Below are 144,179 nucleotides of genomic sequence, written 5' to 3' on the forward strand. Positions count from 1 at the left end.
ACCTGACGGTGTTTCTGAGACGCCTGGACCGTTACTAATTGTTTGTCGGCCGTCTCATGTCGTCAACCGACCTTGCAGCGTGTTGACATTCTCACGTAATTCCCTAAATAAGCCATCCATTCCGGTGTCGACTCCCTAGAGAGTGACATCACCATTACAGGCAATTTCTCCGCCTCCTCCAGCATCGTCCTCATACATGTCGACACACACGTACCGACACACAGCACACACACCTGGAATGCTCTGACAGAGGACAGGACCCCACTAGCCCTTTGGAGAGACAGAGGGAGAGTTTGCCAGCACACACCAAAAAACGCTATAATTACATAGGGACAACCTTATATAAGTGTTTCTCCCTAATAGCATCTTTATATATATATTTATATCGCCAATTTGTGCCCCCCCTCTCTGTTTAAACCCTGTTTCTGTAGTGCAGTGCAGGGGAGAGCCTGGGAGCCTTCTCTCCAGCCTTTCTGTGAGAGAAAAAATGGCGCTGTGTGCTGAGGAGATAGGCCCCGCCCCTTTTACGGCGGGCTCGTCTCCCGCTCTTTAGTGAAGTTTGGCAGGGGTTAAATATCTCCATATAGCCTCTGGGGGCTATATGTGAGGTATTTTTAGCCAGTATATAGGTTTACATTTGCCTCCCAGGGCGCCCCCCCCCAGCGCCCTGCACCCTCAGTGACAGCGTGTGAAGTGTGCTGAGAGGAAAATGGCGCACAGCTGCAGTGCTGTGCGCTACCTTTAGAAGACTGTCAGAGTCTTCAGCCGCCGATTCTGGACCTCTTCTAACTTCAGCATCTGCAAGGGGGCCGGCGGCGCGGCTCCGGTGACCATCCAGGCTGTACCTGTGATCGTCCCTCTGGAGCTGATGTCCAGTAGCCAAGAAGCCAATCCATCCTGCACGCAGGTGAGTTCACTTCTTCTCCCCTCAGTCCCTCGTTGCAGTGATCCTGTTGCCAGCAGGACTCACTGTAAAATAAAAAACCTAAGCTAAACTTTCTCTAAGCAGCTCTTTAGGAGAGCCACCTAGATTGCACCCTTCTCGGCCGGGCACAAAAATCTAACTGGAGTCTGGAGGAGGGTCATAGGGGGAGGAGCCAGTGCACACCACCTGATCTGGAAAAGCTTTACTTTTTGTGCCCTGTCTCCCTGTCTCCTGCGGAGCCGCTATTCCCCATGGTCCTTTCAGGAACCCCAGCATCCACTAGGACGATAGAGAAATTGTGCTAACCTGCCATCCTGATGAATGATGTGGCACTGTGCACTGTGTTGATTTTGTTGCTCTGCACAACCAGCCATGGGGTGGTGTTGGTGGTACACATGGGGAAGAAGCAGAGTGTCCCTCTGCAGATGGTGGCAAGGGTACTGAAAGGATATGCCCTTATATTCTTTAACCCTCGATGTGATGGCCTCTCAGACGTCTGGGAGTGTAAACCTTTATGCTATGAGTTACATGCACAACACAAGCAGTAAAAATTCACACTGTTTATTATGAGGTTAACAAAAGTATATAAGACAATGCATATGGGTGTAACTGACATGTCGTTACACTCCCATTGGCTCGCCAGCAGCCACCAGGCAGAATAGAAAAAGGCGGATGTTCATATATGGGTTTTCTACAAGTTTCTCAAAACATTTAACAAAGTCTGTAACAGGTTTCATCTGGTATAGAACTGTCCTTGAGAAACAGACACATACAAGCCTGGTATTGTATGAGGAGATAAAGGTATCCTGGCACAGGGTAATACGTATCTATGCAAACACATAACAGTTCATATAGCATGTTTTAACCCTTCATTAGGGAGGTAGAAATATTCACTTTTACACTATACTTATTATAAGGAAATTGATCATATAAAAAGTAATATTTACAAAGACAGAAGAGCTAACCCTTCAATCCCCTCTTAGAATCATGATTATTATATGACATGATTCTTGAGTGAGGCTCCTTTCTTGTTCCTCCAGTTCTTGAGATATTGGACATAATCGTCGGGTCCCTTACTATCAGAGGAGGTGACAGGACTGGTGGTTATATCATAGTACATCAGGGCCTTATCAATGCCTTTGGAGGTAAGTTTCTTTCCACAGGGAATTACACAATAAACTATAATGCCTACAAGAATTAAAGTTACAAGTATGAATATGCTTATTTGCACAAGAGCCTGTTTCCAATTTTCAAACCATCCAAAATATTGGCTCCATGGGTTATCAATACCTGAATTTTTCTTAAGTTCTATGGATAAGGTTTCTAACTTGTTTATGGCTAAAGTAACCTTACCATTGGGACCAGTGTTGTCAGGAATATATGTACAACAGCCTTCCACCTTACTAATGTAAACACATGTACCGCCTTTTTCTGCTAGGATCATGTCAAGGGCCATTCTATTTTGGAATGTCATTTGGGAAGTGGCTTCTAGCTGTTCAGCTATACCTTTAAGAGCATCTTTGGTATAATTAACAAATCTTTGTTGATTATAATATATATAATTAATCCAGGCTACGTTTTTATTTACAGTTACTATAGGAAACAATGACTCAAAACCCGCAGCCACCTCATCTCTAGCTTTGAACTCATTTGGAACACCTCTTGGGACCCCTATAGCATCAATGTATACGTGGGGGTCAAAGCTACCTCCTGGGAGTGCTCTTTTCTTTCGATTAGCAGGAGTATTAGAGGGAGGAGTGGGGTCATCGGTGATCATTAGGAGTGGCATTATGACTTTGGCCAGGGCACACTCACCATACCATGGTGTGTCTAGTTTAATTCTAAGCTTCATATCCCCACATATGTAATAAATGTCGCCTAATGATCTAGTTTAGTTGACTAAAACAGTTGTTCTTTTATTTGCACAATACCCTGGTGGGAAGGTTTTTAAATTTCTCCCTGGGGTGATGTTAGATGTATAACAGGTATAGTTTCCAGGATATATGGTTATGGTGCTTCCTGGGTTGGGATTTTTTGACAATATGGGATATTCCCTTTTCCACATTTCGCACTGACTGTCATTTGTTTTGGTGTCATTAAAAAGGCTGAAAAAACAATTTTCTTGTTCTAGGGGTATATTAAGGGGCACTGTACCTAGGTGGGGCCTAGATTTGCCACAGACATAACAGTTGCTTTTATTGTGTTTGTTAGCACTATACTTCATCCATTCCAACCAAAAATTAATAGACAATCTTTGAAGTAAGTTCAGATGTTGACCATATCTGTTTCTGGCAGCTGATGGGCGATATCCCCAATCTGTTCCTGTATTCCACCCCACAGCTTCCCAGGAATTACAATTAGATCCATAATATCTAATGTCATAGTACCATTCGTCAGTAACACAAATATATACTGTCTCAGACATTCCTGATTTCCTTCTTTGTTGTATATAACATAAAATAGTCAAGGATATATGTGGCTACGTGTGTGTTAGAGGAATTATACCACAAGGTGGGGATCCCATTAGTGTGTGTAATATCAACCTCACATATTGTGTGGTGAGTGAGGGCCAGTAGGGCTATCAAGGTAGTCCCCAGGGTAAAGATAGGGGGCATTTTCTTCATCCTCCTTCTGTTCTTCTTTCTTCGCTAGGTGGGAGGTCAGGGCTGTCTGCCCCGGTTCGTACCTCACTGGAATCACTTGCTTCCCTCTCTAGGTCTGGTCTAGGAACCTTTTTTACTCGGGATGCATGGATCCAGGTAGGACTTTCCTCTGTCAGGACTGCTGTTCGGGTAACTGCTACGACCTCTGTCTCTGGACCATAGGTGAAGTCTCCTGGGCTCTTGTTCCTGGGGAGCACCTTCACCACGACTCTGTCTCCGACTTTAAAGGGGTGTGTAGGTTCCTGTGGATTCAAAAGGGTTTTTACAAACAACCTCATGTTCAATTTCATTCAGTTTTGTTATCAGGGACCTGACATACTCTTCTCTGATGAGTTCTAGATCTCCTTCCTGTATTACTAGTGGTTTCTTAGCCCAGGGTGTAGGAAAAGGGTCTACCCATTAGTATTTCAAAGGGTGAGTATCCTAGAGTTTTCTGTGGGGTATTCAAGATGCTGGTGTTTAGCTTTATTAGGGTTGTTCCTGAGGCAAGTGATGCATCTGCTAACATACTGGTCCACAAGTGATTTGGCATTAGTAACATAAAAATCATTGGTTAGTAGGAGGAGTGTTGTGGCTTCACCACGGTGACCAACACCACGGCACTGGGCAACGAGCAAAGGGGCACTGGACTGGGGTATACAGGGTTTCCCCTCTTTGCAGATTAATCCTGATTTAGGATTTTTTCTGCAGAATTGGGTAAGTCCAGTCGGAGAGATCAGTATTAGTCGCAGCAGCTTGAAGTTGAGTGAGCAGATGGACGTTGTCAAGGGAGGGACATGCTCTAGTGAGTGCAATGAGTTCTGCAGCTTGCGCGGACTGATAAGGTGTTGGTAGGGTTTCCAACACAGTGTCAGGGAGGGTGACAATGGCATAGCCAGCCTGGTATGTATTGTCATTGGGCCTACTACAGGAGCCGTCAACAAAAACTATGTCTGCGCCTGATATGGGAACGGGAGACATGTCAAGTCTGGGAGAAGTTTCAGCTTCAATGGAAGCAGCACAGTCATGTAGGTCGGGTGGTTCATCCTCGGGACCTTTCAAGCCTAAAAGGGCATTGAGAATGGGTGCAGGGCCAGAAGAACCAGCAGTGTACTTGATGGTAAGGGTAGGGTTACTCAAAAGGAGTACTTCATATCCACTAAGGCGTTGTGCTGACATGTGCTGTGTGTAAGCCTTTAAGTACTGCCAGGACATCATGTGTGGTGTGGAGTACTGTGATGTGGCCTAAAGTGAGGGTAGTGGCCATTTCTGCAACCATTGCACAGGCTGCCAAAGCCCTGAGGCAGGCAGGCATACCTTGCACAGACACTGGCATGACTTTGGGAAAAAAAATGCCACGGGGCGCAACTTCCCTCCATGAAACTGTGTGAGCACCCCCGCCATGGTTTTACAATTGTCCCTTGCATATAGATGGAAAGGTAGTACATAATTGGGGAGGCCAAGTGCCGGACTTTTTATCAACATACATTTTAAACTTTCATATGCAGTTAACATTTCTTGTGACCATTGTACAGTTTTAGGTTTGTCCTTCAGTGTGGCTTGTCTCAAAATGTTATCATAATAAGAGCAATCAGATATCCACTGTCTGCAGTAATTTACCATACCCAGGAAGGACAGTAGTTCCTTCTGGGTAGTTGGGGTGACCAGGCCCAATACAGACTGTATGCGTTGTGGACTGACTTTCCTCTCTCCCTGAGTGAGCACAAAACCCAAGTAATCAACATGCTTTTTACACCATTGCATTTTTATTTTGGACACCTTGTGTCCACATTCACAAAGCCAGTTTAGTAATGAAACACCATCCTCTCGGCAGGCCTCCTCAGTTTTACTACAGAGCAGCAGATCATCTGCATACTGTAGCAGGACTGAACCATGGTGAGGTTGCCAGGGCCTCAATGTGGCCTGGAGACAACAGGTGCGTCAATAATCTGCACCAGGTAAGTTGTTTACCCTCAAAAGAAAAGGCAAAAAGTAATTGTGTCTGTGAATCTACAGGTATGCTGAAAAAAGGCATTCTTCAAATCAATTACAGAGAAGAACGCAGCATCTGCAGGGATTGCAGAAATGAGTGAGTTTACATCTGGAACAATTGGTGCAATTGGGACAATTAGCTGATTGATCGCTCTGAGATTCTGTACAAATCTTATACTGCCATCAGCTTTGGCAACAGGGTTCACAGGAGTACAGTATGGTGATACAATATGTCTGAGAATACCCTGTTGTAAGAATTGCTGTATCATGGGGCGGAGACCTTCTATCTTTTCTGGTGAGAGGGGATACTGCATAGGTCAGAACACAAAACACTGGTTGTTGCACCGCTGTCCACTAAAAAGGGAATTTTACTTCCATTTATAATAAGTGGCAGCAGAGGTGAATCTTTACTATGACGGGTGAGTTGAATAAAGGCTGGGATACCCTCCTCCGGGCCCCGTCAGTGCGCGGGGTCTTTGGAATCTTCCCTGACTGCGGGGTTGGTTCTGTCTGTCAAAGCGTCTGGAGTTCTGATAGTTATGAGTGGGCGCAGGTTTCTTTACATCAAAACACCCTGCAGCCTCGGAAATGAGTAAGCTTTCTGAGTTAAGCAAAGGTAAGCCAGCGTCATCTGTCCAGCAGTCCTTAAACCTTTTCCAAAACGCAGTAACAGACTATGAAGGTTTCTGTTTACAAGCCACAGCGACAGGCAAAAAAAAAAGCACAGGCAAAAAAGCACAGGCTTTAAAGACTTCCTTCATATGTGTATAGCTGCGTCCTTTGCAAGCTTTGCGCAAATAAGATATACAGCCATCGAGGGTAATGGTGGGCTTGGGCAGTGTTTTACTATTATCTAAACTCTGGGTTATTGGTGCGTTAGGGACAGAGCTAGTGGACGCACCCTCCAGCAGTGGAGTTGGAGGCGATCCCATCTAGTGTGAAAGGGTTACTGCTGCCAAGAGATTTGTGTCTCTGAGCGCAGGATACATTGGAATGCAAGGGGGAGGGAGAGGGTTTTCAAAGATTTACAGTTTCTCTGCAGCTTCGCTTCTGTGCTGTTGGGAACTGACATTTTTTCTTAAATCTCCATATAGAAAGGGTAATTACTGCCTTCCCGTAGGAATGGGTCCTGTCCTGCTTTCTCTATCCATCCCGCTAAATTATCCACCCATGGGTTAACTAAGTAATACTCTGAGGTAGAGTTGCGGGCGACATACATCTTGCATGTTTCCCCTGGTAAAGGTGGGGGGTAAATGACTGTCTTACTCTGACCCCCTCCCATAGTAAAAAATGCAATTTACACCAACGTTCTATGCAATTTTACAATAACAATGCAATTTACAATAACTTTCTATGCATGCATCAGCTTAACCAGTTAATTAGTCATTGACAATATCACAATATTATCTTGTATAGTGAGAACATGAAATCTTTTGACGTGTACGATACTTACCATTCGTACAAGATGTCAGAAAAATACAGCGTTTTAGACAGGAAGCAAGAAAAGTGTTTGAGTAAAGATATCTGGCAGACGAAAACTTACCAGCCGTCTGGACCAAATATAAGAACTTATCTCACTACAAACATACAAAAATATATAGACGATCAAATCGAGGTATTCTCTACGTTACGTATAGACCCCAGGTCTATTTTTAAGTATCCCAGATACTAACGTCTTTGGAGAATTGCGCTTGGACCCCTGGTCCCTTCTCAGACGTATCTTTAAGTCCCAGACATTAAAGATGTTTGGTCATGTGTTCCCAGAACACTGACACGGATTCAGCTTCAGTGTATCTTTAAGTCCCAGACATTAAAGATGTTTGGTCACGTGTTCCCAGAACACTGACACGGATTCAGCTTCAGTGTATGACCGCAATCCCGCATGACAAAGACAGACAATAAATTCTCTATCTTTACCATTCGGGGACGATCACTGAATCCCGGACGAGCCCCCAGCTGAAAGGATATGCCCTTATATTCTTTAACCCTCGATGTGATGGCCTCTCAGACGTCTGGGAGTGTAAACCTTTATGCTATGAGTTACATGCACAACACAAGCAGTAAAAATTCACACTGTTTATTATGAGGTTAACAAAAGTATATAAGACAATGCATATGGGTGTAACTGACATGTCGTTACACTCCCATTGGCTCGCCAGCAGCCACCAGGCAGAATAGAAAAAGGCGGATGTTCATATATGGGTTTTCTACAAGTTTCTCAAAACATTTAACAAAGTCTGTAACAGGTTTCATCTGGTATAGAACTGTCCTTGAGAAACAGACACATACAAGCCTGGTATTGTATGAGGAGATAAAGGTATCCTGGCACAGGGTAATACGTATCTATGCAAACACATAACAGTTCATATAGCATGTTTTAACCCTTCATTAGGGAGGTAGAAATATTCACTTTTACACTATACTTATTATAAGGAAATTGATCATATAAAAAGTAATATTTACAAAGACAGAAGAGCTAACCCTTCAGGTACCATGACAAAGAGGGCAGGGGTACAGACTACAGAGTGGGGAAATATCAGAGGTATATACTAGATAATGTGGCAAAACTATAGATGGGAAAGTGGACAGAGGCACATGAGAAAGGGGGCTGAGGTACAGATGGGAGATGGGCAGAGGCACACATGGAGGGATGCAAGAGACACAGGCAGCTGACATAGGTGGTAGAGGCACACATGGTGGGAGGCACACAGGGTGGTAGTGGGGGGGGGGGAGGTTAGAGGCACAGCTGGGGAACCTCTGAGTGTCTCCCTCTGAGCTGCCCAGTGCACAGCCCGTGGAAGCAGATGGAGATGGGAGGAGCTGTAGGAGACCTGGGGGCGGGGCAACATGTTGTACACTGGTTTGTGCAGGTCTTGAAGTCTGAGGAGAGGGGAAACAAAGTAGTCCCGTGCTAGATTGGTGGGGGAGGGGCACACAACCCCCATCTAAATCCTTAATCTAATGATCAGTGCCTGAGGCTGACAGAGGGGCTCATGATCCCAGCCCTGAGCTGCTTCTTTACTCACAATCTCAGGCAGACATCTGCCTGTGTGTGAGAAGCAGGCTGCAGCCATGATCAATTAGCTCCAGCTGTACCCCTCTGATCAGCCCTGTTCCCCCGGTCTTCAGATGAATCCAGCTTCCCTTCTCCTCTCTGCTCCACCTGTGTCCTGCTCCTCGGTCTCCCGGCTTCCTAACCCAGGCCCAGCTGGCTGTACTGGCCGCTTAGCTCCACCCACGTCCACCCTGTGTACTGTTATAGTCATCCCAGCCACTGAGAGTCAGCCCTAGGTGTACTGTCTCCACTGGCTGCCTGTCATTTAACACAGCCCGGCCGCGCTGCTCACCCTCGGCTGCCTGTCATGGCATGTGGAAAAAAAACCCACACGGCAGACAGGTGGCCTCACTTGTGCATCGGCCTCCCAGCAATCTTCCCGGTCCATCCCTGCTTTCAACTAACCTAAAGGCTCCATGCTGCCCCACGAGACTGCGGGAAGCTGACAGGCACCCCCCGTGCGCACGCCTATGAGCGCAATGAGGTAGCTGTGTGAGTAAGATAAGCGACACAAGTGGCCGACACAAACACCAGGGCCATTGAATATATAACACTCTATGAATAACATCCTCCGTCCTTTCCGCTGCACATGCACCAACTGTCTCTCCCCGCTCCTTCAACCGTTTTTTCTGTTTCCCCTCGAGGAATCCCCTGCCACTCAGCGTGAGAGGCTCCAGAAGTTTCTATCCCCATTCACCATCAATGTTATTGAACATATGTGTAAATATACAAACATTTATGTACATTTTACAACATTTGTTAGAATGGTGATCATTACTATATATATATATATATATATATATATATATATATATATATATACCACTAATTGGTTTGAGTTTCTTATTGGATATATAACACTCTATTAATAACATATATGTATATATATATATATATATATATATATATATATAGCAAGCGTGGAGACTGCGGCACTCATATAAATGAACAAGTATTGTTTACTGAAGCATATCAAGTAGTTACAAATGCCTCAACAAGGCCGACGTTTCGGTGCTGCAGGCACCGTTTTCAAGGCAGGCATGAATACAAAATAAAAGTGCTAACAAGACAGACAAACACAAATGTCTCACCTAAGTAGGGAGCAGCCATCCCGCCGCAGGAGAGCCGGGACCGGCGTCCGCTTCCGCCAGCCGCAGCTGCGTGTGCTCCACACAGGCGGCCAGGCTTTCAGACGCGTTGCCATGACTTTGGGACGCGTAGCCATGGTAACCAGAGCGGATGCCGGCTGACGTCACCGGATGCGACGCACACGCAGCTGCGGCTGGCGGAAGCGGACGCCGGTCCCGGCTCTCCTGCGGCGGGATGGCTGCTCCCTACTTAGGTGAGACATTTGTGTTTCTCTGTCTTGTTAGCACTTTTATTTTGTATTCATGCCTGCCTTGAAAACGGTGCCTGCAGCACCGAAACGTCAGCCTTGTTGAGGCATTTGTAACTACTTGATATGCTTCAGTAAACAATACTTGTTCATTTATATGAGTGCCGCAGTCTTCACGCTTGCTATTATCCATTTACTGAGGGCACCAGTCATCAACTTTTCCAGCACGGAGTGACGCTTCGTATCTGCATTATATATATATATATATATATATATATATATATATGTGTGTGTGTGTGTGTGTGTTTTTACAATTATCTTCTCTCATTCGCTCTCAACCCCATATCCTGTATAGGGCTACACCAGTATTAATCATTTTATTAGTCAGATACATATGAATGATTACAATCTAATATGTACACATAAATACAGCCCAGTCTCCATTGACTATTTGGATCTTAATCTTTATGGAGACATTGGTAATAATATACAGACTAAGACTTTTTTTTAAAGAAGTAGATGCAATCAGTTACATCCCGATCTCCAGTTGTCATCACCCCACCTGGAAAGAGAGTGTTCCTTTCTCCAAGTTTATACACATAAGAAAAAATTGCAGCAGCATTGAAGACTTCTAAGCACAGTCTCTAATTCTACAGGATAGGTTGTAGAGAGGGGCTACAGTCCATCTATTATTGAAGAAGCCATAAAAAAGCACATACTGTAAACAGAGCAGAATTATTAGAAAACAGAAAAAGAACCGCTGAAGTAGAGGAAAAATGGAAATGTAGACCTTTCATCACGCAATTTAATAGAGGGAATAACTCTATAAAAAAAAAAAAGAAAAACATTGGGGAATTCTTCAAAGGGACCCTATCTTGGCCCCCATTTACCTGACAACACTCCCCCCCCCTTGTATTCAGGAAAGCAACTAATCTGAAGAGCACATTGGCCCCAAGTAGGTTGAACGACACAAGGTCCAATACAGAATCAAAAGATTCTTTCCTTAAAAAGTCAGGTTGTTTTCCGTGTCATCGATGCATTTGTTGCAAATTTATGGGAAAAAAAAGTTCAGGACAAAATTAGAAAATGTCACCTCTTACATAGTAAAACAAACAGTCACGTGAAACACTGCATATGTCATCTATAGAGTTATCTGTAGCTGTGATTTCTCCGATATAGATAAAACACAACGGCAAACTAAATTGTGCATACCAGAGCACCTGTGTAATACTAAGAACAAAGCTTGCACACACAGCCCACCGAGGCATTTCTCTGAGGTACATGGATCTGAAGTTTAAGGTTATTTTTCCTTTACTATTTTAGAACATGTTGTAATGAATTCGAGGGGAAGCAATAGAGACCTCCAACTCTCAAAACGTGAAACCTACAGGGCATCACCAAACAGGTAATATCAACTTTAACTTGTCATTTGTTTTGTACTGTCTGGACATGGCTACTAATAACAGATGCACACACAAAATTCTGAAAGCTATGTGTGCAAATGCTAGGCGCTTAGGACACAAAATTTCAGAGCTAATTGCAATAATGACAAAGGATAACCTGGATATTGTGGCAATTACAGAGTCATGGTGCAATGAGAATCACGACTGGGACATAACTATACCAGGATACAATTTATTTAGGAAGGATAGAATGGGAAGAATAGGAGGAGGGGTAGCAATGTACAGTATGTGAAAAAAAGCATAAATGCTACTTTAACACAGTCCATCTCTTATTGAAGAAGCCATAAGGAAAGCACAAACTATAAACAAGGCAGAATTATTAGAAAACAGATAAAGAACCGCTGAAGGGGTTGAAAAATGGAAATGTAGACCTTTCATCACGCAATTTAATAGAGGGAATAACTCTATAAAAAAAGAATAATTGAGGAACGTTGGGGAATTCTTCAAAGGGACCCTATCTTGGCTCCCATTTACCTGACAAACCTCCCTTGTATTCAGGAAAGAAACTAATCGGAGGAGCACATTGGCCCCAAGTAGATTGAACGACACAAGGTCCAATACTGAATCAAAAGATTGTTTCCTTAAAAAGTCAGGTTGTTTTCCGTGTCATCGATGGATTTGTTGCAAATTTATGGGGAAAAAAACGTTTAGGACAAAATGAGAAAATGGCTCCTCTTATATTGTAAAACAAACAGTCACGTGAAACACTGAATATGTAATCTATAGAGTTACCAGTAGCTGTGATTTCTCTGATATAGATAAGACACAACGGCAAAATAAATTGTGCATACCAGAGCACCTGCGTAATACTAAGAACAAAGCTTGCACACACAGCCCACCGAGGCATTTCTCTGAGGTACATGGATCTGAGGTTAAAGGTTATTTTTCCTTTACTCTTTTAGAACATGTTGTAATGAATTTGAGGGGAGGCGATAGAGACCTCCAACTCTCAAAACGGGAAACCTACATGATATACTGTATATCCTCAACACTCTTCACCCTAAAGGGTTAAATTAAGTAATAGATATTGTCTCCTTCCTATTAGAGTAGATTCCCTTTCATCCTTCATTCCCTAAGATTGTTCTGCATCCCAAATACATCATCAATCACCGAGCAACTGAAATTATTATTTATTATTTATGATGAATAAGTTTATACACTTTCATATACTAATTGATGTTGCCAATGTCGTTATACCACACACTGTGAAGACATTTGTTACATGTTTGTTACACAAAGGCGCTTGTACACATTGTGAAAGGAGATGTATCACAATGGTAGTATGGTGTAACGTCACAGTGTACTTGTTGTATAATATGTATATGTATGTATATAATATGTATATTAAATCACACAGAGTGAAATAGATGCACCACAAAGGTTGTATACAATATTACATTACACTATAGTGTATCTGTTGTAAAATATGTACTAGAAAGAATAAAATCCTGCCATATATTGTAACAGGCAAAAGTGTATTATCTTTGTATTTTTGTGCTGTATTAATAATTCTTTGTAAAATCATTGAGAAGTTCTCATTTATTTTATGATTTAGAGGGAGCCCTTTTTATACTTCACATAATGAAGTTTGTCTTTTTGAATATATATATATATATATATATATATATATATATATATGTGTGTATATATATTTATTTTAATTTCACACTTACCAAGGCATTTTCTTGCCAGTACATTTTTCCTTATATGATATCTGTGTTGTAGCGTAGTTCAAAATATCCATAACCACAAAAATAATAACATGTATCACTGCAGCTTTATACATTGGGGTTATATTTCACGCTTGCCCCTAGTTTAATTACAAGCACAAGGACGCTCTTTATACGGTATACAGTATGCCATGATAGTTCTAATCTGCGTGTCACCACAGTCCAAAACACAGGAAATACACTTTTACCTCTACCGCTGTTGAACGCAGGCTGGAAATGCGCTCCACCACCATCTCTGTAAGCACCAGGAGTGCATATCACCGCGGCAGTGAGACTGAATTGGATTAGCGGTGGAACGCAAATACCGGAAGTGCGTTCCACTGCGGCCATATTGGCCCCTACATTTCATATATTGGCGCCAAAAGCTGCGTTTTTTATTTAAGACGTTTGTCTGAGCACTCACACTGTCATTATAACGCATTCCCTTACTGTAAGATTCCCTATTTCATTCTCTCATTCCCCATTACAAACTGGATAAAATAGATATAAGGGGGATTTGTTGTACACTTAATTGATTCTGGAGGAAGTGATGCATTGCCATAGAGGTATAAGTAGAGCACAGGACACATAGGCCGCACTGCCGGAGCTGGGGGATACTTAAGGCCAGTACACACGGGAAGAGATGTGTGCTGGGCGATCTATCAGTGACCGCGCAGCAACACATCTCTCCCCCCTCGCTCAGCACAGCGCAATGTGTGCTGAGCGAGGGTGGCAGACGGGGGACGGGGTGGGGAGGCTCTAATTTCACCCAGCGGTGAAATGAGCGATGTGCTAGATTGTGCATGCAGACTAATCTAGCACCGGCGATAGCGACGCGTGGGGCCGCACATCAATACCGCTATGGGGCATACACACGTAGAGATTCCTGCTTAACTTCTAGGCAGTGTAGTCAGATCTCTCCGTGTGTACCCCCTTTAGTCCAGGAGAGCAATTTTTCCATTGTAAGTAACACAGAACACCACTCAGTGATAGAGATAATTGATGCATGTCTAGTTCTTATAAGTATGATTGGTAGGTGACACATGTTATGTGGTTTAATTTCATTTGTTTTTATTAATTTTTATTTACTGACTTTTTATACCCATGATATTTAATGGGTGCAATTGTATTTTCCATTATCCTCAGGTGTCTAAGCTACCCCCTCGCAGAATTATTGGTGGAGTATAGCTTACACCAAACATCGAATAAGAAACTTAATTTTTACCTTGTGGTACAGTATATAAATCATGAGTCTTGTCCCCTTATGTTTTATTTTGTTCTAGTGGAGATAATCCACATTCCTTATATGTATAGTCAGGTCCACAATTGTGGCCTTTTAGATCTGAGTGGATTTGTCCGTATTAATATGGAAGTATTTCTAGTCTTGTGGTATGTACCAAAGTGTAAAGAATACCTCTTAAAAAATCTGTTATCACACTAGCTGTTTCAACAAGTCCCCGTTCTACTTATCCAGAAGAAGTCCACCTGGATGAAACTCGTAGGGTATTGGACTGCAGTTCCCGGTTAAACCGACAGAATGACATCCACCTAGTGAGCTCATACCCCTGAGGGTAATACGTGTGATCAATACATCCATTTCTGTGTCACATTGTGGTAAACCGGCAGCCTAATGTATTGTGATATTTATCTTCTATTTTATTGTATTTTTATGGAAAATAAATGTTTATTTCCAAAAAAAATTATTGTATTAATGTTGAGTGAAAAAAGGATATATATTCCTACTTTTATATGTATTGTACATATATGTTATCCAAATAAGAATTAATAAATCAATGGGATTACAGTTTCCCATACTATATTGGCGTCCTCTGTCACTACACTTCATATCAACTATTTTTGGTCTTTGCTAACAAAGGACCATACAAGAGTTTCTGCTCAAGCTTACTGGTGCAAGATAAAGGTCTCCGCAGGTAGCACACACGTAATCGGTAAAAAGCAGCGGTACTCAGGGATTTGGTGAAGTGCAAAGAACTTGTATTCAGAAAAGTCACATTAAATCTAACATTTTGGGACACGTAGCCCCTTTGTCACTGTTAACTCCTTGACAAAGGGGTTATGTTCCCCGAAACATTGGATTTGACGTGATTATTCTGAATACAAGTTCTTTGCACTTCACCAAATCCCTGAGTTCTGCTGCCCTTTTCGACTATATACAAAAGCTGGGACTCTCCCCTTTTGGTGGACACTGGCAGCTTGTCCCAACTATACCCAGAGATATCAGCTTTCCAGCAGCTGGTTCCTGCCCCAGCTCCACATGCCTGGCATGCAGTTTTATATTTTTGTTAGTGTATTGTTCTGGCTCCTGAACTCTGACCCCCAAGTCCTCATTACCTACTGAAAGGTGTCCCCAGTACCTCCTGAAAGGTGTCCCCAGTACCTCCTGAAAGGTGTCCCCAGTTAGTGCCTCCTGAAAGGTGTCCCCAGTACATCCTGAAAGGTGTCCCCAGTATCTCCTGAAAGGTGTCCCTAGTACCCCCTGAAAGGTGTCCACAGTACCCCCTGAAAGGTGTCCCCAGTACCTCCTGAAAGGTGTCCCCAGTACCTCCTGAAAGGTGTCCCCAGTACCTCCTGAAAGGTGTCCCCAGCACCTCCTGACAGGTGATCCCAGCACGTCCAGAAAGGAGTCCCCAGCACCTCCTGACAGGTGTCCCCAGTACATCCTGAAAGGTGTCCCCAGTACCTCCTGACAGGTGTCTCCAGTACCTCCTGACAGGTGTCCCCAGAACCTCCTGAAAGGTGTCCCCAGTACCTCCTGACAGGTGTCCCCAGCACCTCCTGAAAGGTGTCCCCAGCACCTCCTGAAAGGTGTCTCCAGTACCTCATGAAAGGTGTGACTCTCTAGTTCTTTATCCCATTGAAAGCTAAGGAAACTAGTTCCAGGAACTGGAGATATCTGCCGTCAAGCAAGCTGTCCTCCCACCGGAAAATGATGAATATTAAGCCCACTCCACTATCCACCCCTCCCCTGCGTATTAAACACCCCTGGTAGTCACGTACCGGGGACCCTTCATTTATTTATATCTATACCCCCAGGCTATGGTGGGAAAAAGTCCCCCACCCAACCCCCCGCAGGAACATTATCTGGTGAGCGTTGCTCCATCCCTTCTCTGTCCCTCTGTCCCTTGCCCTGCCACTGCGGTCACCAAGGAGGAGCAGGAGGCAGGCAATAGCAAAGCATGTGGTGTGGCCAAGTCTACATTAGGAAGTACCCACTGGAAATCAAATGTTGTTATGATTGCTGTAGATCTTCTTGGTACTGGCCCGTGTGTGAGGATAAGGATTCCCTGATCACTCAGGTAAACAGGTTAGTAAAGTGGCAAATGCCCTTTATGTAAATATACACACACAGTACACAAGAACATTAACAACTGCAAGCCAGGATGGTATCTTACTTACTAAGTCCCCACAGTAGTTTAGGATTACAGATGCCTGCGGTCTCCTGCTGTTACACACTGGCTGTAGTTCTATGTCTCCTGGCCTGGGATACCAGCTCACACAGCGTCCTGCGCCACGGATTCTCGCCACTGACGGCACCGCAATGCCTAGTCAGCGTCTGCACTTCAGAGGTACATCCACTCTCTGACCTTCTGTTCAGATCTCTCCCTCACCAGCAGAGGTCACTCCTCTTGTTATACCCCCCTGTCTATTCATCACACAAGCTGGTCAGTGAGGAGGTCACAGAGGAGTGGAGACGAGGTGTCTGGGCTCCTGTACACAATGGGGTGTATAGGATCAGATTACCTGCAGCTCCATACATAACCCGGTGACTACTTACCTACTCATCCTAATCACATCTGATTGTACTGTCAGGGGTCTTAGAAGAATGAGCATATTTATCTATATTACATATCACTCTGGCCTAGACTTATTCCATTAATTACATTGAACACATAATACCCAAATAAACTACATATACCTAATATAACAGATAAAACATAACTGTACAATATAATAACACAATACAATACAATATTGCCTAGCATATAACTAAATACATATCAGCAATTAGTGGAGTCCATGGGTAGGACCAGGGCTAGGAAAGTAACCACGTGACTTTTACCACTGTGCGACACAATGTGCCGGCTGTGTCGTCACACCGTGTACATCAAAAGATCAGACCTGTAGAACTTAGTAGCAGGTCTAGTGTACTTTGCTGCAGAGGTCACGTATGTTTCCATGCTGTCCATGCACAGCGATCCCAGCATGACATGCTATTCCAGTTCCAGCTCCCCACAGTGCTCTGCTCCCCCTCCACTCCATCCACATCAGAGCTCCCTCCAAAACACTTGCAATCAGCTGACCATGGATTCCCCAACCACAGGCCCTGCAGCTGTCACATGACTCTGCACACCAATCCACTGCTGTCCTCTGCTTTACCAATCCCTGGCCTAGCAGTGATCATCTAATCTGTTCCTCCTATCACCACTCTTCAGGGGTAACATAAGGATTGCACAGGCAGAGTATAGGTGCCTTGAACAATGGGCCTAAATCAGATCTGACCGCAGCAGCAAATTTGTTAGCTAATGGGGGGGGGGGGCAGATGTAACATGTGCAGAGAGAGTTAGAGTGCACATGGTTTTGCCCATTAGCTAACAAGATTGCTGCTGTGATCAGATCTGAATTAGGCCAAATATCGCTTCCTAGAGCTATGTTCCTGGGCTCCTGCAGCTAGCAGACGTTCCAGTCTGTTTCATCAGCATTCCAATCACTCCAGTCCGGTTCCAACCCAGTTCCAGTACTGACATTTCCATTTCAGTCCAGTCCTAGTCCTGTTCAAGTGTCATCATCCCGGTTCCAGCCCGGTCAGCACTCCAGCCTGATTTGAACCCAGTTCCAATATTAATATTTGCGTTCCAGTTCGGTCTGCCTTCCCAGCTCCCAGATTCCACCACTGGCCCACCAGAGTCACAGTCAGGAACACAGATATCTCAGACCTGACAGTCTTCTTGCCTTATTACAGCTGCCTTTCCTTTAAAACTACAGTAGTCACACTTACCAGTACTTGGATGCCCTCAGGCATTACTCTACTAGCAGTAGTACAAGCTTAAACTCTAAGGAAAAGGAACCAACTACTGATGGAAAGAACTCAGGAGAACACGATGCACGGAAACTGCAGAGTTGCTGGGCTAAACCCAGAGTGCAGGATTCACGGGTACTGCAGAGTTGTTGGGCTAAACCCAGAGAGCAGGATGCACAGGAACTGCAGAGTTGCTAGTCTCCCGTGTTTGGCCTGGTTCACAGACGGATAGTGATTTCAGGTATATTGGAACACTGGCTGACAGGCCAGGAGTACAGAGGTCCAGGAGCAGATTACAGACTTTACTGTTTGGCTGGGTTTGTAGATTGGGAATATTTGCAGATTCACAGGTGTGTCGGAAACACTGACAGGTCAGACAAACAGGTTTCCTGTAGATAGTATAACTGCGGTGCAGATTACAGACCTCACTGCTTGACTAAGTTTGCAGACTGGGAATGGCTTGCAGATTCACAGGTATGATAGGAGCCCTTACTAACAGGTCAGGTGAGCAGATATTCTGTGAGTAGAAGGTAGCCAGAGAGTACACGGAATACAGAACAGAGAGAGACAAGGGCTCCCGCTGCAACTGAGAGCTATTATCAGCAGTGAATAATACTGGAGCTTACTGCAATTTAACAGGGAGTAAAACCAATGCAAACCAGCTTCCTCGATTGCAGACTCGGTTGCAGCTGAGCTGCACACACACTGAGAGCTTGATTACAGGATGACTGCAGCTGAAAGCCTCTACAATACACTCAATGTCGGTAACGATGTGTGCTCACGCGCATCATTGACGATCCCCTCCCTCGTCTGAACATGTACCAACGAGGGAGGTCCTCGTTAATGACAGCCATGGTGCACCTGCAACATGGGCGTCGTAACCCCCGCTTCCCTCCCCGCCGTCGATCCCTTCTCCCTGGCATCGGCAAGTGTGTATGCATTTGCCGATGTCGGCAGGGGTCCCCCCCACCACCCGGGTCCCCGCCGCTACCAATATCTGTGTCAGCAGTGGCTCGTCTAGTGACAGTGTGAGGTTTGTGTATATATAGTATATTTAATTTCCATTCTATTTGGTGTATACAGGGGAGGCATGTCGGGGTACGGTGGTGTCGGCATCATAGCGTCAGGGGAGATGGGGTTGAGAGTAGGGTGGCCAAGACATCAGAGTACTGGGCCCCAAAATTTCTATTGCCGGCCCTCAGTGGGGGGGGGGGGGGGGTTGTTTGTACACAAAAAAATGATTATTGGCAGACTGCCAATAATTGATAGGAAGGGGCTGTTTGGAGGTGGTATCGAGGAATTTGCGGGTGGTGATTGAGAAAAGCGTGTCATGAGCATTTTCGAGGTGTGTATCTTTGTACGGCTGTGAGCTCGTATGTGCGAATACATGGCGCCTGCGTCACAACTGCTGTGTCAGTCTGCGTAACAATAGACCAACTCTTAGGTCCGATGTTCCTCGTTATTGCGTATAGGCTGCGAATGAGAGTGTGATGGTTCCGGTGGGTGTCGCTCTTCATTCCTCAGCGGCAGCGCCACTTGCTGACACTAGCAGCTCCGTAGCCGAGAGAATGGCACTTGCCTTTGCATACAGACATGAAATATGAGCAGGGAGTGTGACCTGCCCTTGGCTTTTACTGCCGATACCTGGAGATCTGCGTCAGGCTGCGCAATAACAGTGGGCGGGGAAAACAAGCCTTCCCTGTGCATCGGTCCTCATGAATCGTTCCTGCAGCCCCACATCACTCCTAGGCGTGGCTATGCCTTGTTTGCCGCGATGCGTCTTAATCGCACCTGTGACCATTTACTTTACATCAGAATGGCAAAAGTCGTAGCCTGGCGCGGGTGCGCGTAGCCGCGCCAAAAGTGCACGGGTGGGCGCTTCCCAGCGTCAATTAGCGTGGCTACATCTGTATATGTGGCATCACATATGGGTGTAGCGCCAGGCAAGGGTCCGGGAACCATAGACTGTGCTATGAGACCGTACTACACAGCGGAGGCACTACAAATCCCAGTGTGCCTTGGGCCACTGCCACCATATACAGGCGTGTGCTGCTCCATCTACACACATCGCCCGCATTAACCCATAAGTCCCTGGCTGTACACAGATACTACTGTACACCAGGAGGGAGCACTCTAACATAGGGGGTAATTCTAAGTTGATCCCAGCAGGATATTTTTTAGCAGTTGGGCAAAACCATGTGCACTGCAGGTAGGGCAGATGTAACATGTGCAGAAAGAGTTAGATTTGGGTGGGTTATTTTGTTTCTGTGCAGGGTAAATACTGGCTGCATTATTTTTACACTGCAATTTAGATTGCAGATTGAACTCACCCCACCCAAATCTAACTCTCTCTGCACATGTTACATATGCCTCCCCTGCAGTGCACATGGTTTTGCCCAAATGCTAACAAAGTTCCTGCTGCTGTCAACTTGGAATTACTCCCATAGCACAGGCGGCAGGAGAGATGGGTGTATGTGTGGATGGTGATCACATGACGTAACCAGGAGAATCACGCCCTGTATACAGGAGGAGATATATTCTGCATCTTTGCTCTGTCATTTATGCTGCAGACATCTCTATATCAGCCCGTTATTATCCTGCTGCAGGGAGTACGTGTGTTACACTCGCCCCAGGATGTCCTTATAATGTGTGAGGAAACTGTACTGAGATGTTACACAACGTGCAATACTCACATTCTGTATCCTGTCATTTCCCAGCTTTATTATTATATTACACTCCCCGAACCTTACTCTAATTTCCTGTTCTGTGTAACCCTCTCACTGCAGGACACAGGGAAACACAGCGACAGGCCGGAGAGACAGCGACAGGCAGGAGAAACAGCAACAGGCAGGAGAGACAGGAAGAAGAGGCATCAAATAGAATTTACGTAAGTGACTGTAAAGAGGTAACACAGTTGATGGGGCAGTTTCTTATGGGAGTAACTACAGCTCTAGTCTATAAAAGTAGTAGTAGTTAGTGTCTGTACTGAGCTGTATGTGTGTGTGTGTGTATATATATATGGTGTAGTAGTGTCTGTACTGGGCTGTGTGTGCATATATAACATGGTGTAGTAGTGTCTGTACTGGGCTGTGAGTGTGTATATATGGCATGGTGTAGTAGTGTCTATACTGGGCTGTGTGTGCATATATAGCATGGTGTAGTAGTGTCTGTACTGGGCTGTGAGTGTGTATATATGGCATGGTGTAGTAGTGTCTGTACTGGGTATATATGGCATGGTGTAGTGGTGTATGTACTGGGCTGTGTGTGTATATACGGCATGGTGTAGGTAGTGTCTGTACTGGGCTGTGTGTGTATATATGGTATGGTGTAGTAGTGCCTGTACTGGGTTGTGAGTGTGTATAGATGGCATGGTGTACTAGTGTCTGTACTGGGCTGTAAGTGTATTTATGGCATGGTGTAGTAGTGTATGTACTGGGCTGTGTGTGTGTATATATGGCAGGGTGTAGTAGTGTCTATACTAACATATCTATGTTTTGCAGGTAATTATGGAAAGACTTCCAATTACACCCCCAGGTTTGGAGTATCTGGTTCAGGTGAGTCTCTCTCTATCAATGCATTGTACAGCATGTGAGACTGATACTCTGCAGGGCACTGGATTGATATCTGTAGATGTCATATAGGGGAGGGTTTGTGAGTGATGTTCTTAGAAGTGCCAGAGTTGGTTATGAGAGCAATGCTCTGCAGAGAACAAACAGGAGAGTCTTATGGGATTTGTGCTTTGTAAGGATCAGATGGGGAGGGTTATGGAACTGATGTTCTGCAGAGGACAGGTAGAAGTGGTTATACTGTATGTATCAACTATAGCAGTACAGTGTGTGGCCAGAGTTTGTCTATAACCTGCACAGTGTCTGCCTGGTGGATAGGGGTTAGTTACTGCGCTTATACAGTGGTGATAATGGTGGTGATAATGGTGATAACAGTGTTGATAATGGCGATAACACTGTTAATAATGATGATGGCAGTGGTGATAATGGTAATATCAGTGGTGATAATGGTGATACCAGTGGTGATAATGGTGATACCAGTGGTGATAATGGTGATGGCAGTGGGTATAATGGTGATACCAGTGATGATAATAGGAAGACAGTGGTGATAATGGTGGTGGCAGTGGTGACAGTGGTGATAATGGTTGTAGCAGTGGTGATAATGTGGCAGTAGTGATAACTGTGATAACAGTGGTGATAATGGTGATGGCAGTGGTGATAATGGTGATAATAGTGGTGATAATGGTGGTAGCAGTGTTGATAATGGTGGTGGCAGTAGTGATAATGGTGATAACAGTGGTGATAATGGTGGTAGCAGTGGTGATAATGGTAATGGCAGTGGTGATAACAGTGGTTATAATGGTGGTAGTAGTGGTGATAATGGTGATAACAGTGGTGATAATGGTGGTAGCCGTGGTGATCATGATGATACCAGTGTTGACAATAGTGGTGATAATGGGGATAACAGTGGTGATTATGGTGGTAGCAGTGGTGATAATGGTGATAACAGTGGTGATAATGGTGGTAGCAGTGGTGATAATGATGATGGCAGAATTGTTAATGGTGATGGCAGTGGTGATTTTGGTGATAACAGTGGGGATAATGGTGGTAGCAGTGGTGATAATGGTGATGGCAGAATTGATAATGGTGATGGCAGTGGTGATTTTGGTGATAACAGTGGTGATAATGGTGGTAGCAGTGGGGATAAGGGTGATGCAGTGGTTATAATGGTGATACATGTGGTGATAATGTGAATAACAGTAATGATAATGGTGATAACAGTAGTGATAATGGTGGCAGTAGTGATAATGGTGATAACAGTGGTGATAATGGTGGTAGCGGTGGTGATAATGGTAATGGCAGTGGTGATAACAGTGGTTATAATGGTGGTAGTAGTGGTGATAACATTGGTGGTAATGGTGGTAGCAGTGGTGATAATGATGATACCAGTGGTGATAATAGTGGTGATAATGGTGATAACATTGGTGATTATGGTGGCAGCAGTGGTGATAATGGTGGTAGCAGTGGTGATAATGGTGATGGCAGAATTGATAATGGTGATGGCAGTGGTGATTTTGGTGATAACAGTGGTGATAATGGTAGTAGCACTGGTGATAATGGTGATGGCAGAGGTGATAATGGTGATGGCAGAGGTGATAATGGTGATAACAGTGGTGATAATGGTGGTAGCAGTGGGGATAATGATGATGGCAGAATTGATAATGGTGATGGCAGTGGTGATTTTGGTGATAACAGTGGGGATAATGGTGGTAGCAGTGGTGATAATGGTGATGGCAGAATTGATAATGGTGATGGCAGTGGTGATTTTGGTGATAACAGTGGTGATAATGGTAGTAGCACTGGTGATAATGGTGATGGCAGAGGTGATAATGGTGATAACAGTGGTGGTAGCAGTGGGGATAATGGTGATGCAGTGGTGATAATAGTGATACATGTGGTGATAATGTGAATAACAGTAGTGATATTGGTGATAACAGTAGTGATAATGGTGGCAGTAGTGATAATTGTGATAACAGTGGTGATAATGGTGGTAGCAGTGGTGATGATGGTAATGGCAGTGGTGATAACAGTGGTTATAATGGTGGTAGTAGTGGTGATAATGGTGATAACAGTGGTGATATGGTGGTAGCAGTGGTGATAATGATGATACCGTGGTGATAATGGTGATGGCAGTGGTGATAATAGTGATGACAGTAGTAATAATGGTGGTAGCAGTGGTGATAATGGTGATGCAGTGGTGGTAATGGTGATAACAGTGGTGATATTGCTTTTAAATGAAAAAAAGTGGGGATATTAGTGGGGGTAACTGAGGTTATTAGTGATGATAACTAGAGAGGGGCGTGGACCCCCGTGTTTTAATTTTGGTTCTTATTCATCACCGTGTTTTTGTTTTGGCAAAACCACCCTGGACTGTTTTGGTTCAGATTTGGATTCTGATTCGGTTAGACATTGATAATCCCAGCTAACATCATGTAGGTTGGATTTCTGGAGAAGGGACCTGCACATTTCTAATGACAGTGTAACGGAAGACGTGCTGTGGGGGTGCAGATAGCAGTGTCCTGGGAATTGTAGCAGTGATAATAGTGTTGGTATTGGTGGTAGTGTTAGTGGTAATAGGTGTTTGGGGTAATAGTGGTGCTGGGGGTGGTGACAATTGTGGATAATGACGTAGGTGACAGTGGGTGTGATTATGTGGTGACTGTGTCAGTGAGAATAATGTTGGATTTCTTAGTAGCTTTGGTGGTAAGACTCATTGATACATAGTGGTGATAATAATGATCAAACAAGTGATAACAGGTGTGATGATGATGAAGATGATGATAGTAAAAAAGATGGCACGAGAGATAATAGTTGTGGTTTTAGTGGTAGGAGTGAATGACTGACTGATAGTAATGATAATGTAGCTACTGTATGATGTAACAATTATAAAGGCAGTGATAATGGTAATATAACACTCGGACCTCCGGACGTTGCTGACCCCCTAATACCGCCGCCATGACAAACATGTCCCATTGGTGATCAGACGTGTCTTGGGCCAGATACTCATCAGTCTTTATGTAAGAGATGGGGGTCTTTTGCATGGAAAGACCCTCTGATGACCAAATAACAGAGACAGATACCACTCTCACATGTACATAGTGCTCCACGGACTATGAGGGCCACTAACATGTAGAAATATCTGTCACATTGGCAAGCATTGGTGAGAAGTTGACATATGGCTGACATTCAGCTCACCAATCTTCTTCTCTGTACGAGTAATCGACAAAAACAACTACCACTAACAATGTATAAGAACCAACAGCACTGAATTTCTACATGGGACAGAAATGTCCTGTCAGCGGTCCAAGTGCTAGGAATAGTGATAATGGTGTTAGGATAGGTCTTAGTGTTGTTAGAGGTACAGTACAAGAAATGGTTATGGTGGCAATGTAATCACATGTGATGGTTATAATAGTGGAGGTAATGGTGATTATAGGGGTAGTAAGGATGGAGGTGCTGATAATAGTGGTGGTAAAAGTGGTGGTGTGTGTGATAATAGAGGTGGCAATGATGTTGTAATGGTGGTAATGATAGTGGTGATGGTGATAATAGTGGAGGTAATGGTGATTATAGGGGTAGTAAGGATGGAGGTGCTGATAATAGTGGTGGTAAAAGTGGTGGTATGTGTGATAATAGAGGTGGTAATGATGTTGTAATGGTGGTAATGATAGTGGTGATGGTGATAATAGTGGAGGTAATGGTGATTATAGGGGTAGTAAGGATGGAGGTGCTGATAATAGTGGTGGTAAAAGTGGTGGTGTGTGTGATAATAGAGGTGGCATTTATGTTGTAATGGTGGTAATGGTAATGGGATCAGTGGTGTATGTGCTATAGTAATAGTGGTTGTAATGATAATGGATGATGGTAGTGTTAGTGATAATAGCGATGATAATAGTGTTGGTGATAATAGTGGTGGTAATGATAGTGGTGATGGTGATAATAATGGTGGTGGTTATGATGGTGTTGTTGGTGAGAATAGTGGTGGTAATGATGGTGGTGATGGTGATAATACTGGTGGTAATGATAGTGATGATGTTGATGATAGTGGTGGTAATGATGGTGGTGTTGGTGAGAATAGTGGTGGTGGTAATGATGGTGGTGATGGTGATAATACTGGTGGTGATGATAGTGGTGATGTTGATGATAGTGGTGGTAATGATGGTGGTGTTGGTGAGAATAATGGTGGCGGTAATGATGGTGGTGATGGTGATAATACTGGTGGTAATGATAGTGGTGGTGATGATGATGATGATAATAATAATAATAATAGTGGTGGTAATGATGGTGGTGTTGGTGATAATAATAGTAGTGGTGATAATGATGGTGGTGATTGTGATAATACTGGTGGTAATGATAGTGGTGATGGTGATAATAGTGGTGGTAATGATGGTGGTGTTGGTGATAATAGTGGTGGTGGTAATGATGGTGGTGATGGTGATAATACTGGTGGTAATGATAGTGGTGATGGTGATAATAGTAGTGGTAATGATGGTGGTGTTGGTGATAATAGTGGTGGTGGTAATGATGGTGGTGATGGTGATAATACTGGTGGTAATGATAGCGTTGATGATGATGACGATGGTAATAGTGGGGGAATGATGGTGGTGTTGGTGAGAATAGTGGTGGTAATGATGGTGGTAATGAAAGGATGTTGGTGATAGTGGTGATATTAGTGGTGGTGATAATAATAATGGTGCTGTTGGTGATAATAGTGGTGGTAAATGGTGGTGATGGTGATAATATTGGTTGTAATGATGGTGCTGTTGGTGAGAATAGTTTTGGTAATGACAGTGGTGATGGTGATAATAGTGGTGGTAATTATAGTAGGGTTGGTGTTAACAGTGGTGGTAATAATAGTAGTGGTAATAATAGTGGTGTTGGTGATAACAGTGGAGGCATTAATAGTGATGGTGGTTACAGCGGTGGTAATAATAGTGGTGTTGGTGGTAACAGTATTGGCAATAATAGTGATGGTGGTAACACTGGTGGTAATAATAGTAGTGTTGGTAAAAGTGGTGGCAATAATAGTGATGGTGGTAACACTGGTGATGATAATAATAGTGGTGTTGGTGGTAACAGTGGTAGTAATAATAGTGGTGTTGGTGGTAAAAGTGGTGGCAATAATAGTGATGGTGGTAACAGTGGTGATAATAATTGTGGTGTTGGTGATAACAGTGGTGGCAATAATACTGGTGTCGGTGATAATAGTGGTGGCAATAATAGTGGTGTTGGTGATAACAGTAGTGCCAATAATAGTGTTGGTGATAACAGTGGTGGCAATAATAGTCATATTGCCACTATTATCACCTGCACCTTCAACATTATCATCAATATTATCACCAACACCACTATCATTACCACCACTATTATCACCAACACCACTATCATTACCAAAACTATTCTCACTAATACCACCATCATTACCACCACTATTTATCACCAACAGCACCATCATTACAACCAATTTTATCACCATCATCACCACCACCGACGTTACTACCACTATTATCAGCAACAGCACCATCATTATCACCACTATAGGGATACTATAAAGAAGAGCCAAAGGAAGGAGGACATTGTCTTATTGTGATGCATATACTGTAGTTAAAATGTAATGTTTATGTAGAACATTGCTGCGTCCGGCTCATATACCGACAGGTAAGTATATGAATCTTCTTGTACTAGGTGTAACCAGTATCATGATCAAATTGTGTATTGCCGTGTATACTTTACTAATCATCCATTTATACAAGTCAATGTCGGAGTGTCAAGCCTGCTGTGTAATCCACACACAATTGTGTAATATAGCCATGCTACAATGGTTTCATCATGGTGGTTACTTGTATCTATAGATGTATATCAGTAATAGACACATAAATAAAACAGTATTTATAGTAGAGATGTGAGTGAACCCCGGTGTTTTGGCTTTTGATCTGCATTTTTTATTTTTTGTAAATTGATAAAAACTTCTAAAATCATGTAAATTCTGCCTGCTTTTATTTTTTGCTGCAGTGTTATTAACCTCAATAACACATATGTTCAATTATTTCCAGTCAATTTTGACCACCTCACAGCTCACAATATTCTTCACCAATAACAGGTAAATGAAACGAAAGAGCAGAGGCACAAACGCACGGCAGATAAAATATAACATATCTATAGTATGAAACATTGTCACACAGCAGAGGCAGACATGGTGGCAGTTTAATAGATTATATGACCCCATAGAAACCAACAATATTTTCATTAATCAAGAATAAGATCAGAGGCCCAAGGGCCAGGGATCACCATACAGGGAAATAGGTGTGGAGTCTGTATGTAGTGGAAGGCAGGTAAATGATTGATTGATTTAAATGATTAAGAAAATTTAAGATGGTTGATTAATTTAAATGGTTTATTATTCTGAAAATAGACTGATTTGTAGTTTGCAGCTCTGGCTTCTGTTTCGCTTCAACCCTTTTCTGGAATCCTTAGCTATTGTGCTTATATTGTATTCTTTTCTGGTTAAAAATGTGTTGCAAATTAGTAATGTATTAGTGCAATAACCAATAAAAATGTCTATGAATTATAATTTTTTTATTTCCCTATAAATTGTAAGCGTACAAGCAGGGCCTTCCTACCTCTATGCCTGTCTATTATTACCTAGTTTGTCTTATCACTGTTTCCAATTGTAAAGCACAACAGAATATGCTGCACGATATAATAAACAGTAAATAGATCAAATAAATAAAATAATCCCCAATGCCCCCAAAAATACAGCCCAAAATGAAATGTCGTGCCAGCTGGAATTGTCTTTTGGCCCTCCCTCCCTGCCCTTATTTTGGATATTAAAAAGGACATGCACAGTTTAACAAACCAAGCACCTCAGCAACAGAGGCAGCCACTTTTGTAACTGAAGTGCTTGAATTGTTTGGGCCCCCACAAACATTTTTTTTTGCAATAACTGCAGTACCTGTGATCACTAATGAGGAAGTTGATGATGAGGGTGTTGGTGGGGGAGATTGCATGTGCTGGTAGCTGATTCTAGACTACTTGTTATTATTTTACAAATGATTATAACTTTGTTAAATAAGTTGCATGAACCGGCTGCAAATAACATAACAGGAAAAGGTGCCTAGATGGATCACATCCCTACCTCTACTAACTTTGCCTTCAAAAACATTGTCAGGATTTGTGTAAAAATAATCCCACACCCAAGAGGTGTCTTATTTAGTCTTATGCCCAGGTACAATGGCTTTCTTTATATTACAGGCAAGAATTGCTGCCACTGGTGACTGACTTAGACACACAACATTAAAGACAACCAATGAAAAAAACAAAACATAACATGCCACTACTGTGGTTGTATGCCGTCTCTCCACATGCTTCCATACAGTGAAAGTCAGCTCTCTTCTTGGTGGATAGCTCCAGTCATCCACCATTCAACATGCTACATCCATTCACTGTCTGACTGCAGGCTGGGAGGTAGGTAGACGATGCTACCTCACCCCACCGATTGTGCTATCATCACTCACCCTGGCCCAGAGGCCCCTGGAATTGTGGAGCCCTGGGGATCTGATGACATTGTCAGTCTACCACTGACATAGTGCTGCAGCCCACAGCCAGAGCTCACTGATGACCTTGAGTGTGACACAGACTAGAATGGGATCAGTATGATTTACTGATGGCCGGGATATACTGACAGTGGCATCACAGCCACCAGAATGCCGGCAACGGGGCAAGTGCAAAGAGTCCCCTTGCAGGCTCTGTGGCTCACTGCACTCACTATTCTCACTCTATGGGGTCATGTACACTTATGAGTGGGAATAGCCCTGTACCTAGTAGCCATTAATCCCAGTGCAGCCCACCCCACACCCTCTCCCTCCAGCGTTCTGGAATAAAATGACGCCCAAACTACGAGGGAGGGACTTTTATCAAAACCAAGACAAGAGGCATCTGACACTGGGAGGATGATGTTCTGCCTCATTCCCGGATCTGTTCCTGGTGGGAAATACAGAGCTTGGACTCGGAAATACTCTAAACCGGAAGTTTGGGTTGTTTTTAGTTTACTTGGAAACCAAGCCACCCATCACAGGAAATCTTCATCCTACAACAAAGATCCTTGGCCTCTTCCCACCCCATAAACGACAGCTACGCGTCTCTGATTTCACAAATGGAGGCCGTGACCGCCCCCTCCTTACCTCCCAGATGGCAACCGAATGCATTCTATGTCGCAGGACCCATTTGCATACACACAGAACAGGTCCTGAGCATGAGCAACATACTGAAAATCGGTACTTTGCTATGATGGGTGCAGGTGCAACTGCATCTGAATGAGGCCTGAATAGTGAGTGTGATGGTCAGAAATTAGTACAGGGAGGAATAGCATGCATGTATGACCTGAATGCTAAACCCTTACTGGCTAAGCCCACACTCTGTCTGTCACTAGTCTAGTAGAGTATGCGTCAATGAACATTGTCAGGAGGAGTACAGGGCAGGGGCATCACCGGGTGTGGTGACACCTGGTGTGCACTCTGCATTACTACCCCTGCTCCAGAGAAGCGGATACCTGGAAAGAGGTGAGGCCAAATAGAAGGGGCCGTGGCCTTGTGGGGATTTCTGTTCTATCACTTCCGAAGGCATGTCCAGCATCCCAAGAGATGCTGGCTGCCCCCAGAGACTGGGCTGTGTGTAGTGTTGGCTCTTCATCTGTAACAGGAGCCGGGTGCTACGGGAGAACAGCGCACAGCAGCACCTGGCTCCTGTCACTAAAGAAGAGCCAGGACTTTGTTGTCAACCCACCTGAGGGTGACTCCCGTGTGCGGGCTGCACCCCCCGCACACCGCTTGTGACACCACTGGTACATTGCACATAAGAGAAGCCAACGCACGTTTCACTGCTAAGCCACTTTGTCAGTAGATGTTGTCAACATCTACTGCTTATTCTAGGACAGTGCAGCGGCTAATTATTTCACATGACTGCTGTAATCATTTGCAGTGATTCTTCTTTCTACTAAATGAACAAAAGTATCGGAGGCCGTCGCCGACCCCTCCTTGCCTCCCAGATGGCAGACGACTGTCAATCACAGCCTGCTGCTGCCTCTGCGTCCTTTGTCACAGGACCCATTCGCATACAGGCAGAACAGGTCTTGAGCATGAGCAAAATATTAAAAATCGGTACTTTGCTATGATGGGTGCAGGTGCAACTGCATCTGAATGTGACCTGAATAGTGAGTATGATGGTCAGAAATGAGTACAGGGAGGAATAGCATGCATGTGTGACCTGAATGCTAAATCCTTACTAGCTAAGCCCACATTCTGTCTGTCACTAGTCTAGTAGAGTATGCGTCAATGAACAGTGTCAGGAGGAGTACAGGGCAGAGGCATCCCAGGTGTGGTGACACCTGGTGTGCACTCTGCATTACTACCCCTGCTCCAGAGAAGCGGATACCAGAAAGAGGTGAGGGCAAATAGAAGGGGCCGTGACCTTGTGGGGATTTCTGTTCTATCACTTCCGAAGGCATGTCCATCATCCCAAGAGATGCTGGCTGCCCCCAGAGACTGGGCTGTGTGTAGTGTTGGCTCTTCATCTGTAACAGGAGCCGGGTGCTACGGGAGAACAGCGCACTGCAGCACCTGGCTCCTGTCACTAAAGAAGAGCCAGGACTTTGTTGTCAACCCACCTGAGGGTGACTCCCGCTTGTGACACCACTGGTACAGTGCACATAAGAGAGAAGCCAATGCACGTTTCACTGCTAAGCCACTTTGTCAGTAGATGTTATCAACATCTACTACTTATTCTAGGACAGTGCAGCGGCCAATTATTTCACATAACTGCCATAATCATTTGCAGTGATTCTACTTTCTACTAAATGAACACAAGTGTCCTTCACTTTGTATTTAAACAACAATATTGGGACACTAGATCAGCCATTGAATGATCAATCTGAACTTCTGTGATCTACAGTGTCTCGGTAGACAAAAGTCAAAAGGTCGACAACATATACGGCCAAATGTAATAGAATGAGAGTTTCATAAAGTGAGAGATTTGGTAAGGTTTTGCAATTATTTTTTAAAGTGGCAATTATTTACATTGCAGAACCAGATTGCTGGGTACATGATTGCCACTTTAAAAAAACAAACCTGCAAAACTTTACCAAATCTCTCACTTTTTGAAACTCTCACTCTATTACATTTGGCCTCTGGTTGACATGTGTTGTTTTGGCGGGTACAAAAGGTTAATATGTATAAAAGGTCGACAGATGAAAGGTTGACAGTGCTTATGGTCGACAGCTTCAAAAGGTCAACATGACAATGGTTGAGACACGTATGTTTAAAAAATGTTTATTGGGTTTTTCACAATTTTCCCAACATTTTCTTGATTTATTATTCACGTAGACTACGATCGGGAATAGTAACCTGTGGCGTGCGCAGAGGGAGCAGAGCGAGGCACCATGCTAGAAGTGTGGTGAGCAGAGCGAGGCACCATGCTAGAAGTGTGGTGAGCAGAGCGAGGCACCATGCTAGAAGTGTGGTGAGCAGAGCGAGGCACCATGCTAGAAGTGTGGCGAGCAGAGCGAGGCGCCTTGCTAGAAGTGTGGCAAGCAGAGCGAGGCACCTTGCTAGAAGTGTGGCGAGCAGAGCGAGGCACCATGCTAGAAGTGTGGCGAGCAAAGCGAGGCACCATGCTAGAAGTGTGGCGAGCAGAGCGAGGCTCCATGCTAGAAGTGTGGCGAGCAGAGCGAGGCACCATGCTAGAAGTGTGGCGAGCAGAGCGAGGCACCATGCTAGAAGTGTGGCGAGCAGAGCGAGGCACCATGCTAGAAGTGTGGCGAGCAGAGCGAGGCGCATTGCTAGAAGTGTGGCGAGCAGAGCGAGGCACCATGCTAGAAGTGTGGCGAGCAGAGCGAGGCGCATTGCTAGAAGTGTGGCGAGCAGAGCGAGGCGCATTGCTAGAAGTGTGGCGAGCAGAGCGAGGCACCATGCTAGAAGTGTGGCGAGCAGAGCGAGGCACCATGCTAGAAGTGTGGCGAGCAGAGCGAGGCACCATGCTAGAAGTGTGGCGAGCAGAGCGAGGCGCATTGCTAGAAGTATGGTGAGCAGAGTGAGGCACCATGCTAGAAGTGTGGCGAGCAGAGCGAGGCACCATGCTAGAAGTGTGGCGAGCAGAGCGAGGCACCATGCTAGAAGTGTGGTGAGCAGAGCGAGGCACCATGCTAGAAGTGTGGCGAGCAGAGCGAGGCACCTTGCTAGAAGTATGGCGAGCAGAGCGAGGCACCTTGCTAGAAGTATGGCGAGCAGAGCGAGGCACCTTGCTAGAAGTGTGGTGAGCGTCTACGTTTCTACTGTTGGTGGTCTCAGAACATGAAATATACAAGATTTGGCCCAAAAACAAGTCAGCCATGTTTGTGTTGACCATTGTCATGTTGACATTTTGAACCTGTTGACCTTATGCAATTTCATCTGTTGACCTTTTTCCCCTTTTGACCAAATGAATGTTCGCCATATGTTGTTGACATACTGACAGTCTACCCATACATTGTAGATCTATTCTACCTCACCCTTCAGTGATACAGCGACCTATTAATGTGACTGCAGAAAGCTGAATGACACAATGTAGCATTGTCTGAGATACCGCAGGGGCCGGTTATTGCCATAATGTTCTGTGGCTTCTCCAGATTATTGATTCAAGAACAACGTATATAGGGGGTCATTCCGAGTTGATCGCTACCGACCGTTGTTCTCAGCGCAACGATGAGGCTAAAAATCGGCATTTCTGCACATGTGTATGCACCGCAATGCGCACGTACGATGTACGGGTACAAAATTTGTTGTGGTTTTGCCCAGGTTCTAGCAACGTTTTCATTCGCACTGTCGGACGCAAGAAGTTTGACAGGAAACTGAACGTTTACAGGGAGTGCTTAGAAAAACGCAGGCGTGCCATGGAAAACGCAGGCGTGCCTGGACAAACACTGGGCGGGTGTGTGACATCAAAAGCCGTCCCTCCAACGTTAGAATCAACGCACACGAAGAGTAAGTACAGGGCTGGTCTTGTTTTGCACAAAATGTTTTTGCAGGCGCTCTGCTGCACAGGCGTTCGCACTTCTGCAAAGCGAAAATACACTCCCCCGTGGGCGGCGGCAAAGCGTTTGCAGTGCTGCTAAAAGTAGCTAGCGAGCAAACAACTCGGAATGACCTCCATAGTATCTAAAGGCCCGTACACACTGGTCAATATATCGGCCGTTCTCTTGAACAGCCGATATATCGCGGGACTGTCGGCCAGTGTGTACGGCCTATACGTCTATGAACTCCGTCGTTCACAGACATATCGCGTCGGCTGCGCAGCACAGCCGACAGCCAATATATCTACCGATATATTGGCGTGTCGCTGTGTGTGTACATGACGTCAGTCCCTGACGGGTCGAGCAGTGTGTATACTGAACACACTGCTCGATCCGTCCATAGAAATATATGCCGATCAATTGATCTGCAGATATATCTTTTAGTGTGTACCCACCTTTAGTTGTATGAAAAGTTTGGGACTGCATTTCTGACCACCATGTACATTTTTGCTGATTAATCTAATAATCTCAGAGGATTAATAGCCTGCCTGTCAGTGCTGTATAACTGGAGATCAGAATCTAAGCACTGAAGTAGTATATAATCAATCCAACAACTCCTGACTGGTGTGGCATACCATTTGTCCTGTTTATCTACACCATTATTATACTGTAGATGGGACAATTGGTGTGGATATATGCTATATTATTAAATCCACAGGGTATTATTAGGTACCGCAGAAAACATAAAGTAATCACTCACGCTGCTACAAATTTGCAACATTCAGTATGCTATATAAATAGATACTGTTACATTTACGTGTCTATTACAAATACTCATCTATCTAATGATACAAGTAACCACCATGATGAAACCAGTATAGCATGGCTATATTACACAATTGTGTGTGGATTACACCACAGGCATGAAACTCCCACATTGACTTGTATAAATGGATGATTAGTAAAGTACATGACAATAATACACAATTAATCGGAACATACCCCATTCACACCGCACCTAGACCTGCGTCAACACGGCAATATATCGGGTTATTCGTGCCGTGTAAAAGTGCTATTACATACTCCCCTGCCGGTATATGAGCCGAGCATAGCCATGTTCTTTTTCCAAACACTTTCTTATATCTATTATCTGTAATAATTTACTGATCTAATTGTTTGTTCACAATAATGATTTAAATGAATATCTTGAAAAAGTAAAATTTTAACAATGTGCATCACAATAAGATAAGTTATTTCCTACTTTGGATCTTCTATATGATAGTAATGGTGGTGTAGCTGATAGTAGCGGTGATAATGGTGTAATAGTGGTTGCATGGTTAATAGTAAGGAGGGTGATCTTGGTGGTAATGTAATAGTGGTTATAAAGTTGGTGATATAAGTGCTAATAGTGTTGGTAATGATGGTAATGTTGGTGGTAATAGTGGTTGTAAGGATAATGGTGAGGAAGAAGATGTTGATTGTAATGGTGGTGATATTAGTGATTGTAGTTCAGAATCAGAAACAATTTTATTGGCCAAGTATACCTTCGTATACCCAGAATATATAATCGGAATTTAGTTTTAAAAGGACAAGAATGTTAATGGTAATAGTGGAGGTAATGATGGTGATATTAGTGATAGTAGTGGTGGTAATGATGGGAATGTTGGTGGTAACTGTGGTGGTAATGATGGGAATGTTGGTGGTAATAGTGATGGCAATGATGGGAATGTTGGTGATAATAGTGGTGGTAATGATGGGAATGTTGGTGGTAATAGTGATAGTAATGATGGGAATGTTGGAGCTAATAGTTGTAGTGATGATGGGAATGTTGGTGGTAATATTGGTGGTAATGATGGGAATGTTGGTGGTAATAGTGGTGCTGATGATGGAAATGTTGGTGGTAATAGTGGTGGTAATGAAGGTGATATTAGTAATCATAGTAGTGGTAATTATGGGAATGTTGGTGGTAATAGTGGTAATAATGATGGGAATGTTGGTGGTAATAGTGGTGGGAATGGTGGGAATGTTGGTGGTAATAGTGGTGGTGATGATGGGAATGTTGGTGGTAATAGTGGTGGTGATGATTTGAATGTTGGTGGTAATAGTGGTGTGGATGATGGGAATGTTGGTGGTAATAGTGGTGGTGATGATGGGAATGTTGGTGGTAATAGTGGTGATGATGAGGATGGGAGTGTTGGTAGTAATAGTGGTGGTGATGATGGGAATGCTGGTGGTAATAGTGTTGGTGATGATGGAAATGTTGGTGGTAATAGTGGTGGTGATGATGGGAATGTTGGTGGTAATAGTGGAAGTGATGATGGGATTGTTGGTGGTAACAGTGGTGGTGATGATAGAAATTTTGATGGTAATAGTGGTGGTGGTGATGATGGGAATGTTGGTGGTAATAGTGGAGGTAATGATAGGAATGTTGGTGGTAACAGTGGTGGTGGTGATGATGGAAATTTTGATGGTAATAGTGGTGGTAATGATGGGAATGTTAGTGGTAATAGTGGTGTGTATGATGGGAATGTTGGTGGTAATAGTGGTGGTAATGATTTGAAAGTTGGTGTTAATAGTGGTTTTAATGATGGGAATGTTGGTGGTAATAGTGTTGGTGATGATGGGAATGTTGGTGGTAATAGTGGAGGTGATGATGGGAATGTTGGTGGTAATAGTGGAGGTGATGATGGGAATGTTGGTGGTAATAGTGGAGGTGATAATGGTGTAATAGTGGTTGCATGGTTAATAGTAAGGAGGGTGATCTTGGTGGTAATGTAATAGTGGTTATAAAGTTGGTGATATAAGTGCTAATAGTGTTGGTAATGATGGTAATGTTGGTGGTAATAGTGGTTGTAAGGATAATGGTGAAGAAGAAGATGTTGATTGTAATGTGGTGGTAATGAAGGTGATATTAGTAATCATAGTAGTGGTAATGATGGGAATGTTGGTGGTAATAGTGGTGGTAATGATTTGAATGTTGGTGGTAATAGTGGTGGGAATGGTGGGAATGTTGGTGGTAATAGTGGTGGTGATGATGGGAATGTTGGTGGTAATAGTGGTGGTGATGATTTGAATGTTGGTGGTAATAGTGGTGTGGATGATGGGAATGTTGGTGGTAATAGTGGTGGTGATGATGATGGGAGTGGTGGTGGTGATGATGGAAATGGTGGTAACAGTGGTGGTTATGATGGGAATGTTGGTGGTAATAGTGGTGGTAATGATGGGAATGTTGGTGGTAATAGTGGTGATAATGATGGGAATGCTGGTGGTAATAGTGGTGCTGATGATGGGAATGTTGGTGGTAATAGTGGTGGTAATGAAGGTGATATTAGTATACTTAGTGGTGGTAATGATGGAAATGTTGGTGGTAATAGTTGTGGTGATGATGGGAATGCTGGTGGTAATAGTGGTGGTGATGATGGAAATGTTGGTGGTAATAGTGGTGGTGATGATGGGAATGTTGGTGGTAATAGTGGAATTGATGATGGGAATGTTGGTGGTAACAGTGGTGGTGATGATAGAAATTTTGATGGTAATAGTGGTGGTGGTGATGATGGGAATGTTGGTGGTAATAGTGGAGGTAATGATAGGAATGTTGGTGGTAACAGTGGTGGTGGTGATGATGGAAATTTTGATGGTAATAGTGGTGGTAATGATGGGAATGTTAGTGGTAATAGTGGTGTGTATGATGGGAATGTTGGTGGTAATAGTGGTGGTAATGATATGAAAGTTGGTGTTAATAGTGGTTTTAATGATGGGAATGTTGGTGGTAATAGTGTTGGTGATGATGGGAATGTTGGTGGTAATAGTGGAGGTGATGATGGGAATGTTGGTGGTAATAGTGGAGGTGATGATGGGAATGTTGGTGGTAATAGTGGAGGTGATGATGGGAATGTTGGTGGTAATAGTGGAGGTGATGATGGGAATGTTGGTGGTAATAGTGGAGGTGATGATGGGAATGTTGGGGGTAATAGTGTTGGTGATTATGGGAATATTGGTGGTAATAATGGTGGTGATGATGGGAATGTTGGTGGTAATAGTGTTGGTGATGATGGGAATGTTGGTGGTAATAGTGGTGGTGATTATGGGATTGTTGGCGGCAATAGTGGTAGTGGTGATGTTGGGAATGTTGGTGGTAATAGTGATTTTGATGGCAATGTTGGTGGTAATAATGGTGGTGATGATGATGATATTAGTAACAGTATTAGTAGTAAAAATGGTGATGTTAGTTTTTGTTGGGATGGTAATGATGCTGATATTATTATTAGCTGCCGTTATAATAACGGGAATGTTGGTGATAGTAGTATTTGTATGGATAATGTTATGGAAGAGTATGTCGGTGGTTATAGTGGTGATACTGATGGTGAAATTAGTGATAGAATTGGTGGTAATGATAGCAAGGTTGGTGGTTATAGTGGTGATAATGATGGTGATACAGTATTAGTGATATGGTTGGTGATATTAGTGATCACAGTGGTGTCAATGATGGGAATGGTGGTAACAGTGGTGGTGGTGATGATGGTAATGTTGGTGGTAATAATGGTGATGATGATGGGAATGTTGGTGGTAATAGTGGTGGTAATACTGGGAATGTTGGTGGTAATAGTAGTGGTAATGATAATAATATAAGTAATTGTGGTGGTAATGATGGGAATATTGGTTGTAATAGTGGTGGCAATGTGGTGATATTAGTAATCATAGTGGTGGTAATGATGGGAATGTTGGTTTTAATAGTGGTGGTAATGATGGGAATGTTGGTGGTAATAATGGTGATGATGTTTGGAATGTTGGTGGTAATAGTGGTGGTGATGATGGGATTGTAGGTGGTAATAGTGCTGGGGATGATGGGAATATTGGTGATAATAATGGTGGTGATGTTGGGAATGTTGGTGGTAATAGTGTTGGTAATGATGGGAATGTTGGTAGTAATGGTGGTAATGATGGGAATGTTGGTGGTAATGGTGGTAATGATGGGATTGTTGGTGGTAATAGTGTGGATGATGATTGTAATATTGGTGGTAATAATAGTGTTGATGATTGGAATGTTGGTGATGATGATGGGAATGTTGGTGATGATGATGATGATGATGATGATGATAGGAATGTTGGTGGTAATAGTAGTGGTGATGATGAGAATATTGGTGGTAATAGTGGTGGTAACGAAGGTGATATTAGTAATTGTAGTGGTTGTAATGATGGGAATGTTGGTAATGATAGTAGTAGTGATGATGGGAATGTTGGTGGTAATAGTGGTGATGATGATATTAGTAACAGTATTAGTAGTAATGGTGGTGATGTGAGTATTTTTAGGGATGGTAATGATGGTGATATTAATATTAGCTGGGGTGGTAATGATGGGAATGTTGGTGAATGTTGTGTTGGTATGGATAATGTAATGGAAGAGGTTGTTATTGGCTATAGTGGTAATACTGATGATGAAATTAGTGATCAAAGTGGTGGCAATGATTGGAATGTCGGTATTTATAGTGGTAATAATGATTGTGATACAGTTTTAGTGATATAATTGGTGGTAATGATGGGAATGTTGGTGGTTATAGTGGTGGTAATGATGGTGATACCGTATTAGTGATAGAATTGGTGGTAATAATGGTGGTGGTGATGATGGGAATGTTGGTGGTAATAGTGGTGATGATGATGATGGGAATGTTGGTGGTAATAGTGATGATGATAGGAATGTTGGTGGTAATAGTGGTGATGATGATGATGGGAATGTTGGTGGTAATAGTGATGATGATAGGAATGTTGGTGGTAATAGTGGGTATGATGATATTAGTAGTAACAGTATTAGTAGTAATAGCGGTGATGTGAGAATTTTTAGGGATGGTAATGATGGTGATATTAGTATTAGCTGGGGTGGTAATAATGGGAATCTTGGTGAATGTAGTGTTGGTATGGATAATGTAATGGAAGAGGTTGTTGTTGGCTATAGTGGTGATACTGATGATGAAATTAGTGATCAAAGTGGTGGCAATGATTGGAATGTTGGTATTTATAGTGGTGCTAATGATTGTGATACAGTATTAGTGATAGAATTGGTGGTAATGATGGGAATGTTGGTATTTCTAGTGGTAATAATGATTGTGATACAGTATTAGTGATAGAATTGGTGGTAATGATGGGAATTTTGGTGGTGAATAGTGGTGATAATGATGGTGATACAGTATTGGTGATATAATTGGTGGTAATGATGGGAATGTTGGTGGTTATAGTGGTGATAATGATGGTGATACAGTATTAGTGATAGAATTGGTGGTAATGATAGGAATGTTGGTGGTAATAGTGGTGATGATGGGAATGTTGGTGGTAATAGTGGTGATACTGATGATGAAATTAGTGATCAAAGTGGTGGTAATTATGGGAATGTTGGTGGTTATAGTGGTGATATTGATTGTGATACATTATTAGTGATAGAATTGGTGGTAATGATGGGAATGTTGGTGGTTATAGTGGTGATAATGATGGTGATACAGTATTAGTGATAGAATTGGTGGTAATGATAGGAATGTTGGTGGTAATAGTGGTGATGATGGGAATGTTGGTGGTAAAAGTGGTGATACTGATGATGAAATTAGTGATCAAAGTGGTGGCAATGATGGGAATGTTGGTATTTATAGTGGTGATAATGATGGTGATACAGTATTAGTGATACTGTTGGTGATATTAGTGAACAAAGTGGTGGCAATGAAGGGAATGTTGGTGGTAATGGCGGTAATAATGATGGTGGTCTCTCTCTTAATTTTCAGGTCAGCCAGTTTCATGTTAATCAGACACGTAAGTTCTTTCTATCATCTTATTAATGAACCCATAACATTTAGCTCTGCGGCAGATCTCAGCATTAGGAGAGGTTACCTGTATACTGTACACAGTGTATATATGCAGTGAGCGGGAGAGCAGTACAGCCATCAGTGTAACATAATATCAGCATTAGGAGAGGTTACCTGTATACTGTACACAGTGTATATATGCAGTGAGCAGGAGAGTGGGACAGTCATCTGTGTAACATAATATCAGCATTACATTTATATATGATTACATGATATAGATGGATGACAGGTATGCCAGTGGAATTTGCAGAAGTGTCTCATATTCTGCTGTTGACATTGCAGAAACCAGCTTGTGGGAGTCTCACTGTATCTATGATGTTATCAGCCCTGATGGGCTCCTCGTTTATGGAGGAATACAGCATCGGGAATTCTGCGGACCCACGATGGATGTCAGGATCCATAATACCCAGGGACACAATGTACTAAACCTTCTTCTGCCATCTGATTTCTGCAGCTGGGACACCACAGTAAGTTATTAATATGAAGATATGAAACCTAGACCTCTGGGAATGCTGAGATGTATTCATAGAGGAAGGATGTACCATTGCCCCTTGTAAGACACCGTGGGCCTGATTTGTATTTGGAATCAAAGGAAATAAATAAAAACAAGCAACTGAGCACCTGGATAACACCATGCTGCACTGCAGGTGGGGCAGATGTATCATGTGCAGAGAGACCTGGATAACACCATGCTGCACTGCAGGTGGGGCATATGTAACATGTGCAGAGAGCATTAGATTTGGGTGAGGGATGTCCAAACTGAAATCTAAATTGCAGTGTAATAATAAAGCTGTGTAACATGGGTGCACTACATGCGGAAGCAGCCAGTATATACCCTGCACACTAACAGTATAAATGTATTTGCTCCCCTGACATGGCGACGTGGTGTGTTCCAGACACAAAGTTTCAGTACATGCTTTATTGTCTTACTTTTGTTATGCTGCAGACCGTTGTGTTACATTTGCCCAGCAGTCTTCTAGCGTCCTGCAATACTAGGCTTCACCTATAGCAGCCGCCTTTCCCGGTGAATTAGGTCCACCCAGTACTCAGATGCCACCAGGTCTTATATAGGGACAAGGCGACTATAAGAGGCTGGGCAAGGGCAAAAATAGAAACCAAAGAGAAGATCACTGGACGAGAAGTAATACAGATAATACTGGATCAAGCTGCACTCACTAGTGTGTTTTCACAGTCCAGCATTCGTATAGTCTCCGCCCACCGGGGAGAGTATATTAGCTGTGCAAGTGTGCGATCGCATGTGCAGCCGAGCGGTATAAAAACACTTTGTGCAGTTTCTGAGTTGCCCAGGACTTACTCAGCCGCTGCGATCACATCAGCCTATCTGGTCCCGGAATTGACGTCAGGAAGCCTCCCTGCACCACTTGGACACGCCTGCGATTTTCCAACCACTTCCTGAAAATGGTCAGTTGCCACCCACAAATGCCCTCTACCTGTCAATCTCCTTATGATTGCCCATGCAAATGGATTCTTCATAAAACCCATCGCACAGCAACGATCCGCTTTGTTTCTGTGCGAAGCACCTGGGCATTGTAGTGCATATGGAAGCTCAGTTCTGACCTGATCGCAGCGCTGCAAAAAATGTTAGCGAGCGATCAGGTCTGAATTACCCCCAATACACATACTGAAATAAGCATTTGAATGTATGCAAATGCAACAATGCACAAGGTGGCATTAGCAACTGAATAGAAACTGTATGTGAATGCAACAATGCACAGGGTGATATAAGCAACTGATTATCAAATGACTATAAATGCAACAATGCACAGGATGATATAAATAATCAAATATAAGAGGTAACTCAGACTCTGAAAATAACTAATGCAAAATCCCAGGGCTTAGTTTAAACTGTCTGATGTGGATTCTGAAGAAGCCCGGAAATTGGAACTGGAACAGAACCCCCTGAAGGGGAGCAGCGATCCAGAGACACTGAGGCTGAAACCGGCTTCTGACCAGGATTTCACTGTGTACAGCAATAGTAAGCTTGGCAACTGGAGCAGACAGCACTAACTGCACAGACTCAATAAACAACCACAGGACGAGGACCGGGACCAGGTACGAACAGGAACTTGAACCTATAACCGGTGCCAGGTAAAGGGCAAACTGGGTAATAAAGGGAGACACTCGGAACAGCCAGAAAAACTAAGCCTCCTGATGAGGAGTTACAATGCACTTGGACAGCTAGACACACAGAGGCAAACTGCTAATTATACAGCAGCTGAGGCTGAACACAGGGATATGTGCAGGAATCTAGCTGCTGGAGTGTAGTAACATACATGTAGACGTGCTGTGAGTAGAGTTTAACACAGTGGTTCCCAAACTATGTCCTCAAGGAGCACTAATGGTCAGTGTTGGGCTGGGGCATGATGGGCCCACCGGGGGGGGGGGGGGTGCAATGGTAGGGGTCTATGTTGAGGGGTGTTGCCAGTCTCAATTGGGGGTGTGGTCCACTGCAACAGATGCTTGGCTAACCATTAGATGGAGCATGGTTTTGGCCCCTCTTATAAATACACATATAGTACCAATGGTGCAAGTAGAAAAACTGTCTTAGTGGTACTGTGTGCAGCGCATGCCCAAAATAATGGGCATGGCCACTTGCTGTAAGGGGTGTGGCCAATTAAAATTGGGGCATGTCAACATGATGTGCCACCCATTTGTCTCCACTTAGGACACATTAATTTCAAATCCAAATGCACCTTACCTATATGGTGGTATTTCACAATGGGGAACCTCTGAAGAAATGTGTCCTACTTGATCAAGCAGCGTCTTCAGTAGATATTCACTATTCATGTAGGAAGTCACATGGTCCGGTAGATGTCTATTTGTGTAGGATGTCATCATCCTGCAACTGAGGGTCAACCAGGCTCGTGTCACCTTCTCCCCCTGCATCTCTCAGCCACACCATTATCTTCCACCTGCATCTCTCAGCCACACCATCATATTGCCCCCTGCATCTCTCAGCCACACCATTATATTCCCCCTGCATCTCTCAGCCACACCATCCTTTTCTCCTCTGCATCCCTTACCCACACTGTCTTCTTCCTCCCTACATTTCTCAGCCAAACTAACAGCTTCTCCCCTGTGTCTCCCAGCCACACAATCATCTCCCCCTGCATCTCTCAGGCACACCATCTTCTTCCCCTCTGCATCTCTTAGCCACACTGTCTTCTTACTCCCTTCGTTTCTCAGCCAAACCAACAGTTTTTCCCTTGTGTCTCTCGCCACACAGTCATCTTCCCCTTCCTCTCTCAGCCACACCATCATCTCCCCCTGCATCTCTCAGCCACACCATCATCTTCCCCCTGCATCTCTCAGCCAAACCATCTTCTTTCCCTCTGTATCCCTTAGCCACACTATCTTCTTTCCCCCTGTGTTTCTCAGCCAAACCAACAGTTTCTCCACTGTATCTCAGCCACATCATCATCTCTCCCCTGCATCTCTCAGGCACACCATCATCTCTCACCTGCGTCTCTCAGTCACACCATCATCTCTCCCCTGCGTCTCTCAGGCACACCATCATCTCTCACCTGCATCTCTCAGCCACACCATTTTCTTCCCCTCTGCATCTCTCAGCCACACCATTTTCTTCCCCTCTGCATCTCTCAGCCACACCATTTTCTTCCCCTCTGCATTTCTCAGCCACACCATCTTCTTTTTATCTGCATCTTTCAGTCACACCATCTCCCCCTGTGTCTTTCAGACACACCATCATGTCCTCCTGCATCTCTCATCTGCACCATCATCCCCCCCCCTGCATCTCCCAGGCACACCATCTTCTTCCCCTCTGTATCCCTTTGCCACACTATCTTCTTTCCCCCTGCATTTCTCAGCCACACCATCATCTTCTTCCCTGTCTCTCAGCCACACAGTCATCTCACCCTGCTACTCTCAGCCAAACTGTCATCTCCTGCCTGCGTCTCCCAGTCACACTGTCATCTCCCCCTGTATCTGTCAGCCACACAGTCATCTCCCTCTGCTACTCTCAGCCACAACATCATCTCCCCCTGCATCTCTCAGCCACACCACCATCTCCCCCTGCATCTCTCAGCCACATCATCATCTCCCACTGCATCTCTCAGCCGCACCATCATCTTTCCCCTGTGTCTCTCAGCCACACCGTCATCTCCCCCTGCTACTCTCAGCCAAACATGTCATCTCCTGCCTGTGTCTCCCAGCTACACCATCATCTCCCTCTGCTACTCTCAGCCATACCATCATCTTCCCCCTGAGTCTCTCAGCCACACCATCATCTTCCGCCTGAGTCTCTCAGCTACACCATCATGTCCCCTGATTATCTCAGCCTGCCCCCTCTTCACTCCATGTCTTTCAGCCTGATGCCCATCATTCCGTGTCTCTCAGCCTCCCACCCTTCGCTCTATCTCTCAGCCTGCCCCACTTCACTCCGTGTCTCTCAGTCTGCCCCCTTCACTCTGAGTTCTTCAGCCAACCCCTCCCTTCATAGTCACACACCACATATTGCTCAGCAGCTGCAAAAGTGAATGGTAACATCTCTCTGTGCTCGGTGGCACACCTGGGCGCCCCTGCATGCGATGTAAAGCGTGGCTCCCTCTGTATGTATAATGTATCATTAGTGCACAGTCCAGGTCCTTATCCGTAGAGAAGAAGGTGGGGCCCCAGGTACTGCTGCCTACTGGGGGTTTTCCTCTGTACCCCTTTAGGCCAGTACAACCTTACTAACGGTCCATGTCTTACGTATATCCATGCTTGACCACAGGTGGCTTAAATACTACCTCAGTGTATATTAATTATTTTTTTTTGTTAATATATGTTTATTGAGATGGAACAAACAATAAAATACAAGTCTTATGTCATAACGCTTGAGGAAAAAAAAAACATTAACCACTGCAATGTACAGAAATCGGCCTTAAAAGAGTTGACCAAAAAAAATGTGAAATAGTATAAACAAGGTTATGAGGACAGTCAGCCATATAGTTCAAGCAATAAAATTTAATATCAGTCTAACAATTTTTAAAGGGTGGTGAGCCTTTAGTGAGAGATTCCATATTATACCATGTTGTTAATCAAACTACTTTGCGCGCACATTCCCTGGTGGCAGTTGGTAGCGTGAGTAAGTACGGCAACCAAATGGCAAAGAATTTCGGAGAGCGGGACTCTGCGCCTAGGAAACAGTCAACTCAATCTATTTGATAGAGGTAAGTTAAATGCGGCAACATGAGGGAAAGGGGTATCGGCTCCGAATGTATCCACTGGGATAAAATAGTTTTCTTTGCGGCAGCCGCCACACGAGCCAACAATAATTTTGTCCCGTTGGAATACGTAGGATCCTGAGTATTTATAACGTTCCAGAAAGCCCAGACCATAGTAATATTAAAAGAAACATGAAGATCCACATTAATATACTGTATGTTTGGGCTGCCGTCCAAAATGCTTGTACTACTGGGCATGCTGGGGGTGTAGTAAGCTCTGTGTAGTAATGCATCTCTGCATAGGAAGATGAAACTAGTTGTTTATTTAGTACACCACACCACCGAATCACTGTCAGAAGACCAGTGTCAGGGAGGGTGTCTGTCCATTTGGCCATTCCTGTTGTGAGCTTAGATAGATCCAGCCTCCGCCTAGTATGAGAATAAATGAAAGAAGTATTGTATGGGGCTCCAGCACACTGCCGTACCAGGCCATCTAGGGGAAAGGTGAGATCAGGCGAGCGCAGTCGTGACAATTTGCTAGTAACAAAGCTACGGATTTGGAAATAGGCAAAAAGAGGAAAATTAAGAGTGGGGTATTTTTCTTTTAGTTGGGACAAAGTCAATATCGCAGAGCATTCTACATTCAGAAATTGATATAAGAAGGATAGGCCCTGGAGATGCCAGCCACGAACAATCCCATTATCCTCTCCACCCTGGAATTGTGGATTACACAACAAAGGCTGAAATAAAGAATCCATTAGGGAGAGGTCTAAGCGTTTTCTCAGTTTACGCCAAGCTGTACATGGGGCATGTAATAATGGATTATGGAGTCTGTCATGTTGAGGAGGAATATCAGCAAAATGCAATGAATGTACCAGAGTGTGCTGAGGTGAGAAAGCCTGCACCAAAGCCGGATTAGCAAAATTGTCACTATCCCCTATCCAGTCCAGAGCGTATCTATAGTTGGCGGCAAGGGAGTAGTCTTCAGGACAGGGGAGATTAACACCACCAAGTGACGGGGGTTGTTTGAATTTAAAAAGTGCAATGCGGGGACGTTTGTTTGCCCAGATAAATTTAGTGAGGGCTTTATTAATAGAATGGACATCTCGTTTGGACAATATGAATGGGAGCATTTGGATTGGATAAAGTAGTCGAGGGAAGGAAACCATCTTATATAAGTGGCACCTACCCAGATAAGAGATCAGGAGATTTTGCCATTTCAAAAAGTCATTCGTCATTTGAGTGATGTGGTAAGAAAAGTTTACTGTATATAAGTCAGTGAGGAGTGGCGGGATACGGAGGCCTAGATATTTTAAATATCGGTGGGCCCATCTGAAGGGAAATGAGTCACCCCAATCCCGTGCCACCGCCCCTCCCAATGCCAGCGCCTCTGTCTTATCAAAATTCATAAGAAATCCGGAAATTTGATTAAAATCATGTAGTGTGTTTAGTAACGATGGAAACGCCTGTTTGGGGTTCAACAAAATATAGTAACAGGTCGTCAGCAAAAGCAGACACCTTGACTTCGTTTATGCCTACCATAATATCTTGCCAAGTGGGATCTAGTATGAAATGGCGTATCAACGGGTCTAAGGCCAGATTGAATAGATGGGTGGAGAGTGGGCATCCCTGACGGGTCCCTCTACCTAATGTGAAAGCAGACGAGTTTAAACCATTTATAGTTAAATGTGCCTGAGGTAGTGTATATAACATTCTGAATAGATGAATGAATTCCTCACCAAATTGCTGAATATGAAATATACGGAGTAAATGAGACCAGGAGACGCGGTCAAACGCCTTATCGGCGTCGCAGCTTACAATAAGAGCGTTTGGGCAGGGAGATTGTTGCGCACTATACATTGCTGCAATCAGCGTACGGATATTATGAACTGAGGTTCTACCTTTGACAAACCCCGTTTGAGCAGGATGTAGGACCCTATTCAATATAGGCTGAAGTCTTGTTGAAATTAGTTTTGTAAAAAGCTTCAAATCCTGATTCATTAATGAAATAGGTCGATAAGACTGAGTATATCGGGGATCTTTTCCCGCTTTCGGAAACAGCACAATTCTGGCTTCACTGAAACCGATGGGAGGAGGTTTACCCTCCAACAATGCATTAAAAAGTGATAATAAATGGGGTGATATAAGGGGGGCCAGGATTCGATAATACTCCGCCCCAAATCCGTCTGGGCCAGGAGACTTGCCAGTTTGCAGTGATTTGATCAGAGAAAGTAATTCCGGTTCCGTGACCGGTTCCGTTAAGGATATTCTTTCCTCTCCCGTTAAAACAGGCAGTTTTGCCCTCTCCAGAAATTGCATTCCAAGATTCGGGTGACACATGGGGGCTTCATAGAGAGTGTTATACTATTGTAAGAAGGCCTCAGAAATTGAGGGAGTATCAAAGATGGTTGCAGACGAATCAGTGATTATTTGAGGGATACGAGAAGGAGCGGAGTTCGGCCGAACCAGATTTGCCAATAGTCTCCCGGATTTATTTCCCCCTCGAAAAAATCGATTCCATTGTAAATCGTATGAAAATCTCGCCCGCTCAGTATACAATGAGTCGTACAGCTGTTTAGCAGCAAGATATGCCTACCGGTTGTCGGGTGAATCCTGCAACAAGAGTGCGTCATAAATCCTGGTCAGATTACTAGCAAGGTCCTGTAATTGGATAGTGAGCAGCTTGCGTCTCCTGGAAACATATTCCATGATATGGCCTCGAATCACCGGTTTCGAAGCTGACCAAAACAGATTGATATCCTCCATATGTGTACTATTGTCTGCTACATAATTACGAAACGTTTGTTCTAGATGTGTGCAAAAATCAGAGGATTTTATAAGATAGACTGGAAATCTCCAATTATATGACTGAGAGACAGGGGAGTGTAAGTTAAGGGTAAACCAAACCGGGGCATGGTCAGACAATGATATGGGTTCTATTTTAGTTTCAACCCAGCGTTGTAATAGGGTGTCGGTGATCAGCCAATAGTCAAGGCGAGAAGAGGAATGATGTGGATGGGAGTATAATGTGTACGCTCGGGAGTCAGGGTGTTGGCATTTCCAGGGGCCGCAAAGCCGCATTGAATCAGTCAATAAGGATAGGGATTGGGGTGGTGTAGAAATATGCGATCTAGCAGAGGTGGATCTATCCAAACCCGGAGACTGGACAGTGTTGAAGTCTCCGCCTAAAATAATCTCCCCCTCCGCCCATTCTTGTAATTTATTGTAAAGATTAGAAAAAAAGAGTGAGCTGGGGCCATTAGGTGCGTAGATAGTAGCTATGGTGTATAGAACTCCAAAAATAGTGATTTTTATAAATAAATACCGGCCTTCTGGGTCACTAAAACTATCATTTATTTGATACGTGAGACGTTTACTAAAAATAATTAGTACACCCCTTCGTTTGGCTGAGTAGGAGGCCGACTTAAATTCCCCTATCCAGGAATCTCTGACAACATTAGGGTCTGTATTTTTCCAGTGGGTTTCCTGTCTGAGAGCTATGTCAGGCTTTAGACGTTTAAGATAGGAGAGAATTTTTTTCCTTTTGATTTGGGTGTTTAATCCCTCAACATTCCAAGTTACAAATTTAATATGGGACTGTACTCTAGTGGAGGTGGCAGCATTCAATTACATTTAACCTATACCTACTCTAGGCCAAGAATCCCACATAACCGTTAATAGTAAACCAATCCAGCCCATCCCAGCAAGCGGGCTAGCGAGCAAAATACCTGTACCAAAGCAGTATAAAGATAAACAGAACAATGGTGACAATGACATACAATATGTTTGAGCAACATCCAGATCGGTATCCCAACTCAAAATTGTTTTAAGTATTATACGAACCAAAGAGGAAAGGTCCATGGAGCGGCACACCAATAAGCTTAATAGAGTCCAACCCAAAACTTATATGATCCTCTCTTAAGGTAATTCGATCCTTTCCCTTTTTGGGTGATTAACCTATAAACAACTGGGATAGAGTACACGGGGCAATTTGGTTATGATACGGGTGCCTTGCATTCTCCCATTATTTATATAGGTGAATCAACAAAACTTTAACTCCTTGTCTCCTTATACAGGTGGTACCATTCTTTCTGTCCTATTGATGGAATACCCTGATTTGATATGTCTTGAAAGAAACCACTACATAGACACTTTCTCCACGTTAACTGGGCCACACGCTGATACATAAGTGACCCGACTCAAAAGTGACCTATGATTCAAAATTATTGCCCTGAGAATCCATATATGGGCACATATATGATACAGATGATGGTCACACTATCAAAATTTTGATATACTTTTTCTTATTCATGAGAAGGGAATTATTGCACAGACGGACTCAAATAGAATTATCTGTCTTTGACTGAGGTCATTTAGATCAGACCATACACATTCTTTTCATATTTTTGCAAGAAGATCACTCACATATTTATTAGTTCGTTCATATGGATGTTATATAAATCATTTTTAAGGCATACCAAATAAAATTTGTAATCTTAATATTTATAATAATTCTTATCAGTATCTTTTTTTCAAAACAATTTTTGTTCCGTTACCTCAGACAAGAGTGCTTCCAACCAGGGTTTTTTTTTATCTTCTTTGTGGTCATTTTTTTATGATTTGTGTCTCTATACCCTTGGGAGCACCACTGACCGTCATAATTTATTGTAACCATTATACCAATAGGTTATAGGTATACAATCGATGAATAAAAGGGAAAGCAATATCCCAAGAGCGTCAGTTCTTCTGAGGTAATTATAATCTGTAAAACTACCTTCCTGTGCGGCCTACATCCCTAATCCCTTTTCCCCTCTTGTTTTGTAGAGTCCAACCTAAAACATGAGTAAAGTGGTGGATTGAGCCAGGAAACCATTCAATAAGCAAACATAACAATAACAGATAAGAGAAGGAAAAATGGGACGTGAGGTTTGGTTGGATAAGAGAAGTAAGAAAAGAAGTCAGAGAAAGTAAAGAGCAGTTCAAGAAAAATTGAGAATAGGGTAAACGGTCACAGACGGACAAGGTGTTTCGAGGAATGCAATAGGATATAAGTGACAATGTACCAACATACAAAGAGATAATAAAAAAACATATCATCCAGTGGTATATCCCACTTATAGTAGTAACTAAGAACCTGAATGGGAACTGTTCATTACGATGGAAATACACAAGGCCATTGTATGTCAGTCCTCTTCGTCCATCCCGGCAGAAGAGTGTGAGGATAGTGAATCGACAAAGTTCTTGGCCGTTTTTTGGATTCTCAAAGAAGTAGGCCTTCCCCGCATGAGTGACTCTCAATTAAGCCAGATAGAGAAGCGCAAAACGGTGGCCCAGCTCAAAAAGACTCTTGCAGACAGGCGAGAATTCTCTCCTTTTGGAAGCAACCATATAAGAAAAGTCCTGGAAAAGGAGCAATTTAGCATCCTGGTATCTCAAGCCAGCACTTTTTCTGTAGGCGTCTAGTATCATGACCTTGTCAGCGTAGTTGAGGACTCTCAGGATGACGGGCCGGGGCCTGTCTCTTGTGGATTGCCGTTCAGGGCCAATACGGTGTACACGTTTCACTACTATGGATGCAAAATCTGAAACGCAGCCCAGCTCCCTAGGCAGCCATTGAGAGACAAGCGTCATGAGGTCACGAGGATTCACCGATTCCGGTAGACCGATGAGGCGCACATTATTTCTCTTATTTCGGTTTTCAAGGTCCTCAAGTTTATCCTCAATAGATGCAACAAATCTTTCTTGGTCAGAAAGAGCCGTCTTAGCCGTAGTGAGATCATCTTCTAGGTCGGATATTCTCTGTTCTGCCTTGGTAAGACGCTGAGCATGTTGGTTGTTGAGTGAGAGCAGAGTCAAGCGAGTCTTTTAGAGGAGCCAATTTTTGGTCTAATAACGCAGACAGGATATCCGTTATCTCATTCGTCATGCAGGATTTTGCAGATTCCATTGTAGACATGGACACAGGTTGGCCTCGGGGGCTAGAATGCGAACCCAATGGGGGTGAAGGAGGGCTATCAACCGAAGAGTTGTCATGGCCTCGGCCTCTACCCGACTGGTTGCTACGAGTGCCCCGCAACGATTTGGCCGTATTTTTGTCCATCATCAGAACAGAGAGATATTCACAGCAATGAGTGCGGCAATAGGCAGCTCAAGATATATAATAATATGGGTCGCAATGTGATGTTCCTCCAGCAGAGGGAGTTTAGTAAATGAGATGAGATATTAGATACAATGTAAATGAATATGTTTTTTCCAAGAAACAGTATGCAAAAGTTGGAGATATGATTAGGAGAGGTTATGAGGGCTCAGGTCCCATTCAGCAGGTTCCAATCTAGCCAGGTAGGACAGCCAGCATGGATCATGGACCTGCCATTGACCACATCTGTCTGCCCACAGCAGGGATCCTGTGTCACGATCCAGGTAATTCCTTATCAGTATTTACCTTCCAAATGCCTCCTGAGACTGTCCCAGTGTTCCAAGCCTGGATTCCATCTGCACTGTCTGCATGCAGCACGCTGCATCTCATTGTCTCAAATCTCTTCACTGTGATTCTGGCAGCTTCATGGTTAAAACTCCCATGCAGGTTACAAACAGTCTTTCCCTCCAAGTTCAAACATGGGCGCAGCCATGTTTGTTTCATCACATGTTACTTTTCAGCCAATCAGCTGCACTCTGGTTTCTACCTAATTACCCAGCAGCTGCACTCTAGACTCTGCTTAATCAGCCAGCCAATCCCTGCTTCCCAGCTGGTATAAATATCATGTTCCTGGGCTGGAAAGATGTCAGTGCTTCAATTGTCTTCAGTGATTCCAGTGTGCAGTTCTCCCATGGACTTTCTTTGCAGTACAGCCTGACTCTGCAGTGTCTACATTGCTCCCTGTGACTGGCAGTTACCCGACACCGGCTTCCAGCTTCTAGCTTCCAGCGGTGCTCTGCCCTGCCAGTAACCATCGGTGTTCCGCCATCGATCCCCAGTAACCATCAGTGTTCCGCCATCGATCCCCAGTAACCATCGGTGTTCCGCTATCGATCCCTAGTCACCATCGGTGCTCTGTCATCGATCTCTAGCATCACCAGTGTTTCTGCATCTGATCTTCCATTACACCGGTATCTGACACCATTTCACAGCTCACCACCTGTGTCGGTTCTATCCGGCATTTCCCGGCAGTTCAGTCACCAGCTTCTGTTTCCCATCAGCTACCCAGTGCATCGGTGTTGGTAAGGAAATATCATCTCCAAGTCCTTCAAGACTGTGCTTAATTAAACCACACCTAGAGACTGCCTATATGCACTCCTGGGAACTGTGACTTATATGCTGTTCTTAATATTGCTAACTGCCGACATATGCTTGTGAGCTAAGTTTCAATAAAACCTTTGAACTTTCCTTTGTTGTCGTGGTCACGCCTTCGGGCATCTGTGGTAAAGGTTCCCTGCATGTCTAAGAACTCTGTACTGCTTCCCAGGTTCACATATACCTCTGCCCCTACAATTGAGGCTTCCCCTGGTCAGTACCAGCCCTCAGTTGTGACAGAAAGCACTGACCAAATGGATCCAGCCGGAGACCAGGTCCAAGCGACCAGGCCGATGCAAGAACTTGCAGCCTGCCTTGAACGTCAGGAGACTGCACAGGGCCATGTGATCCGCTGTCTCCAGGACCTCTCCTCTCGGCTGGATGGAATACAAGTAACCCTCCGTGGTTCAGGGGCGTCCAGTGTGCCGACTGCAGTACCTTTGGTGGCATCCCCACCCACCATTTTCGTTTCTGCTCCTTGTCTCCATTTACCGACACCTGCCAAGTTTGATGGTTCCCCAAAAGCCTGTTGGGGTTTCCTAAATCAGTGTGAGATATATTTTGAGTTACAGCCTGGCAGTTTCCCAACTGACCGCACAAAGGTTGCTTACATCATCTCCCTCCTCAGTGGCTCCGCCCTCGATTGGGTATCACCTCTATGGGAGAAGTCTGATGCCCTGCTCTCTTCATATGCAGACTTCGTGGCAACCTTCAGGCGCATCTTTGATGAACCAGGTTGTGTGACCTCTGCCTCCTCTGATATCCTCAGGCTACATCAGGGGACACGAACAGTCGATAAATATCTGGTACAGTACCAGATCCTAGCGTCCGAACTTTTCTGGAATGATGATGCTCTTTACTCAGCCCAAGGAGGGGCGTCTGTGTCTACAGCCCAACGAGGGACGTCTGTGTCTACAGCCCAAGGAGGGGCGTCTGTATCTACAGCCCAAGAAGGGGTGTCTGTGTCTACAGCCCAAGAAGGGGCGTCTGTGTCTACAGCCCAAGAAGGGGCGTCTGTGTCTACAGCCCAAAAAGGGGCATCTGTGTCTACAGCCCAAGAAGGGGTGTCTGTGTCTACAGCCCAAGAAGGGGCATCTGTGTCTACAGACCAAGAAGGGGTATCCAATGTTCAAGCTCTAGTAGGGGCATATGAGTCTTCTCAAAAAGGAGTTTCTGATCTGTCAACCCCAGGAGGGGTGCTGGAGAAAACAACCCTGAGAGAGGTGTCTGATTCATCAACCCAGGAGGGGTCACCAAAGTTTCAGTCCCAAGGGAAGTATCCAGAGCCAAGTTCCCAGATGGAAATTTTTGTGCTACAGATGCAGTTATGAACTCCTGTTTGCCGTCTTCAGAGAGCACCACCCTGTTGGCATCCAGCATGGACCAGGTCCAGGATGGTCTAACTGAACACTCAGATACTACTCATTCCGGTTCCAACCGGATTCTGACTCTTTCAGTTCCAGCTGATTCAACGGTCTCCAAACTCAATCCTGTCCTATCCGTTGGCCCAAAGTCTTCGCCTGTCTCAGCCGGTTCAAGTTTGTCTGGACTCAATCTGGTCTAGTCCATAGGTCCAGTACAGTATCCTCTGGTTCCAGCCAGTTCAAGTTCATCAGGATTCAATCTACATTCTTCCATTTGTTCAGGTAAAGACTTTATAAGAAGTGTCCTGGGGCCACTCCTAAAGGAGGGGGTGCTGTCACGATCCAGGTAATTCCTTATCAGTATTTACCTTCCAAATGCCTCCTGAGACTGTCCCAGTGTTCCAAACCTGGATTCCATCTGCACTGTCTCTGTGCAGCACGCTGCATCTCATTATCTCAAATCTCTTTACTGTGATTCTGGCAGCTTCATGGTTAAAACTCCCATGCAGGTTACAAACAGTCTTTCCCTCCAAGTTCAAACATGGGTGCAGCCATGTTTATTTATATCACATGTTACTTTTCAGCCAATCAGCTGCACTCTGGTTTCTACCTAATTACCCAGCAGCTGCACTCTAGACTCTGCTTAATCAGCGAGCCAATCCCTGTTTCCCAGCTGGTATAAATATCTTGTTCCTGGGCTGGAAAGATGTCAGTGCTTCAATTGTCTACAGTGATTCCAGTGTGCAGTTCTCCCATGGACTTTCTCTGCAGTACAGCCTGACTCTGCAGTGTCTACATTGCTCCCTGTGACTGGCAGTTACCCGACACCGGCTTCCAGCTTCTAGCTTCCAGCGGTGCTCTGCCCTGCCAGTAACCATCCGTGTTCCGTCATCGATCCCAAGTCACCATCGGTGTTCCGCCATCGATCCCCAGTAACCATCGATGTTCCGCCATCGATCCCCAGTAACCATCGGTGTTCCGCCATCGATCCCTAGTCACCATCGGTGCTCTGTCATCGATCTCTAGCATCACCAGTGTTTCTGCATCTGATCTTCCATTACACTGGTATCTGACACCATTTCACAGCTCACCACCTGTGTCGGTTCTATCCGGCATTTCCCGGCAGTTCAGTCATCAGCTTCTGTTTCCCATCAGCTACCCAGTGCATCGGTGTTGGTAAGGAAATATCATCTCCAAGTCCTTCAAGACTGTGCTTAATTAAACCACACCTAGAGACTGCCTATATGCACTCCTGGGAACTGTGACTTATATGCTGTTCTTATATTGCTAACTGCCGACATAAGCTTGTGAGCTGAGTTTCAATAAAACCTTTGAACTTTCCTTTGTTGTCGGGCATCTGTGGTAAAGGTTCCCTGCATGTCTAAGAACTCTGTACTGCTTCCCAGGTTCACATATACCTCTGCCCCTACAATTGAGGCTTCCCCTGGTCAGCACCAGCCCTCAGTTGTGACACCCTGCCTCAGCTTACCAGAGCACTGTCTCCAAGATAGCTGCCAGGTGTAAGGGGAGATGTGATGCAGCCTGATTATCAGTGTCCTCCCTGCTGCCCAGCTGCTCAGTGTAGCCAGGGAGGCAGTAGTCAGGTCAGTGGCCGCTTTCCGGGGGGCAGTGCAGGCGGGTGTAGCAGCCGCGGGCACGGGCAAAGCAGGCTCTTCCGCTCCGCCGCCCTGGAAGTCCGCGGCGGGTCGCGGCTGTACTCCAGGTCCCGGCTCACGGAGGTGATGTTGGCCGCAAGGCTCCGGAGCTCCGTGAGCGGCCCCCAGCTCCCGGAAAGGTGTCCCTCAATAGCGGACCCGGCGGGTAGGAGGGTAGGAAGCCACAGAGGGCAATATGTGTGGGCCAGCAGCGATGGAAGGTTAAAAAATAGCCGGCGCCGTGTAGATATCTTTAGGGCACGTCCTCTTCCCCTGCTGGCCACCTGCTCGGTCAGTCAATATGATTTTACTATGTTTGCTGAGCCATGGATATACTTAAATCCTGGCCTGTCAGAGCTCCTTGAGGACTGATCGCCTAATTCAGTAAGGATTGCAATTACAAAAAATGACTGAATTAGGCCGGGAGTTTGGCTACCTCTGGTGTAGAGAAAGGAGAGTGGAAGATATGTCAGAGGTGTAATCCAGACGGTCATAAGTCTACTACTGTAGGTTGCATGCGTGTGTATGAGTGTGGCGTGTGTGTTTATGAGTGTGACATGAGAGCATCCTGGTAGCCCTGGCGCAATTCTTGGGTAAAAAAAGAGAGAGGGGAGTTGGAGGGGGAAAGGATGAGATAAATTGCTGCGTAACGCGCACTGCTCAGCATGGTGTTCCTTAATATGTGTTAAGTAGAAGTTATAATGAAATAGTATGTCCATTTAGAGTACAGCAACCGCTTGTCTCCTCTCGCTCGGGTTTGTCCGGCTTCCAGGTCCCGGGTCACGTGGTCCGTGGTTTCTCTTCCCGATGCCTGCAGGGTTTGGGTCCTCATTGGCCGGAGAGGGGTGAGCTCCTTGTAGCTGCCGGTCAGTGTTGGGAGGCAATGTTCCAACGTGTTTCGGCTTGTAGTGTCTTTGTGAAGGACGACGTGCCTTGTGTGGTCATCTTGTTAAAAACGTCTTGGATGTGTCAATCAAATTCTCGTGTCTCTGTTTTGTAAGCACCTGTCTTATGTGTACGGGATGCGGGTATATTGCCGGCAGTCGAGATCCCGACCACTGACAATGCCGCCAGCCGGAAAACTGACCACTGACAATGCCGCCAGCCGGAAAACCAACTACTGACAATGCCGCCAGCCAGAAAACTGACTACTGACAATGCCGACAGCTGTAATCCCGTAACTAGACTTTTTTGTGCCCTGTGCCAGAGAGAGAATAGGCGCCCCCTCCCCCCCCATTTTTCTAATAGGGACATAGAGTCAGAGCTGTCTTAACAGCAGTGTAGGCCCCTGGGCACAGCAATGTACTGCGGCGCCTACCCAACCATCAGCAGTAGGGGCGGGGGGTACTATCAGCGGCAGCTTTAATGTCCCACGGGGGGTAGAGGGGTTCTATCTTTCGCTCAGCATGTAGGACCTGGAGAAATAATTTCTAATTACTCCTATACTGCACAAATGGGGTGGGAAGGAGAGCACTAAACTGTAGAAGGGGGCATTGGGCTGAATGAAGGGGCCCGGTACATGACTTCCAGGGTGGTAGGGGGTATTTAATACGCAGGGGAGGGGTGGATAGTGGAGTGGGCTTAATATTCATCATTTTCCAGGGGTCAGGGCAGCTTGCTTTACTACAGATATCTCCAGTTCCTGGAAATAGATTTTTTAGCTTTAATGGGATAAAACACTAGAGAGTCTCACCTTTCAGGAGGTACTGGGGACACCTTTCAGGAGATACTGGGGACACCTGTCAGGAGGTACTGGGGACACCTTTCAGGAGGTACTGGGGACACCTTTCAGGAGATACTGGGAACACCTTTTCAGGAGGTACTGGGAACACCTTTTCAGGAGGTACTGGGAAGTACTGGGGACACCTTTTCAGGAGGTACTGGGGACACCTTTCAGGAGGTACTGTGGACACCTTTCAGGTGGTACTGGGGACACCTTTCAGGAGGTTCTGGGGACACCTTTCAGGAGATACTGGGAACACCTTTTCAGGAGGTACTGGGAACACCTTTTCAGGAGGTACTGTGGACACCTTTCAGGAGATACTGGGGACACCTGTCAGGAGGTACTGGGGACACCTTTCAGGAGGTACTGGGGACACCTTTCAGGAGATACTGGGGACACCTGTCAGGAGGTACTGGGGACACCTTTCAGGAGGTACTGGGGACACCTTTCAGGAGATACTGGGAACACCTTTTCAGGAGGTACTGGGAACACCTTTTCAGGAGGTACTGGGAAGTACTGGGGACACCTTTTCAGGAGGTACTGGGGACACCTTTCAGGAGGTACTGGGGACACCTTTCAGGAGGTACTGTGGACACCTTTCAGGTGGTACTGGGGACACCTTTCAGGAGGTTCTGGGGACACCTTTCAGGAGATACTGGGAACACCTTTTCAGGAGGTACTGGGAACACCTTTTCAGGAGGTACTGTGGACACCTTTCAGGAGATACTGGGAACACCTTTTCAGGAGGTACTGGGAACACCTTTTCAGGAGGTACTGGGAAGTACTGGGGACACCTTTCAGGAGGTACTGGGGACACCTTTCAGGAGGTACTGGGAACACCTTTCAGGAGGTACTGGGGACACCTTTCAGGAGATACTGGGACACCTTTCAGGGACTTGGGGATCAGAGTTAATGAGCCAGAGCAATCCACCAACAAAAATATTAAACTGCATATTAAGCGTGTTGAGCTGGAGCAGGGACCAGGTGCTTGAAGGCTGATATCTCTGGTTCTGGGAGTAGTAGAGACAAGCTGCCAGTGTTCACTGAAAGGAGAGAGTCCCAGCTTTTGGAGTATACCCTCAGAAATACTCTAAATCACACAAAACCTGAGAAATCTGGCTGGGAAGAACAATTAACACGCTTGGATAGGGACCACTGCTTTGAAGTCGGATATCTCCGGTTCCCCAAAGCCGATTTTAAAAAATCTGGTACCCCTGGAAAGAGGGGACCCTCAGTTATCAGCCTAGAGCCCTTTTTTTCTCCTGGGGCCCTTGGGCAAGAGCCCATTGAGCCCATAGGAAAAGACAGCCCTGCATAGAGTAAGGCTTGTGGGGAAGGGGCATGACAAGATTGTTTCCAGAGAAAGACCATGCTATGATTCCCCTGCCCACATTTTATATATACAGTATATATGTATATTTATAGACCACTGCAAGAAAACAAATTTGGTCACAAATCCTCTTTATACCAAATTCATGCACTTGACGTGAGAGCTTGTTGCTATTCAGTTACAATGCCCTTTATTAAATAACACGGTTCACTGTCCTGCCATAACCAGGATTCAAACCTATAACCTAATTCTAATCAAACACCCTACTCATTGAGCTATTTGATCCTACATAAAAACTGTGAACACTATGGGGGTCATTCCGAGTTGTTCGCTCGTTGCCAATTAAGGCAAAAATGCACATGCGCATGGTACGCAGTGCGCTAAGTATTTTAGCACAAAACTTAGTAGATTTACTCACGTCCGAACAAAGAGTTTCATCGCTGAAGTGATCGGAGTGTGATTGACAGGAAGTGGGTGTTTCTGGGCGGAAGCTGGGCGTTTTCTGGGAGTGTGCGGAAAAACGCAGGCGTGCCAGGATAAAACGCGGGAGTGTCTGGAGAAACGGGGGAGTGGCTGGCCGAACGCAGGGCGTGTTTGTGACGTCAAACCAGGAACGAAACGGGCTGAACTGATCGCAGTGTAGGAGTAAGTCTCAAGCTACTCAGAAACTGCTAAGAATTTTCTATTCGCAATTCTGCTAATCTAAGATTCACTCCCAGAGGGCGGCGGCTTAGCGTGTCCAATGCTGCTAAAATCTGCTAGCGAGCGAACAACTCGGAATGAGGGCCTATATGAAGCTACTGGTACTTTGTAAACAAATAATCAGCATTGTAATTGAGCAGATCTATGCAGTGTGCAGCCACACATCCAATCTCTCGCAGCCACACACTACATAGATCTGCTCAGCCGCAATGCTGATCATTTTATCACAAAGTACAAAGTAATCTTCAAATAGTTAGAATTCTCTATCTTAGACTTATCTACCCATCTATGCAATGGGAGATAGCTCAATGAATAGACTGACTACAATACCACAGGCAATGGGTTCGAAACCCGGGTATGTCAATATCTTGAAAAGTAATTAATGACAGTGTGACAGGTCAGGTGATGCCGGGCTTCAAAAAGAGGGGAAGCTGCAAGTGAAATTAATTCAAAGAGATAACTGACAAGTGCCGCCAACAGCGCTCCCTACCCTGCAGCGTTATGTGCGGTGCCCCCTCTGCACACACCTAGTTACGGCCCTGATGTGATATTCTGTATAACGCATCCTCATTTTTTTATTTTTGTTTTGTTGTCCTCACTTATGTGTATGGTCATCAGTTTATTGTAAAAGCGTATCTGGTTGGTTTACTAGTGGTGTTGAAATCTATGTTGAGACCTTTTGGTGTAAGTATTATTAGTGTGTTATTAGTGTAAAGGTAATTATTGTATGGTTAATTAGTGTGTTATTAGTGTAAGGGTTATTAGTGTGTTATTAGTGTAAGGGTTATTAGTGTGTTATTAATGTAAGGTTTATTAGTGTTTTGTTAATGTAAGGGTTATTAGTGTAAGGGTAATTAGTGTGTTATTAATGTAAGGGTTATTAGAATAAGGGTTATTATTGTGTTATTAATGTAAGGTTTATTAGTGCAAGGGTTATTAGTGTAAAGGTAATTAATGTATGGTTTATTAGTGTGTTATTAGTGTAAGGATTATTAGTGTAAGGTTTATTATTGTAAGGATTATTAGGGTGTTATTAATGTAAGTTTTTTTTGGTGTATTATAATTGCAAGGGTTATTAGTGTGTTATTAGCGTAAGGGTTAATAGTGTAAGGGTTATTAGCATGTTATTAGTTTAAGGGTTATTATTTGTAAGGGTTAGTGGGGGTAATTCCAAGTTGATCGCAGCAGGAATTTTGTTAGCAGTTGGGCAAAACCATGTGCACTGCAGGGGGGCAGATGTAACATATGCAGAGAGAGTTAGATTTGGGTGGTGTGAGTTCAATCTGCAATCTAAATTGCAGTGTAAAAATAAAGCAGCCAGTATTTACCCTGCACAGAAACAAAATAACCCACCCAAATCTAACTCCCTCTGTACATGTTATATCTGCCTCCCCTGCAGTGCACATGGTATTGCCCAATTGCTATCAAAAACCCGGCTGCAATCAACTTGGAATTACCCCCATTAGTGTGTTATTAGTGTAAGAGTTATTAGTGTAAGGGTTATTAGTGTGTTATTAATGTAAGGGTTATTAGAATAAGGGTTATTATTGTGGTATTAATGTAAGGTTTATTAGTGTAAGGGTTATTAGTGTGTTATTAGTGCAAGGTTTAATAGTGTAAGATTTATTAGTGTAAATGTTATTAGTGTAAGGGTTATTAGTGTAAGAGTTATTAGTGTGTTATTAGTGTAAGGGTTATTAGTGCATTATAAGTGTAAGGTTTATTAGTGTAAGTGTTATTTGTGTAAGGTTTATTAGTGAGTTAGTAGTGTAAGGGTTAGTAGTGTGCTATTGGTGTAATGATTAGTAGTGTAAGGGTTATTAGTGTAAGGGTTATTATTGTGTTATTAGTGTAAGGGTTATTAGTGTAATTGTTATTTGTGTAAGGGTTATTAGTGAGTTAGAAGTGTAAGGGTTAGTAGTGTGCTATTAGTGCAATGGTTAGTAGTGTAAGGGTTATTAGTGTAAGGGTTATTAGTGTGTTATTAGTGTAAGGGTTATTAGTGTGTTATTAGTGTAAAGTTTATTAGTAAGTTGCTAGTGTACGGGTTAGTAGCGTAAGAGTTATTAGTGTAGTGGTTAGTAGTGCAAGGGTTATTAGTGTGTTATTAGTGTAAGGGTTATTAGTGCAAAGGTTATTAGTGTAAGGTTTATTAGTGTAAAGGTTATTTGTGTAAAGGTTATTAGTGTGATATTAGTGTAAGGGTTATTAGTGTAATATTAGTGTAAGGGTTATTAGTGTGTTTTTAGTGTAAGGTTTATTATTGTGTTATTAATGTGAGGGTTATTAGTGTAAAGGTTATTAATGTGTTATTAGTGCAATGTGTATTAGTGTAAAGGTTATTAGTGTAAGGATTATTAGTGTGTTATTAGTGTAAGGGTTATTAGTGTGTTATTAATGTAAAGGTTATTAGTGTATGGGTAATTAGTGTGTTATTAGTGTAAGTTTCATCGGTGCAAGGGTTATTCATGTTTATTAGTGTGTTATTAGTGTAAAGATTATTAGTGTGATATTAATGTAAGGTTTATTAGTGTGTTATTAGTGTAAGAGTTATTAGTGTAAGGGAAATTAGTGTAAGGTTTATTAGTGTGTTATTAGTGTAAGGGTTATTAGTGTAAGGGTAATTAGTGTAAGGTTTATTAGTGTGTTATTAGTGTAAGGGTAATTAGTGTAAGGTTTATTAGTGTGTTATTAGTGTAAGAGTTATTAGTGTAAGGGTTAATACTGTGTTATTAGTGTAAGGGTTATTACTGTGTTATTAGTGTAAGGGTTAGTTGTGTAAGTAATACTAAACCAAAACATTTCAATGATATTGTCTTTATGCGCACAACTGGGCAACTCTAATAAACTATGAGATGTGGCATCACACCCTAGACCCCAAGCAATAATAGAGAAAAAGACAAATCACTAGTAGTAAGGTGATAACTTAATATTTGAATGTGCGATTGTACCCAACAATGTTACACGAGGATCTTTGTGTTTTTGTGTTTTCTTTTATGATACACATCATCTTAAGAGACAAGTGGAACATCAAAAGAATCATATTAAACCAGGGGAGTACATCTATCCTTCCTTATAATTTGCTATATATCTTATATTTGTATTTTGGGCGCACATATAAGCCAGAGATAATCTGTCTTTTTCTGTTTTAGTTGTGTAAGTGTTATTAGTGGAAGAGTTATTAGTGTAAGGGAAATTAGTGTAAGGTTTATTAGTGTGTTATTAGTGTAAGGGTTATTAGTGTAAGGGTAATTAGTGTAAGGTTTATTAGTTTGTTATTAGTGTAAGGGTTGTTAGTGTAAGGGTAATTAGTGTAAGGTTTATTAGTGTGTTATTAGTGTAAGAGTTATTAGTGTAAGGGTTAATACTGTGTTATTAGTGTAAGGGTTATTACTGTGTTATTAGTGTAAGGGTTAGTTGTGTAAGTAATACTAAACCAAAACATTTCAATGATATTGTCTTTATGCGCACAACTGGGCAACTCTAATAAACTATGAGATGTGGCATCACACCCTAGACCCCAAGCAATAATAGAGAAAAAGACAAATCACTAGTAGTAAGGTGATAACTTAATATTTGAATGTGCGATTGTACCCAACAATGTTACACGAGGATCTTTGTGTTTTTGTGTTTTCTTTTATGATACACATCATCTTAAGAGACAAGTGGAACATCAAAAGAATCATATTAAACCAGGGGAGTACATCTATCCTTCCTTATAATTTGCTATATATCTTATATTTGTATTTTGGGCGCACATATAAGCCAGAGATAATCTGTCTTTTTCTGTTTTAGTTGTGTAAGTGTTATTAGTGGAAGGGTTATTAGTGGAAGTGTTATTAGTGGAAGGGTTATTAGTTAGTTACTAGTGTAAGGGATAGTAGTAAAAATTGTATTAGTGTAAGGGTTAATAGTGTAATGGTTATTAGTGTTATTTGTGTAAGGTTTATTAGTGAGTTAGTAGTGTAAGGGTTAGTAGTGTGCTATTGGTGTAATGATTAGTAGTGTAAGGGTTAGTAGTGTAATGGTTATTAGTGGGTTATTAGTGTAAGGGTTATTAGTGAGTTACTAGTGTAAGGGTTAGTAGCGTAAGGGTAATTAGTGTAACGGTTAGTAGTGCAAGGGTTATTAGTGTGTTATTAGTGCAAGAGTTATTAGTGTACTGGCCATACAACTAAAGATCTAAATGTCCAATCTGTCTGGTGGGAACAAAAATCTGGCAATGTATTGGAGCAAGGGACAATCAACCATTGGTTCCCAAGCACTTGAAAAGAAAACAGACTTTTTTGATTGTATGACTAAAGTGATGGATAAAGGTGGAGCCATGGATATAGCTTATCTAGACTTTAGTAAGGCTTTTGACACAGTTCCACATCGCAGACTGCTAAATAAACTTGAAAGTTTGGGATTGGATATTAGGATTATTGAATGGATAAGATCTTGGTTGAAGGATAGAAAACAGAGAGTTGTGGTAAATGGAGTGCATTCACAGGAGGGAAATGTTACCAGTGGAGTACCCTAGGGATCTGTACTTGGACCAGTGCTTTTTGCAAATGGTATTAAAGGGAAAGTATGCCTTTTTGCAGATGACACAAAGGTATGCAACAGGGTAGACACACCAGGTGGGGTAAAACAAATGATTGAGGATCTAGGTAGACTAGAGGAATGGTCAAGAGTCTGGCAATTACAGTTTAATGCCAAAAAATGCAAAATCATGCACTTGGCTCTCAAAAACCCAAAGGCTAAATACAGTATTAATGGCACTATACTGGAAACTACTGAGGAGGAAAGGGATCTAGGAGTCACTATTTCAGGTGACATAAAGGCAGGAAAGCAATGTAACAAGGCAATGAGGAAGGCTAGTCAGATGCTTGGTGCATTGGGAGAGGAATCATCAGCAGAAAGAAAGAAGTAATAATGCCACTGTATAGGTCATCTAGAATACTGTATTCAGTTCTGGAGGCCATATCTTCAAAAGGATATTAATACATTAGAAACTGTACAGAGGAGGGCAACTAAAATGGTGCATGGCCTACATCACAAAACATACCCAGAAAGACTAAGAAATCTCAATATGTATAGTTTGGAGCAGAGAAGGGAAAGGGGGGACATGATAGAAACTTTCAAATATATATCAGGGTTTTAACAAAGTCCAGGAGGAAAACATTCTCCAAATGAAGAGAAACAATAGGACACGAGGACATGCACTGAGACTGGAGGGGGGGAGGTTCAGGGGAAATTTGCGGAAAAATTATTTCACAGAAAGGAATAGCCTCCCATCAGAGGTGGTAGAGGCTAAGACAGTAGAGCAATTTAAACATGCATTGGATAGACATAAGGATATCCTTACAAAGAAATAAGGATCAAATAAGGTTAGTGATAAAAATAATATAAAAAAAAAAAAAAGGGGCAGACTAGATGGGCCAAGTGGTTCTTATCTGCCGACAAATTCTATGTTTCTAATAGTTATTCAGACAAATTGGTTAAAGCTGTTAGAATTAACAATTTTATCAGAACAATGATTTTTGACCATTTTCCAACATTTGGGAGCCAACGGTTGATTGTTATTTCCTCCCATACATTTCCAGATTTTTGTTCCGACCAGACAGATTGGACAGATAAATCTTTAGGTGTTTGGCCAGTTTAAAGGTTTTTAGTTAATATTGTTGTAACATCTCTATGGCTCAAACAAATGGTTAACAATGAAGCCTTTATAACTAGAAAGATGATGATGACGACACATTGTTTCTGTTTAACGATTCATATAATATTATGGTAATTAAGTATCTGGGTTAATTTAGTAATAGTGCAACTTCACACTGTCACAAGAAAAAAAAAAAATTATATACTGTGGGGTATATTTACTAAGGTACCGATTTTGACCGAGATGACGTTTTTTCTTCAAAGTGTCATCTCGGGAATTTACTAAGCAGAAATTTCGGCAGTGATGAGGGCATTCGTAATATTTTGGAATTCCTAGTAAAAAATTACGAATCAATACACCATCGGTCAAATACGCCTGCAATTTGGTAGAAATCGGTCATTTACTAAAAAGTGCAAATCACAAACACTGCCGACAATAGCCAAACACTGCCGTGCTAAAATACAATTCGTGAAAAAGTGCTAAAAAAAAACCAGACCTGCTTTTTTCTCCCGTGATTGGAAAGGCATGCACGGATCCATGAGATCCGTGCATGTTTTTCAGTGGGAAGGGGTGGGAAAGTGTTATTTAAAAAAAAAAAATGCGTGGGGTCCCCCCTCCTAAGCCAAACCAGCCTAGGGCTCTTTGAGCCGGTCCTGGTTGAAAAAATATCGGGAAAAAATTTACAGGGGTTCCCCCATATTTAATCAACCAGCACCGGGCTCTGCGCCTGGTCCTGGTTCCAAAAATACGGGGGACAAAAAGCGTAGGGGTCCCCCGTATTTTTTAAACCAGCACGGGCTCCACTAGCTGGACAGATAATGCCACAGCCGGTGGTCACTTTTATACAGCTCCCTGCGGCCATGGCATTAAATACCCAACTAGTCACCCCTGGCCGGGGTACCCTGGAGGAGTGGGAACCCCTTAAATCAAGGGATCCCCCCCGCTCCAGCCACCCAAGGGCCAGGGGTGAAGCCCGAGGCTGTCTCCCCCATCCAAGGGCTGCGGATGGGGGGCTGATAGCCTTTGTTTAAAGTGTTGAATATTGTTTTTAGTAGCAGTACTACAAGTCCCAGTACATCTCCCCCGCAAGCTGGTACTTGGAGAAACACAAGTACCAGCATGCGGCGGAATATCGGGCCCGCTGGTACCTGTAGTACTACTACAAAAAAATACCCCAATAAAGACATAAGACACACACCTTGAAAGTAAAACTTTAATACATACATCCACACCTCCATACATACATACTTACCTATGTACCCACGCAGGTCGGTCCTCTTGTCCAGGTAGAATCCATGGGGTACCTGTTGAGAAAATTATACTCACATAATCCAGTGTAGATGGCTCCTCTTTTAATCCATTTGTAATCCAGGTACTTTGCAAAATAACAAAACGGACACCCGACCTCGCACTGAAAGGGGCCCCATGTTTTCACATGGGACCCCTTTCCCTGAATGCCAGAAACCCTCTCTGACTTATGTCTAAGAGGGTTCCATCAGCCAATCAGGGAGCGCCACATTGTGGCACCCTCCTGATTGGCTGTGTGCTCCTGTACTGTATGACAGGCAGCACCCGGCAGTGTTACAATGTAGCGCCTATGCGCTCCATTATAACCAATGGTGGGAACTTTGTGGTCAGCGGTGAGGTTACTTTCGGTCAACCGCTGACCACAAAGTTGATATATAATTTTTTTTGGGGGGGGTTTGATTTACTTTCCTTTGCTACTAGCTTTTCAGTTTCTACTTTAGCCGCTTTTAATTCTATTTTGCATATTTTGTAGCAAAACCTTATAGTGCTGTAATGACTCCGCCTTCCCATCTGATCTGTATTTTTTGAATGCTCACCTTCTTTTGCCCATTAGTTCCTTGATATTTTTGTTAAGCCACATTGGTTTGGAGTTTTTTTAGTCCTTTGTTTGCTGCCCATGGTGTAATGTGTGATGGGCATTTGTTATGCACACAAGTGCCTGCAGGAATGTACTGGTGTCTGAACTGTTATGCACACCAGTGCCTGCAGGAATGTACTGGCGTCTGAATGGATAGGGATGCAAAACAAATGAACTCACAGACAGACTGGGGAATATGACATTACGTACACAGAAGGTGATAGGGTAACAAAATAAACACAAAGTGAACAGAGAAGCCCAGAGGCTAAGAAACTGGGTGTCTCCCTAGTATTAGGAATGCTAAGATGGAAAAAGCAAGATGTTGTGTTTTAATACTTAGAGAATCCGAAATGCTGTTGCTAAGGGCAACAGCAAAACCCTAAAGGGTTACCAACGGGTGTGGCAGTAAACTCCTTGGTCAGAGATGGAATGATAGACACAAGGAGAGTCTCCACAATCCTAATCCTCACTTGCAGTGCACAGGTTCAGCTTACTGCCACTAAACTGACACCAGAACACCTTGCAGGGTGAGACAGGATTTAGGCAGGCAAGTCTGAGAATACAGCCGCAAACTTGCTAAGTTCACAGAGTAGCAAAAGAACCCCAGCAAGTTAAGCGACTGACTCCAGTCTTACTGCTAGGTCTGGATTGGCAGAGTGTAGTACCAAATCCCCAGGCCTATTTGCAGTAAGCAACAACAAATACAAGGCTACACAGTACTGGCTAACTTTCAGGAACTGACTAACCAACAAAGATTCAGCAGCATCTGCTTAACCTGAGAAGAGGCCTTATATAGCAGGTGCTGTCCATGCCCCACTCAGACCTCACAGACTGTGAGCACAAAAACCAGCACCGGATCCCCTGCCGTGTACAGAGCCTGTAACCACTGCACAGCAAAAGACCCGAACCGGAGTATCAGCTGCGCTCAGGTTACTCCGCTCGCACTTGTCTCCCGGTTGCCATGACGACGTGGCAGCACAGGGCAGGAGACCCTAACAGTACCCCCCCTCTGACGAGGGGTCAAAGAACCCCTACCACCGGGTTTATCGGGGAACTGCGAGAAGAAAGAGCGTATCAGTCTGGGGGCATGAAGATCACAACTGCGCACCCACGACCGCTCCTCTGGGCCATACCCCTTCCAGTGCACCAAAAATGACAGCCGACCCCAAACCATCTTGGAGTCAAGAATCCTTTCAACAACAAACTCCCTCTGGCCACGTATCAGAAGAGGGGAAGGTCTTCCACTGGAAGAAGGATTACTAATCGCCCGTTTTAAAAGGGAACAATGAAATGTTTTATTGATACCCAAAGAACGGGGCAGATCTAACTGAAATGCCACCGGATTGATAACCCTGGTGATCTTATAAGGGCCGATGAACCGGGGGCCTAACTTATGAGATGGCTGTCTCAACTTCAAATTCTTGGTAGACAACCAGACGAAGTCTCCTAATTTGAAGCTGCAGGGTCTTTTCCGCTTATCAAAAACCCTTTTGGTCACTAATGACACAGACACAAGGGCTTTCTTCACTTTCCTCCAAATACCTCTAAGGACCGAAACCACAGAGGAACCACCAGGTGTGGAGTCCAGGGGGTCAAAAGAATTGGCCTTAGGATGATGCCCATACACACAAAGGAAGGGAGAGATCCCTGTAGCAGAGTGAGCTGCGTTGTTATAGGCAAACTCCGCCATGGACAGATGAGCAACCCAGTCAGTCTGACACTTGGAGACATAACACCTGAGGAATTGCTCCAAGGACTGGTTCACCCTTTCAGTCTGCCCATTAGACTGCGGATGGTAGCCTGACGACAAGCTGACAGAAATCTGGAGATCGGAACAAAATGCCCTCCAGAATTTGGCCACAAACTGGGATCCACGGTCAGAGACCACATCAAGTGGCAACCCGCGGAGACGCACAACATGCAGCATAAATAATTCAGACAGGCGTCTGGCCGATGGCAGCCCAACCAGTGGAACGAAGTGCGCCATCTTCGAAAACCTGTCAACGACAACCCAGATGGCTGTCATCCCCGAGGATTTGGGCAAGTCCACCACAAAATCCATTGAAATGTGGGTCCATGGCTTAGCTGGGATAGAGAGTGGATGTAATGGGCCAACAGGAACCCCTCTAGGAGTCTTATTTCGGGCACAGATGTCACAGGCCAGAACCCACTGATCCACATCCTTAGCCACCGAGGGCCACCACACCGCCCTAGATAGCAACTCCCGAGTTCTGGCAATACCCGGGTGACCTGCCGACTTCTTGGCATGGAATTCCAGGAACACTCGCTGTCTTAACCTAGGAGGCACAAACAAAAGACCTACCGGAAGGTCTGGAGGAGCCTGCTCCTGTGCTCTATGGACTAATGATAAGAGGTCCTGGGTAATGCCCACTTTAATACATGATGGGGACACAATGGGCAACGGCTCCTCTGTGGCCTCCTGGATTGGAGCAAAACTCTGCGAGAGCGCATCAGCCTTGATGTTTTTTGACCCAGGGCGATATGTTATCAAAAAATTAAAGCGAGCAAAAAACAAAGCCCATCGTGCCTGCCTGGCATTGAGACGCTTCGCTGACTCTAAATTAGTGATGAGCGGATTCGGTTTTACTCGGTTTTACTCGGTTCTCAAAACCGAATCTTATTGGCTATCCAAAACACGTGACATCAGTGAGCCAATAAGATTCGGTTTTGAGAACCGAGTAAAACCGAGTAAAACCGAATCCGCTCATCACTACTCTAAATATGCCAGATTCTTATGGTCGGTGAGAATTGAGACCACAAACTTAGCCCCCTCAAGCCAGTGTCTCCACTCCTCGAGTGCATCCTTAATAGCCAACAATTCCCGGTTACCCACGTCATAATTCATCTCGGCAGGCGAAAATTTACGGGAAAAGTAAGCACAGGGATGAAGGCGATTATCAGACACTCCCATCTGAGAAAGCACTGCCCCAATACCCATCTCAGAGGCATCCACCTCCACCACAAAAGGACTCTCTGGATCTGGGTGTCGCAGCACCTTGGCCGATACAAATGCCCTTTTGAGACGGGCAAAAGCCGCTTTAGCCTCACAAGACCAGTGAGCAACATCGGCCCCTTTCTTAGTGAGTGCCACCAAGGGCGCCACTATAGACGAAAATCCAGCGATAAATCGTCTTTAAAAATTTGCAAAGCCCAGGAAACGCTGAAGCGCCTTCAAACTAGTGGGCTGCACCCAATCCAGGACTGCCTGTACCTTGGAACCCTCCATTTGGAAACCTTCTGGGGAGATAATATATCCTAGAAATGCGATTTGTTGAACTTCAAATTCGCACTTCTCCAGCTTCGCCCCAAGCCGGTGGTCTCTGAGTTTCTGGAGGACTAAGCGTACATGCTTCCGATGTTCCTCCAGGGAATGGGAGAAGATTAGGATGTCATCTAAGTATACAACTAAGAATCTATCCAAATATTCCCTGAGCACATCGTTCATGAAATCCTGGAAGACTGCCAGGGCATTACAGAGCCCAAAAGGCATCACCAAATATTCATAATGCCCTGAGTGGGTATTAAAGGCAGTCTTCCATTCATCCCCCTCTCTTATTCGGATTAGATTGTACGCCCCGCGTAGGTCAATCTTAGAAAAAATGGTAGCAGTACGAAGCTGGTCAAACAAGACCGAAATGAGAGGCAGTGGGTATGAGTTTTTAATCGTGATACGGTTCAATTCCCTGAAGTCGATGCAGGGTCGCAACGAACCGTCCTTTTTACCCACAAAGAAGAACCCCGACCCAACTGGAGACTGTGAATGTCTGATAAATCCCTTAGCCAAGTTCTCCTGAATGTACTCTGCCATAGCCTGAGTCTCAGGACGTGACAGGGAGTACAACATGCTCTTGGGAAGCTTAGCATTTGGCAACAAATCAATGGCACAGTCATAGGGGCGATGGGGAGGTAGTACCTCTGCAACTTTTTTGGAGAACACGTCCGCAAAATCTGCATAACACCCTGGCAATCCTGGCAAACTTAGCTGCGAGAGCCTGACTGGAAGGCTCAAGCAACTCCTGAAACAATCAGTACCCCAACTAAGAATCTCCCCAGAGACCCAGTCAAATTGAGGATTGTGGGCCCTTAACCAGGGTAACCCCAACACCAATTGGGCAAAAGTACAGACAGTCACATAAAAGGACAATTTTTCAGAGTGTGTGGCTCCAATAAACAAAGAAATCTGGCTAGTGCAAGAGGTAATTTTACCTTGGGATAATGGTTCCCCGTTTAACCCACAAATCTCAATTTCCGATGCCAAGAGTACTAAGGGAACAGAGTGTTTCAGGGCGAATTGGCGGTCCATAAAAACCCCGTCGGCCCCACTGTCCACAAAGGCCTCAGTCTTGACAGTTTGACCGAGGATCTTCAGGGTCACCGGAATGATAAAAGTCTTCTTGGGAAATTCTGACTTCTGGCCTGACAGGATATTTCCCATCACCCTCAGGCCCTGAAGTTTTCCGGCTTTTCTGGGCATGATACTACCACATGACCTTTATTCCCACAGTACAAACACAACCCCTGCTGTCTCCTCCGCGTCTTCTCACGCGAGGAGAGGTGGGTAGCCCCAATCTGCATAGGCTCCTCGGAAAATTCCGCAGAGTCTGAGGTTCCCTTGGGAAAGAAGGAAACCTCGGTCTCCCTTTCAAGCCTACGCTCTCTCAGCCGTCTATCCACCCGGATGGATAACTGCATGAGCTGATCCAAGCTATCAGGCAAGGGATATTGTACCAGTTGGTCTTTTATCTGGTTAGAAAGACCTCTTCGGTACTGGTGTCTCAGGGCTGGGTCATTCCACTGGGTATCATGGGCCAACCTCCGAAACTCCGTACAGTAAACCTCAACTGGCCTTCGCCCTTGCTTAAGGATCGAAATCTGAGCCTCGGCTGAGGCCGTCTTGTCAGGGTCATCATACAACATGCCCAGTGCCGTAAAAAAAGCATAAACACTTTTAAGCGACGGACAGTCAGGCTGCAACCCATATGCCCAGACCTGTGGGTCTCCTTGTAGCAAGGAAATCACTATGCCCACCCGCTGAATCTCCGACCCAGAAGACTGAGGCCTAAGCCGGAAGTATAGCTTGCAGCTCTCCTTGAAACAAAAGAACTGCGAGCGATCTCCAGAAAAACGATCCGGGAGATTTACTTTCGGCTCCTTAACCCCTGAAGGTGCTGCTGCTGCGGGAGCTCCGCCAGTGGCCTGGGAGGTGTGCATTTTAATGGACAAATCATTAAATTGTCGAGTCAGGACCTGCACCTGATCGACCACCTGTTGCAACGTATTTTGAAGGGTATGCTCCATATTCCCACAAAATTTCAACAGGAGTATTAGGCTGCTGAATATGTTATGCACACCAGTGCCTGCAGGAATGTACTGGTGTCTGAACGGATAGGGATGCAAAACAAATGAACTCACAGACAGACTGGGGAATATGACATTACGTACACAGAAGGTGATAGGGTAACAAAATAAACACAAAGTGAACAGAGAAGCCCAGAGGCTAAGAAACTGGGTGTCTCCCTAGTATTAGGAATGCTAAGATGGAAAAAGCAAGATGTTGTGTTTTAATACATAGAGAATCCGAAATGCTGTTGCTAAGGGCAACAGCAAAACCCTAAAGGGTTACCAACGGGTGTGGCAGTAAACTCCTTGGTCAGAGATGGAATGATAGACACAAGGAGAGTCTCCACAATCGTAATCCTCACTTGCAGTGCACAGGTTCAGCTTACTGCCACTAAACTGACACCTGAACACCTTGCAGGGTGAGACAGGATTTAGGCAGGCAAGTCTGAGAATACAGCCGCAAACTTGCTAAGTTCACAGAGTAGCAAAAGAACCCCAGCAAGTTAAGCGACTGACTCCAGTCTTACTGCTAGGTCTGGATTGGCAGAGTGTAGTACCAAATCCCCCAGGCCTATTTGCAGTAAGCAACAACAAATACAAGGCTACACAGTACTGGCTAACTTTCAGGAACTGACTAACCAACAAAGATTCAGCAGCATCTGCTTAACCTGAGAAGAGGCCTTATATAGCAGGTGCTGTCCATGCCCCACTCAGACCTCACAGACTGTGAGCACAAAAACCAGCACCGGATCCCCTGCCGTGCACAGAGCCTGTAACCACTGCACAGCAAAAGACCCGAACCGCAGTATCAGCTGCGCTCAGGTTACTCCGCTAGCACTTGTCTCCCGGTTGCCATGACGACGTGGCATCACAGGGCAGGAGACCCTAACAGCATTATGGTGTGTGGTATAAGGTGTGATGGGCTTTACGGTGTGTGGTATAATGTGTGATGGGCATTATGGTGTGTGGCATATTGTGTAGTGGGTATTATGGTGTGTGGCATATAGTGTAATGGGCATTATGGTGTGTGGCATAATGTGTAATGGGCATTACGGTGTCTGGCATAATGTCCCCCTGTTGTCATGTAGCCACTCCACTAGTTTCGTGTGACCACACCCGCCCCCTCATGACACATTACCACGCCTATTTTTACTATCAGTACCACTAAGAAAAAATTTCTACTTGCACCACTGCCAGGAGGGCAGATGAAGGGCATGGAGGGCAGGAATAGATTTCTGTAGGCTTCTTCCACTTCTGGAGGTGAGATAGATGTACGTGAAGATATGAGAGGAGGAGGGGAGGGGCAGAGGATGGTGACAGATAGGTAATAGGGGTTGGAAGTATTAGAGGGACATATGATGTGTAGTGAGAGAGAGGACACTACAGAGAAATACTGTAAGTATTTGTAGTGGAGGAAGATGGTGTGAGAGAGAGAGATCCACCAATAGAGCTTAGCAGATCTGTTGGTAGTGGACCAGCGTGGCATTCCCCAGTGGAGCTATAGCACTTCTGCAGGTAGTGGACCAGCGTGGCATTCCCCAGTGGAGCTATAGCACTTCTGCAGGTAGTGGACCAGCGTGGCATTCCCCAGTAGAGCTATAGCAGTTCTGCAGGTAGTGGACCAGCTTGGATTTCTCAGTAGAACAATAGCAGTTCTGCAGGTAGTGGACCAGCGTGGCATTCCCCAGTGGAGCTATAGCAGTTCTGCAGGTAGTGGACCAGCGTGGCATTCCCCAGTGGAGCTATAGCAGTTCTGCAGGTAGTGGACCAGCGTGGCATTCCCCAGTGGAGCTTAGCAGTTCTACAGGTAGCGGACCAGCGTGGCATTCCCCAGTGGAGCTTAGCAGTTCTGCAGGTAGTGGACCAGCGTGGCATTCCCCAGTGGAGCTATAGCAGTTCTGCAGGAACTGGACCAGCGTGGCATTCCCCAGTGGAGCTTAGCAGTTCTGTAGGCAGCTGACCAGCGTGTTGCATTCCCCAGTAAAGCTATAGCAGTTCTGCAGGTAGCGGACCAGCGTGGCATTCCCCAGTAGAGCTATAGCAGTTCTGCAGGTAGTGGACCAGCGTGGCATTCCCCAGTAGAACAATAGCAGTTCTGCAGGTAGTGGACCAGCGTGGCATTCCCCAGTAGAGCTATAGCAGTTCTGCAGGTAGCGGACCAGCGTGGCATTCCCCAGTAGAGCTATAGCAGTTCTGCAGGTAGCGGACCAGCGTGGCATTCCCCAGTAGAACAATAGCAGTTCTGCAGGTAGTGGACCAGCGTGGCATTCCCCAGTAGAGCTATAGCAGTTCTGCAGGTAGTGGACCAGCGTGGCATTCCCCAGTGGAGTTTAGCAGTTCTGCAGGTAGTGGACCAGCGTGGCATTCCCCAGTAGAGCTATAGCAGTTCTGCAGGTAGTGGACCAGCGTGGCATTCCCCAGTGGAGTTTAGCAGTTCTGCAGGTAGTGGACCAGCGTGGCATTCTCCAGTGGAGCTGTAGCAGTTCTGCAGGTAGTGGACCAGCGTAGCATTCCCGAGTGGAGCTGTAGCAGTTCTGCAGGTAGAGGACCAGCGTGGCATTCCCCAGTGGAGCTGTAGCAGTTCTGCAGGTAGAGGACCAGCGTGACATTCTCCAGTGGAGCTGTAGCAGTTCTGCAGGTAGTGGACCAGCGTAGCTTTCCCGAGTGGAGCTGTAGCAGTTCTACAGGTAGAGGACCAGCATGGCATTCCCCAGTGGAGCTGTAGCAGTTCTGCAGGTAATGGACCAGCGTGGCATTCCACAGTGGAGTTTAGCAGTTCTGCAGGTAGTGGACCAGCGTGGCATTCTCCAGTGGAGCTATAGCAGTTCTGCAGATAGTGGACCAGCGTGGCATTCCCCAGTGGAGTTTAGCAGTTCTGCAGGTAGTGGACCAGCGTGGCATTCTCCAGTGGAGCTGTAACAGTTCTGCAGGTAGCGGACCAGCGTGGCATTCCCCAGTAGAGCTATAGCAGTTCTGCAGGTAGTGGACCAGCGTGGCATTCCCCAGTGAAGTTTAGCAGTTCTGCAGGTAGTGGACCAGCGTGGCATTCCCCAGTAGAGCTATAGCAGTTCTGCAGGTAGTGGACCAGCGTGGCATTCCCCAGTGGAGTTTAGCAGTTCTGCAGGTAGTGGACCAGCGTGGCATTCTCCAGTGGAGCTATAGCAGTTCTGCAGATAGTGGACCAGCGTGGCATTCCCCAGTGGAGTTTAGCAGTTCTGCAGGTAGTGGACCAGCGTGGCATTCTCCAGTGGAGCTGTAGCAGTTCTGCAGGTAGCGGACCAGCGTGGCATTCCCCAGTAGAGCTATAGCAGTTCTGCAGGTAGTGGCCCAGCGTGGCATTCCCCAGTGGAGTTTAGCAGTTCTGCAGGTAGAGGACCAGCGTGGCATTCTCCAGTGGAGCTGTAGCAGTTCTGCAGGTAGTGGACCAGCGTGGCTTTCCCCAGTGGAGCTATAGCAGTTCTGCAGGTAGCGGACCAGCGTCGCATTCCCCAGTAGAGCTATAGCAGTTCTGCAGGTAGTGGACCAGTGTGGCATTCCCCAGTGGAGCTATAGCTGTTCTGCAGGTAGTGGACCAGCGTGGCATTCCCCATTAGAGCTATAGCAGTTCTGCAGGTAGTGGACCAGTGTGGCATTTCCCAGTAAAGCTATAGCAGTTCTGCAGGTAGTGGACCAGCGTGGCATTCCCCAGTAGAGCTATAGCAGTTCTGCAGGTAGTGGACCAGCGTGGCATTCCCCAGTAGAGCTATAGCAGTTCTGCAGGTAGTGGACCAGAGTGGCATTCCCCAGTAGAGCTATAGCAGTTCTGCAGGTAGTGGACCAGCGTGGCATTCCCCAGTAGAGCTATAGCAGTTCTGCAGGTAGTGGACCAGCGTGGCATTCCTCAGTAGAGCTATAGCAGTTCTGCAGGTAGTGGACCAGCGTGGCATTCCCCAGTAGAGCTATAGCAGTTCTGCAGGTAGTGGACCAGCGTGGCAATTACCAGTAAAGCTATAGCAGTTTTGCAGGTAGCGGACCAGCGTGGCATTCCCCAGTAGAGCTATAGCAGTTCTGCAGGTAGCGGACCAGCGTGGCATTCCCCAGTAGAGCTATAGCAGTTCTGCAGGTAGTGGACCAGCGTGGCATTCCCCAGTAGAGCTATAGCAGTTCTGCAGGTAGTGGACCAGCGTGGCATTCCCCAGTAGAGCTATAGCAGTTCTGCAGGTAGTGGACCAGCGTGGCATTCCCCAGTAGAGCTATAGCAGTTCTGCAGGTAGTGGACCAGCGTGGCATTTCCCAGTAAAGCTATAGCAGTTTTGCAGGTAGCGGACCAGCGTGGCATTCCCCAGTAGAGCTATAGCAGTTCTGCAGGTAGTGGAACAGCGTGGCATTCCCCAGTAGAGCTATAGCAGTTCTGCAGGTAGTGGACCAGCGTGGCATTCCCCAGTAGAGCTATAGCAGTTCTGCAGGTAGTGGACCAGCGTGGCATTCCCCAGTAGAGCTATAGCAGTTCTGCAGGTAGTGGACCAGCGTGGCATTCCCCAGTAGAGCTATAGCAGTTCTGCAGGTAGTGGACCAGCGTGGCATTCCCCAGTAGAGCTATAGCAGTTCTGCAGGTAGCGGACCAGCGTGGCATTCCCCAGTAGAGCTATAGCAGTTCTGCAGGTAGCGGACCAGCGTGGCATTCCCCAGTAGAGCTATAGCAGTTCTGCAGGTAGCGGACCAGCGTGGCATTCCCCAGTAGAGCTATAGCAGTTCTGCAGGTAGTGGTCCAGCGTGGCATTCCCCAGTAGAGCTATAGCAGTTCTGCAGGTAGTGGTCCAGCGTGGCATTCCCCAGTAGAGCTATAGCAGTTCTGCAGGTAGTGGACCAGCGTGGCATTCCTCTGTAGAGCTATAGCAGTTCTGCAGGTAGTGGACCAGCGTGGCATTCCCCAGTAGAGCTATAGCAGTTCTGCAGGTAGTGGACCAGCGTGGCATTCCCCAGTAGAGCTATAGCAGTTCTTCAGGTAGCGGACCAGCGTGGCATTCCCCAGTGGAGCTATAGAAGTATTTCAGGTAGTGGACCAGCGTGGCATTCCCCAGTAGAGCTATAGCAGTTCTGCAGGTAGTGGACCAGCGTGGCATTCCCCAGTAGAGCTATAGCAGTTCTGCAGGTAGTGGACCAGCGTGGCATTCCCCAGTGGAGCTATAGCAGTTCTGCAGATAGTGGACCAGCGTGGCATTCCCCAGTGGAGTTTAGCAGTTCTGCAGGTAGTGGACCAGCGTGGCATTCTCCAGTGGAGCTGTAGCAGTTCTGCAGGTAGCGGACCAGCGTGGCATTCCCCAGTAGAGCTATAGCAGTTCTGCAGGTAGTGGACCAGCGTGGCATTCCCCAGTGGAGTTTAGCAGTTCTGCAGGTAGTGGACCAGCGTGGCATTCCCCAGTAGAGCTATAGCAGTTCTGCAGGTAGTGGACCAGCGTGGCATTCCCCAGTGGAGTTTAGCAGTTCTGCAGGTAGTGGACCAGCGTGGCATTCTCCAGTGGAGCTGTAGCAGTTCTGCAGGTAGTGGACCAGCGTAGCATTCCCGAGTGGAGCTGTAGCAGTTCTGCAGGTAGTGGACCAGCGTGGCATTCCCCAGTGGAGTTTAGCAGTTCTGCAGGTAGTGGACCAGCGTGGCATTCTCCAGTGGAGCTATAGCAGTTCTGCAGATAGTGGACCAGCGTGGCATTCCCCAGTGGAGTTTAGCAGTTCTGCAGGTAGTGGACCAGCGTGGCATTCTCCAGTGGAGCTGTAGCAGTTCTGCAGGTAGCGGACCAGCGTGGCATTCCCCAGTAGAGCTATAGCAGTTCTGCAGGTAGTGGCCCAGCGTTGCATTCACCAGCGTGGCATTCCTCAGTAGAGCTGTAGCAGTTCTGCAGGTAGTGGACCAGCGTGGCATTCCCCAGTGGAGTTTAGCAGTTCTGCAGGTAGTGGACCAGCGTGGCATTCTCCAGTGGAGCTATAGCAGTTCTGCAGATAGTGGACCAGCGTGGCATTCCCCAGTGGAGTTTAGCAGTTCTGCAGGTAGTGGACCAGCGTGGCATTCCCCAGTAGAGCTATAGCAGTTCTGCAGGTAGTGGACCAGCGTGGCATTCCCCAGTGGAGTTTAGCAGTTCTGCAGGTAGTGGACCAGCGTTGCATTCACCAGCGTGGCATTCCTCAGTAGAGCTATAGCAGTTCTGCAGGTAGTGGACCAGCGTGGCATTCCCCAGTAGAGCTATAGCAGTTCTGCAGGTAGTGGACCAGCGTGGCATTCCCCAGTAGAGCTATAGCAGTTCTGCAGGTAGTGGACCAGCGTGGCATTCCCCAGTAGAGCTATAGCAGTTCTGCAGGTAGTGGACCAGCGTGGCATTCCCCAGTAGAGCTATAGCAGTTCTGCAGGTAGTGGACCAGCGTGGCATTTCCCAGTAAAGCTATAGCAGTTTTGCAGGTAGCGGACCAGCGTGGCATTCCCCAGTAGAGCTATAGCAGTTCTGCAGGTAGTGGACCAGCGTGGCATTCCCCAGTAGAGCTATAGCAGTTCTGCAGGTAGTGGACCAGCGTGGCATTCCCCAGTAGAGCTATAGCAGTTCTGCAGGTAGTGGACTAGCGTGGCATTCCCCAGTAGAGCTATAGCAGTTCTGCAGGTAGTGGACCAGCGTGGCATTCCCCAGTAGAGCTATAGCAGTTCTGCAGGTAGTGGACCAGCGTGGCATTCCCCAGTAGAGCTATAGCAGTTCTGCAGGTAGTGGACCAGCGTGGCATTCCCCAGTAGAGCTATAGCAGTTCTGCAGGTAGCGGACCAGCATGGCATTCCCCAGTAGAGCTATAGCAGTTCTGCAGGTAGCGGACCAGCGTGGCATTCCCCAGTAGAGCTATAGCAGTTCTGCAGGTAGCGGACCAGCGTGGCATTCCCCAGTAGAGCTATAGCAGTTCTGCAGGTAGCGGACCAGCGTGGCATTCCCCAGTAGAGCTATAGCAGTTCTGCAGGTAGTGGTCCAGCGTGGCATTCCCCAGTAGAGCTATAGCAGTTCTGCAGGTAGTGGACCAGCGTGGCATTCCTCTGTAGAGCTATAGCAGTTCTGCAGGTAGTGGACCAGCGTGGCATTCCCCAGTAGAGCTATAGCAGTTCTGCAGGTAGTGGACCAGCGTGGCATTCCCCAGTAGAGCTATAGCAGTTCTTCAGGTAGCGGACCAGCGTGGCATTCCCCAGTGGAGCTATAGAAGTATTTCAGGTCGTGGACCAGCGTGGCATTCCGTGGGTGAGAGTAGAGGGAAGAGTAATGACGATAGACATTGTCAGGTCAGGGAATGGAGAGAGGAATGGAGGATGGCAGGAAATGTGCCGTGTAACAACAAGAGGTGACCTCTCCATGTCTGTCAGTTGCAGATCTCAGATTCCTCAGGTAATCTCCTCGGCTACATAGAGAAGAACTTGGCAAGTTTTACTACATCCTTCAACATCCTGAACCCGTTTCATCAGATCTGCCTCAAAGTAAAAGGCCCAGGATGGGGAGAAGATTTTATGTCTGACGCCAACTATCAGGTCAGTGCCCCTTCTGCGTTACCTTGGGCTTATTGTCACCTCTCAGGGAGTCAGCGTGTTCCTAAACACCCGATATAACGGCTTTGAGCATCTCCTGTCCTCTCCAGTGACCTTGCAGTACAAGTAACATGTACATAAATGGTATTACACAAACTCTGCAGTCTGCAAATAACACCGACATCTCCTCCACAAATGCCAAATCACTGGGGAATGGCCTCTGATCCAGGATCACTTCTACCCCATCTGTGTCACCCTGCCTGCCTGCCCCACCATCAGAATAGAGGCTCACGAGCAGGGCCCTCTCCTCTCTTGGCTTTTCCCTCTCTTCAGCTATTTCCTACCCCATACTCCCTACAACGGCACCTGGCCCTCAGTTTCTGGCACCCTAATGATTATGTCAGCGTCCTGTCCTCTGATGCAGTGATGTGTATATACCCTGTACCTACCCTACAACATCTTGTTCTGTAAGTCGCTGTGCTCTTGTTTTGCTCATGTGTTTATGTACTTTGTCAGGTGCTGCGGATCCCTTGTGGCACCATATAAATAAAAGATAATAATATGATTAGAAAACGCTCCGGTTTTATGGGGTAATTCAGAGCTGATCGTAGATGTGGTAAATTTAGCACATTATTTATTTATTAGCAGTTTCTTATATAGCGCAGCATATTCCGTTGCGCTTTACAATTAGAACAACAGTAATAGAACAAAACTGGGTATAAAACACAGACAGACATAGAGGTAGGAAGGCCCTGCTCGCAAGCTTACACTCTATGATCAGATTCTCTGACATGTGGGGGGACGCCAGCACAGGGCTAGTCAGCCGCCCCCCCACCACCACTGGTGCAAAAGCATTGTATGGCAGTGATGCTTTCGCACCCGCTAAGAAGCTCCCTCCTGCGCACTTAGTGCACATCCTAGCTGTGCTGTCAGGCGGCAACCCGCCGCGAGCTCACACAGCTGCTGCGGCTCGCCACCGCAGCGGCCCAGAAACGCCTCTGCCTATCAATCAAGCAGGGGCGATCGCAGCCCTGAGTTGCTGTTAGCATCTCACTGGGCTCCCGGGGTGCGGCCGTACTCCACAAAAGGGATTCAGACTGCGATCGCTGCCGCTGCATCAATCCAGTCTGAATTACCCTTCATGCCTGTACTGTGACTATATTGTGACTGTACTGTGACTGTACTGTGACTGTAATGTGACTGTACTGTGACTATATTGTGACTGTAGTGTGACTGTACTGTGACTGTAATGTGACTGTACTGTGACTATATTGTGACTGTAATGTGACTGTACTGTGACTGTAGTATGCCTGTACTGTGACTGTAGTATGCCTGTACTGTGACTGTAGTGTGCCTGTACTGTGACTGTAGTGTGACTGTACTGTGCCTGTAATGTGACTGTACTGTGACTGTAATGTGACTGTACTGTGACTGTAATGTGACTGTACTGTGACTGTAATGTGACTGTAGTGTACCTGTAATGTGACTGTACTGTGACTGTACTGTGACTGTACTGTGACTATATTGTGACTGTACTGTGACTGTAATGTGACTGTACTGTGACTGTAGTGTGACTGTAGTATGCCTGTATTGTGACTGTACTGTAACTGTAGTGTGACTGTACTGTGCCTGTACTGTGACTGTACTGTGACTGTAGTGTGACTGTAGTATGCCTGTATTGTGACTGTAGTGTGACTGTACTGTAACTGTAGTGTGACTGTACTGTGACTGTAATGTGACTGTACTGTGACTGTAGTGTGACTGTACTGTGACTGTAATGTGACTGTACTGTGACTGTAGTGTGACTGTAGTGTGACTGTACTGTGACTGTAGTGTGACTGTACTGTAACTGTAGTGTGACTGTACTGTGACTGTAATGTGACTGTACTGTGACTGTAGTGTGACTGTAGTGTGACTGTACTGTGACTGTAGTGTGACTGTACTGTGACTGTAATGTGACTGTACTGTGACTGTAGTGTGACTGTAGTGTGACTGTACTGTGACTGTAATGTGACTGTACTGTGACTGTAGTGTGACTGTAGTATGCCTGTATTGTGACTGTAGTGTGACTGTACTGTAACTGTAGTGTGACTGTACTGTGACTGTAATGTGACTGTACTGTGACTGTAGTGTGACTGTAGTGTGACTGTACTGTGACTGTAATGTGACTGTACTGTGACTGTAGTGTGACTGTACTGTAACTGTAATGTGACTGTACTGTGACTGTAGTGTGACTGTACTGTAACTGTAATGTGACTGTACTGTGACTGTAGTGTGACTGTACTGTGACTGTAATGTGACTGTACTGTGACTGTACTGTAACTGTAGTGTGACTGTACTGTGACTGTAATGTGACTGTACTGTGACTGTAGTGTGACTGTACTGTAACTGTAGTGTGACTGTACTGTGACTGTAATGTGACTGTACTGTGACTGTAATGTGACTGTAGTATTCCTGTACTGTGACTGTAGTGTGACTGTACTGTGACTATATTGTGACTATACTGTGACTGTAATGTGACTGTACTGTGACTGTAGTGTGACTGTAGTATGCCTGTATTGTGACTGTACTGTAACTGTAATGTGACTGTACTGTGACTGTAGTGTGACTGTAGTATGCCTGTATTGTGACTGTACTGTGACTGTAATGTGACTGTACTGTGACTGTAATGTGACTGTAGTATGCCTGTACTGTGACTGTAGTGTGACTGTACTGTGACTGTATTGTGACTGTACTGTGACTAGTGTGACTGTAGTATGCCTGTATTGTGACTGTACTGTAACTGTAATGTGACTGTAGTATGCCTGTACTGTGACTGTACTGTGACTGTAGTATGCCTGTATTGTGACTGTACTGTGACTGTAATGTGACTGTACTGTGACTGTAATGTGACTGTAGTGTACCTGTAATGTGACTGTACTGTGACTGTAATGTGACTGTAGTGTGACTGTACTGTGACTGTACTGTGACTGTACTGTGACTGTAATGTGACTGTAGTGTACCTGTAATGTGACTGTACTGTGACTGTAATGTGACTGTAGTGTGACTGTACTGTGACTGTACTGTGACTGTAGTGTGACTGTAGTGTGCCTGTACTGTGACTGTACTGTGACTATATTGTGACTGTACTGTGACTGTAATGTGACTGTACTGTGACTGTAGTGTGACTGTAGTATGCCTGTATTGTGACTGTACTGTAACTGTAATGTGACTGTACTGTGACTGTAATGTGACTGTACTGTGACTGTAGTGTGACTGTACTGTGACTGTAGTGTGACTGTAGTATGCCTGTATTGTGACTGTAGTGTGACTGTACTGTAACTGTAATGTGACTGTACTGTGACTGTAGTGTGACTGTACTGTAACTGTAGTGTGACTGTACTGTGACTGTAATGTGACTGTACTGTGACTGTAGTGTGACTGTACTGTGACTGTAGTGTGACTGTACTGTAACTGTAATGTGACTGTACTGTGACTGTAGTGTGACTGTACTGTGACTGTAGTGTGACTGTACTGTGACTGTAGTGTGACTGTACTGTAACTGTAGTGTGACTGTACTGTAACTGTAATGTGACTGTACTGTGACTGTAATGTGACTGTACTGTGACTGTAGTGTGACTGTACTGTGACTGTAGTGTGACTGTAGTATGCCTGTATTGTGACTGTAGTGTGACTGTACTGTAACTGTAATGTGACTGTACTGTGACTGTAGTGTGACTGTACTGTAACTGTAATGTGACTGTACTGTGACTGTAGTGTGACTGTACTGTGACTGTAGTGTGACTGTACTGTGACTGTAGTGTGACTGTACTGTAACTGTAATGTGACTGTACTGTGACTGTAGTGTGACTGTACTGTGACTGTAGTGTGACTGTACTGTGACTGTAGTGTGACTGTAGTATGCCTGTATTGTGACTGTACTGTGACTGTAATGTGACTGTACTGTGACTGTAATGTGACTGTAGTATGCCTGTACTGTGACTGTAGTGTGACTGTACTGTGACTGTAGTGTGACTGTAGTATGCCTGTATTGTGACTGTAGTGTGACTGTACTGTAACTGTAATGTGACTGTACTGTGACTGTAGTGTGACTGTACTGTAACTGTAATGTGACTGTACTGTGACTGTAGTGTGACTGTACTGTGACTGTAGTGTGACTGTACTGTGACTGTAGTGTGACTGTAGTATGCCTGTATTGTGACTGTACTGTGACTGTAATGTGACTGTACTGTGACTGTAATGTGACTGTAGTATGCCTGTACTGTGACTGTAGTGTGACTGTACTGTGACTATATTGTGACTATACTGTGACTGTAATGTGACTGTACTGTGACTGTAGTGTGACTGTAGTATGCCTGTATTGTGACTGTACTGTAACTGTAATGTGACTGTACTGTGACTGTAGTGTGACTGTACTGTGACTGTAGTGTGACTGTACTGTGACTGTACTGTAACTGTAATGTGACTGTACTGTGACTGTAGTGTGACTGTAGTATGCCTGTATTGTGACTGTACTGTGACTGTAATGTGACTGTACTGTGACTGTAATGTGACTGTAGTATGCCTGTACTGTGACTGTAGTGTGACTGTACTGTGACTATATTGTGACTATACTGTGACTGTAATGTGACTGTACTGTGACTGTAGTGTGACTGTAGTATGCCTGTATTGTGACTGTACTGTAACTGTAATGTGACTGTACTGTGACTGTAGTGTGACTGTAGTATGCCTGTATTGTGACTGTACTGCGACTGTAATGTGACTGTACTGTGACTGTAATGTGACTGTAGTATGCCTGTATTGTGACTGTACTGTGACTGTAATGTGACTGTAATGTGACTGTAGTATGCCTGTATTGTGACTGTACTGTAACTGTAATGTGACTGTACTGTGACTGTAATGTGACTGTAGTATGCCTGTATTGTGACTGTACTGTGACTGTAGTGTGACTGTACTGTGACTGTATTGTGACTGTACTGTGACTGTAGTGTGACTGTAGTATGCCTGTATTGTGACTGTACTGTAACTGTAATGTGACTGTAGTATGCCTGTACTGTGACTGTAGTATGCCTGTATTGTGACTGTACTGTAACTGTAATGTGACTGTAGTATGCCTGTATTGTGACTGTACTGTAACTGTAGTACGACTGTAATGTGACTGTACTGTGACTGTAGTGTGCCTGTACTGTGACTGTACTGTGACTGTAGTGTGACTGTAGTATGCCTGTATTGTGACTGTACTGTGACTGTACTGTGACTGTAGTGTGACTGTAGTATGCCTGTATTGTGACTGTACTGTGACTGTAATGTGACTGTAGTGTGACTGTAGTATGCCTGTAGTGTGACTGTAGTATGCCTGTATTGTGACTGTACTGTGACTGTACTGTGACTGTAGTGTGCCTGTAATGTGACTGTAATGTGACTGTACTGTAACTGTAATGTGACTGTAGTATGCCTGTATTGTGACTGTACTGTGACTGTATTGTGACTGTACTGTGACTGTAGTGTGACTGTAGTATGCCTGTAGTGTGACTGTAGTATGCCTGTACTGTGACTGTACTGTGACTGTACTGTGACTATATTGTGACTGTACTGTGACTGTAATGTGACTGTACTGTGACTGTAATGTGACTGTAGTGTGACTGTAGTGTGACTGTAGTATGCCTGTATTGTGACTGTACTGTGACTGTATTGTGACTGTACTGTGACTGTAGTGTGACTGTAGTATGCCTGTACTGTGACTGTACTGTGACTGTACTGTGACTATATTGTGACTGTACTGTGACTGTAATGTGACTGTACTGTGACTGTAATGTGACTGTACTGTGACTGTAGTGTGACTGTAGTATGCCTGTATTGTGACTGTACTGTAACTGTAATGTGACTGTAATGTGACTGTAGTATGCCTGTATTGTGACTGTACTGTGACTGTATTGTGACTGTACTGTGACTGTAGTGTGACTGTAGTATGCCTGTACTGTGACTGTACTGTGACTATATTGTGACTGTACTGTGACTGTAATGTGACTGTACTGTGACTGTAATGTGACTGTACTGTGACTGTAGTATGCCTGTATTGTGACTGTACTGTAACTGTAATGTGACTGTAGTATGCCTGTATTGTGACTGTACTGTAACTGTAATGTGACTGTAGTATGCCTGTATTGTGACTGTACTGTGACTGTAGTGTGACTGTACTGTGACTGTACTGTGCCTGTAATGTGACTGTACTGTGACTGTAATGTGACTGTACTGTGACTGTAGTGTGACTGTAGTATGCCTGTATTGTGACTGTACTGTAACTGTAATGTGACTGTAGTATGCCTGTACTGTGACTGTAATGTGCCTGTACTGTGACTGTAGTGTGACTGTACTGTGACTGTATTGTGACTGTACTGTGACTGTAGTGTGACTGTAGTATGCCTGTATTGTGACTGTACTGTAACTGTAATGTGACTGTAGTATGCCTGTACTGTGACTGTACTGTGACTATATTGTGACTGTACTGTGACTGTAATGTGACTGTACTGTGACTGTAATGTGACTGTACTGTGACTGTAGTGTGACTGTAGTATGCCTGTATTGTGACTGTACTGTAACTGTAATGTGACTGTAGTATGCCTGTACTGTGACTGTACTGTGACTGTAGTATGCCTGTATTGTGACTGTACTGTAACTGTAGTACGCCTGTAATGTGAATGTACTGTGACTGTACTGTGACTGTAGTGTGACTGTACTGTGACTGTACTGTGACTGTACTGTAACTGTAATGTGACTGTAGTATGCCTGTATTGTGACTGTACTGTGACTGTATTGTGACTGTACTGTGACTGTAGTGTGACTGTAGTATGCCTGTACTGTGACTGTACTGTGACTATATTGTGACTGTACTGTGACTGTAATGTGACTGTACTGTGACTGTAATGTGACTGTACTGTGACTGTAGTGTGACTGTAGTATGCCTGTATTGTGACTGTACTGTAACTGTAATGTGACTGTAGTATGCCTGTATTGTGACTGTACTGTAACTGTAATGTGACTGTAGTATGCCTGTATTGTGACTGTACTGTGACTGTAGTGTGACTGTACTGTGACTGTACTGTGACTGTAATGTGACTGTACTGTGACTGTAATGTGACTGTACTGTGACTGTAGTGTGACTGTAGTGTGACTGTACTGTGCCTGTACTGTGACTGTAGTGTGACTGTACTGTGACTGTATTGTGACTGTACTGTGACTGTAGTGTGACTGTAGTATGCCTGTATTGTTACTGTACTGTAACTGTAATGTGACTGTAGTATGCCTGTACTGTGACTGTACTGTGACTGTACTGTGACTATATTGTGACTGTACTGTGACTGTAATGTGACTGTACTGTGACTGTAATGTGACTATACTGTGACTATATTGTGACTGTACTGTGACTATATTGTGACTGTACTGTGACTGTATTGTGACTGTACTGTGACTGTAGTGTGACTGTAGTATGCCTGTATTGTGACTGTACTGTAACTGTAATGTGACTGTAGTATGCCTGTACTGTGACTGTACTGTGACTGTAGTATGCCTGTATTGTGACTGTACTGTAACTGTAGTACGCCTGTAATGTGAATGTACTGTGACTGTAGTGTGCCTGTACTGTGACTGTACTGTGACTGTAGTGTGACTGTAGTATGCCTGTATTGTGACTGTACTGTAACTGTAATGTGACTGTAATGTGACTGTAATGTGACTGTAATGTGACTGTACTGTGACTGTAAAGTGACTATATTGTGACTGTACTGTGACTGTAATGTGACTGTACTGTGACTGTAGTGTGACTGTAGTATGCCTGTATTGTGACTGTACTGTGACTGTACTGTGACTGTAGTGTGACTGTACTGTAACTGTAATGTGACTGTACTGTGACTGTAGTGTGACTGTACTGTGACTGTAGTGTGACTGTACTGTGACTGTAGTGTGACTGTACTGTAACTGTAGTGTGACTGTACTGTAACTGTAATGTGACTGTACTGTGACTGTAATGTGACTGTACTGTGACTGTAGTGTGACTGTACTGTGACTGTAGTGTGACTGTAGTATGCCTGTATTGTGACTGTAGTGTGACTACTGTAACTGTAATGTGACTGTACTGTGACTGTAGTGTGACTGTACTGTAACTGTAATGTGACTGTACTGTGACTGTAGTGTGACTGTACTGTGACTGTAGTGTGACTGTACTGTGACTGTAGTGTGACTGTACTGTAACTGTAATGTGACTGTACTGTGACTGTAGTGTGACTGTACTGTGACTGTAGTGTGACTGTAGTATGCCTGTATTGTGACTGTACTGTGACTGTAATGTGACTGTACTGTGACTGTAATGTGACTGTAGTATGCCTGTACTGTGACTGTAGTGTGACTGTACTGTGACTATATTGTGACTATACTGTGACTGTAATGTGACTGTACTGTGACTGTAGTGTGACTGTAGTATGCCTGTATTGTGACTGTACTGTAACTGTAATGTGACTGTACTGTGACTGTAGTGTGACTGTAGTATGCCTGTATTGTGACTGTACTGCGACTGTAATGTGACTGTACTGTGACTGTAATGTGACTGTAGTATGCCTGTATTGTGACTGTACTGTGACTGTAATGTGACTGTAATGTGACTGTAGTATGCCTGTATTGTGACTGTACTGTAACTGTAATGTGACTGTACTGTGACTGTAATGTGACTGTAGTATGCCTGTATTGTGACTGTACTGTGACTGTAGTGTGACTGTACTGTGACTGTATTGTGACTGTACTGTGACTGTAGTGTGACTGTAGTATGCCTGTATTGTGACTGTACTGTAACTGTAATGTGACTGTAGTATGCCTGTACTGTGACTGTACTGTGACTGTAGTATGCCTGTATTGTGACTGTACTGTAACTGTAATGTGACTGTAGTATGCCTGTATTGTGACTGTACTGTAACTGTAGTACGACTGTAATGTGACTGTACTGTGACTGTAGTGTGCCTGTACTGTGACTGTACTGTGACTGTAGTGTGACTGTAGTATGCCTGTATTGTGACTGTACTGTGACTGTACTGTGACTGTAGTGTGACTGTAGTATGCCTGTATTGTGACTGTACTGTGACTGTAATGTGACTGTAGTGTGACTGTAGTATGCCTGTAGTGTGACTGTAGTATGCCTGTATTGTGACTGTACTGTGACTGTACTGTGACTGTAGTGTGCCTGTAATGTGACTGTAATGTGACTGTAGTGTGACTGTAGTGTGACTGTAGTATGCCTGTATTGTGACTGTACTGTGACTGTATTGTGACTGTACTGTGACTGTAGTGTGACTGTAGTATGCCTGTACTGTGACTGTACTGTGACTGTACTGTGACTATATTGTGACTGTACTGTGACTGTAATGTGACTGTACTGTGACTGTAATGTGACTGTACTGTGACTGTAGTGTGACTGTAGTATGCCTGTATTGTGACTGTACTGTAACTGTAATGTGACTGTAATGTGACTGTAGTATGCCTGTATTGTGACTGTACTGTGACTGTATTGTGACTGTACTGTGACTGTAGTGTGACTGTAGTATGCCTGTACTGTGACTGTACTGTGACTATATTGTGACTGTACTGTGACTGTAATGTGACTGTACTGTGACTGTAATGTGACTGTACTGTGACTGTAGTATGCCTGTATTGTGACTGTACTGTAACTGTAATGTGACTGTAGTATGCCTGTATTGTGACTGTACTGTAACTGTAATGTGACTGTAGTATGCCTGTATTGTGACTGTACTGTGACTGTAGTGTGACTGTACTGTGACTGTACTGTGCCTGTAATGTGACTGTACTGTGACTGTAATGTGACTGTACTGTGACTGTAGTGTGACTGTAGTATGCCTGTATTGTGACTGTACTGTAACTGTAATGTGACTGTAGTATGCCTGTACTGTGACTGTAATGTGCCTGTACTGTGACTGTAGTGTGACTGTACTGTGACTGTATTGTGACTGTACTGTGACTGTAGTGTGACTGTAGTATGCCTGTATTGTGACTGTACTGTAACTGTAATGTGACTGTAGTATGCCTGTACTGTGACTGTACTGTGACTATATTGTGACTGTACTGTGACTGTAATGTGACTGTACTGTGACTGTAATGTGACTGTACTGTGACTGTAGTGTGACTGTAGTATGCCTGTATTGTGACTGTACTGTAACTGTAATGTGACTGTAGTATGCCTGTACTGTGACTGTACTGTGACTGTAGTATGCCTGTATTGTGACTGTACTGTAACTGTAGTACGCCTGTAATGTGAATGTACTGTGACTGTACTGTGACTGTAGTGTGACTGTACTGTGACTGTAATGTGACTGTACTGTAACTGTAATGTGACTGTAGTATGCCTGTATTGTGACTGTACTGTGACTGTATTGTGACTGTACTGTGACTGTAGTGTGACTGTAGTATGCCTGTACTGTGACTGTACTGTGACTATATTGTGACTGTACTGTGACTGTAATGTGACTGTACTGTGACTGTAATGTGACTGTACTGTGACTGTAGTGTGACTGTAGTATGCCTGTATTGTGACTGTACTGTAACTGTAATGTGACTGTAGTATGCCTGTATTGTGACTGTACTGTAACTGTAATGTGACTGTAGTATGCCTGTATTGTGACTGTACTGTGACTGTAGTGTGACTGTACTGTGACTGTACTGTGACTGTAATGTGACTGTACTGTGACTGTAATGTGACTGTACTGTGACTGTAGTGTGACTGTAGTGTGACTGTACTGTGCCTGTACTGTGACTGTAGTGTGACTGTACTGTGACTGTATTGTGACTGTACTGTGACTGTAGTGTGACTGTAGTATGCCTGTATTGTTACTGTACTGTAACTGTAATGTGACTGTAGTATGCCTGTACTGTGACTGTACTGTGACTGTACTGTGACTATATTGTGACTGTACTGTGACTGTAATGTGACTGTACTGTGACTGTAATGTGACTGTACTGTGACTGTAGTGTGACTGTAGTATGCCTGTATTGTGACTGTACTGTAACTGTAATGTGACTGTAGTATGCCTGTACTGTGACTGTACTGTGACTGTAGTATGCCTGTATTGTGACTGTACTGTAACTGTAGTACGCCTGTAATGTGAATGTACTGTGACTGTAGTGTGCCTGTACTGTGACTGTACTGTGACTGTAGTGTGACTGTAGTATGCCTGTATTGTGACTGTACTGTAACTGTAATGTGACTGTAATGTGACTGTAATGTGACTGTAATGTGACTGTACTGTGACTGTAAAGTGACTATATTGTGACTGTACTGTGACTGTAATGTGACTGTACTGTGACTGTAGTGTGACTGTAGTATGCCTGTATTGTGACTGTACTGTGACTGTACTGTGACTGTAGTGTGACTGTACTGTAACTGTAATGTGACTGTACTGTGACTGTAGTGTGACTGTACTGTGACTGTAGTGTGACTGTACTGTGACTGTAGTGTGACTGTACTGTAACTGTAGTGTGACTGTACTGTAACTGTAATGTGACTGTACTGTGACTGTAATGTGACTGTACTGTGACTGTAGTGTGACTGTACTGTGACTGTAGTGTGACTGTAGTATGCCTGTATTGTGACTGTAGTGTGACTACTGTAACTGTAATGTGACTGTACTGTGACTGTAGTGTGACTGTACTGTAACTGTAATGTGACTGTACTGTGAATGTAGTGTGACTGTACTGTGACTGTAGTGTGACTGTACTGTGACTGTAGTGTGACTGTACTGTAACTGTAATGTGACTGTACTGTGACTGTAGTGTGACTGTACTGTGACTGTAGTGTGACTGTAGTATGCCTGTATTGTGACTGTACTGTGACTGTAATGTGACTGTACTGTGACTGTAATGTGACTGTAGTATGCCTGTACTGTGACTGTAGTGTGACTGTACTGTGACTATATTGTGACTATACTGTGACTGTAATGTGACTGTACTGTGACTGTAGTGTGACTGTAGTATGCCTGTATTGTGACTGTACTGTAACTGTAATGTGACTGTACTGTGACTGTAGTGTGACTGTACTGTGACTGTAGTGTGACTGTACTGTGACTGTACTGTAACTGTAATGTGACTGTACTGTGACTGTAGTGTGACTGTAGTATGCCTGTATTGTGACTGTACTGTGACTGTAATGTGACTGTACTGTGACTGTAATGTGACTGTAGTATGCCTGTACTGTGACTGTAGTGTGACTGTACTGTGACTATATTGTGACTATACTGTGACTGTAATGTGACTGTACTGTGACTGTAGTATGCCTGTATTGTGACTGTACTGTAACTGTAATGTGACTGTACTGTGACTGTAGTGTGACTGTAGTATGCCTGTATTGTGACTGTACTGCGACTGTAATGTGACTGTACTGTGACTGTAATGTGACTGTAGTATGCCTGTATTGTGACTGTACTGTGACTGTAATGTGACTGTACTGTGACTGTAATGTGACTGTAGTATGCCTGTATTGTGACTGTACTGTAACTGTAATGTGACTGTACTGTGACTGTAATGTGACTGTAGTATGCCTGTATTGTGACTGTACTGTGACTGTAGTGTGACTGTACTGTGACTGTATTGTGACTGTACTGTGACTGTAGTGTGACTGTAGTATGCCTGTATTGTGACTGTACTGTAACTGTAATGTGACTGTAGTATGCCTGTACTGTGACTGTACTGTGACTGTAGTATGCCTGTATTGTGACTGTACTGTAACTGTAATGTGACTGTAGTATGCCTGTATTGTGACTGTACTGTAACTGTAGTACGACTGTAATGTGACTGTACTGTGACTGTAGTGTGCCTGTACTGTGACTGTACTGTGACTGTAGTGTGACTGTAGTATGCCTGTATTGTGACTGTACTGTGACTGTACTGTGACTGTAGTGTGACTGTAGTATGCCTGTATTGTGACTGTACTGTGACTGTAATGTGACTGTAGTGTGACTGTAGTATGCCTGTAGTGTGACTGTAGTATGCCTGTATTGTGACTGTACTGTGACTGTACTGTGACTGTAGTATGCCTGTATTATGACTGTACTGTGACTGTATTGTGACTGTACTGTGACTGTAGTGTGACTGTAGTATGCCTGTACTGTGACTGTACTGTGACTGTACTGTGACTATATTGTGACTGTACTGTGACTGTAATGTGACTGTACTGTGACTGTAATGTGACTGTAGTGTGACTGTAGTGTGACTGTAGTATGCCTGTATTGTGACTGTACTGTGACTGTATTGTGACTGTACTGTGACTGTAGTGTGACTGTAGTATGCCTGTACTGTGACTGTACTGTGACTGTACTGTGACTATATTGTGACTGTACTGTGACTGTAATGTGACTGTACTGTGACTGTAATGTGACTGTACTGTGACTGTAGTGTGACTGTAGTATGCCTGTATTGTGACTGTACTGTAACTGTAATGTGACTGTAATGTGACTGTAGTATGCCTGTATTGTGACTGTACTGTGACTGTATTGTGACTGTACTGTGACTGTAGTGTGACTGTAGTATGCCTGTACTGTGACTGTACTGTGACTATATTGTGACTGTACTGTGACTGTAATGTGACTGTACTGTGACTGTAATGTGACTGTACTGTGACTGTAGTGTGACTGTAGTATGCCTGTATTGTGACTGTACTGTAACTGTAATGTGACTGTAGTATGCCTGTATTGTGACTGTACTGTAACTGTAATGTGACTGTAGTATGCCTGTATTGTGACTGTACTGTGACTGTAGTGTGACTGTACTGTGACTGTACTGTGCCTGTAATGTGACTGTACTGTGACTGTAATGTGACTGTACTGTGACTGTAGTGTGACTGTAGTATGCCTGTACTGTGACTGTAATGTGCCTGTACTGTGACTGTAGTGTGACTGTACTGTGACTGTACTGTGACTGTAGTGTGACTGTAGTATGCCTGTATTGTGACTGTACTGTAACTGTAATGTGACTGTAGTATGCCTGTACTGTGACTGTACTGTGACTATATTGTGACTGTACTGTGACTGTAATGTGACTGTACTGTGACTGTAATGTGACTGTACTGTGACTGTAGTGTGACTGTAGTATGCCTGTATTGTGACTGTACTGTAACTGTAATGTGACTGTAGTATGCCTGTACTGTGACTGTACTGTGACTGTAGTATGCCTGTATTGTGACTGTACTGTAACTGTAGTACGCCTGTAATGTGAATGTACTGTGACTGTACTGTGACTGTAGTGTGACTGTACTGTGACTGTAATGTGACTGTACTGTAACTGTAATGTGACTGTAGTATGCCTGTATTGTGACTGTACTGTAACTGTAATGTGACTGTAGTATGCCTGTATTGTGACTGTACTGTGACTGTAGTGTGACTGTACTGTGACTGTACTGTGACTGTAATGTGACTGTACTGTGACTGTAATGTGACTGTACTGTGACTGTAGTGTGACTGTAGTATGCCTGTACTGTGACTGTAGTGTGACTGTACTGTGACTGTATTGTGACTGTACTGTGACTGTAGTGTGACTGTAGTATGCCTGTATTGTTACTGTACTGTAACTGTAATGTGACTGTAGTATGCCTGTACTGTGACTGTACTGTGACTGTACTGTGACTATATTGTGACTGTACTGTGACTGTAATGTGACTGTACTGTGACTGTAATGTGACTGTACTGTGACTGTAGTGTGACTGTAGTATGCCTGTATTGTGACTGTACTGTAACTGTAATGTGACTGTAGTATGCCTGTATTGTGACTGTACTGTAACTGTAGTACGCCTGTAATGTGAATGTACTGTGACTGTAGTGTGCCTGTACTGTGACTGTACTGTGACTGTAGTGTGACTGTAGTATGCCTGTATTGTGACTGTACTGTAACTGTAATGTGACTGTAATGTGACTGTAATGTGACTGTAATGTGACTGTACTGTGACTGTAAAGTGACTATATTGTGACTGTACTGTGACTGTAATGTGACTGTACTGTGACTGTAGTGTGACTGTAGTATGCCTGTATTGTGACTGTACTGTGACTGTACTGTGACTGTAGTGTGCCTGTAATGTGACTGTACTGTAACTGTAATGTGACTGTATTGTGACTGTACTGTGACTGTAATGTGACTGTACTGTAACTGTAATGTGACTGTAGTATGCCTGTATTGTGACTGTACTGTGACTGTATTGTGACTGTACTGTGACTGTAGTGTGACTGTAGTATGCCTGTACTGTGACTGTACTGTGACTATATTGTGACTGTACTGTGACTGTAATGTGACTGTACTGTGACTGTAATGTGACTGTACTGTGACTGTAGTATGCCTGTATTGTGACTGTACTGTAACTGTAATGTGACTGAAGTATGCCTGTATTGTGACTGTACTGTGACTGTAGTGTGACTGTACTGTGACTGTACTGTGACTGTAATGTGACTGTACTGTGACTGTAATGTGACTGTACTGTGACTGTAGTGTGACTGTAGTATGCCTGTACTGTGACTGTAGTGTGACTGTACTGTGACTGTATTGTGACTGTACTGTGACTGTAGTGTGACTATATTGTGACTGTACTGTGACTGTAATGTGACTGTACTGTGACTGTAGTGTGACTGTAGTATGCCTGTATTGTGACTGTACTGTAACTGTAATGTGACTGTAGTATGCCTGTACTGTGACTGTACTGTGACTGTACTGTGACTATATTGTGACTGTACTGTGACTGTAATGTGACTGTAGTGTGACTGTAGTATGCCTGTATTGTGACTGTACTGTAACTGTAATGTGACTGTAGTATGCCTGTACTGTGACTGTACTGTGACTGTAGTATGCCTGTATTGTGACTGTACTGTAACTGTAATGTGACTGTAGTATGCCTGTATTGTGACTGTACTGTGACTGTATTGTGACTGTACTGTAACTGTAATGTGACTGTAGAATGCCTGTACTGTGACTGTAGTGTGACTGTAGTATGCCTGTACTGTAATGTGACTGTAGTATGCCTGTACTGTGACTGTACTGTAACTGTAATGTGACTGTAGTGTGCCTGTACTGTGACTGTAATGTGACTGTAGTGTGACTGTATTGTGACTGTACTGTGACTGTAATGTGACTGTAGTATGACTGTACTGTGACTGTAATGTGACTGTAGTATGCCTGTATTGTGACTGTACTGTGACTGTAATGTGACTGTAGTATACCTGTACTATGCCTGTACTGTGACTGTACTGTGACTGTAATGTGACTGCAGTGTGCCTGTAATGTGACTGTAATGTGACTGTAGTAGGACTGTAATGGGACTGTAATGTGCCTGTATTGTGACTGTAATGTGACTGTACTGTGACTGTAGTATGCCTGTACTGTGACTGCATTGTGACTGTATTATGCCTGTATTGTGACTGTAGTGTGACTGTAATGTGACTGTAGTATGCCTGTACTGTGACTGTAATGTGACTGTAATGTGACTGTAGTATGCCTGTACTGTGACTGTACTGTGACTGTAATGTGACTGTAGTATGCCTGTACTGTGACTGTAATGTGACTGTAGTATGCCTGTACTGTGACTGTAATGTGACTGTAATGTGACTGTAGTATGCCTGTACTGTGACTGTACTGTAACTGTAATGTGACTGTAGTATGCCTGTACTGTGACTGTAATGTGACTGTAGCATGCCTGTACTGTGACTGTAATGTGACTGCAGTGTGCCTGTAATGTGACTGTAATGTGACTGTAGTAGGACTGTAATGGGACTGTAATGTGCCTGTATTGTGACTGTAATGTGACTGTACTGTGACTGTGGTATGCCTGTACTGCGATTGTAATGTGACTGTAGTGTGCCTGTACTGTGACTGTACTGTGACTGTATTATGCCTGTAATGTGACTGTAGTGTGCCTGTACTGTGACTGTAATGTGACTGTAATGTGACTGTAGTATGCCTGTACTGTGACTGTACTGTAACTGTAATGTGACTGTAGTATGCCTGTACTGTGACTGTAATGTGACTGTACTATGCCTGTACTGTGACTGTAATGTGACTGTAGTGTGCCTGTATTGTGACTGTACTGTGACTGTAATGTGACTGTAGTATGCCTGTACTGTGACTGTAGTATGCCTGTACTGTGACTGTAATGTGACTGTAGTGTTCCTGTATTGTGACTGTACTGTGACTGTAATGTGACTGTAGTGTGACTGTACTGTGACTGTACTATGACTGTGATGTGACTGTAGTATGCCTGTATTGTGACTGTACTGTGACTGTACTGTGACTGTAGTGTGCCTGTATTGTGACTGTACTGTGACTGTAGTGTGACTGTACTGTGACTGTACTGTGACTGTAATGTGACTGTACTGTGACTGTAATGTGACTGTACTGTGACTGTAGTGTGACTGTAGTATGCCTGTACTGTGACTGTAGTGTGACTGTACTGTGACTGTATTGTGACTGTAGTGTGACTGTAGTATGCCTGTATTGTTACTGTACTGTAACTGTAATGTGACTGTAGTATGCCTGTACTGTGACTGTACTGTGACTGTACTGTGACTATATAGTGACTGTACTGTGACTGTAATGTGACTGTACTGTGACTGTAATGTGACTGTACTGTGACTGTAGTGTGACTGTAGTATGCCTGTATTGTGACTGTACTGTAACTGTAATGTGACTGTAGTATGCCTGTATTGTGACTGTACTGTAACTGTAGTACGCCTGTAATGTGAATGTACTGTGACTGTAGTGTGCCTGTACTGTGACTGTACTGTGACTGTAGTGTGACTGTAGTATGCCTGTATTGTGACTGTACTGTAACTGTAATGTGACTGTAATGTGACTGTAATGTGACTGTAATGTGACTGTACTGTGACTGTAAAGTGACTATATTGTGACTGTACTGTGACTGTAATGTGACTGTACTGTGACTGTAGTGTGACTGTAGTATGCCTGTATTGTGACTGTACTGTGACTGTACTGTGACTGTAGTGTGCCTGTAATGTGACTGTACTGTAACTGTAATGTGACTGTATTGTGACTGTACTGTGACTGTAATGTGACTGTACTGTAACTGTAATGTGACTGTAGTATGCCTGTATTGTGACTGTACTGTGACTGTATTGTGACTGTACTGTGACTGTAGTGTGACTGTAGTATGCCTGTACTGTGACTGTACTGTGACTATATTGTGACTGTACTGTGACTGTAATGTGACTGTACTGTGACTGTAATGTGACTGTACTGTGACTGTAGTATGCCTGTATTGTGACTGTACTGTAACTGTAATGTGACTGAAGTATGCCTGTATTGTGACTGTACTGTGACTGTACTGTGACTGTACTGTGACTGTAATGTGACTGTACTGTGACTGTAATGTGACTGTACTGTGACTGTAGTGTGACTGTAGTATGCCTGTACTGTGACTGTAGTGTGACTGTACTGTGACTGTATTGTGACTGTACTGTGACTGTAGTGTGACTATATTGTGACTGTACTGTGACTGTAATGTGACTGTACTGTGACTGTAGTGTGACTGTAGTATGCCTGTATTGTGACTGTACTGTAACTGTAATGTGACTGTAGTATGCCTGTACTGTGACTGTACTGTGACTGTACTGTGACTATATTGTGACTGTACTGTGACTGTAATGTGACTGTAGTGTGACTGTAGTATGCCTGTATTGTGACTGTACTGTAACTGTAATGTGACTGTAGTATGCCTGTACTGTGACTGTACTGTGACTGTAGTATGCCTGTATTGTGACTGTACTGTAACTGTAATGTGACTGTAGTATGCCTGTATTGTGACTGTACTGTGACTGTATTGTGACTGTACTGTAACTGTAATGTGACTGTAGAATGCCTGTACTGTGACTGTAGTGTGACTGTAGTATGCCTGTACTGTAATGTGACTGTAGTATGCCTGTACTGTGACTGTACTGTAACTGTAATGTGACTGTAGTGTGCCTGTACTGTGACTGTAATGTGACTGTAGTGTGACTGTATTGTGACTGTACTGTGACTGTAATGTGACTGTAGTATGACTGTACTGTGACTGTAATGTGACTGTAGTATGCCTGTATTGTGACTGTACTGTGACTGTAATGTGACTGTAGTATACCTGTACTATGCCTGTACTGTGACTGTAATGTGACTGCAGTGTGCCTGTAATGTGACTGTAATGTGACTGTAGTAGGACTGTAATGGGACTGTAATGTGCCTGTATTGTGACTGTAATGTGACTGTACTGTGACTGTAGTATGCCTGTACTGACTGCATTGTGACTGTATTATGCCTGTATTGTGACTGTAGTGTGACTGTAATGTGACTGTAGTATGCCTGTACTGTGACTGTAATGTGACTGTAATGTGACTGTAGTATGCCTGTACTGTGACTGTACTGTGACTGTAATGTGACTGTAGTATGCCTGTACTGTGACTGTAATGTGACTGTAGTATGCCTGTACTGTGACTGTAATGTGACTGTAATGTGACTGTAGTATGCCTGTACTGTGACTGTACTGTAACTGTAATGTGACTGTAGTATGCCTGTACTGTGACTGTAATGTGACTGTAGCATGCCTGTACTGTGACTGTAATGTGACTGCAGTGTGCCTGTAATGTGACTGTAATGTGACTGTAGTAGGACTGTAATGGGACTGTAATGTGCCTGTATTGTGCCTGTAATGTGACTGTACTGTGACTGTGGTATGCCTGTACTGCGATTGTAATGTGACTGTAGTGTGCCTGTACTGTGACTGTACTGTGACTGTAATGTGACTGTAGTATGCCTGTACTGTGACTGTACTGTAACTGTAATGTGACTGTAGTATGCCTGTACTGTGACTGTAATGTGACTGTACTATGCCTGTACTGTGACTGTACTGTGACTGTAATGTGACTGTAGTGTGCCTGTATTGTGACTGTACTGTGACTGTAATGTGACTGTAGTATGCCTGTACTGTGACTGTAGTATGCCTGTACTGTGACTGTAATGTGACTGTAGTGTTCCTGTATTGTGACTGTACTGTGACTGTAATGTGACTGTAGTATGTCTGTACTGTGACTGTACTATGACTGTGATGTGACTGTAGTATGCCTGTATTGTGACTGTACTGTGACTGTAATGTGACTGTAGTATGTCTGTACTGTGACTGTACTATGACTGTGATGTGACTGTAGTATGCCTGTATTGTGACTTTACTGTGACTGTACTGTGACTGTAGTATGTCTGTACTGTGACCGTAATATACCTGTACCATGTCTGTTCTATGCCTGTAGTTTGTTTGTACCATGTCTGTAATGTGCTTATACTGTGCCTATAGTGTGCCTGTATTGTGCTTGTAGTGACCTGTAACATGCCTATAGTGTGCCTGTACTATGCCTGTACTATGCTTGTAGTGTGCCTGTACTATGCCTGTAGTGTGCCTGTACTATGCCTGCACTATGCCTGTACTATGCCTGTAGTGTGCCTGTACTATGCCTGTACTATGCCTGTACTATGCCTGTAGTGTGCCTGTACTATGCCTGTACTATGCCTGTACTATGCCTGTACTATGCCTGTAGTGTGCCTGTACTATGCCTGTACTATGGCTGTATTATGCCTGTAGTATGCCTGTACTATGCTTGTAGTATGCCTGTACTATGCCTGTACTATGCCTGTAGTGTGCCTGTACTGTGCCTGTACTGTTCCTGTACTGTTCCTGTATTGTGCCTGTAGTGTGCCTGTAGTGTGCCTGTAATGTGACTGTAGTATGCCTGTACTATGCCTGTAGTATGCCTGTACTATGCCTGTACTATGCCTGTAGTATGCCTGTACTATGCCTGTAGTATGCCTGTACTATGCTTGTACTATGCCTGTAGTATGCCTATACTATACCTGTAGTGTGCCTGTACTATGCCTGTAGTGTGCCTGTACTATGCCTGTACTATGCCTGTAGTGTGCCTGTACTATGCCTGTAGTGTGCCTGCACTATGCCTGTAATGCATACTTGCCGATATTCTGGCTGCTCTCTGCGGGAGAGAGCACCCAGGTCGGCTCAGCAGGGGGGCAGGGGCAGGCTGTGATGTGTGAGGAGGCGGACCGTGGGCGGAGCAGGGGCGGGTCGGGGCGGAGTTACTATATCACACCCTTTAAGCCACGCCCCCCACTCTGTAATGCCGCGATCCCTGGCATTACACTGCAGGGGGGCGTGGCTATGATGACGCGATTCAGCAAGAATCGCGTCATCAACTGCCCGGACCGCCCACTTTACACAGTAAGTGGGCGGACGGGCAGGGTGACTGCTGGTTCCGGGAGACTTGCCTGCTCTTCCGTGGGGCCGGGAGGGTCACCCGATTTTCGGGAGCCTCCCGGCCATTCCGGGAGAGTAGGCAAGTATGCTGTAATGTGACTGTAGTATGCATGTACTATGCCTGTAGTGTGCCTGTACCATGCCTGTACTATGCCTGTAGTGTGCCTGTACTATGCCTGTAGTGTGCCTGTACTATGCCTGTAGTGTGCCTGTACTATGCCTGCAGTGTGCCTGTACTATGCCTGTACTATGCCTGTAGTATGCCTGTACTATGCCTGTAGTGTGCCTGTACTATGCCTGTACTATGCCTGTAGTGTGCCTGTACTATGCCTGTAGTGTGCCTGTACTATGCCTGTACTATGCCTGTACTATGCCTGTAGTGTGCCTATACTATGCCTGTACTGTGCCTGTAGTGTGCCTGTACTATGCCTGTAGTGTGCCTGTACTATGCCTGTAGTATGCCTGTACTATGCCTGTAGTGTGCCTGTACTATGCCTGTAGTGTGCCTGTACTATGCCTGTACTATGCTTGTAGTATGCCTGTACTATGCCTGTAGTGTGCCTGTACTATGCCTGTAGTGTGCCTGTACTATGCCTGCAGTGTGCCTGTACTATGCCTGTAGTATGCCTGTACTATGCCTGTAGTGTGCCTGTACTATGCCTGTACTATGCCTGTACTATGCCTGTAGTGTGCCTGTACTATGCCTGTAGTGTGCCTGTACTATGCCTGTACTATGCCTGTAGTGTGCCTATACTATGCCTGTACTGTGCCTGTAGTGTGCCTGTACTATGCCTGTAGTGTGCCTGTACTATGCCTGTAGTATGCCTGTACTATGCCTGTAGTGTGCCTGTACTATGCCTGTAGTGTGCCTGTACTATGCCTGTACTATGCTTGTAGTATGCCTGTACTATGCCTGTAGTGTGCCTGTACTATGCCTGTACTATGCCTGTAGTGTGCCTATACTATGCCTGTACTGTGCCTGTAGTATGCCTGTACTATGCCTGTAGTGTGCCTGTACTATGCCTGTACTATGCCTGTACTATGCCTGTAGTGTGCCTATACTATGCCTGTACTGTGCCTGTAGTGTGCCTGTACTATGCCTGTAGTGTGCCTATACTATGCCTGTAGTATGCCTGTACTATGCCTGTAGTGTGCCTGTACTATGCCTGTACTATGCCTGTAGTATGCCTGTACTATGCCTGTAGTGTGCCTGTACTATGCCTGTACTATGCCTGTAGTGTGCCTATACTATGCCTGTACTGTGCCTGTAGTATGCCTGTACTATGCCTGTAGTGTGCCTGTACTATGCCTGTACTATGCCTGTACTATGCCTGTAGTGTGCCTATACTATGCCTGTACTGTGCCTGTAGTGTGCCTGTACTATGCCTGTAGTGTGCCTATACTATGCCTGTAGTATGCCTGTACTATGCCTGTAGTGTGCCTGTACTATGCCTGTACTATGCCTGTAGTATGCCTGTACTATGCCTGTAGTGTGCCTGTACTATGCCTGTAGTATGCCTGTACTATGCCTGTAGTATGCCTGTACTATGCCTTTAGTATGCCTGTACTATGCCTGTAGTATGCCTGTACTATGCCTGTAGTATGCCTGTACTATGCCTGTAGTATGCATGTGCTATGCCTATAGTATGCCTGTACTATGCCTGTAGTGTGCCTGTACTATGCCTGTAGTATGCCTGTACTATGCCTGTAGTATGCATGTGCTATGCCTATAGTATGCCTGTACTATGCCTGTAGTGTGCCTGTACTATGCCTGTAGTATGCCTGTACTATGCCTGTAGTATGCATGTGCTATGCCTGTAGTATGCCTGTACTATGCCTGTAGTGTGCTTGTACTATGCCTGTAGTGTGCCTGTACTATGTCTGTACTATGCCTGTACTATGTCTGTACTATGCCTGTACTATGTCTGTACTATGGTGGTCATTCCGAGTTGTTCGCTCGCTAGCCGCTTTTAGCAGCATTGCACACGCTAGGCCGCCGCCCTCTGGGAGTGAATCTTAGCTTAGCAGAATTGCGAATAGAAAATTCTTAGCAGTTTCAGAGTAGCTCCAGAATTACTCCTACACTGCGATCAGTTCAGTCAGTTTCGTTCTTGGTTTGACGTCACAAACACGCCCTGCGTTCGGCCAGCCACTCCCCCGTTTCTCCAGACACTTCCGCGTTTTATCCTGGCACGCCTGCGTTTTTCTGCACACTCCCAGAAAACGGTCAGTTTCCGCCCAGAAACACCCACTTCCTGTCAATCAGACTGCGATCACTTCAACGATGGAAATTCTTTGGTCGGACGTGAGTAAATCTACTAAGTTTTGAGCTAAAATACTTAGCGCACTGCGTACCATGCACACTGTGTACCATGCGCATGCGCATTTTTGACTTAATCACTCTATTGCAAAACTCGGCAACATGCGAACAACTCGGAATGACCCCCGATGCCTGTAGTGTGCCTGAACTGTGACTGAATCATGTGGAAGCTGCCATCTCTGAATGATGCAATGGAGGACACGGCTTTGCAAGTCGTCCTCTTATTCTTTATAGGGAATTTGGGGTCCAGTCTGGGTGAGATTCTCAGGGATGATGATTGTGTCTCTTCTGTACCCACAGGTTGTGTCAGCCGATAAATCGGTCTCTGTGGGGTTAATCACACGCGTGTGGCGGGGATTCAGTAAGGAAGTATTCAACCCCACCGATAACTACGTTGTCCAATTCCCACATGACCTGGATGTGACTATGAAAGCCATGCTGCTGGCCTGCACCATGTTTATTGTGAGTATAAGTGTGTGAGTGTGCACTCACCTCTCCTGAGTACACAGTATAAGAGACCACTCTGCCCACGTCCTGTACAAGGACTGGTGTAAGAGTGTATTTCTGTAGAAGAAGGTAAGTCTGGTCTGGTGCGATACAGAGGTGTTGGCGCTGGGCTGTAATTCTGGCGGCGTGGTCTGACTCGTGTATCGCGGAAATATTATGTAGACATTAGCACATGTATTGGGTTATCACATTGATACTCAACCCTAAAATGATCCTGTTGGGGTACCCCCTTAATATAATCCTCTGTATAAGCAACAAGAATAACCTAAAATCACAAAAGAACAAGAGTTTTCGGAAAACCTTTGTTAACTCCATTTCTTCGAAGTCCATAAGGTCCACAGGGAATACCATGGGGTTTGCTAGGGAGGGGCCTTAGACTGCACACCTATAGCTGCCAGTAATGTGAGGTGCTACCTACTGAGACTTGTAGTTCTACAGAAGAAAAAGGGGGTGTTGTAGGTGCACTGTCTCTAGCATTACTGATATCATACAGCTTAGCATATAATAAATGGTGGAGTTTAGTTATGAATTGATCAATGCATTAAGCTGCAGCCCCGCGGCAAGGGACTCCACTCTGCTGCAGTACCTAACACTATAGGGGTTCAAACCTAGGGCACGGGACCCCCCCAAAAAACCCACAGCCAAGCAACCCAAGGGCATCGCAGGAAATAATTATGTGTAGTGAGAAGGATTAAGGGATAGGTGAGAAAAAAAAGGGGTGTTATGGGGTGAATTAATATTAGTGAAAAAAGTGTGTAACATGTATAATAAACAAACAGTGAAAGTGCCAAATTAAATGTAATGCTGCGATGCCCTGTTGTCGCCCAGCCACGGCAGTCCAGGAGGCCCCGCACCCCAGGAGCCACCCCATTGCTGACCTATTGTTCAGAATAACTGGACTTACCTAGAATTGTGCCATATTCACAAGTGCAGTCATGCTAGGTACCCTAGTTAAAATAAATGAGGGTCAGGTGCGGGTGGGTGCAAGTCTAAGAATGAAGGTTTCTCACTCCTTCAGGTGTGTCTATACAAAACACTTTTAGTTTGCTAGGGAGGGGCCTTAGACTGCACACCTATAGCTGCCAGTAATGTGAGGTGCTACCTACTGAGACTTGTAGTTCTACAGAAGAAAAAGGGGGTGTTGTAGGTGCACTGTCTCTAGCATTACTGATATCATACAGCTTAGCATATAATAAATGGTGGAGTTTAGTTATGAATTGATCAATGCATTAAGCTGCAGCCCCGCGGCAAGGGACTCCACTCTGCTGCAGTACCTAACACTATAGGGGTTCAAACCTAGGGCACGGGACCCCCAAAAAAAACCCACAGCCAAGCAACCCAAGGGCATCGCAGGAAATAATTATGTGTAGTGAGAAGGATTAAGGGATAGGTGAGAAAAAAAAGGGGTGTTATGGGGTGAATTAATATTAGTGAAAAAAGTGTGTAACATGTATAATAAACAAACAGTGAAAGTGCCAAATAAAATGTAATGCTGCGATGCCCTGTTGTCGCCCAGCCACGGCAGTCCAGGAGGCCCCGCACCCCAGGAGCCACCCCATTGCTGACCTATTGTTCAGAATAACTGGACTTACCTAGAATTGTGCCATATTCACAAGTGCAGTCATGCTAGGTACCCTAGTTAAAATAAATGAGGGTCAGGTGCGGGTGGGTGCAAGTCTAAGAATGAAGGTGTCTCACTCCTTCAGGTGTGTCTATACAAAACACTTTTAGTTTGCTAGGGAGGGGCCTTAGACTGCACACCTATAGCTGCCAGTAATGTGAGGTGCTACCTACTGAGACTTGTAGTTCTACAGAAGAAAAAGGGGGTGTTGTAGGTGCACTGTCTCTAGCATTACTGATATCATACAGCTTAGCATATAATAAATGGTGGAGTTTAGTTATGAATTGATCAATGCATTAAGCTGCAGCCCCGCGGCAAGGGACTCCACTCTGCTGCAGTACCTAACACTATAGGGGTTCAAACCTAGGGCACGGGACCCCCAAAAAAAACCCACAGCCAAGCAACCCAAGGGCATCGCAGGAAATAATTATGTGTAGTGAGAAGGATTAAGGGATAGGTGAGAAAAAAAAGGGGTGTTATGGGGTGAATTAATATTAGTGAAAAAAGTGTGTAACATGTATAATAAACAAACAGTGAAAGTGCCAAATTAAATGTAATGCTGCGATGCCCTGTTGTCGCCCAGCCACGGCAGTCCAGGAGGCCCCGCACCCCAGGAGCCACCCCATTGCTGACCTATTGTTCAGAATAACTGGACTTACCTAGAATTGTGCCATATTCACAAGTGCAGTCATGCTAGGTACCCTAGTTAAAATAAATGAGGGTCTGGTGCGGGTGGGTGCAAGTCTAAGAATGAAGGTGTCTCACTCCTTCAGGTGTGTCTATACAAAACACTTTTAGTTTGCTAGGGAGGGGCCTTAGACTGCACACCTATAGCTGCCAGTAATGTGAGGTGCTACCTACTGAGACTTGTAGTTCTACAGAAGAAAAAGGGGGTGTTGTAGGTGCACTGTCTCTAGCATTACTGATATCATACAGCTTAGCATATAATAAATGGTGGAGTTTAGTTATGAATTGATCAATGCATTAAGCTGCAGCCCCGCGGCAAGGGACTCCACTCTGCTGCAGTACCTAACACTATAGGGGTTCAAACCTAGGGCACGGGACCCCCAAAAAAAACCCACAGCCAAGCAACCCAAGGGCATCGCAGGAAATAATTATGTGTAGTGAGAAGGATTAAGGGATAGGTGAGAAAAAAAAGGGGTGTTATGGGGTGAATTAATATTAGTGAAAAAAGTGTGTAACATGTATAATAAACAAACAGTGAAAGTGCCAAATTAAATGTAATGCTGCGATGCCCTGTTGTCGCCCAGCCACGGCAGTCCAGGAGGCCCCGCACCCCAGGAGCCACCCCATTGCTGACCTATTGTTCAGAATAACTGGACTTACCTAGAATTGTGCCATATTCACAAGTGCAGTCATGCTAGGTACCCTAGTTAAAATAAATGAGGGTCAGGTGCGGGTGGGTGCAAGTCTAAGAGTGAAGGTGTCTCACTCCTTCAGGTGTGTCTATACAAAACACTTTTAGTTTGCTAGGGAGGGGCCTTAGACTGCACACCTATAGCTGCCAGTAATGTGAGGTGCTACCTACTGAGACTTGTAGTTCTACAGAAGAAAAAGGGGGTGTTGTAGGTGCACTGTCTCTAGCATTACTGATATCATACAGCTTAGCATATAATAAATGGTGGAGTTTAGTTATGAATTGATCAATGCATTAAGCTGCAGCCCCGCGGCAAGGGACTCCACTCTGCTGCAGTACCTAACACTATAGGGGTTCAAACCTAGGGCACGGGACCCCCAAAAAAAACCCACAGCCAAGCAAACCAAGGGCATCGCAGGAAATAATTATGTGTAGTGAGAAGGATTAAGGGATAGGTGAGAAAAAAAAGGGGTGTTATGGGGTGAATTAATATTAGTGAAAAAAGTGTGTAACATGTATAATAAACAAACAGTGAAAGTGCCAAATTAAATGTAATGCTGCGATGCCCTGTTGTCGCCCAGCCACGGCAGTCCAGGAGGCCCCGCACCCCAGGAGCCACCCCATTGCTGACCTATTGTTCAGAATAACTGGACTTACCTAGAATTGTGCCATATTCACAAGTGCAGTCATGCTAGGCACCCTAGTTAAAATAAATGAGGGTCAGGTGCGGGTGGGTGCAAGTCTAAGAATGAAGGTGTCTCACTCCTTCAGGTGTGTCTATACAAAACACTTTTAGTTTGCTAGGGAGGGGCCTTAGACTGCACACCTATAGCTGCCAGTAATGTGAGGTGCTACCTACTGAGACTTGTAGTTCTACAGAAGAAAAAGGGGGTGTTGTAGGTGCACTGTCTCTAGCATTACTGATATCATACAGCTTAGCATATAATAAATGGTGGAGTTTAGTTATGAATTGATCAATGCATTAAGCTGCAGCCCCGCGGCAAGGGACTCCACTCTGCTGCAGTACCTAACACTATAGGGGTTCAAACCTAGGGCACGGAACCCCCAAAAAAAACCCACAGCCAAGCAACCCAAGGGCATCGCAGGAAATAATTATGTGTAGTGAGAAGGATTAAGGGATAGGTGAGAAAAAAAAGGGGTGTTATGGGGTGAATTAATATTAGTGAAAAAAGTGTGTAACATGTATAATAAACAAACAGTGAAAGTGCCAAATTAAATGTAATGCTGCGATGCCCTGTTGTCGCCCAGCCACGGCAGTCCAGGAGGCCCCGCACCCCAGGAGCCACCCCATTGCTGACCTATTGTTCAGAATAACTGGACTTACCTAGAATTGTGCCATATTCACAAGTGCAGTCATGCTAGGTACCCTAGTTAAAATAAATGAGGGTCAGGTGCGGGTGGGTGCAAGTCTAAGAATGAAGGTGTCTCACTCCTTCAGGTGTGTCTATACAAAACACTTTTAGTTTGCTAGGGAGGGGCCTTAGACTGCACACCTATAGCTGCCAGTAATGTGAGGTGCTACCTACTGAGACTTGTAGTTCTACAGAAGAAAAAGGGGGTGTTGTAGGTGCACTGTCTCTAGCATTACTGATATCATACAGCTTAGCATATAATAAATGGTGGAGTTTAGTTATGAATTGATCAATGCATTAAGCTGCAGCCCCGCGGCAAGGGACTCCACTCTGCTGCAGTACCTAACACTATAGGGGTTCAAACCTAGGGCACGGGACCCCCCAAAAAACCCCACAGCCAAGCAACCCAAGGGCATCGCAGGAAATAATTATGTGTAGTGAGAAGGATTAAGGGATAGGTGAGAAAAAAAAGGGGTGTTATGGGGTGAATTAATATTAGTGAAAAAAGTGTGTAACATGTATAATAAACAAACAGTGAAAGTGCCAAATTAAATGTAATGCTGCGATGCCCTGTTGTCGCCCAGCCACGGCAGTCCAGGAGGCCCCGCACCCCAGGAGCCACCCCATTGCTGACCTATTGTTCAGAATAACTGGACTTACCTAGAATTGTGCCATATTCACAAGTGCAGTCATGCTAGGTACCCTAGTTAAAATAAATGAGGGTCAGGTGCGGGTGGGTGCAAGTCTAAGAATGAAGGTGTCTCACTCCTTCAGGTGTGTCTATACAAAACACTTTTAGTTTGCTAGGGAGGGGCCTTAGACTGCACACCTATAGCTGCCAGTAATGTGAGGTGCTACCTACTGAGACTTGTAGTTCTACAGAAGAAAAAGGGGGTGTTGTAGGTGCACTGTCTCTAGCATTACTGATATCATACAGCTTAGCATATAATAAATAGTGGAGTTTAGTTATGAATTGATCAATGCATGAAGCTGCAGCCCCGCGGCAAGGGACTCCACTCTGCTGCAGTACCTAACACTATAGGGGTTCAAACCTAGGGCACGGGACCCCCAAAAAAAACCCACAGCCAAGCAACCCAAGGGCATCGCAGGAAATAATTATGTGTAGTGAGAAGGATTAAGGGATAGGTGAGAAAAGAAAGGGGTGTTATGGGGTGAATTAATATTAGTGAAAAAAGTGTGTAACATGTATAATAAACAAACAGTGAAAGTGCCAAATTAAATGTAATGCTGCGATGCCCTGTTGTCGCCCAGCCACGGCAGTCCAGGAGGCCCCGCACCCCAGGAGCCACCCCATTGCTGACCTATTGTTCAGAATAACTGGACTTACCTAGAATTGTGCCATATTCACAAGTGCAGTCATGCTAGGTACCCTAGTTAAAATAAATGAGGGTCAGGTGCGGGTGGGTGCAAGTCTAAGAATGAAGGTGTCTCACTCCTTCAGGTGTGTCTATACAAAACACTTTTAGTTTGCTAGGGAGGGGCCTTAGACTGCACACCTATAGCTGCCAGTAATGTGAGGTGCTACCTACTGAGACTTGTAGTTCTACAGAAGAAAAAGGGGGTGTTGTAGGTGCACTGTCTCTAGCATTACTGATATCATACAGCTTAGCATATAATAAATGGTGGAGTTTAGTTATGAATTGATCAATGCATTAAGCTGCAGCCCCGCGGCAAGGGACTCCCTAGGTACTGCAGCAGAGTGGAGTCCCTTGCCGCGGGGCTGCAGCTTAATGCATTGATCAATTCATAACTAAACTCCACCATTTATTATATGCTAAGCTGTATGATATCAGTAATGCTAGAGACAGTGCACCTACAACACCCCCTTTTTCTTCTGTAGAACTACAAGTCTCAGTAGGTAGCACCTCACATTACTGGCAGCTATAGGTGTGCAGTCTAAGGCCCCTCCCTAGCAAACTAAAAGTGTTTTGTATAGACACACCTGAAGGAGTGAGACACCTTCATTCTTAGACTTGCACCCACCCGCACCTGACCCTCATTTATTTTAACTAGGGTACCTAGCATGACTGCACTTGTGAATATGGCACAATTCTAGGTAAGTCCAGTTATTCTGAACAATAGGTCAGCAATGGGGTGGCTCCTGGGGTGCGGGGCCTCCTGGACTGCCGTGGCTGGGCGACAACAGGGCATCGCAGCATTACATTTAATTTGGCACTTTCACTGTTTGTTTATTATACATGTTACACACTTTTTTCACTAATATTAATTCACCCCATAACACCCCTTTTTTTTCTCACCTATCCCTTAATCCTTCTCACTACACATAATTATTTCCTGCGATGCCCTTGGGTTGCTTGGCTGTGGGTTTTTTTTGGGGGGTCCCGTGCCCTAGGTTTGAACCCCTATAGTGTTAGGTACTGCAGCAGAGTGGAGTCCCTTGCCGCGGGGCTGCAGCTTAATGCATTGATCAATTCATAACTAAACTCCACCATTTATTATATGCTAAGCTGTATGATATCAGTAATGCTAGAGACAGTGCACCTACAACACCCCCTTTTTCTTCTGTAGAACTACAAGTCTCAGTAGGTAGCACCTCACATTACTGGCAGCTATAGGTGTGCAGTCTAAGGCCCCTCCCTAGCAAACTAAAAGTGTTTTGTATAGACACACCTGAAGGAGTGAGACACCTTCATTCTTAGACTTGCACCCACCCGCACCTGACCCTCATTTATTTTAACTAGGGTACCTAGCATGACTGCACTTGTGAATATGGCACAATTCTAGGTAAGTCCAGTTATTCTGAACAATAGGTCAGCAATGGGGTGGCTCCTGGGGTGCGGGGCCTCCTGGACTGCCGTGGCTGGGCGACAACAGGGCATCGCAGCATTACATTTAATTTGGCACTTTCACTGTTTGTTTATTATACGTTACACACTTTTTTCACTAATATTAATTCACCCCATAACACCCCTTTTTTTTCTCACCTATCCCTTAATCCTTCTCACTACACATAATTATTTCCTGCGATGCCCTTGGGTTGCTTGGCTGTGGGTTTTTTTGGGGGGTCCCGTGCCCTAGGTTTGAACCCCTATAGTGTTAGGTACTGCAGCAGAGTGGAGTCCCTTGCCGCGGGGCTGCAGCTTAATGCATTGATCAATTCATAACTAAACTCCACCATTTATTATATGCTAAGCTGTATGATATCAGTAATGCTAGAGACAGTGCACCTACAACACCCCCTTTTTCTTCTGTAGAACTACAAGTCTCAGTAGGTAGCACCTCACATTACTGGCAGCTATAGGTGTGCAGTCTAAGGCCCCTCCCTAGCAAACTAAAAGTGTTTTGTATAGACACACCTGAAGGAGTGAGACACCTTCATTCTTAGACTTGCACCCACCCGCACCTGACCCTCATTTATTTTAACTAGGGTACCTAGCATGACTGCACTTGTGAATATGGCACAATTCTAGGTAAGTCCAGTTATTCTGAACAATAGGTCAGCAATGGGGTGGCTCCTGGGGTGCGGGGCCTCCTGGACTGCCGTGGCTGGGCGACAACAGGGCATCGCAGCATTACATTTAATTTGGCACTTTCACTGTTTGTTTATTATACATGTTACACACTTTTTTCACTAATATTAATTCACCCCATAACACCCCTTTTTTTTTTCTCACCTATCCCTTAATCCTTCTCACTACACATAATTATTTCCTGCGATGCCCTTGGGTTGCTTGGCTGTGGGTTTTTTTTGGGGGTCCCGTGCCCTAGGTTTGAACCCCTATAGTGTTAGGTACTGCAGCAGAGTGGAGTCCCTTGCCGCGGGGCTGCAGCTTAATGCATTGATCAATTCATAACTAAACTCCACCATTTATTATATGCTAAGCTGTATGATATCAGTAATGCTAGAGACAGTGCACCTACAACACCCCCTTTTTCTTCTGTAGAACTACAAGTCTCAGTAGGTAGCACCTCACATTACTGGCAGCTATAGGTGTGCAGTCTAAGGCCCCTCCCTAGCAAACTAAAAGTGTTTTGTATAGACACACCTGAAGGAGTGAGACACCTTCATTCTTAGACTTGCACCCACCCGCACCTGACCCTCATTTATTTTAACTAGGGTACCTAGCATGACTGCACTTGTGAATATGGCACAATTCTAGGTAAGTCCAGTTATTCTGAACAATAGGTCAGCAATGGGGTGGCTCCTGGGGTGCGGGGCCTCCTGGACTGCCGTGGCTGGGCGACAACAGGGCATCGCAGCATTACATTTAATTTGGCACTTTCACTGTTTGTTTATTATACATGTTACACACTTTTTTCACTAATATTAATTCACCCCATAACACCCCTTTTTTTTCTCACCTATCCCTTAATCCTTCTCACTACACATAATTATTTCCTGCGATGCCCTTGGGTTGCTTGGCTGTGGGTTTTTTTTTTGGGGGGTCCCGTGCCCTAGGTTTGAACCCCTATAGTGTTAGGTACTGCAGCAGAGTGGAGTCCCTTGCCGCGGGGCTGCAGCTTAATGCATTGATCAATTCATAACTAAACTCCACCATTTATTATATGCTAAGCTGTATGATATCAGTAATGCTAGAGACAGTGCACCTACAACACCCCCTTTTTCTTCTGTAATACCATGGGGTTGTAGGTGGTAGTAAAGGACAAGGCACCACACAGTTAAGCTTTTGGCATCCCAAGATGCTGATCGACAGGCAGAGGCTGTCGCTGGGCAGGAGAGGATGGCACGGCGGCGTTTGGCCGACGTTTTTGGAGCGCGGTCCTGCGTGACGTCACAGGGCAGTGACGAGTAACTCCCGGCCGCCGCTGTGCGATGCTTTTGTACTTGTGCTGGGGGGGGGGGTGCGGACTGACATGTGGGGCGGACTTGCCCTGTGCTGGGCGTCCCCCCGCATGTCTGGGTGCCTGATCGTAGATGTGCTAAATTTAGCACAGCTATGATCAATTCGGAATGACCCCCATACTCTCTAGGAGGAGGGAGCCGACGACCAAGAAGAGTGACCCATAGAAGCCAGGTGTGTCAGGGTGGGCACCCTGTGGACCCTATGAACCTCTAAGAAAGAGTGTTAACAAAGGTAAGTTTTACCATATCTCTCGTTTTCTTCTTTGGGTTCCATAGGGAGTCCACAGGGAATACCATGAGGATGTCCCAAAGCAGTTATTTTAAGGGAGGGGACCCTCCTGAGTAGATAAAAAAATCCGGTCCAATCGAAACTCTTGAGAGGCAAAAGTATCAATGCACCTAAGAAATGTGTGAGCAGAAGATCATGTAGCTGGCTGGTACAGTTGTTCTGCAGACGCTCCACGGCGTGCTGCCCACAGAGCGAGTAGAGTGAACTGAGACTGTATAGGGCGCATGAATGTCAGCCCGGGTGTACGCCTGTGAAATTGTCATACGAATCCATCTAGCCAGAGTCTGTCTGTTGGCTGGCCAACCCCTCTTGTGGAATCCATAGTAAGAAAGGGGGAACAACAGGAGAGTGCCCCCAAATCTGAAACTTTACGAGCAGATGCACTAGCCAGTAGGAAGACACTTTTTTCCGTTAGCCACTTGAGGTCCAGAGTCCACAGGTTCAAACTAGGGCTCCTGAAGAGCATTGTGGACCAATGATAAATCCCAGAGAGCCACTGTGGGTAGATATGGAGGTTAAACCCGGATTATCCCCTGGAGAAATTTACGAACATCCAGGAGAGGAGCAATTTTTCATTAGAACCAAATGGACAGGGCCGAGGTGTACACTTTCAATGGTGACAGCTGGAGTCCCAGAGACAGTCCAGCTTGAAGGAAGGAATCCTGAATACCCAAAAAACCTGTGGGTTATAGTGCCTCATAATGCACCACTGCAGGTATGTATGCCATATCCAATAATAGATGTGGGCAGAGGCTGGCTTCTTTGCTCTAAACATGGTCTGGACCACCGACCGTGAGAAACCTTTCATCCTTAGGATGGATGACTCAAGAGCCACGCCATTAAAGACAGACAAGCTAGGTCCGGGTGTAGACAGGTGCCCTGAGACAGCAGGTCTGGTCACTAAGGGAGTGGAAAAAAATCCTCTACAGACAGGCTCCGCAGATCAGAAAACGAATGATGTCTGGGCCACATCGGGACAATCACTATAATTTTGCCCCCTTCATGTTTGAGCTTCCGAAGAACTTGTGGAAGAAGAGCAAGCAGAGAAAAGACATATGGCAGATGGAAGGTCCACCGCATGGCCAGGGTATCCACGATGGCTTCTTCAGAAATTCCTTGTCCTGTACCTGTAGACTGAAACCTTGTGGTTGTGCATGGAGGCCATGAGAATTACATCCGGATAGCCCCACTTGTGTACTAAAGAGTTGGAAGACCTGTCGGGTGTAGTGACTACTCTCCAACATGGACATTGTGATGGCTGAGGAAGTCTGCTTCCCAGTTCAGTACACCTGGGATGAAGAGCACCAATATTGCTGGAAGGTGGAATTCTGCCCATCGAAGAATGTGAGCCACTTCCTTCATTGCCAGCTGACTTCGGGGGCCTCACCGGATGGTTTATCTAGGGTACTGCTATGGCGTTGTCTGGCTGGACCTGTACAGGTTTGCCCTGAAGAACGTCCTCTGCCAGAAGTAGTGCTCTGTAGACAGCCCGTAACTTCATTGCATTGATTGGTAAGCGGGTTTCTGCCGGGGTCCAACGGCCCTGAAAGGAGCAGTGTCCAGTTACCATGCTATATCTGCAGAGACTGGCATCCGTGGTAGCATTACCCCATCCAGAAACAAGAAGGCTCGCCCCTTGTCCAGGTGTGATGTCTGTAGCCACCAAGTTAGAGACAGACAGACCTCTGGAGAGAGAACCATCATCTGGGATCTGATCCGATGAGGCTGTCCACTCCAATGAGCCAGGATTAGGTGTTATAGAGGACTGGAGTGGAAGTGGATAAAGGTGGGGACCATGGATCCCAGGACTTGCATGGCTGAGTGTTTGGTCACCCGGCGACTGCTGAGCAAGTGGCATATCCATTGCGGCAATGATGATACCTTGTCCAGGGTCAGGAAAAGTATCTGTACTTGAGAATCCAGGAGAGCTCCAAGATGGGTCATCCAGGAGAGCTCATGCGCTGAGAAGGTGTGAGGGATGACGTCCTCCAGTTGATGAGCCACCCATGTTGTTATAAGAAGGCAATAGTCATCTGGAGATGGCAGCGTAGGGCCTTCGGGAAGTGCACCAAAAGGTTCAGGTCATACAGATAAGGGAGAAATCTGACTCCCTGACGACGTAGCTGTGCTGCCATAACCGCCATTATTTTGGTAAAGACCCTGGGCGCAGTGGACATTCCAAATAGCAAGGCCCAAAATTGGTATTGTTGGTGAAGAATAGCAAACCACAAGAATTGCTGGTGAGAAGGTGCTATAGGGACATGCAGGTAAGCATCCTGGATGTCCAGAGACACCATGAAGTCTACTGGCTCCATTGCTAGAACAATGGAGTGCAGTATTTCCATAGGGAACTTGGGCTCTCTGACAAATTTGCTGAGAGATTTGAGGTTTAGGATAGGCTTGTCATCACGTTTTGTTGGTGGCTTTCTTGCAGTCCATGCCTGTTTTGACCTGTGTTTCATAGATTTAGTAGAGGCTGTTTGTCTAGGAGATTACTGGCCTTCGGCTTTGACTTGTGGGTGAAAGGCAGGAGAACTGGAGGTCCGAGCACATGGCGTAGGGGCCAATGGCAGGAAAGCTATCTTAGCAGTGTCACGATCTGGGTACTGAGACACCAGTTTTTATCCCTTAGGTGTCTCCTGAGGTTGGCTCAGCGGGCCAGGGTTGGGCTTTAACTAGGTTATTGCTCGCAGCACTGGTCTTAGCTGACCACCTTAGTATGTGTTCTTACGGCGGTGCGGCGCTCTCAGTCCCGTCGCAGCCGTCACCGCCGCGCCTGAGGCTCTCTTCTGGATGCACGTCCTCCATGTATCTCTGCTTCTGCTCCTGTCTCTCTGGCCGCCGCGCGTTGCTAGGCGCATGTGATCCCGCAACTGTGGCCTTCACCGCCATTGTTACACATTCCTATAGTAGTTAATTCCCCTTCTGTTCCTGTCTATGGGCGCAGCCATGATCACATGTCACTATTCCACCAATCCTCAGTTCTGCTGGAGCCCAGGTATCCTGGTCAGCCAATCCCTGCTGTCCATCTGGTATAAATAAGCTGTCTCCACACCCAGAAAGATGTCAGTGCTTCAATTGTCTTCAGTGATTCCAGTGTGCAGTTCTCCAGGACTTTCTCTGCAGTACAGCCTGACTCCCTGGTGATTACACTCTGCAGTGTAACCCGACTCTCCAGTGATTAACCCTCTACAGTCTTCCCTGATTCACCTGTGTCAGAACTCTGGCTTTCCAGCAGCCATTCTCCAGCTTCATCTACATTTCTATCTGCGAACCCCAGCTTCACTCAAAGCTTACCAACGATCCCCAGCATCACTTCATGCTTCACCTGTGCTTCTAAGTACAATAGTGCATACCACTTATACTTCAGGTTACTGGTCACAACCAGTGAAATTTCAGAGACTCACTTGTTGCTGTTTTGTTTGGTTGCACATTATCTGACTTTTCATTTAATAAAAGCACTTAAAGATATTCCTGTTGTCGTGGTCATGCCTTCGGGCATTTGGTATACAGCTTCTACGTATGTCCAGAAGTCCTCTCACACCTTCTACATTCCGGTACCCGTCAGCCCCTGCAACTGAGTCTTCCAGTCACAGTCACCAGCCCTCAGTTATGACAAGCAGCTGTTAGCGAAGCCACTACTTTTTCCAATTCGGCTCTGAACAGACTATTCCCAGAGAAAGGCAAGAATTCCAAGGTTTTTTTAGAATCTATGTCCACTTTACACAAGGGGAGACAGAGGATGCGTTGAGCCAGCACTGAGGTGGTCGCCGAGGCTTTAGAGACCAGGAGGACAGCGTCTACAGCTGTTTCACCTCAGTAGTAGGCAGCTTCTCTGATTTTTGGGATGTGTGACAGACTTTCTTGGGAAATGTCTGAAGGGTGTTCATACTGCAGAGCATCAGCCCAGTATTCAATTGCTTTGGACACCCAAATGGACACCACAGTTGGCCTAGTGATTGCGCCTGTAAGGGAACAGATAGACGTGAAACAGTGTTCCATCCTCCTATCAGTAGTTTCCTTCAAGGAAGACGTAGAAGGAATAGGTAAAGTGAAGGATTTGACCAAGCGTGTTACATGAGAGTCCACTGGTGGGGGAAATCCCACTTTGTACAATCAGTTGCTGGAACAGGGTAGAAAGAAGTTAAACGCTTAGGTAGCAGAATCTTTTTACCTGGAGTATTTCATGCTTCACGACGTAGCTCCATAAGGTGCTCAGATCGAGGAAACTCTGTCTTAAGTACCCTTTGGCGTTTAAAAAGCTGTGAGGACTTCAGTTCAGGAGCAGGTTCATCTTCCTCAATGTTTAGGATAGTTTTGACATCTACCACAAGTGCCGACACATCCAGTGCCGAGCGAGCCACTTTTCCTCCAGAGGCAAGCTCGGTGAGCGAGTCATCAGTGTCCCCTCTCTCACTCGATGATACTCTGAATCTGTGAGTGGAGCAGATTGAGAGGAAGAGCCAGTACACAACGGCCCAATAGGGTAAAGGCCTGTGATTTTGTAGTAGCTGCTGGAAAGACATAGAGGTTTGCGTCCAAATCTGTACCGAATCTGAAATCACGTCCACCCAAGGAGGATTAATGACTGGCATGGCTGGGACCAAGATGGCAGTATGTACCTGCTGAGGAATTCCCACAGGGGGAGTAACTGCAGGAGTCGCCAGGCGGTCAGCTATCTGCCTCAGTGAGTGAGAAAAAGAAGCCCATGGGGGTTCCTGTCTAGAGACTGGGGGTGCTGGCTGGTTAGGTGGTATATATCAGGCAGCACATAAGATCCTGAGGCATATACAGACCCGCCCAACAGGATTTACATAAGGTAATTCCCCGAGAGTTGGGGAATAATCGAGTTAAATAGCGCCAATCAAGGATTATATTTCCTTATACTGATAGATGAACCTATGGAGATTAGGGAGGCACCATGGGCATAACTATAGTGGGTGCAAGGGGTGGCATTGCTACAGGGCCAAGCGGCTTAGGGGGGTTATAAAGTTACATACCAATTTCCCAGATTTTCCTGCTAAGCTCCTGGATCTGATCCTTTGCCCGGCCTGATTGTGTGACATAACATTGTCAGCGAGAGGTGTGTAGTGGATAATGGTAAGGGGGCGCTGTAATGAACTGGGTACATTGTACTGTATGTCATTATGTGTACTGGCAGCCCCACAATGTGACACCCTGTAACCTAGGGCGCTATTATTGGGCATAAAATGAATGACTGCTGCAGAGAGGAGTCTCTCAAGAAGCATTGGGACAGGGGTCCATTTAATATGTTGCTCTGGGGACCATAAAGTTCTGGTTACGTCCCTAAGAGGCACCACAGTGGTATTACATGCAGTTCTCAAGGGGCGCACTTCAGATAAATCCCGACACCCTAATTAGGAAAAGGGATAGCAGCAGCTTATAGCGGCGTCCCGCCAGACTCCTCACCGGTAAGGTGATCGCCTGCGCACTCAGGAACGCTGTTCCCTTTGTCACTTATAGTATTCTTACACCGCTGTAACATCTACGCTCATCATTATGGTAACCCAGCTGTGTCTAGATATGGGCTCTCAGTCTGCATCGCAGAGAGGAAGGGGGACCCAATTACTGGATCCTGATTGACTCCCTATATTCCACCCCATTGCAGATAATGCAGAAGGTGACACTGTACATTCCCAGGGGGTAGAACTAGAAACGTGTATTTCTCTCTCTTCCAGGATCTCCTGCTGCATGAGGAGAGAAGAAAGAGAAGAAACAACTGAGACACACTCCGGTCTGGACCTCCAGTCGGGGCGAGCGAGAAGACTCTACGCTATGGGAGGAGTTACACATATTCTGTGCTTCATACTGTTAATAAAGTGCAATTGCGGCATCCAGTCTCAGTACGTGGAGGGAGAAATTACCTGTAATAATACAGTGCTGTTAGTAAATCGCAGGATTCAGTATTTTCTATACAGGAGAGAAACATGATAATCAATTTCCCTGCATAGAAAGTGCTGTGTCCATATTCTATTACTGAGACACATGGATTTGTCTGTCCATCTCCGGCCCTCAATGAAGGGTAACATGATACATATACACCTATCACCCATCCACATCAATACTCCATAGAGCCATTAGGATGAGACGGCGCCAGTGCTTTGCAAACATTTTTGGGGTAATTCTGAGTAGGGAGGAAAAAGAAAGGCAAATAACTGTGCACCTGGGCAAGTGTGGGGGGTGGGAGGAATACATTTGCTAAGTTTGCCTGCGGGGTTGATGTCACCCATTTTTGTATATAGCCCACCCACGCTGGCAGCTTTATTTGTACACTGAAATTTAGAGTTGAGCTCGGACGCAACCCTTTGGGTTTGCCCCGGTGCAAAGAAAGTCCTTTTTTTGTGGGTAGGGTTTGCTACCAACTCTGAATGGGATGCAGCGAATCCCGTCACTCGAAATACCGATTCAGGAATCCTGACACCGGAATTCCATCAGGGTCATAAGACGTAAATGATAATGCCCCGTTACTCAGTACTCGGTTGAGTGAAGAAGTAGTCCGTGAGCGACTAAACAAAATTAAGACTAATAAATCTCCTGGTCCAGATGGTTTTCACCCTAGGATTTTAATGGAGCTAAGCTCAGAAGTAGCAAGGCCTCTATACTTAATCTTCAGTGATTCAATTATACCTGGATTAGTAGCGAGGGGCTGGATAATTGCAGATGTAGTGCCGTTATTTATAAGGGGAAGCAAAACTCATCCAGGAAATTATAGGCTGGTAAATTTTAAATCTATAGTAGGGAAAATATTAGAAACTATGGGGCAGATGTATTAACCTGGAGATGGCATAAGGAAGTGATAAACCTGTGATAAGTGCAAAGTGATAAACGCACCAGCCAATCAGCTCCTAACTGTTAATTTACATATTGGAGCTGATTGGCTGGTGCGTTTATCGACTTGCACTTATCACTGGTTTATCACTTCCTTATGCCTTCTCCAGGTTAATACATCTGCCCCTATGGGCCTAATTCAGACCTGATCGCAGCAGCAAATTTGTTAGCAAATGGGCAAAACCATGGCCCTCATTCCGAGTTGTTCGCTCGCTAGCTGCTTTTAGCAGCATTGCACACGATAGGCTGTCGCCCTCTGGGAGTGTATCTTGGCATAGCAGAATTGCGAATGAAAGATTAGCAGAATTGCGAATAAATAATTCCCTACAGTTTCTGAGTAGCTCTAGACTTACTCCTACACTGCGATCAGCTCAGTCAGTTTCGTTCCTGGTTTGACGTCACAAACACGCCTTGCGTTCGGCCAGCCACTCCCCCGTTTCTCCAGACACTCCCGCGTTTTATCCTGGCATGCCTGCGTTTTTCCGCACACTCCCAGAAAACGGTCAGTTTCTGCCCAGAAACACCCACTTCCTGTCAATCACTCACCGATCACTTCAACGATGAAAATAATTTGTTTGCCCGTGAGTAAATCTACTAAGCTTTGTGCTAAAATACTTAGCGCATGCACGATGCGTACCATGCGCAGACACATTTTTGCCTTAATCGCCCCATTGCAAAAATCTTCAACGAGCAAACAACTCGGAATGACCCCCCACGTGCACTGCAGGTGGGGCAGATGTAACATGTGCAGATCGAGTTAGATTTGGGTGGGTTATATTGTTTCTGTGCAGGGTAAATACTGGCTGCTTTATTTACAGTATACACTAAAATTGAGATTTCTGTTTGAACACACCCCACCCAAATCTAACTCTCTCTACACATGTTACATCTGCCCCACCTGCACTGCACATGGTTTTGCCCATTTTCTAACTAATTTGCTGCTGCGATCAGGTCTGAATTAGGCCCTATATTAAGGGATAGCATTCAGGAGTACTTAGATTTTTAGTAAGAAGCAGAATAGGTGTGTGAGGTCTTGTCAAACTAAATTAATCAGCTCCCGCGAGGAAGTGAGTGTAAATTTAGACCAGGGTAACGCTGTGGATGTGGTATTTTTAGATTTTGATAAAGCCTTTGACACGGGGCCGCACATGAGGTTTGTACACAAACTAAGAGAGCTCGGTCTAAGAAACACAATTTGTACTTGGGTCAAAAATTGGTTGGAAAATAAAGAACAGAGAGTTGTGGTCAATGGTAATTATTCCAACTGGGCTAAAGTAGTGTACCTCAAGGGTCTGAACTGGGGCCACTTCTATTTATCATATTTATATATGGGCTGGGACACGGTCTTGAGAGCAAAGTCTCCATCGCAGATGATTCTAAACTGTGTAATATAATTAAATCAGATAGAGATGTTGACTGACTACAGAACGACTTAATCAAATTGGAAGTTAAGGCTGCAAACTGGAGTATGAGGTTTAATATAGAGAAATGGAAAGTCATGCATTTTGGGAATAACATGCAATTTACAAATGAAATGGGGAATCGGTAATGGAGAAAGATTCGGGTGTTCTCATTTACAATAGATTTAGTAGCAGTGCCCAGTGTGATTGTGCAGTAACAAAGGCAAGTAAGGAGTTAGCATGCATAAATCGGGGAATGGAGACCAGGGATGAAAGTGTAATCTATGAGGGGCCATTCAAGTCAAAATTACAGCTGCCACTGTATAAACCATTGGTACGGCCACATCTGGAATATTGTGGAGAGTTCTGGGTACCGCACTATAAAAAAGACATATTGGACCTCGAAAAAGTTCAGAGAAGAGCCACCAGATGATTAAGGGCTTAGTCATTGGATTATAATGAAAGGCTATTGTTAAATTCGCTTAACTTTCAGGAAAAAGCAGTACCTGAATACACAAGTAGAAAGGAAAAAATACAACTGCGCCTGGGATTAACAAAAGATGGAATACATCATAAATGATATATTAATTGAATATATAAGCCACTGAGTGTCCAACTGATTAATATTGCACATGAATTATTTATATATATGTATCAATAAAAAGTACAATTGAAAAAATTGACTGTGCACAGTATACAGTTTTATTAAAAAAAAAGGAAATGGAGCGTATTAAAATGTATCCAGTTGTAAACACAACACTGTAACATATGCGGTATAACTGTTAGTATCAATTAAACATGTGTCCATTTAAATTCACTGTTGCATGGTGACTATATTGAGTGACTGAATAGCCAACCAGTCTCTGGAATTTCAGTGGGTATATAGTGAGCCTTCAAAAGTCCCTTTTATAATTCACGTTGTAACAAGTGCACTTTTTGAATTTATTAGCAGGTGACAAATATATAAAGGTGACTATGAGAGAGCTGTTGACAGAGCAGGTACTTGTGGTTTCCCACCGTGCTGATTACCTGGTCCAGTTGTGAGGAAGAGCTAGAATCAGGCTGTGCTCACCTCATATATGCTGCTGGATCACTTCCAGTTGGAGACCGCTGGCACTATTCAAAGTCAGCCGGACGTATTAACATCTAGCGTCAGACAGCGCTGGTGGAGGTATTCCCCCCGAGCTGCTCTCGCCGGAGACTGGTCCTGCTGCGAGGGAGAGCCAAGCCAAGGCTGTGTTCTCCTCGTATGCGGCTTGTTGGGTCAGTTCCAATTAAAGACCATTTGCGGTAATAAGAGCCAGCCAGCCGCGTCTCATCTAGCGCCGGGCAATGCTGGTAGTGTTGTTCACACCTCTGGGTAAAAATAATATTGTGAGGTGTTCAGAATAGACTGAAAATGAGTGGAAATTATGGTTATTGAGGTTAATAATACTATGGGATCAAAATGACCCCCAAATTCTATGATTTAAGCTGTTTTTGAGGGTTTTTTGTAAAAAAAACACCCGAATCCAAAACACACCCGAATCCGACAAAAAAATTTTCAGGGAGGTTTTGCCAAAACGCGTCCGAATCCAAAACATGGCTGCGGAACCGAATCCAAAACAAAAACACGAAAAATTTCCGGTGCACATCACTACTCATTTCCAGTCTATTCTGATCACCTCACACCTCACAATATTATTTTTAGTCCTAAAATTTGCACCAAGGTAGCTGTGTGACTAAGCTAAGCGACCCAAGTGGCCGAGACAAACACCTGGCCCATCTAGGAGTGGCACTGCAGTGTCAGACAGGATGGCCCTTCAAAAAAATAGTCCCCAAACAGTACATGATGCAAAGAAAAAAAGAGGTGCACCTCAATAACCATAATTTCCACTAATTTCCAGTCTATTCTGAACACCTCACACCTCACAATATTATTTTCAGTCCTAAAATTTGCACCGAGGTCGCTGGATGGCTAAGCTAAGCGACACAAGTGGCCGACACAAACACCTGGCCCATCTAGGATTGGCACTGTAGTTTTCTAGCGAGAGGGTGAGTGCTTCCATCCTCATGTGAATCTGAACCACTAGCCATGAACATAGGCCAGGGCCTCAGCCGTTCCTTGTCACTCCGTGTCGTAAATGGCATATTGGCAAGTTTACGCTTCTCCTCAGACGCTTTTAATTTTGATTTTTGGGTCATTTTTTTACTGATCTTTTGTGTTTTGGATTTTACATGCTCTCTACTATGACATTGGGCATCGGCCTTGGCAGACGACGTTGATGGCATTTCATCGTCTCGGCCATGACTAGTGGCAGTAGCTTCAGCACAAGGTAGAAGTGGATCTTGATCTTTCCCTATTTTACCCTCCACATTTTTGTTCTCCATTTTTTAATGTGTGGAATTATATGTCAGTAATATATCAATAGCAATGGCCTACTGTACCGTACTGCTATATATTATATACTGGTGGTCATCAAAATTATGCACTGTCCTCCTACTATATATACTGCGCACAACTAAAATGCACCACAGGTATGGATGGATAGTATACTTGATGACACAGAGGTAGGTAGAGCAGTGGACTACTGTACCGTACTGCTATATATTATATAATGGTGGTCAGCAAAATTATGCACTGTCCTCCTACTACTGCGCACAACAACTTAAAAAACCACAGGTATGGATGGATAGTATACTTGACGACACAGAGGTAGGTAGAGCAGTGGACTACTGTACCGTACTGCTATATATTATATAATGGTGGTCAGCAAAATTATGCACTGTCCTCCTACTACTGCGCACAACAACTTAAAAAACCACAGGTATGGATGGATAGTATACTTGACGACACAGAGGTAGGTAGAGCAGTGGACTACTGTACCGTACTGATATAATACTGGTGGTCAATGGTCAGCAAAATTCTGCACTGTCCTCCTACTATATACTACAATGCAGCACAGATATGGAGCATTTTTCAGGCAGAGAACGTAGATATTTGCAGCACACTGAGCACAGATATTTGCAGCACACTGAGCACAGATATTTGCAGGACACTGAGCACAGATATTTGCAGCACACTGAGCACAGATATTTGCAGCACACTGAGCACAGATATTTGCAGCACACTGAACACAACTGAGAGAACGCTGCCCACGTCCTCTCCTTATCATCTCCAATGCACGAGAGAAAATGGCGGCGACGCGCGTCTCCTTATAAAGAATCCGAATCTCGTGAGAATCCGACAGCGGGATGATGACGTTCGGGCGCACTCGGGTTAACCGAGCAAGGCGGGTAGATTCGAATCTGCTTCGGAACCGTGTAAAATGGGTGAAGTTCGGGGGGGTTCGGATTCCGAGGAACCGAACCCGCTCATCTCTAATTTATACCATCTTGACTGTTGTGTGTTGATTACTATTGACTGTGCATTGTTTGTTATGCATTATGTCTAATAAAAACATTGGGGGGAAAAAAGTCTACCAGATTTTTTTTTAAACCTGAACCTAGATTTTAATAGTCCAAAAGTGTATCACTGATCTACTGGATTTATGTGCCTCATTACACTTATGCCCAGCAGGAGTCTATAGAAGTAACAACAAATTCAGAAGCCAGGAGCAACAGCCATAGGCAGAATCCCTGTATTAGAAAAAATATATATATGTTATATACCTTTAAATTGAAGAACAACATTACAGGTCACTTACCCAGCAGCCATCTTCTTCTAATTAAAATTTTGCATAGAGGGATGAGTGTCTGAGGATAAAGACATTATTATTTAGTTTGCTTCACATACCACCTGAACAGTCATAGAATAGGTGTGGTCCTATACAAGGTCACACGGGTTCAATAAGTTGTTACAGTCGCGCTGTTACATCTGCATGACCTTGCCATCAAATACTTAATTGTGGTGTAACTACCCAGAGTAGAACTTAGGCCTACGTAGGTTCTGTGGAACCCCATGACCCTGCTATATTTCCGATGTATTTGCTCTGGCTGCTCCCAGTCAGGTGGGGGGTGAGCTTCATATCTGAGGTATGTACTGAGCATACAGTAACCTTGTGTCCGTTTTTATAGGCAACGTGCAGTAGAGTTCTCCAATAAAATGTGATTTTACTACTCAAACAAACCTACCACTTGTTATTATATTGTTTCTTCATTTTGGCCTCGTTTATTGGTCGGTGTCGCTGAGTTTTACAAACCTGTGCTTAGGAAGTCACCGGTATACATACATTTCTATACAAAGTAATCAGTAGTTTGTCTAAAGTTCTGTTCTATATTGGTTATTTGGTCAGTTTGCACCTTTTTTTTTAAAATAAGCAGATTGCAAATCCGACAAACATTTTTTTTTTGAAGCAACAAACCTCCCTTTAGTACATATACCCTTAGTGTTAAAGGCAGTAGACACGGGGGAGATGTGTGCTGGGCGATCTGTCACAGCCTGCTCAGCGCACATCTCTCCCCCGCTCAGCACACAGCGCAATGTGTGCTGAGCGAGGGGGGAGACGGACGGACGGGGGCTCATTTCTCCCAGCGGAGAAATAAACCGTGTGCTAGATTGTGCCTGCATGCATTCCAACCTAGCACCGGCGATAGCGACGTGCGGGGCCGACGCATCGCTATCGCTGTGTGGCATACACGAGAGATCCATGCTTAAAATCTAAGCAATCTAGTCGGATCTCTCCGTGTGTACCCCCTTTACCTTTGTGGTTTATAACAATTACTTCCAAATAAGAAAAAAGCCTTTTTCCCCGGGATCAGCCACAGCGCTGGTTGTATCTGTTTTGTCCTTCATTGAATGGTTTTATGCATTTTATGAGTTTTCAAATAAAATAAAACAAAGAAAATAATACCGCAGTGATGCAGAATCCTGAGGCGCCGTGCGATGTCCGGTACATTATTTGTGCACATTAGTCATCTAGGAATCACAATTTCCCTTATGTCGGCCGGAGGAGGATATGTGTAATCTGCTTGGGATTGAAAGTAGTTTTGTAATAAAACTTAGTCAACTGAACTATAAAGTTTATGGCTTACATAATATTGTGACACATGACCTGAGAGCTACTGTATGTCACGCCTGAGGTCAGACGCTGACCTGAGAGCTACTGTATGTCATGCCTGAGGTCAGACGCTGACCTGAGAGTTACTGTATGTCACGCCTGAGGTCAGAGACTGACCTGAGAGCTACTGTATGTCAATATGAGGTCAGAGGCTGACTTGAGAGCTGCTGTATGTCACGCCTGAAGTCCGACGCTGACCTGAGAGCTACTGTATGTCACGCCTGAGGTCAGAGGCTGACCTGAGAGCTACTGTGTGTCACGCCTGAGGTCAGAGGCTGACCAGAGAGCTACTGTATGTCACGCCTGAGGTCAGAGGCTGACCTGAGAGCTACTGTATGTCATGCCTGAGGTCAGAGGCTGACCTGAGAGCTACTGTATTTCACGCCGGAGGTCAGAGACTGACCTGAGAGCTACTGTATGTCAATCCTGAGGTCAGAGGCTGACCTGAGAGCTACTGTATGTCATGCCTGAGGTCAGAGGTTGACCTGAGAGCTACTGTATTTCACGCCTGAGGTCAGATGCTGACCTGAGAGCTACTGTATGTCATGCCTGAGGTCAGAGGTTGACCTGAGAGCTACTGTATTTCACGCCTGAGGTCAGAGGCTGACCTGAGAGCTACTGTATGTCACGCCTGAGGTCAGACGCTGACCTGAGAGCTACTGTATGTCATGCTTGAGAGCTACTGTATGTCACGCCTGAGGTCCGACGCTGACATGAGAGCTATTGTATGTCACGCCTGAGGTCAGAGGCTGACCTGAAAGCTACTGTATGTCACGCCTGAGGTCAGAAGCTGACCTGAGAGCTACTGTATGTCATGCCTGAGGTCAGAGGCTGACCTGAGAGCTACTGTATGTCACGCCTGAGGTCAGACGCTGACCTGAGAGCTACTGTATGTCACGCCTGAGGTCAGAGGCTGACCTGAGAGCTACTGTATGTCACGCCTGAGGTCAGAGGCTGACCTGAGAGCTACTGTATGTCATGCCTGAGGTCAGAGGCTGACCTGAGAGCTGCTGTATGTCATGCCTGAGGTCAGAGGCTGACCTGAGAGCTACTGTATTTCACGCCTGAGTTCAGAGGCTGACCTGAGAGCTACTGTATGTCACGCCTGAGGTCAGACGCTGACCTGAGAGCTACTGTATGTCACGCCTGAGGTCAGAGGCTGACCTGAGAGCTACTGTATGTCATGCCTGAGGTCAGAGGCTGACCTGAGAGCTACTGTATGTCACGCCTGAGGTCAGAGGCTGACCTGAGAGCTACTGTGTGTCATACCTGAGGTCAGAGGCTGACCTGAGAGCTACTGTATGTCACGCCTGAGGTTAGAGGCTGACCTGAGAGCTACTGCATGTCATGACTGAGGTCAGACGCTGACCTGAGAGCTACTGTATGTCATGCCTGAGGTCAGAGGCTGACCTGAGAGCTACTGTATGTCATGTCTGAGGTCAGAGGCTGACCTGAGAGCTACTGTATGTCACGCCTGAGGTCAGAGGATGACCTGAGAGCTACTCTATGTCACGCCTGAGGTCAGACGCTGACCTGAGAGCTACTGTATGTCACACCTGAAGTCAGAGGCTGACCTGAGAGCTACTGTATGTCACGCCTGAGGTCAGAGGCTGACCTGAGAGCTACTGTATGTCATGACTGAGGTCCGAGGCTGAGCTGAGAGCTACTGTATGTCATGCCTGAGAGCTACTGTATGTAACGCCTGAGGTCAGAGGCTGACCTGAGAGCTACTGTATGTCATGCCTGAGGTCAGAGGCTGACCTGGGGATGCCCCTGGCGTAGGGGCAGACGTGTAGTTGAACCTGGATGGCTGGATAGGGTTCTAGATAAGTAAGATACCCTTGGGGCATGCGCCCGTAGGCATGACCAGAATAACAGAGGTTTGTGTATAAGGTAAGTCTTCTATTAAGCACGCAGGTAAAGCAATCACAGCGGCAGATGGTAGTAGACTTGGATATCCACAATCAGATTACCCCAATGGAAGCTCACAGATCAGTATCACAGAATCAGTAATCGTCCTCAGTGCACAGAAGTCAGATAAATGCTGTTGGTATTATGGTCACGCTAGACACATGTTGGGAATCCAACAACTGAGGTTGAGCTTGGGAGACTGGTGCCTGAGGAGGAGGAAGGTGAGGAGGCTGAATGTAGCTCCTCCTCATGTGATGGGGTGTACAAGGACACATGTAAGACGATGAAGAAGATATAATTATATGATTTAATGGAATAACGATGATTCACAAAGACTGGAGTTATCCAATAGCAAAACTTAAGAATGGTGTTAATGAGTCTGAAGACCACAGATTAAAGAACTGAAGACTGTGGCTGTGACTTTAAGATGAGTCTGAAGAACACTGCGCACTTCCGGAAACCCCTCAATGGGCAAAGACCCCGAGGTTGCGGAGGTAAGCTGTTGGAAACGGGTTGCTGCAGCAAGGAGGTAACTACCAGACGGTAGTCGATGGGAACAGGATACCGGGAGTAACCTGGGAGCTCCGAGCTAAGCACCATTACCTGTGAAAGTAACTTGAAGCACTGGCACAATCACTCTGAACCAGCCCCCTTTTATAAGGGAAGACTGCCACGGATTGGCTGAACACAGAGAGTGAACAGGGCAGTACGGATGGTGTAATGGTTAGCATTACTGCCTTACAGCACTGAGGTCATGGGTTCTATTCCCACCATGGCCCAACTGTGTGGAGTTTGTATATTCTCCCCGTACTTGCGTGGGTTTCCTCCGGGTACTCCGGTTTCCTCCCACAATCCAAAAATATACTGGTATGTTGACCTGAGAGCTACTGTATGTCACGCCTGAAGTCAGAGGCTGACCTGAGAGCTACTGTATGTCACGCCTGAGGTCCGAGGCTGAGCTGAGAGCTACTGTATATCATGCCTGAGGTCAGAGGCTGACCTGAGAGCTACTGTATGTCATGCCTGAGGTCAGAGGCTGACCTGAGAGCTACTGTATTTCACGCCGGAGGTCAGAGACTGACCTGAGAGCTACTGTATGTCAATCCTGAGGTCAGAGGCTGACCTGAGAGCTACTGTATGTCATGCCTGAGGTCAGAGGTTGACCTGAGAGCTACTGTATTTCACGCCTGAGGTCAGACGCTGACCTGAGAGCTACTGTATGTCACGCCTGAGGTCCGAGGCTGAGCTGAGAGCTACTGTATGTCACGCCTGAAGTCAGAGGCTGACCTGAGAGCTACTGTATGTCACGCCTGAGGTCCGAGGCTGAGCTGAGAGCTACTGTATATCATGCCTGAGGTCAGAGGCTGACCTGAGAGCTACTGTATGTCATGCCTGAGGTCAGAGGCTGACCTGGGGATGCCCCTGGCGTAGGGGCAGACGTGTAGTTGAACCTGGATGGCTGGATAGGGTTCTAGATAAGTAAGATACCCTTGGGGCATGCGCCCGTAGGCATGACCAGAATAACAGAGGTTTGTGTATAAGGTAAGTCTTCTATTAAGCACGCAGGTAAAGCAATCACAGCGGCAGATGGTAGTAGACTTGGATATCCGCAATCGGAAAACCCCAATGGAAGCTCACAGATCAGTATCACAGAATCAGTAATCGTCCTCAGTGCACAGAAGTCAGATAAATGCTGTTGGTATTATGGTCACGCTAGACACATGTTGGGAATCCAACAACTGAGGTTGAGCTTGGGAGACTGGTGCCTGAGGAGGAGGAAGGTGAGGAGGCTGAATGTAGCTCCTCCTCATGTGATGGGGTGTACAAGGACACATGTAAGACGATGAAGAAGATATAATTATATGATTTAATGGAATAACGATGATTCACAAAGACTGGAGTTATCCAATAGCAAAACTTAAGAATGGTGTTAATGAGTCTGAAGACCACAGATTAAAGAACTGAAGACTGTGGTTGTGACTTTAAGATGAGTCTGAAGAACACTGCGCACTTCCGGAAACCCCTCAATGGGCAAAGACCCCGAGGTTGCGGAGGTAAGATGTTGGAAACGGGTTGCTGCGGCAAGGAGGTAACTACCAGACGGTAGTCGATGGGAACAGGATACCGGGAGTAACCTGGGAGCTCTGAGCTAAGCACCATTACCTGTGAAAGTAACTTGAAGCACTGGCACAATCACTCTGAACCAGCCCCCTTTTATAAGGGAAGACTGCCACGGATTGGCTGAACACAGAGAGTGAACAGGGCAGTACGGATGGTGTAATGGTTAGCATTACTGCCTTACAGCACTGAGGTCATGGGTTCTATTCCCACCATGGCCCAACTGTGTGGAGTCTGTATATTCTCCCCGTACTTGCGTGGGTTTCCTCCGGGTACTCCGGTTTCCTCCCACAATCCAAAAATATACTGGTAGGTTAATTGGCTCCCTACAAAATTAACCCTAGCGTGTATGTGTGTACATGTGGTAGGGAATATAGATTGTAAGCTCCACTGGGGCAGGGACTGATGTGAATGGGCAAATATTCTCTGTACAGCGCTGCGGAATATGTGTGCGCTATATAAATAACTGGTAATAAAAAAATAAATAAATAAACACAAATGGTCTCCAACATGGCAGCCCCCTGTACTGAGGACACGCCTGCACTTAACAGTCATCTCTCTGGGCTCCGGACAGTGGGCTCTGGCAACCGAGCACTACACCAGGGACTCACTGCAACAGCTTCCTATTGCTGCACCCTGATTACCCAGACCCCGGCCTCCGGCTCCTGGAGGCCGTATCCTCTGCCCGGCAGCCCCTACTGCAGCCCTCCGTCACCGCAGACCCGTCAGCTGCCGAGACGGCAAACCCCGCAGCCATGCTCCGGAGGTAAGATTCTCAGGTGTGACAATTATTAGGCATCAATATGGAGCATACTTGCCTACCCTCCTGGAATGGCCGGGAGGCTCCCGAAAAATGGGTGACCCTCCCGGCCCCCCGGCAGCGCAGGCAAGTCTCCTGACTTATGGGGGTCACCCCTGCCCGCCGCCCACTTAACGAGTAAAGTGGGCGGTCCGGGCAGGCGATGACGCGATTCTTGTTGAATCGCGTCATCGTAACCACGCCCCCTGCTGTATAATGCCGGTAATCACGGCATTACACAGCGGGGGGTGGGGCTTAAATGACGCTGCCCTGAAGCTGCGCCCCGTCCTGCCCCTGGTCCGCCCCCGTTCCGCCTCTGGTCCGCCCCCCTGTCTAGTCACTTCACTGCCCGCCCCCCCCTGCTGAGCCGACGGGCTGCTCTCTCCCGGAGAGAGCAGCACAGAAGTCGGCATCTATGATATGGAGGCAATTATGGACGATGCATTGCTGGTAATGGAAGTCCATAGATGCAGACAGCTGAGAACTTCAACAGAGGTGATGAGCCGTAGCACATCCCATTATAAGTAGCCAGGGTGTGCAGTCCAGGCCCGCTTTCCCCAATATATACATTATGTGTGTGTATACACCTGAAGGACTTCCTTCACCCCTCCCTTTGCCTCTGAGGCTTTAAATAGGGAGATAGCATTGCTGACTGCACAATCTGTATAGTACAGCCACAGGTAAGATCTTTATCATTATATAGAAAGTCACTTGTGGCTGAGCTTTTGGGGTGTGGGGCTCCTTGGCAGGGCCGGATCTATCATTAGGCAGCTGCTTAGTGTGCCAGGATCTGGGGGGAGACATGAGTCTGCTTATAACAAGATTAAGGATAACTCATTACTCTGGCCGGGCCACTTTGGGGCATCACCGTCTAACATTTATTTATCTGTATCACTCTGTCATTGTCTTTTATTTCTGTGACATCTTCACACATCTTTCACTTTCTGTACACGTTTAGCGTTGATCAGCTCACCTCACCGTGTAACACTCTGATACTTCTCTGTCCTCTCTCTTCCACTCTGCAGCTGCTTTCACTTACCTAACACTCTGATACTTCTGCTGCCCTCTCTCTTCCACTCTGCAGCTGCTTTCACTTACCTAACACTCTGATACTTCTCTGTCCTCTCTCTTCCACTCTGCAGCTGCTTTCACTTACCTAACACTCTGATACTTCTGCTGCCCTCTCTCTTCCACTCTGCAGCTGCTTTCACTTACCTAACACTCTGATACTTCCCTGTCCTCTCTCTTCCACTCTGCAGCTGCTTTCACTTACCTAACACTCTGATACTTCTCTGTCCTCTCTCTACCACTCTGCAGCTGCTTTCACTTACCTAACACTCTGATACTTCTCTGTCCTCTCTCTTCCACTCTGCAGCTGCTTTCACTTACCTAACACTCTGATACTTCTCTGCCCTCTCTCTTCCACTCTGCAGCCGCTTTCTCTTACCTAACACTCTGATACTTCTCTGTCCTCTCTCTTCCACTCTGCAGCTGCTTTCACTTACCTAACACTCTGATACTTCTGCTGCTGTCCTCTCTCTTCCACTCTGCAGCTGCTTTCTCTTACCTAACACTCTGATACTTCTCTGTCCTCTCTCTTCCACTCTGCAGCTGCTTTCACTTACCTAACACTCTGATACTTCTCTGCCCTCTCTCTTCCACTCTGCAGCTGCTTTCTCTTACCTAACACTCCGATACTTCTCTGTCCTCTCTCTACCACTCTGCAGCTGCTTTCACTTACCTAACACTCTGATACTTCTCTGCCCTCTCTCTACCACTCTGCAGCTGCTTCACTTACCTAACACTCTGATACTTCTCTGTCCTCTCTCTACCACTCTGCAGCTGCTTTCACTTACCTAACACTCTGATACTTCTCTGTCCTCTCTCTACCACTCTGCAGCTGCTTTCACTTACCTAACACTCTGATACTTCTCTGCCCTCTCTCTACCACTCTGCAGCTGCTTCACTTACCTAACACTCTGATACTTCTCTGCCCTCTCTCTTCCACTCTGCAGCTGCTTTCTCTTACCTAACACTCTGATACTTCTCTGTCCTCTCTCTTCCACTCTGCAGCTGCTTTCACTTACCTAACACTCTGATACTTCTCTGTCCTCCCTCTTCCACTCTGCAGCTGCTTTCACTTACCTAACACTCTGATACTTCTCTGTCCTCTCTCTACCACTCTGCAGCTGCTTTCACTTACCTAACACTCTGATACTTCTCTGCCCTCTCTCTAACACTCTGCAGCTGCTTTCTCTTACCTAACACTCTGATACTTCTCTGTCCTCTCTCTACCACTCTGCAGCTGCTTTCACTTACCTAACACTCTGATACTTCTGCTGTCCTCTCTCTTCCACTCTGCAGCTGCTTTCACTTACCTAACACTCTGATACTTCTCTGTCCTCTCTCTTCCACTCTGCAGCTGCTTTCACTTACCTAACACTCTGATACTTCTCTGCCCTCTCTCTAACACTCAGCAGCTGCTTTCTCTTACCTAACACTCTGATACTTCTCTGTCCTCTCTCTACCACTCTGCAGCTGCTTTCTCTTACCTAACACTCTGATACTTCTCTGTCCTCTCTCTTCAACTCTGCAGCTGCTTTCACTTACCTAACACTCTGATACTTCTCTGTCCTCTCTCTACCACTCTGCAGCTGCTTTCACTTACCTAACACTCTGATACTTCTCTGCCCTCTCTCTACCACTCTACAGCTGCTTTCACTTACCTAACACTCTGATACTTATCTGCCCTCTCTCTTCCACTCTGCAGCTGCTTTCACTTACCTAACACTCTGATACTTCTCTGCCCTCTCTCTTCCACTCTGCAGCTGCTTTCACTTACCTAACACTCTGATACTTCTCTGCCCTCTCTCTTCCACTCTGCAGCTGCTTTCACTTACCTAACACTCTGATACTTCTCTGCCCTCTCTCTACCACTCAGCAGCTGCTTTCACTTACCTAACACTCTGATACTTCTGCTGCCCTCTCTCTTCCACTCTGCAGCTGCTTTCACTTACCTAACACTCTGATACTTCTCTGTCCTCTCTCTTCCACTCTGCAGCTGCTTTCACTTACCTAACACTCTGATACTTCTCTGTCCTCTCTCTTCCACTCTGCAGCTGCTTTCACTTACCTAACACTCTGATACTTCTCTGTCCTCTCTCTTCCACTCTGCAGCTGATTTCACTTACCTAACACTCTGATACTTCTCTGTCCTCTCTCTACCACTCTGCAGCTGCTTTCACTTACCTAACACTCTGATACTTCTCTGCCCTCTCTCTTCCACTCTGCAGCTGCTTTCACTTACCTAACACTCTGATACTTCTCTGCCCTCTCTCTTCCACTCTGCAGCTGCTTTCTCTTACCTAACACTCTGATACTTCTCTGTCCTCTCTCTTCCACTCTGCAGCTGCTTTCACTTACCTAACACTCTGATACTTCTCTGCCCTCTCTCTTCCACTCTGCAGCTGCTTTCTCTTACCTAACACTCTGATACTTCTCTGCTGTCCTCTCTCTACCACTCTGCAGCTGCTTTCACTTACCTAACACTCTGACACTTCTCTGCCCTCTCTCTTCCACTCTGCAGCTGCTTTCACTTACCTAACACTCTGATACTTCTCTGTCCTCTCTCTTCCACTCTGCAGCTGCTTTCACTTACCTAACACTCTGATACTTCTCTGCCCTCTCTCTTCCACTCTGCAGCTGCTTTCTCTTACCTAACACTCTGATACTTCTCTGTCCTCTCTCTTCCACTCTGCAGCTGCTTTCACTTACCTAACACTCTGATACTTCTGCTGCTGTCCTCTCTCTACCACTCTGCAGCTGCTTTCACTTACCTAACACTCTGATACTTCTCTGTCCTCTCTCTTCCACTCTGCAGCTGCTTTCACTTACCTAACACTCTGATACTTCTCTGCCCTCTCTCTTCCACTCTGCAGCTGCTTTCACTTACCTAACACTCTGATACTTCTCTGCCCTCTCTCTTCCACTCTGCAGCTGCTTTCACTTACCTAACACTCTGATACTTCTGCTGCCCTCTCTCTTCCACTCTGCAGCTGCTTTCACTTACCTAACACTCTGATACTTCTGCTGCTGTCCTCTCTCTACCACTCTGCAGCTGCTTTCACTTACCTAACACTCTGATACTTCTGCTGCCCTCTCTCTTCCACTCTGCAGCTGCTTTCACTTACCTAACACTCTGATACTTCTCTGTCCTCTCTCTTCCACTCTGCAGCTGCTTTCACTTACCTAACACTCGGATACTTCTCTGCCCTCTCTCTTCCACTCTGCAGCTGCTTTCACTTACCTAACACTCTGATACTTCTCTGTCCTCTCTCTTCCACTCAGCAGCTGCTTTCTCTTACCTAACACTCTGATACTTCTCTGTCCTCTCTCTACCACTCTGCAGCTGCTTTCACTTACCTAACACTCTGATACTTCTGCTGCCCTCTCTCTTCCACTCTGCAGCTGCTTTCACTTACCTAACACTCTGATACTTCTGCTGCCCTCTCTCTTCCACTCTGCAGCTGCTTTCACTTACCTAACACTCTGATACTTCTCTGCCCTCTCTCTTCCACTCTGCAGCTGCTTTCTCTTACCTAACACTCTGATACTTCTCTGTCCTCTCTCTTCCACTCTGCAGCTGCTTTCACTTACCTAACACTCTGATACTTCTGCTGCTGTCCTCTCTCTACCACTCTGCAGCTGCTTTCACTTTCCTAACACTCTGATACTTCTCTGTCCTCTCTCTTCCACTCTGCAGCTGCTTTCACTTACCTAACACTCTGATACTTCTCTGCCCTCTGTCTTCCACTCTGCAGCTGCTTTCACTTACCTAACACTCTGATACTACTCTGCCCTCTCTCTTCCACTCTGCAGCTGCTTTCACTTACCTAACACTCTGATACTTCTGCTGCCCTCTCTCTTCCACTCTGCAGCTGCTTTCACTTACCTAACACTCTGATACTTCTGCTGCTGTCCTCTCTCTACCACTCTGCAGCTGCTTTCACTTACCTAACACTCTGATACTTCTGCTGCCCTCTCTCTTCCACTCTGCAGCTGCTTTCACTTACCTAACACTCTGATACTTCTCTGTCCTCTCTCTTCCACTCTGCAGCTGCTTTCACTTACCTAACACTCGGATACTTCTCTGCCCTCTCTCTTCCACTCTGCAGCTGCTTTCACTTACCTAACACTCTGATACTTCTCTGTCCTCTCTCTTCCACTCAGCAGCTGCTTTCTCTTACCTAACACTCTGATACTTCTCTGTCCTCTCTCTACCACTCTGCAGCTGCTTTCACTTACCTAACACTCTGATACTTCTGCTGCCCTCTCTCTTCCACTCTGCAGCTGCTTTCACTTACCTAACACTCTGATACTTCTGCTGCCCTCTCTCTTCCACTCTGCAGCTGCTTTCACTTACCTAACACTCTGATACTTCTCTGCCCTCTCTCTTCCACTCTGCAGCTGCTTTCTCTTACCTAACACTCTGATACTTCTCTGTCCTCTCTCTTCCACTCTGCAGCTGCTTTCACTTACCTAACACTCTGATACTTCTCTGTCCTCTCTCTTCCACTCTGCAGCTGCTTTCACTTACCTAACACTCTGATACTTCTCTGTCCTCTCTCTAACACTCAGCAGCTGCTTTCACTTACCTAACACTCTGATACTTCTCTGTCCTCTCTCTACCAGTCTGCAGCTGCTTTCACTTACCTAACACTCTGATACTTATCTGCCCTCTCTCTTCCACTCTGCAGCTGCTTTCACTTACCTAACACTCTGATACTTCTCTGTCCTCTCTCTTCCACTCTGCAGCTGCTTTCACTTACCTAACACTCTGATACTTCTCTGCCCTCTCTCTACCACTCTGCAGCTGCTTTCACTTACCTAACACTCTGATACTTCTGCTGCCCTCTCTCTTCCACTCTGCAGCTGCTTTCACTTACCTAACACTCTGATACTTCCCTGTCCTCTCTCTACCACTCTGCAGCTGCTTTCACTTACCTAACACTCTGATACTTCTCTGCCCTCTCTCTTCCACTCTGCAGCTGCTTTCACTTACCTAACACTCTGATACTTCTCTGCCCTCTCTATTCCACTCTGCAGCTGCTTTCTCTTACCTAACACTCTGATACTTCTCTGTCCTCTCTCTACCACTCTGCAGCTGCTTTCTCTTACCTTACACTCTGATACTTCTCTGTCCTCTATCTTCCACTCTGCAGCTGCTTTCACTTACCTAACACTCTGATACTTCTCTGCCCTCTCTCTTCCACTCTGCAGCTGCTTTCACTTACCTAACACTCTGATACTTCTCTGCCCTCTCTCTTCCACTCTGCAGCTGCTTTCTCTTACCTAACACTCTGATACTTCTCTGTCCTCTCTCTACCACTCTGCAGCTGCTTTCTCTTACCTAACACTCTGATACTTCTGCTGCCCTCTCTCTTCCACTCTGCAGCTGCTTTCACTTACCTAACACTCTGATACTTCTCTGCCCTCTCTCTTCCACTCTGCAGCTGCTTTCTCTTACCTAACACTCTGATACTTATCTGCCCTCTCTCTTCCACTCTGCAGCTGCTTTCTCTTACCTAACACTCTGATACTTCTGCTGCCCTCTCTCTTCCACTCTGCAGCTGCTTTCACTTACCTAACACTCTGATACTTCTCTGCCCTCTCTCTACCACTCTGCAGCTGCTTTCTCTTACCTAACACTCTGATACTTCTCTGCCCTCTCTCTTCCACTCTGCAGCTGCTTTCTCTTACCTAACACTCTGATACTTCTCTGTCCTCTCTCTACCACTCTGCAGCTGCTTTCTCTTACCTAACACTCTGATACTTCTCTGCCCTCTCTCTTCCACTCTGCAGCTGCTTTCTCTTACCTAACACTCTGATACTTCTGCTGCCCTCTCTCTTCCACTCTGCAGCTGCTTTCACTTACCTAACACTCTGATTGTGCACTGCTGTCCTTTATTTGTGTGGTGCCCTGGGGTGGTCTGGGGGTGCCCTGCGCCCCCAGAGGCGAACCCCTATACTGTTAGGGACCTGCTCAGTGAGGTTTACCTTGACGATTGGTGGACAGGCTCAAAATATTGGCCAATGTTATGCCAAAAACCTCAGATATGATGTAGAATTATTACATTTATTATAATTGCAATGGATGTAAAGTGCACCTGTACTTTTCCTATGTGATAAATGACATTCTGTAATATTGTCTGTACTGGGCTGTGTGTATATATATGGCATGGTGTAGTAGTGTCTGTACTGGCCTGTGTGTGTATATATGGCATGGTGTAGTAGTGTCTGTACTGGGCTGTGTGTGTATACGGCATGGTGTAGTAGTGTCTGTACTGGGCTGTGTGTGTATATATGGCATGGTGTAGTAGTGTCTGTACTGGGCTGTGCGTGTATATATGGCATGGTGTAGTAGTGTCTGTACTGGGCTGTGTGTGTATATATGGCATGGTGTAGTAGTGTCTGTACTGGGCTGTATGTGTATATGGCATGGTGTAGTAGTGTATGTACTGGGCTGTGTGTGTATATATGGCATGGTGTAGTAGTGTATGTACTGGACTGTGTGTGTGTGTGTGTGTGTGTGTGTGTGTGTGTGTGTGTGTGTGTGTAAATGGCATGGTGTAGTAGTGTTTGTACTGGACTGTGTGTGTATATATGGCATGGTGTAGTAGTGTCTGTACTGGGCTGTGTGTATAAATGGCATGGTGTAGTAGTGTCTGTACTGGGCGGTGTGTGTGTATATATGGCATGGTGTAGTAGTGTTTGTAATGGGCTGTGTGTGTATAAATGGCATGGTGTAGTAGTGTCTGTACTGGGCTGTGTGTGTATATATTTCACGGTATAGTAGTGTTTGTACTGGGCTGTGTGTGTATATGGCATGGTGTAGTAGTGTCTGTACTGGGCTGTGTGTGTATATATGGCATGGTGTAGTAGTGTCTGTACTGGGCTGTGTGTGTATATATGGCATGGTGCAGTAGAGTCTGTACTGGGCTATGTGTGTGTATATATGGCATGGTGTAGTAGTGTCTGTACTGGGCTGTGTGTGTATGGCATGGTGTAGTAGTGTCTGTACTGGGCTGTGTGTGTATATATGGCATGGTGCAGTAGTGTCTGTACTGGGCGCTGTGTGTGTATATATATGGCATGGTGCAGTAGTGTCTGTACTGGGCTGTGTGTGTATATATGGCATGGTGTAGTATTGTATGTACTGGAAAGTGTGTGTTTATATGGCATGGTGTAGTAGTCTGTACTGTGCTGTGTGTGTATATATGGCATGGTGTAGTAGTGTCTGTACTGGTTGCTGTGTGTGTATGGTATGTTGTAGTAGTGTATGTACTGGGCAGTGTGTGTATAAATGGCATGGTGTAGTAGTGTCTGTACTGGGCTGTGTGTGTATATATGGCATGGTGTAGTAGTGTATGTACTGGGCTGTGTGTGTATCTATGGCATGGTGTACTAGTGTCTGTACTGGGCTGTGTGTATATATATGGCATGGTGTAGTAGTGTCTGTACTGGGCTGTGTGTGTATATATGGCATGGTGCAGTAGTGTCTGTACTGGGCTGTGTGTATATATGGCATGGTGTAGTAGTGTCTGTACTGGGCTGTGTGTGTATATATGGCATGGTATAGTAGTGTTTGTACTGGGCTGTGTGTGTATATATGGCATAGTATTGTAGTGTATGTACTGGGCTTTGTGTGTATATATGGCATGGTGTAGTAGTGTCTGTACTAGGCTGTCTGTGTATAAATGGCATGGTGCAGTAGTGTCTGTACTGGGCTGTGTGTGTGTGTATATATGGCATGGTGTAGTAGTGTATGTACTGGGCTGTGTGTATATATATATATATATATATATATGGCATGGTGTAGTAGTGTCTGTACTGGGCTGTGTGTGTATATATGGCACGGTGTAGTAGTGTCTGTACTGGGCTGTGTGTGTGTGTATATATGGCATGGTGTAGTAGTGTCTGTACTGGTTGCTGTGTGTGTATGGTATGTTGTAGTAGTGTCTGTACTGAGGCCCTCATTCCGAGTCGTTCGCTCGGTAATTTTCTTCGCATCGCAGTGAAATTCCGCTTAGTACGCATGCGCAATATTCGCACTGCGACTGCGCCAAGTAATTTTACAATGAAGATAGTATTTTTACTCACGGCTTTTTATTCGCTCCGGCGATCGTAGTGTGATTGACAGGAAATGGGTGTTACTGGGTGGAAACACAGCGTTTTAGGGGCGTGTGGATAATAACACTACCGTTTCCGGAAAAAACGCAGGAGTGGCCGGAGAAACGGGGGAGTGTCTGGGCGAACGCTGGGTGTGTTTATGACGTCAAACCAGGAACGACAAGCACTGAACTGATCGCAGATGCCGAGTAAGTCTGAAGCTACTCTGAAACTGCTAAGTAGTTTGTAATCGCAATATTGCGAATACATCGTTCGCAATTTTAAGAAGCTAAGATACACTCCCAGTAGGCGGCGGCTTAGCGTGAGCAACTCTGCTAAATTCGCCTTGCGAGCGATCAACTCGGAATGAGGGTCTGAGCTGTGTGTGTATATATGGAATTATGTAGTAGCGTCTGTACTGGGCTTGGTGTAAATATGGCATGGTGTAGTAGTGTCTGTACTGGGCTGTGTGTGTGTGTATATATGGCATGGTGTAGTAGTGTCTGTACTGGGCTGTGTGTGTGTGTACATATGGCATGGTGCAGTAGAGTCTGTACTGGGCTGTGTGTGTGTATATATGGCATGGTGTAGTAGTGTCTGTACTGGGCTGTGTGTGTATGGCATGGTGTAGTAGTGTCTGTACTGGGCTGTGTGTGTATATATGGCATGGTGTAGTAGTGTCTGTACTGGGCTGTGTGTGTATATATGGCTTGGTGTAGTAGTGTATGTACTGGTGTGTGTGTGTGTGTGTGTGTGTGTGTGTGTGTGTGTGTGTGTGTGTGTGTGTGTGTGTGTGTGTGTGTGTAAATGGCATGGTGTAGTAGTGTTTGTACTGGGCTGTTTGTGTATATATGGCATGGTGTAGTAGTGTCTGTACTGGGCTGTGTGTGTATATATGGCATGGTGTAGTAGTCTGTACTGGGCTGTGTGTATAAATGGCATGGTGTAGTAGTGTCTGTACTGGGCTGTGTGTGTATATATGGCATGTTGTAGTAGTGTCTGTACTGGGCTGTGTGTGTAAATGGCATGGTGTAGTAGTGTTTGTACTGGGCTGTTTGTGTATATATTTCATGGTGTAGTAGTGTCTGTACTGGGCTGTGTGTGTATATATGGCATGGTGTAGTAGTGTATGTACTGGGCGCTGTGTGTGTATATGGCATGGTGTAGTAGTGTCTGTACTGGGCTGTGTGTGTATATATGGCATGGTGTAGTAGTGTCTGTACTGGGCTGTGTGTGTATATATGGCATGGTGTAGTAGTGTCTGTACTGGGCTGTGTGTGTATATATGGCATGTTGTAGTAGTGTCTGTACTGGGCTGTGTGTGTAAATGGCATGGTGTAGTAGTGTTTGTACTGGGCTGTTTGTGTATATATTTCATGGTGTAGTAGTGTTTGTACTGGGCTGTGTGTGTATATGGCATGGTGTAGTGGTGTCTGTACTGGGCTGTGTGTATATATATGGCATGGTGTAGTAGTGTCTGTACTGGGCTGTGTGTGTATATATGGCATGGTGTAGTAGTCTGTACTGGGCTGTGTGTATAAATGGCATGGTGTAGTAGTGTCTGTACTGGGCTGTGTGTGTATATATGGCATGGTGTAGTAGTGTCTGTACTGGGCTGTGTGTGTATATATGGCATGGTGTAGTAGTGTCTGTACTGGGCTGTGTGTGTATATATTTCATGGTGTAGTAGTGTTTGTACTGGGCTGTGTGTGTATATATGGCATGGTGTAGTAGTGTATGTACTGGGCTGTGTGTGTATATGGCATGGTGTAGTAGTGTCTGTACTGGGCTGTGTGTATATATATGGCATGGTGTAGTAGTGTCTGTACTGGGCTGTGTGTGTATATATGGCATGGTGTAGTAGTCTGTACTGGGCTGTGTGTATAAATGGCATGGTGTAGTAGTGTCTGTACTGGGCTGTGTGTGTATATATGGCATGGTGTAGTAGTGTCTGTACTGGGCTGTGTGTGTATATATGGCATGGTGTAGTAGTGTCTGTACTGGGCTGTGTGTGTATATATGGCATGGTGTAGTAGTGTCTGTACTGGGCTGTGTGTGTATATATGGCATGGTGTAGTAGTGTCTGTACTGGGCTGTTTGTGTATATATTTCATGGTGTAGTAGTGTTTGTACTGGGCTGTGTGTGTATATGGCATGGTGTAGTGGTGTCTGTACTGGGCTGTGTGTGTATATATGGCATGGTGTAGTAGTGTCTGTACTGGGCTGTGTGTGTATATATGGCATGGTGTAGTAGTCTGTACTGGGATGTGTGTATAAATGGCATGGTGTAGTAGTGTCTGTACTGGGCAGTGGGTGTATATATGGCATGGTGTAGTAGTGTCTGTACTGGGCTGTGTGTGTGTATATATGGCATGGTGTAGTAGTGTATGTACTGGGCTGTGTGTGTGTATATGGCATGGTGTAGTAGTGTCTGTACTGGGCAGTGTGTGTATATATGGCATGGTGTAGTAGTGTATGTACTGGGCTTTGTGTGTATATATGGCATGGTGTAGTAGTGTCTGTACTGGGCGGTGTGTGTATATATGGCATGGTGTAGTAGTGTATGTACTGGGCAGTGGGTGTATATATGGCATGGTGTAGTAGTGTCTGTACTGGGCTGTGTGTGTGTATATATGGCATGGTGTAGTAGTGTATGTACTGGGCTGTGTGTGTGTATATGGCATGGTGTAGTAGTGTCTGTACTGGGCAGTGTGTGTATATATGGCATGGTGTAGTAGTGTCTGTACTGGGCGGTGTGTGTATATATGGCATGGTGTAGTAGTGTATGTACTGGGCTGTGTGTGTATATATGGCATGGTGTAGTTGTGTCTGTACTGGGCTGGGTGTGTATATATGGCATGGTGTAGTAGTGTATGTACTGGGCTGTGTGTATATATGGCATGGTGTAGTAGTGTCTGTACTGGGCAGTGTGTGTATATATGGCATGGTGTAGTAGTGTATG

The 144,179-nt window shown here is 45.2% G+C and overlaps 1 protein-coding gene across 3 annotated transcripts; it reads left to right on the forward strand.

Annotated features, from left to right (window-relative positions):
• Positions 1 to 9,251: 9,251 nt before the first annotated feature.
• Positions 9,252 to 120,734, forward strand: LOC134985605 (phospholipid scramblase 3-like). 3 transcript variants are annotated; one of them, XM_063950422.1, is made up of 9 exons: positions 9,252 to 9,334; positions 11,274 to 11,355; positions 20,947 to 21,047; positions 21,661 to 21,714; positions 40,531 to 40,558; positions 40,894 to 41,078; positions 80,113 to 80,274; positions 104,220 to 104,381; positions 119,633 to 120,734. In XM_063950422.1, exons 4-9 carry the CDS (start codon positions 21,667 to 21,669, stop codon positions 119,675 to 119,677), a joined length of 630 nt encoding a protein of 209 aa, XP_063806492.1. In that variant the 5' UTR covers positions 9,252 to 9,334; positions 11,274 to 11,355; positions 20,947 to 21,047; positions 21,661 to 21,666; the 3' UTR covers positions 119,678 to 120,734. The 3 variants fall into 3 exon arrangements, with proteins under 3 accessions (XP_063806492.1, XP_063806491.1, XP_063806493.1); XM_063950421.1 differs by lacking the exons at positions 9,252 to 9,334; positions 11,274 to 11,355 and adding an exon at positions 20,679 to 20,809; XM_063950423.1 differs by lacking the exons at positions 9,252 to 9,334; positions 11,274 to 11,355 and adding an exon at positions 20,726 to 20,769.
• The last annotated feature ends 23,445 nt before the right edge of the window (positions 120,735 to 144,179 follow it).

Source organism: Pseudophryne corroboree (assembly GCF_028390025.1).
Source record: "Pseudophryne corroboree isolate aPseCor3 chromosome 6 unlocalized genomic scaffold, aPseCor3.hap2 SUPER_6_unloc_1, whole genome shotgun sequence".
Classification (NCBI taxonomy): domain Eukaryota; kingdom Metazoa; phylum Chordata; class Amphibia; order Anura; family Myobatrachidae; genus Pseudophryne; species Pseudophryne corroboree.

Bases quoted from the DNA above. Each gene is read 5' to 3' on its own strand.
- LOC134985605 (XM_063950422.1), top strand. From the start codon at position 21,667: ATGGAAAGACTTCCAATTACACCCCCAGGTTTGGAGTATCTGGTTCAG. The intron at 21,715-40,530 runs GTGAGTCTCTCT...CTTAATTTTCAG, and splicing joins GTTTGGAGTATCTGGTTCAG to GTCAGCCAGTTTCATGTTAA. The intron at 41,079-80,112 runs GTAAGTTATTAA...CATGTCTGTCAG, and splicing joins TCTGCAGCTGGGACACCACA to TTGCAGATCTCAGATTCCTC.